Here is a 109,129-nt window from a genome sequence, read left to right as displayed (position 1 = left end):
GACTCAGGTGGTTCTCATACTTAGCTACATAAGCAAACCAAAACCTAAGCCCATAAATGCCTCAAGGGTAAAAAGTCAAAACCTAAGGACAACCAATCACAGACAGCCAACTAGGCTTTCCCAAACGATGTTTGAGCTTAGCCAATCAAACAATTTCCTTGCTCTGCTTCAAAGTCTTCTCGATAATAAAGTCTTGCCCCAGGCCCTGGCAGTGAAGTGCCCCAACCACTTCTGGTTTGGCACTGCCTGATTGGAATAGATGTTTGCTCAAATAAACTCTTAAATTTTTAAAATATGCCCCAGTTTATCTTTTTTTTAAAAAATAAATTTATATATTTATTTTTGGCTGCATTGGGTCTTCGTTTCTGAACGTGGGCTTTCTCTAGTTGTGGCGAGTGGGGGCTACTCTTCGTTGTGGTGTGCGGGCTCCTCATTGACGTGGCTTCTCTTGTTGTGGAGCACGGGCTCTAGGCGCACAGGCTTCAGTAGTTGTGGCACACGGGCTCAGTAGTTGTGGCTCGCGGGCTCTAGAGCACAGGCTCAGTACTTGCACGGGCTTAGTTGCTCCGTGGCATGTGGGGTCTTCCCAGACCAGGGCTCGAACCCATGTCCCCTGAATTGGCAGGCGGATTCTTAACCACTGCACCACCAGGGGAGCCCCCAGTTTATCTTTTTTTTTGCTTGTTTTTGTTTCACGGTACGCGGGCCTCTCACTGCTGTGGCCTCTCCCGTCGCGGAGCACAGGCTCCAGGTGCGCAGGCCCAGTGGCCATGGCTCACGGGCCCAGCCACTCCGCGGCATGTGGGATCCTCCTGGACCAGGGCACGAACCCGTGTCCCCTGCATCAGCAGGTGGACTCTCAACCACTGCGCCACCAGGGAAGCCCCCCACTTTATCTTTTACTTTTACTACCAAGAAATAATATTGACCATGAGAAGGAAGTTCTTAGTAGCAAAAGCCAACTTATGGTTGTCCTCTTAAAGGAGAAGAGTCATAGAGCACCTACTGGTTAACATGAGTATGCTGTTCTATTACTTCTTATCACATTAACAACACACCCCCACATCCCACCCTGACTCTTCCCAGTTAGGCTCCAGCTTGGAATGAAGAGCAAAGACTGAAGGGAGACCAGGAGAGAAATGGGTCCAGGTAAGACACAGAAGAGGGGAAACCAGCTGAGAGGGTGAGAAGAGTGAGATCCCCAGGTATCCATCCAGAGGATAACTGAGAGTTGATTATGAACTAATTCTATGTCGTTGTTGGGCTGCACCCTGCAGGCTTGCAAGCCCTGTACTTGACCAGCTTCAAGAAAGCCTGGAGTCAGCAGCAGAGATATCTATGGGTTGATGGATGGCAGAGCTTACATGTCTGAAGCAAGGTCCTGGAGCCAAGCCCCCACTGTGTGCGGTGGCTGGTGGGCAAGATGGCCGCAGTCTTGGCTCCTGGGGGGCGGGGCGGGGGGAAGAGATATCAGGTTGGCTCATTGGTTACCGGGGAAACTAGCAGAAGGGCACGCCCCTCACTGCCCTTTTGAGAAGCTATCAGATCTAAAGATTAGAACAGTTACTAGCTGGGGTCTGGGGCAAGTACATACATAGGAAGGTCGGTCATGGGAGTAGGTATAGATGAAGCAGGCACTGGTCAAGGGGATGAACAGAGAGCAAGAGAACAGACACCTTGAGTGGCCTGGGTGGCCTAACCATACAGTCATAAAAAACCAGTACAATTCCATTTGACTTAAAAATAACTTAAGTAAACAATGCTAAATTTAAAAACTAAGAAGTACCTGATAGTCAAGGGGCAGATTCTCTCATGTTTGACAAGCTCCCCTGGCAGCCATGAGTTAAGATGCAATGGGAAAAGAAGTTGGTAGTTTCAGTCCTATGGGTGGAGGTTTTTTAAAGACGGGAGCCCCTTGGCTACAGGAATCACAATGCAAGATAGCTGCAGGCCTTGGAAATCACCTATCTTCCCCAGTGCAGAATGATGGTTTTTCTTTCTTTTAGAATTATCCATGTCTAGGGTGACAGTAATTAATGAGCTAGTAAAAAGCCTCCCCAGTCAGGCTGTGCCCAGGATTTCCTAGCTTTGTTAGGAAAACTTGAGAGAACCAGTGTGGACCAATTAATTGGTCTTCAGGTAGTAACTAAATCAAAGGTGTCTTGGGTACCCTGGGAAACCAGAGTCTCCTTTTTCTTGAGAATCAATCAGCTTAAGATTGATGAAGGGCTGCTAAGGTCAGGCTTAGAAACACAAAACCATCTGCCAACTCTCTAGGGCTGGTACCTGCAGTAGAGCAATTTTAGAAGAACAGGTGTTCACTTTTAACTTACCTTTTCTTTTCTTTTTTGCTGAAATCATGACTTTAGCTACGAAGAGCCTCCAGTTGGTTGATGAAATTCACAAACGGTCTATTGTAACTTAAAATAACCTGGCCCAAAGGTATTGTGATAACCTCAACGGTTCTTGCACAAAGTCATAAACCACTCATCCCGGGACTTCCCTGGTGGTCCAGTGGTTAAGACTCCGTGCTCCCAATGCAGGATGCCTGGGCTTGATCCCTGGTCAAGGAACTAGATCCCACATGCTGCAACTAAGAGCCTGCATACCACAACTAAAAAGATCCCGCATGCCAAAACGAAGATCCCACGTGTGGCCACTAAGACCCGGTGCAGCCACATATATAAATATTTTAAAAAACCCAAAACACTCATCCCCGACAATGGCCGCTCTGGCCTCTCTGGAAGAATTTGGCAGCATCAGAAAACAGTAACTACAAGGCATTGCCCCAGAACATCTGCCATTGCCCCAGAATGGCTGCCATAGACTGAAAGTTTGTGTGTCCCCAAAATTCATATGTTGAAACTGAATCCCCAGTGTGATGGTACATGGAGGTGGGGCCTTTGGAAAGTGCTTAGGTCATGAGGGTGGAGCCCTCATGAATCAGATTAGTGCCCTTATAAAAAAAGACACAACAAGAAGATTGCCATCTATGAACCAGGAAGCAGGCTCTCACCAGACATCAAATCTGCCACTGCCTTGATCTTGGACTGCTACTTTCCAGAACCATGAGAAATAAATGTTTATTGTTTATAAGCCACCTAGTCTATGGTATTTTTGTTATAGCAGCCCAAACAAATGAAGGTAAAGGCTAAGCCAAGGAACACTGTTTAACTCTGAGTGTGGAATAGATCCAGTCTGGTCCATCTCCTTTGCAGAGTAGGCTTGAGAGCCCACAAAGTCCATAAAATCGACACTTAAATGTTTCTGGTTCCTTGAAAGTATCTTCAGTAGGCTAAGAACATTTTCATAAGTTTTTGATGATGATCTATAAACACATCCATATGTTTGTTGATGATGGCTCAATGACTATAGTTGTTGTTCCTCTATTAAAAAAAAAGATTCAGGGTTAACACCAAGTTTTCTTCTTTTAAATGGAGGTATTTCTTGTCCTTGCTAACCATTTATGTCTCCAATTTCCCGAGAATATGGGAAATTCCCCAAAACACTCTTGTGGTAGATCGTATTTTTCCAAAGATTGCTGCAGTCAAATATACCCCATCTCATATGCTCTTATTACAACGTGACATTAACAATCCTCCATTAAGAGGTGGGATTTGTGTCCCTGCCCCATGAGCCTGGACAGACCTTCATAAATGCCTCAACCAATAGAATGTGGCAGAAGTAAAATCATGTGACTTCCTGGTATAGTCATAAAAGGTGAGACAGCTTCCACTTTGTTTTCTTGGGGCCTTGGGAGCCAAGCCTACATGGAGGAAGTCCAGCTCTCCTAAACCCGCCATGCTGGAAACATCACGTGGAGAGATTATGTAGAGATAAAGGTGTTCAAGGAGGCCTAACTGGGGACTTCCCTGGTGGTGCAGTGGTTAAGATTCTGCACTCCCCATGCAGGGGGCCTGATCAGGGAACTAGATCCCACATGCCTGCTGCAACTAAGAGTTTGCATGCCACAAGTAAGGAGCATATGTGCCACAACTAAGGAGCCAGTAAGCCACAACTAAGGAGCCCGCCAGCCACAACTAAGACCTGGCACAACCAAATAAATAAATAAAATAAAATAAAAATTAAAAAAGAAAAAGGAGGCCTTACTGTTCCAACTCTCAGCTGTTTCAACTCTCAGCTGTTTCACTGTCCTCAACTCAGGCTCCAAATGTGTGTAAACAAGACTTTGATGATCCCAGCCCTACCTTTGAACCACCCTGGCTGACACCAGGTGGAGTAGAAACAAGCCTTCCGAATATGTCCCATGCAAATTCCTGGGGACCCACAGAATCTCCGAGCATACATGTAAATTTGGGGGTAATATTATACAGGACAGTAACCAAAGCAACCCTCTAGGAATATTCCTTGAAGTATAGCAAGGGCACTAGATTTGTAATCACATAGCCTTGTTTTGAATCCAGATCTAATCATCTCACTAGCAAAGTAAACTTAAGCAAGTCAATTTCTTTTCTGAGCATTACTTTCCTCATCTATAAAACAAGGATAATAATGACTGCCTTAATATACATCAAAACATTGGGGAGAATATTTCCACACCTATGACAGATAAAAGCTCATAATAAAGAAACTGGTAACAAAATGCAATTGAAAATAAGCAAAATACATGAATAGAGAGTTCAGAGAAGATAAAATATAAGTAGCATGTTACTGCAACAAAAGATGTTTAACTTTCCTAATCAGGTAAATGCAAAGTAAGGAATACTAAGCTATCACTTATCACATTAGCAAAATTCTGCTGGTGGGTTGTGGTGAAAAGGATACAGTGCTCTGGCAACATGAACAGCTGCGGTCTCTTTTGGAAGGGTATCTGACAATACCTACTAAAATGAAAAACACACATATTCCTCTTTTTTTTTTTGCATGTGAGATCTTATTTCCCCCACCAGGGATCGAACCCATGCCACCTGCATTGGAAGCGTGGAGTCTTAACCACTGGACTACCAGGGAAGTCCCCCAAAATACACACATTATTCAAACCAGAAATCTCTCTCTCTCAAGTCTATCCTAAAGAAATAAAAGTACCAGGACATAGAAAATAAAATAAAGTTTCTCTCTACAGTACAGCTTCTAATGGTAAAGCATCAGGAAATAAAATCAAAGGTCTTCAATAGGAGACTGAGGGGGGAATTCCCTGGTGGTCCAGTGGTTAAGACTCTGTGATTCCACTGCAGGGGGCACGGGTTTGATCCCTGGTTGGGGAAATAAGATATTGCATGCTGTGAGGTGTAGCCAAAAATAAAAATAAAAATAAACAGGAGACTGAGGGGATTGATTAAATGGTGGAACAGCTAATAATGTTAGAACAAGCTAGAATGAGCTATAGTATGGATCTCTATAGTATAGGTCTCTAGCCACCTCTACAGTACTGCTTCCCTTGTTCAGGATCCACATTCCCAAGAGATGGTTTCTGATTTGGCGGAGCCCGAGTAGCATGACTGCCCCCTGAGGTGCAGAGAGAGGTAGCACCTGGCCACCTTGGCTTCCTTGGAGGAAGTTGGCCAGTACCTCCTTGACTATTCACAATGATGCTGCATAACTCCAAACAAATAATCATAACAACAAAAAGTCAGGAAATGGCTTTAATCTATCTTGAGCTAAAAATTGAAAACAATTTTCCCATTCTTTTGCTATCCTTGAGTTTACCTGATGCCCTTCAGCTGGACAGTCTCATTTCTTTCTCTGCTCCAATAGTACAAGGCTGTGACTCCTCTTATTGTGATTCAATTCACAGGGTGTTCATGGTCTCCAAGAGTTCAGTCTCGCACTCACCTGATGCTCTCTGACATGAAGGACTGGTTTGTGGTTTTGACTGTCTCTGCTGTAAGTCCCATCCCATCAATCAATGGTCTCTGTTCAGCAAAAGCCATTTTGCATGTGTATAAAAGAGAAAATAGGCTTGAATGATCTTCCCCTGTACTAGAATCTCACTAGAGTGCTATACACTTTTTGATATAGGGATCAATCCCTGCTGGGAAAGATTACAATATTCACTTGCAGTGAATGATTAATATTGCCAAGCCAACTCCCTAATATTGCATAAAATAAAATGTTTTGGCTCCCCTAAAAATCAGGGTTTCTTATTCTTGCAGGTCTCAGCAGCCCAACTTGTTTTGCATATGGTTGCATGTTTAATTAGTGATCCTTCTGTAAGTGTCTGCAATTAGCACCATGATGATTAATAAAATAACTCCTTTAAAGCTCCATTTAGCTAGCAGAACTGCACAATCAGGTGTAATTAATTCATCATTAATAAATCATGGCTGATTAACTAATCTGTATATTACCAACATTTTACTGAACAGCTCCCACCTGAGCACAGCTAATTTGTCTATGCTGAACAGAACTGGAAACTAAGAGAGAAAAAAAAAAAACCCAGCTCCTCCAAAACTGCACTAAGCAGCAAGTATATTGGTATGGTCAAGGAGATTTTGAGATAATGCACATTTAAAGTTATTGAGCTACATAGGCAATTGTCATTTGGGAGGGAAGAAAACAGTGGCTGAATACTAGTGGTTCTCAAACCTAAGTGTACACCAGGATCACCTGGAGGGCTTGTTAAAAACCAGATTTCTGGTCTCCATCTCCAGAGCTTCTGATTCAGTGGGTCTGGGATGGGGCCTGAGAATTTGCTTTTCTAACAAGCTCCCAGGTGGTGCAGATGCTACTTGTCTAGGAACCACACCTGGAGAACCATAGTTCTCCCTTTCTCATACCCTGGGGATGACTCACAATCGCCATGATTCCTATGTCCTTTCTATAGGTTTTAATAGTTTAAAAAACAACAATAAAAATAGCTTACAGGGCTTCCCTGGTGGCGCAGTGGTTGAGAGTCCGCCTGCCAATGCAGGGGATGTGGGTTCGTGCCCCGGTCCGGGAAGATCCCACATGCCGCAGAGTGGCTGGTCCCGTGAGCCATGACCGCTGAGCCTGCGCGTCCAGAGCCTGTGCTCCGCAACGGGAAAGGCCACAACAGTGAGAGGCCCGCGTACCGCAAAAAACAACAACAACAACAACAAAAAAAAAACAGCTTACAGTATTATTTATCTATCCTTGTGTTTACATGCTATCTCTTCAACTGGATTGTAAGTTTAATAATTACTTTCTTTTATTTCTCTCAGCCCCCATAAAACCTAACTACTTTCAAGATGTAGAAGCTCTAGACAAAACCCAGACATGCCATGTGCATTCATCTCTGAAGCCTTGCTCATGCCCCAGTCTTTCGAAGCCCTGTCCTTCAACACTCCCCAGACTACGCCATAGCATTCAGTGTCTGCCATATGTAGACCCTAATCACAGACCAGTGCAAGTGCTCATTATCTTTTCATGAAAGGCTGAGCCTGGTTTTCCCAGTTAGAGTCCCTTGAGAGCTCTATAAGCTTCCCCTCTAATCTCCTTTGCAGTCTGGCCCCCAGCTCTCCACCCCACCAGCTTCTAGCCCGGTGTCTTATACACAGGAGACAGCAAATTGCTTTTTACCAACCATGTCAGATTGCTGAGCAGTAGATCTGACACATGGGCTGGGAATTCAGATCCCAGCTGGGCACCTAACTTGCAGAATACATGGGAGCCACAGCAAGGGGAATTCCCACCCCAAAAAGAACTTGGAAAGAGGCAAGATATTACTTTTCGTGTTTAAATTTACTACCACTCTATCACACATACATTTTTTAAAATTTCTGGGCTTTTTAGTTATTTAGTTACATGTCCTGATTTTTAGTTATTAAACATGAGTGTGTTCCAATGAAGAAAATAACTTTTTAGGTACATTAAAATTACTCCAATCTTACCCTCCACGCGTGAACTCTTTTCACTTTTCTATCTTTGTGATCCATCTTTGTCCATATAAATTCGTATTCTCCACAGACACAGCATAACATTGCTAACAGTTTATACTCTACTGTGATTTTCTTTCTTGGTATTGTATCATGAAATTTTTTTTTATATTTCCTCACAGTTATTGGGTCATTTCAATGGCTGCAAAATAGTCTATCTGGTACTCACACCGAAGTTTAAATGGTTTGATCTTACTCCTCATAAATTTGTTCCTCATTTTGTGATTGGTGCTCATAATCAAAGGTGACAAGATTATTCTTCGTTATTGTTTACTTACATTTCAAATATACTCACAGGTAGAGCCAAAACTCCATTCGTTAATTAGTCAGGAAGCATTATTAAAATTCCATTAATATGTCTTTGCTGTTCTATGTCTAAGGTGAGGATTAAGTAGACTACTATGCAAACTTTATTCAAAGCAGCCCTTTACATTTCTTTCTACGTGGAAAATACTTAGTAAATCAAGATTGCAGCGTCGCGCAAAAGCGCATCTAGGCCGTCAGCGTGCCCTCTAAAACAAGAGCAGCACCTCCCTTGATGTCAACTCGTCCATCAGGACGCAGGGAAATCTTCAATTCTCCTCCCCGGCTGGAACACTGAAAGGCTAAAGAAAACAAAACAAGTCACAAATTAAGATCATTTTCACCCTTTTTAATTAACAGGACATAGTGAGAGACCACGTATTACAAGCTCTAGAATCCTCCCCGGTCAGTTTAAAGAACACATTCCTTCAAACAAACAAAAACAAAATAAATGAACAAACCAAACACAAATACATAGACACAGAGAACAGAGGGTGGTTGCCAGAGGCAAAGGGTCAGGGAGGGGCAGGGAGATCAAAATGGGTAAAGGGGATCAACTGTACGGTGAAAGATGGAAAATAAATTTTTGGTGGTGAGCACGTTGTAGGGTATATAGAAGCAGGAATACAATGTACATGTGAAACTTATATAATGTTATAAATCAATGTTACCTTAATAAAAATCAATTAATCTTAAAATTTTTTTAAATAGAATGCATTCCTTCATCTGTGCATGGTATTGCCCAGCCCACCCCATTCTCCTGAGGACTGAGACCACAGACGCAATTTGACCCACAAAATACACAGCTCTACAGCTTCGCTTTCTGAGCCACTTCCTCTATTACTTCCTGTAATGCCCCAGACATACCCTGCCCATATAGCATCCTCCCTGGCTCTGTCTAGGAGAAGGCAAGCACATGTGAAAAGACAGAGGCTAGGACTAAAAGTCTAAGAAGATAAAGAGGGGTGCTCTTGGCCCTTCTGAAAAGGCCCCACCTTCCGAGGTCTGAATAGGACAAAGGGAGTTCTTTACTCATTGCGGTTAGCAAGCAACCACACTTGTCAGGCAACCATGAGGCACAGCCTCAGGCTTCCTAAGTTTAGGGGAGTAATTAGGCTCACCAAAGAAAGAGAACAGCCACCGTGCTATTCCCAAATCAGGGTCACAGAGGCTTAACCATCCCACTAAGTAAGAACCTCCATCCTTGAAAGTCAAACTCCTACTTTGATTGTGTAGCCTGTACCACATACAGACTACTAGCTACGTAGTACTAGCTGTGTAAATTCCACTGGCTGCCATTTATTATCTCTGCCTCAGGCAACATGTAAATCACTAGGAGACTTGGTTCCAAAGCAGTTTGTTTGATTTAATCTCATAACTAGCAATGGCAGTAAGGAACCTTGGTAATCATCCAGTCTCAACTTGTCACATTATAAATAACCTTTCTGGGCCAAAGTTACACAGCTAGTTAACTTTATTCAACAAACATTTATTGGGTACTTACTGTATTAGAAGTGTGCCCTTGTGTTGGGAGAGACAGAGGTGGAAGATGTTTGGGGTGGAGGATGTTTTGAGTAGAAGGTTCAGGGGGAAGGAATTTGAAACCTCTCGTTTTCACGTGGGTGATAGTTAACATTTTATTACATATTCAAGTGGATAGTACATATGAGAAGAGATACTAGCTTCAAGTTAATCAAATTTTTTAAAATTTGAAAAAGAACTGTCCTACCGTGCATGGCTTTCTTCCCCAGTTGCTGGGACCAGTAGCTGCTGAGAACAGTATGTGCAGACCCTTAAAAGAAGTGAAAAGTTATGGTACAATACCAAAGAAAACAGGGGCAACTCTGTGCTAAGTTCATAAACAATCAACTATTCACTTTGACTAAACCTTAGATGACTTAGTCATTATGTTGGCCGTGGCCACAGCCAAGTGTGGAATTAAGGATGGAAATAGAAAGGAAGACATAGAATTTACGGCTAACTCCTCCAAACGATGTATCCGCTGTCTTATACTTTCTGAAGGCTGAATTAAACTGTAGGTTTTTTTTTTTTTTTTTTTTTTTTTTTGTGGTACGCACAGGCTCCGGACGCGCAGGCTCAGCGGCCACGACTCACGGGCCCAGCCGCTCCGCGGCATGTGGGATCTTCCCGGACCGGAGCACAAACTCGTGTCCCCTGCATCGGCAGGCGGACTTTCAACCACTGCGCCACCAGGGAAACCCCTAAACTGTAGGTTTTAATTCTTGTCTTGTCTACCAGTTCATTGTCAGCCCCTGGTAGAATCAAGGTCTTCACATAAATCTGTCTACATCTTTCAAGGGAAAAATATCTCCTTCCTCTTAGGACAAACATGAAAGAAAAGGTGGAATTCTGACAAAAGGCTATATTTCCCACCAAGTCAGCATTCACAGGTTTTCGGTGCCAGAAGAACTTTCTTTTAGTGAGGTATTTTTTCATATGATTGTGCCCTAGGTTTAGATCAGAGAATAGATATTAAAATGAAGAAACAGGGCTTCCCTGGTGGCGCAGTGGTTGAGAGTCCGTCTGCCGATGCAGAGGACACGGGTTCGTGTCCTGGTCTGGGAAGATCCCACATGCCGCGGAGCGGCTGGGCCCGTGGGCCGTGGCCGCTGAGCCTGCGTGTCCAGAGCCTGTGCTCCGCAATGGGAGAGGCCACAACAGTGAGAGGTCCGTGTGCCACAAAAATAAATAAATAAATAAAATGAAGAAACAAAATGTAAAGTAATAACTGACAGAAAAGTCTTTGGGAGAAAAAAAAATGGTTTGGAAAAGGTCTCTCCTTCAGGAAAACTTACTAATGTTATGGGAGGTCCACATAGGGTGCCCAAGCATCCCAGTATGCCTGAGACTGTCCTGGTTTTAGAACTGAAGATCCTGTATGCTGAGAAGTCCTTCAGTCTCAAGCAAACTGAAATGGTTGGTCATCGCTGCCCTTCCCACTCTAGAAAAGCATTATTACAGGGGGAAAAACTTGCCCTCTGTAGTAATTAAAATCTTTGGGAAGCAGCTGTGCAAGTGTAAGTCCACTCAGAACTTCTTTTCTATTGGGGAGGGTTGAGTTGGACCAACAGTCGCTGGGCATTTTCCTGAGTCTTTAAAAGTGCTTGCTTGCTTGCTGAGCTTTGAATTTCACATATTTTGTTCCTCAGAGTAACTAAGTCAAGGCCCTGAAACCATCCCAGCCCCTGCCATCTGACCAGAACAGGAGGCTCACAGTCTCTGCTCAGCCTCCTTTTACCCTGGCCACTATCCCATCCACCAGCCTCCTCCATCCAGCATCCCCCCTTTTGCGGCTCAGCCCATTCTTCTCAAGGAGGATGAAAGTACGAGGCTTCACATTTTTGCCCATCTTTGATTTCATCCCTCTGCTTCTGTCTGGTAGAAGATCCTGAATACCCATGTTCCTGAACCCATCCCACCCACTTTGTGGGCAGGTCAGGGAAATGAGGAGGGGAGGAAAAAACAAAACCACTATGCCTGTCCCAATTTCCCACCAGCAGTCCAGGGCTTGATTCTTCAAAAACCAATTCTTATCTAGATCAATGATCATGCAGGCTGGTCACTGAAAAGGAAAAAAGGCTTTGGGAATGTAGTGGACATTGGCCACTGGATTTTGCAAATGGCAGCTCTAGAAGTGTTGGCTCAGGGAGCCAGTTTTGTTGTTATTATTAAAATACCTAATAGCTATTGGGCACTTACCATGTGCCAGGCACTGTGCTGAGCACTTAACATGCGTTGTGTTTACATAACCTATGAGGTATTATCCATATTTTATAGCCATGGAACAAAAGCTTTAAAAAGTTAAGTCAGGGACTTCCCTGGTGGTCCAGTGGTTCAGACTTTGCCTTCTGGCGTAGGGGGTGTGGGTTCAATCCCTGGTCGAGGAGCTAAGATCCCACAGGCCTCGTGGCCAGAAAAAAAAAAAAAAACTCCAAAACATAAAAATCGAAGCAATATTGTAACAAATTCAATAAAGACTTTTTAAAAAATGGTCCACATCAAAAAAAATCTAAAAAAAAATGTTAAGTCATTTGCCCAAGGTCAACGGCTAGGAAGCTAGGATGCAAACCCAGGCTGTCTGACACTAGTTTAATCCTGCTAGACTGTCTCCTTAACTCTGTGTTTTTCACATGACACTTCAGTGAAGGGATGGGGGAGGGGGAGGTAGGGAAACAAAGGCAGCTCAAAAACCAAACAACCTGAAAGGTCACGTGGAGGGCACATAAACAGCTACTTGTTATCCTCCTCCCTCCCCACAGTTTAGCCCTCTTCAGGACTCAAGTCAAAAAGTACCTGTTACGGGGTCTTCAGCCAAACCAAACCATGGAGCGAAATATCTGGAGTAAAAGTCAAACACTTGAGTCTGCCCATCAGGCTCTCCCTTGATGGTGAGAATGAGTCCTTTCACCTTCCCCGTGTTTTCCACTTGCGGCAGATTCTGTGTGTTCACTTTCAGGCTCTCCAGAAATGACCTTGTTCATAAACGGGGTGGATCAGGACAAAGCCATTCAATAGACTACCCACTACCCACACTCTGTAAAGCAGGCCGGGATGCAGCTTGCCAAATGGCTCACCAGGAGGGGAACAAAACTCTCTGGCTGTGTAAATCATGGTTTGACGGAACATGGCACAGCCAGACCAAGCCAGAGCTATAAATCTGGGTGCTCGGTCTTCCCCAGGGTGCTGACGAAGCCAAAAATCTTGTTTACCTGTTGTAAGTATCACTGAGCCGGACCAGGAGCTTTCGGGTATCTGGGGAATAGCGGATGTCCTGAACCAGTGTGTCACCTATGGCAGTCTATGGAGACAGACCAAAACCTCCTCAGGAATTTATGAATTTGACCCATGTTTGGAGAGCAACCTCCCATGAGCGTCTGCTCTGTGCCTGGCACACCCAACATCTCCAATCCCAGGAGTTTCAGGTCAGTTTCAGGACTCAAGGTATTGCTCAAGAAGGCCAGTTTCCTGGCAGCCAGAGACCTTGATGACGGTTGAGTTTACCCTCTGAGTTTAGCCAAAGATAGGCATTGTTCACACGTGTTACTACGTGCCTCAACACACAACTCCTTCAAGTGGGTATTTTCCCCACAGATAAGAAGATTCAGAGAGGCCCAAGGTCACACACACACACACACACCCCTTGACCCAGGTCTGAGGGGCCCTGGAGTCAAAGTTCTGAAGTACTACTGTCTACTATCTGTAGAGGTGGGGGCTTCATGCCTGCCTCTTGGAGTTGTTGTGAGGATTAAGTGAAATAATATGTGGAGTTCCTGTAGCAGTAACTAGAAGCTTCCACATGGGAAGGACTCAGGGCCAGCAGTCTGACTGGAAGTGGGGACGAGGGCACTTGTCTCAGTGCTGCTCTGCTTGGCAAGCTCGCTGTTCTCACGCAGACTGTATGCTACAGACCAAGAACGTAGCAACATTTTCTAGAGATACCTTGATTCACCCTTTACCGGGCTGCACATAGCCTCACTCATATCCAAGACACTGTATGTTTGTCTTGTCTTTGCTGGCTTGGGGTGTTGAGGGAGATTATGAGGGGACAAAAGCCCCTCTGAGTCATCCTGTGGCACCACCACCAGCTGCCTTCAGAACAGACAAGAGTTACACGGTAGTTGTCTGGTTGTCACTAGGTGGCTTCAGGTTCTCTAATCTTCTTTAGGGACTGAAGTGTTCTAGGTCCTATGGCCAAGACTCCCTCTGCCATGGGTGATGCCTGGAATGTCTGCCTCTGTGACTACTGCTGACCAACGTTCCCCCCACCCAGAAATGGGAACGCCTACAGCCCGATCCCATCTGCTCTCCGGGAACTTTCAGTCTCTCTGAAGGGTCATCCAGCCCTTCTCTGCATGGATCCTTATGTCAATTTGAAAGTTTAATTCTCAGCTGAGAATCTTATTGCCAGTTTCTAGGAACACGAAATGACAATACTCACAATAAATAACACTTCATCATCCTCATTTTACAAATGCCGATCCTGGGGCTTAGAGAGATCAGGTTAAGCTCTTTCTACCATGAACAAGGTCTAGCACTGTGAATATTTTCCATTTTCTTGCCAATATGTTTAAAGTAGTTCATTTATGAATTTGGCTTGTCTCCCAAAACCCAAGCCATAGGTAGAGCTGAGGGTAAAATCAGAATCCATGATACTTGCTTATACTCTGAAAACTTAAAGCAAAACACTAAAGAGATTATAAATGCTGAGTTGAAAATTCACTGAGAAATACCATAATATGCCATTTTACAGAATCATTTTTTCTCATGGCTGCCCTTGGCCTGGTCCTGACCTGGGCCCTTCCTGCTCTACAAACTAAGCACCTGGCCATCCAAGCCTGTTCTGGCCTTCTGGAATCTCTGGGAGACAACTGTAGTGCCTGCTGCACTGGGTGGCAGTGAGAATTAAATCAGATAATACATTAAAACACTTAGGGCTTCCCTGGTGGCGCAGTGGTTGAGAGTCCGCCTGCCGATGCAGGGGACGCGGGTTCGTGCCCCGGTCCGGGAGGATCCCACATGCCGCGGAGCGGCTGGTCCCGTGAGCCATGGCCGCTGAGCCTGCGCGTCCGGAGCCTGTGCTCCGCAGCGGGAGAGGCCACAACAGTGAGAGGCCCGTGTACCGCAAAAAAAATAAATAAATAAATGAAAAATCACTTAGTGCGTGGCACTGCACAGGGGAGACTCAAAAATGTTCATTGTCATCATCGTCATCATCAAGCCCCATCCCCACACAGACCCTTGAGGAGGCCAGTCTATGTATCTTGTCTTTTCTATTGAGGTTCCCATGCTTTCCTGCTCTCTTCCATCAAAGCACAGCCCTGTCATCTCAGGCGTATTCTCTACTAAAGACATCAGGACACCAACAGCTGCCAGGCAATTTCCACTCTTTCTTTTCACTCTCAGCCTGCCACACGACAGTCTCCCCTTCCCCACCTTTCCATGGAGGCTAATCGGATAATGAAGAGTCAGGGAAAACTGGTCAACCTTCTCACTAAATAGAGGCAATATTATTTTTCTTTTTTTTTTTTTCTGGCTGTCGGGTCTTTGTTGTGGCGCAAGGGCTTCTCTCTAGTTGTGGCACACGCACTTCCCTCTAGTTGTGGCGTGTGGGTCTTCTCTCTCTAGTTGTGGCTCTCGGGGTCTGTAGTTTGTGCACGACGGCTCTATCGTTGAGGTGCACGGGCTTAGTTGCCCCAAGGCATGTGGGATCTTTGTTCCCTAACCAGGAATCAAACACCCATCCCCTGCATTGTAAGGTGGATTCTTTACCACTGGACCACCAGGGAAGTCCCTAGATTCAATATTAAATTCAAATTTCAAATGCACAGTGCAGTATTCAACCAAGCTTAGAATGGAACACTTGTACTGGTAGAAGGCCTATCTGTTGAGATCAAATAGTACCAAATCTTTGTTCAAACGATAAAAGATGATCATATCACACGGCTCAGGTTTGATTCTTTTCACCAACCTTTATCAATTCCTCCACTTCACGGAAGTCCTAGATTGGGAAAAAAGACAAAACTACTGTAAAACAGGAAAGCTGTCAGTTTACGGCAATAATTAAAAAGAGCTGGGAATTCCCTGGCAGTCCAGTGGTTAGGACTCCATGCTCTCACTGCCGAGGGCCTGGTTCAATCCCTGGTCGGGGACCTAAGATCCCATAAGCCGTGCAGGGCGGCCAAAAGAAAAAAAAAAATTAAAAAGAGCTGACCTGGGGATGGGCTGGATAAAGAGGCAGGTCCAGGACGATACCATCCTCTTCTCTTCTGGCCTTTAGTTCCCCACTCAGAGTGACAAAGGTTAGGGTGCTATTCATGTTTTCTGACCAAAAAAAGAATTCTATTTTGTCAACTAGAAAACTTTTTGAAAGGAATCAAGAAGTAGGAAAATAAACATTGTTATATAGTTGCACGTCTGTTTTGATCACTGTTATGTAGTCTTAGATTCTCTGGCAGTGTTGTCCTTTCCAGTAAAGGGGTCCCAGGTTTGGGTTACTGGGGTCCTAAGTGGAGAAAACTCTCACTGGATTCTAACTTGAGAACCAAGAACATAACTGATTGGACTTGACATCATGCTGTGCCCTTGAAAAAATTATTTAATCTCCTTAAACCTCAATTTCCTCATTAATAAAATGGGGTAATAATTAAAACTATACTAATTTCATTTTACCAATAAATTGGGGGTAATAATTAAACATAGCTCATAGGGATGCTATAATGTTTTCTAATGCAGATTTTTAACTATCCCCCTATAATACTATAGAGTTATAAACTCTACTAGTTTAAGATAAGCCAAAGGGATGACAAATAGAACATACAGGTTATGTACAACAGTCTGAGATGAACAAATCAAGCTTACCATAAACAAACCAAACTATACATAAAATCTTGATTTAAAGATTAGATCACCAAACCTGATATAATATCCCTTCATGTTACTGATACAACTTGGGCCACTTACCTCAGTGTGGGTAACATTTTTAGTGAAAACAAAGATTTGTGACTTCTTTTCTCTTCCCTAATATTTCTGTAATACTTAACCATATCTCAAAGGTGAGAAAATTCAGCACTGCTGATTAACTTTCACAAAATTAAATTTACATTCTGAAACCCAAAGTTTAATTCTTCTCACTATAATTGGTGTAAGACATCATTATTTACAAAGCGTTTTCTCATCGAACCTGAGGCCCACCCTGTGGAGGCCTATCAGGCCTTTCTTTGGTGCTACCACTTTGCAGTTCAACTTCTCCCTGTGTTCAATTCTGCTTTCTTTACTCCCTTAACAATACTGATCTCAAGAACACTGCCCCCAATTCTTCTGGCATGCCAGTGTGTCTCAGAGTCTGCTTTCTGGGCAAACCTGACCTATTAACACCTTCCCTTATCATCCCCACCTAAGTTGCTCCCCCAGAGAACTTCTTTTTCCAATACCCTACTCCCCACAGTTACCCCTCTGTCGTATCATCCTGTTTATTTCCTTGTTTAACTTTCTGTTTGTTGTCTACACTTATTCATGGCTGCTTCCATCTTCACTTTTAGGACATTTCCAGGCATCACTCTGCCCCATTCCCACAAAGCCCTGATCTTTATCTATTATACTAAGTGTAGCTGAGATGGAAACAGGTAGGATTAAGGTGCTGCATCCTCTCTTCACAGGGTAAATGTATACAGCTGGGGCTCATTAATATTTAAAGTTCAGAGTAAAAAAGCTCCTATTGTGAAATGAATTTCAATGTGGGTGGGGACACATTCAGGGCAAAGTTATGTCTTTTGTTTCCCCAATGTCATATCATGTTAGACAACTATTCTGCCTTGCAAGCTCTGCTCCTGTGTCTGTCACAGAGACCAGAGAGCTCCTATTTAGAAGAAAATGGCATTCCAGGAAACAATGACCATGGCTTTCCAACATGCATGGTACATACTCTGAAAGATCAAAGTGTTATAGAAGCTTGCTGTTTTTGTTTCTGCATAATAAATCGCATGAAATAAACTTTGCAGTGTCTTTATACCAGTCACTTTAGTTCACAGGAAAGAATGTGTGAGAGTTTTAAAAAATATTTGCTATTTGCTAAATGGTAAGTTCATAAAAGAAAATCACATTACTTATTTTGTGAAACAGCACAGCTGCAGAAGCCAGGGTAGCGTGGCCACAGAGAGGAACCTCACTCACTGGTGTAAACCACCTTAATCCAAAGCAGAAACCTTCAGAGGAGAAAAAACCAAAGAGAGACGAGATCATTCCCATACAAGGGGGTCATAAACTTTTCATTTTCTTATTCTTTTCTAAATATTTCATTAGCATGATTCATCACTGAAACATGTGAAAGGAGGAGCAAAGTCTAGGCAAGCCTCCTAGGGCCCCCCAGTGCTAGATCTGGAGCTGAAACACTCAAATTCACCAACACCTGCTCCCCCAGATGAAATGAAAACCAGATTAGAAGCTACCCCTCTCCCTCCTATCTGCATGCAAATAGTAAATGGACATTTCCCTTAACTATCATTCCCCCACTGGAAAAGCAGCTTCTTGTGCCATTCAGGAATGGTTAAAAAAAAAAAAAAAAAAAAAAAAAAAAAAAGCGTATTTACTTTGTGTAAAGTTGTCAGTTGGGTGTAGTTTTTGGATAAAAGCAGTTTCAGAGAGATTCATTTCCTTTGCAATTTTTTGGTGCATGTCTTCATCCAATTTCTAAATTAGAAACAAAAGGTTATTGAGACTCCAGAAACAAAAATCTGACTTCCTTGGATAGCAACTGCCACTAGTAAATAACAGTTTATTAATATTAAAAGTTATATGCCTAAAAGGAAATAATCGCCAAGGAATTCAAGGCACTTTTATAAAGATGGTTTTTCAGAAATCCATGCATGCAACCATGTGAAAGAGCTGTGGATGTTAAAAGCTAGAACAGATTATAAAAACCTACCCGTCTGGGCTATCCTTTGTCAGATTATCTAGTCTATCTGAGAGCATGTGTTCTCTTCTAAAAATAATTTCTGCAAATGGAAACTCCACAATCTCTCTTTCCTGTTGGATGAAGAGATGTTAGTTGCCCACTCTGAGCAGGCTGGACCATTCTGCCCCCATTTACGCACAGTTCGCTCCCTTTCATGAGTCAGGCCTCAGGCCAGAGGTCACCTCCTCCAGAAAGCCTTCCAGACTACTCTGTCTCTTCCCCAGTGCTTAGACCACCTGAAATTACTTGCTATGTCCTTTTAATGTCTGTTCCCCCCCATCTCTGACTCTGGCTCTATGAGAGCACCAACTGTGCTACTTTGCTTTGTCCTGATTTAGAACAATGCTTTTATTCATCCTGGGATGGAAGGAGAATAAATATTTGCTAAGAGAATAATTATCCAGTTAACCTTCATTTTAAAAACCCTCAATATAGATATTTTTATCCACTTACAGATAAACATATTAAACACAGAAAATTTGTGTAATATCCTAAGAACACAATACGTCTAATAAATGGTAGAATGATTAAGAATGTGGGCTTTGCAAATGGTGAGAACCAGTGAATCTAGAGGAAAAGTATATAGATATTCATTCTTGAAATTTTTCTTAAGTTTTTTAATTTTTCAAGATAAAACAATTTTTTTAAAGTGGGCTTTGGAAACAGACATAATTGGATTTGTATCCTGGGTCAGCTCCTAGAAACAGTGCAAGAGTGGGCAAGTCATTTCACCTCCTGGAGCCTCTGCTTCTATGCCTTTAAAGTGGGAATAACAGTACTTAGGTCAAAGGGTTATTGTGAAGACACATACATACATATATATGCATACACACGCATACACACATTCCTCTTAACTCAAGGGGAAAAAATTTGCTGAAGCATGAATTTTCTTTTTGAGAATGAAAAGTAATTTTTTAATCAACAAAATGATCACTACTTAGATTTTGAATTCTAAAGAAATCTCAAGACATTAACTATACTCCAATAAAAATTTATTTAGGGGCCTCCCTGGTGGCGCAAGTGGTTGAGAGTCCGCCTGCTGATGCAGGGGATACGGGTTCGTGCCCCGGTCTGGGAGGATCCCATGTGCCGCGGAGCGGCTGGGCCCGTGAGCCATGGCCGCTGAGCCTGCGCGTCCGGAGCCTGCGCGTCCGGAGCCTGTGCTCCGCAACGGGAGAGGCCACAACAGTGAGAGGCCCGCATACCGCAAAAAAAAAAAAAAATTTATTTAAAAAAAAGAAATCTCAAGACAAATGCATTTTTGCTTTGGCAAAACTTACTATTCTTGAGCTCCTGAAACCCAGAAATAAGAATTATACTTTATTCTAATAAATTCATAATTCACTTATCTGAGTTATGCAAGTTAAACACCCTTGTCTTTTAGTTGATTCAAATTCTTTTGAAACACTTTCCATATACTCATATAACATTACAGATATGTTTACTTATTAAAGTTTCTGTATTGAAAAAAAGGCATAAAACAGCAGTTGTGAAAAATCAGTCATGATTTTTAAAATATCAGCTGATGTAAAAATCCTAACAGGAGACTTACTAAGGTTTTCTTAAAGGAGCTCTGTATTAAAAATCTGTAGAGGCTCTGTAGTCCTACAGAAAGAGAAATCACTTAAGAAATAGATACTTATTTTCGGAAAAAAAACACAATGGGTTTTTGTTTGTTTTTTACTTAACGTTCTTCTTTCAAAAGATTGAATCCAATAATGCGTATAAAGTGCTCATCACAGTGCCTGACGCATAGTAAGTACTTGATAAACATTACCTTTTTATTTTTTTTGCGGTACGCGGGCCTCTCACTGTTGTGGCCTCTCCCGTTGCGGAGCACAGGCTCCAGATGCGCAGGCTCAGCGGCCATGGCTCACAGGCCCAGCCGCTCCACGGCATGTGGGATCTTCCCAGACCGGGGCATGAACCCATGTCCCCTGCATCGGCAGGCAGACTCTCAACCACTGCGCCACCAGGGAAGCCCACATTACCTTTTTGAGTGGTTCAAAGCCAGTACTTTAACCTGCCACACTGCACTGCCTCCCCATAACAAGGAAATTATTATTATCCCTTTAACAGGCTGCAGGCAAGAAAACCAATGTCTATCAGATAGAATGGACTCCTGCAAGCAGAATCAATCACTGAGTGCCATGCTAGGCCACCAGCATCAGCACCATTTCCAAGGGAATGTGTTAGAAATGGAGAGTCTCAGGCCCTGCCCCAGACCTTCTGGATCAGAATCTCCATCTTAACCAGAAACCAGGTGATCCGTGAGCACATTAAAGTCTGGGGAGCCCTGGTGTATAAGGTATGGTCCTGTGGTGAAGGGCCTGAGCCTCTCAGTTGAGGAGTCAAGATACATACAGAAATCAGCAATGGATTTTGACATTAAGTACTCTAGGACTTTAAAGGTGAGGACTTGATATGGACGTAGAAAAAGGGAAGATTTTGGTGAGTTGAACAGGAAAATGTGGGCAAAAAGCTTTGTATTGGGGACGCTTCTTGGGCAAATCACTTGACCTCACTTCTTTCTCCTTCTGTTAAATCTTTGACACTCTAGGATTCTGTAAGCTAAGGTAAAGAGAATTAGGATGGTAGGAATGAAGTGGAACGAGCACATGTCACACCTCTGGGCACCTGTGGGCCTGGGGAGTGAGAAGTCTCACCTGAGTAGAGGAGGGGGTTGGGTGCTGCTGAGGCCAACAAGGCAACAATGTTCAGAAGTGAACTCAACAGGTCACTGGCCTGTTGAATGTTCTCCATGGAAACTGGCCCACCTGCCTGTGCATATAACACCTGAGAGAAACTCAGAGCCATTTAATTCCCCAGTGCTGAGTCTGCAGTCACAGGCCTCAAAGGTGATTGAAAGGTTGATGAAGAAGAGCCTGGATTTGCCTCCTTGACTGCAGGAACCTGCAGTGCCTGCCAGTCCTTCCTGTATCTGATCTGGCCAAACTCCCTATCCTTGTCCTTCCTTTCTTTGCCTATTGCTTCCCGTGACCTTTAGGATCAGAGTCTCTAAAAGTATTAAAGCATTTCACATTGTAGCCAAGCTCACCATCTATTGGTAATAGATTCCTTTGCAAATGGGCTTTTTTCCACATCAGCTAAAACACACACTTCACTGACCATCAACTCTTTAATCTTCTCTGCTTTGGTATATTTCACCAATTACAATTTGAATTTCTATAAGTGCAATTTCTGCCCCAGAACACTGAAATGCACCTGCTATTTGCCTGAGGGGCCAGAGACATTGTAGAAAGTATGATAGTAGCAGCCCTCAATGTGCACCACATGTGGCTAAATTTCTACACTGGAACCAAAGATCAAAATAATGGTGAATCATGAGAAGATCAATATTGCTTCAACTTGGAGAGCTTTAGGAAAAAAAGAATGAGACTACGTTCATTCAAAATACTGAATTTTGGTTCCAATAATGTTTCCATTTTACACTACAAGCTTATTTTTAAATGTAACATAATAGTTTCAAACCAAACCGATAACTGTTAGTTCTCTTGCTTTAATATCCATTTCCTCTTGCCAATTTCACATAAGTCAAGCTTCCAGCAGCAAAATTAGAGCCATGTTTGTTTTTCTGCCTTCCAATGTACTGCGTTGGGACACTGAGATTCCATCACTGTATGGCCCGCAAAAGATTAATGATCAGAAAATCAGAGTAAAGTTTTAAAATACTCCCACCTTGTGGCAGTTTAGAAGTATGACAGCCTAAACAGGACAGTCCTGCTCTGTTCATTTGTCCCTCTGCTTTCCTTCCAGCAACGGAAAAGCACTTGTATGTAGAAAGTTCTAAATCATCTAGGAATGGGAGATTCCTTTCGAGGCACTTGGATTTCCGATTGTAAAGTTATGTACACACAATGCAGCACTCAAACTGCAGGCCATCTTCAGTTGCTTCTAATGGATCTTACGGATGCTTAGTCTCTCCAGCTCCATCACAGAACCCAAAGCACATACTCACTTTGCATACCCTGCCCACCCCACCCTACCAATGAGAACAAAGGATGAATAACTGTTGGCTAACTAGAACTCTTAGAAGGAGATTTTGCCATAATATCACTGATTATAATATTTTCACTTTCACTCAACAGATATCTATTTAGTGCCTCCCATGTGCTAGGCCTTGTGTGTTGGAACAAGTCAGAGTAGATTAAGATCTCATGGAATGTACAGTACTGAGAGAGACAGGCATTGAATGAATTACAACAAGAGTGATGCATGTTATCAACTGGGAAGGGGTGCCATGGGAGCACATAAAAGGGGACGACATCTAGTCTAGTATTGAGTAGAGTGGGTTAAAAGCATGGGCCCTGCAGTCAGGCAGACCTGGGGTGGGATTCTGAAGTTAGCCATTTAAGCTTCTTCTGCCTCCATTTTCTCATCTGTAAAATAGGGATAATAATAATAATAAGTCCTATTCATAGAGTGGTTGTGAGGGTGAAATGAAATAATATATGAAAAGAAATTAGCACAGTATGTATCTGGCTGAACTTGCCTGAAGTCACTGCCCTCAAAGCTGAGAGTTATGTTCTAGAAGCCAGTGAGGATACTTGGGAAGCAGAAATTCCCACATTAACATTTCCTCTTCCTTTGCGTTGCTCTCTTCCCTCAAATACTCGGCAAAGGAAAACACTTCAATGTCCTAGAAGAATCTTCTCTGCACTTTACATCATTTTTCTGGGCATAAAAATGAGAAATGAGGCTGTAACCCTCTAGAAACCCCAGGAGCCTCTGACCCAGTGTGGTCACGCTGAGCCAGTGATCCTCTCTCTAAGGAAGGGCAGCAAGTTTGGAGATGGCCACTGCCCATGAGTTAAAGCATGGATTGAACCCAGCATTGCTATACACCTGTTTTTCTTTAAATATATAACCCACCAAGCTGTAAAAGGGGCTTTTGGTCATCCCTAAATTTAACCAGAAAAACCAGAACAGCAAGTACTTTAGGAACTAAAATTAAGCATTCCTCTTTAAAAGTGTGAAGCCAGGGACTTCCCCGGCGGACCAGTGGTTAAGAGGTCATCTTCCAAAGCAGGGGGTGCGGGTTCAATCCCTGGTTGGGGAGCTAAGATTCCCACATGCCTCAGGCAGGGCCCAAAAGACAAAACAAAACAGAAGCAATATTGTAACAGACTCAATAAAAACTTTAAAAAAAAAGTGTGAAGCCGATCCTCCTTGCTGTCACGGGAAATGATTAGTAGTGTTTAAAAGAATAGAAACACACATATATGAATATTACACTTAATCCTAGCACAGTGTCCAGCTTATGGTAGACAGCCAGTAAAGGCCAGTTGAATCGGGATAAATAAATATACTGGGCACACAACGAAGTTGTTTTTACGAATAATTTAAACAGGAAAACTCCAGAATAAGCCTCTCTTTAGAGAAGGTATCTTCTGAAACAATGGTTTTCAACTGGGGGCGATTTTTGATGGTCATGTCTGGGGGAGGAGGAGAGACTACTGTCATCTAGTGGGTCAAAGCCCAGGATCTGCCCAACATTTTACATGACGGCCTCACACAACAAAGAACTTTCCAGTCCAAAATGTCAATAACACTGCTACTGAGAAGCCCTGCCCTAAAAACACACAAACACATACATACACATACATATACACACACACAAAATGACAACAAAAACAAAAACCTTAAGGCTTTGTTAGGATATGAAGGAGAATAAATATGGCTCCCTACCTCTGTTATATGTTATTTTCACTAAACAGTAAAGTTGGTTTACAGAAAAATAAACAAAGTACCACCCCTTTTCACTACCACAGCCTTCTGACCTATTCCAATAGTTGGTCGGGAGTTCCTATAGTTTTTACACCGCTGTCATTGTAACGTATCTATTTCACTTTTTAAAATATTGTTTCTATACATTTTCCATGTCTCTACATCAGTTTTATTGTAAAATTGTCAGGCATTTGAGAAAACCATCGATTTTTTTTAACTAAAAATTTTTTTTCAAGTATCTGTTTCATGTTCCATTTAGCCCTTAATCTGTTCTTGCTTTCACCTAATGTACAGTGTTATAAGTTCCTCATGTGAAAATTTTTAAAATGGACTTGTCTAGAAAGGAAAACAAAACTTTAGAATATTCTAGAAGCTCTGGGAATGTTGTTACCCAGAATCTTTTCCTTTCCTTCCAGCAGTCTCTTATCAAGTATTCAAAAAGCTCAAAGTACAATTATCTAGTCTTTAGTCTGTCCACCAAGTTTTTCTCTAGCTAGTCTCATCTCAGTCAAATTTTAAATAATTTTAAACAAAACAAAATGAAAAAGAATATTCCTGGGCTTCCCTGGTGGCACAGTGGTTGAGAGTCCGCCTGCCGATGCAGGGGACACGGGTTCGTGCCCCGGTCCGGGAAGATCCCACATGCCGCGGAGCAGCTGGGCCCGTGAGCCATGGCCACTGAGCCTGCGCATCCAGAGCCTGTGCTCTGCAACGGGAGAGGCCACAAAAGTGAGAGGCCCGCGTACCGCAAAAAAAAAAAAAAAAAAAAAAAAAGAATATTCCTTTGCAGCCCTGCACTTAAAACCTGAAGCATTTTCTCCCCCATAAAAATCCAGTGTTGTTCCATCTCTGCATCCCCATGGGATCTGGCATGAGTCCCCATGGTACCCGGTACCTGGTCTTTCAGCCTCTGTGGTAACTATGGGATAATGATCAGGTTTAAAAGTATATTTCCCCTGCTAGACTCTGAGCACCTCAAGGACAGGAAAACTTACTGATCTCTATACCTCCCGTCCCTACCCTGGAGCCTGGCTCACGGTAGATGTCAACAAATATTTGTAGACTATGTAATGACAGGCTGAATACCTACTGAGTTGTGGTCAGCATTATAAGGTTTAGCACTTATCTGTCTATGATATTTTCCTGAGTTCACTTGTGTCCTCTCTAGGTGTTTCAGGTGTCCACTATCTCCAGCCATGTGTAAAAGAATCCAAGGGTGGAAACAACAGTTTATACTTCCATTTTAATTTTTATTGATTGCGCATTGGGGAAAGTGCTAAATTAGCCTCCAGGAGAGCAGGATTCTTGTGTCCACAGGATAGAAAACTAGCAAACTAGTCTTTAGATATCTATTCAGTTGTCCCTGACAGGCCATCAAATTAGCCTGGTCTCACAGGTCTAAGGCACAGAAGTGAATTGAGAGACTCTTCAGAAAGCGTCCCCAGACGGATCACAGACTTCATCTTCTTTTTCTTCCTTCCTTCAGTACTAAAGCATATTGCTTTTAACTATGCTAAGTTTTTTGTTTAAATTTTTATTTCCTAGCTTTTCCATATATATAAATAACCTGCAAAATATATTTTAATGGAGAGATAGAGAGGGGAGGGAGAGAGATCTTAAGTCTGGAGTTTAGTGACTGTACTGGAGGTAAAAAGGAGTAAATTGAGGAATAATACTGATTCTTGTCATCTGGTGAAACTGAGAACATAAATCACTCAAAACTTTTCCAAAACTCTTCAGGAATATTACATGGGGACATGGGGCAAATATATTAAGACTCTTTTTTAAATTTAAATTTATTTTTGCCTGCGTTGGGTCTTCGTTGCTGCACGTGGGCTTTCTCTAGTTGCGGCAAGCAGGGCCTGTTCTTCGTCGCGGTGCTCAGGCTTCTCATTGCCGTGGCTTCTCTTGTTGCAGAGCACAGGCTCCAGGTGCATGGGCTTCAGTAGTTGTGGCTCATGGGCTCCAGAGTGCAGGCTCAGTAGTTGTAGCACACAGGCTTAGTCGCTCCGCAGCATGTGGGATCTTCCCGGACCAGGGCTCGAACCCGTGTCCCCTGCATTGGCAGGCGGATTCTTAACCACTGAGCCACCAGGGAAGCACCTATATTAAGACTCTTGACAAGCAGATTTAGTCAATTTCACAAGTCCTTGACGTGAAGCTATGTTTGCCATATTGTTTCTAAACAAAGTTCACGTTTTAGAATCCGGCTGTTATTCTCTCACTAATACTCCTAAGCTCTTGTGTTACTTGACAAAGCCTATTAACTTTATTACTTTCTGCACTTTGTGGTTGGAAAATGCCAACTGCAAGGTTGCATGATGAATACATCATCTAGGTAAGATGAGGACTCTGTTTTCTTTTGTTTTATTTATTTACTTATTTATTTTTGGCTGCGTTGGGTCTTTGTTGCTATGGGCGGGCTTTCTCTAGTTGCAGTGAGTGGGGGCTACTCTCCTTTGCAGTGTGTGGGCTTCTTGTGGGGTCTTCTCTTGTTGCGGAGCACAGGCTCTAGGCGCGGGGGCTTTGGTAGTTGTGGTGCGTGGGCTCAGTAGTTGTGGTAGGTGGGCTCTACAGCGCAGTCTCAGTAGCTGTGGTGCAGGGGCTTAGTTGCTCCATGGCATGTGGGATCTTCCCGGAGCAGGGCTCGAACCCGTGTCCCCGCATTGGCAGGCGGATTCTTAACCACTGTGCTACCAGGGAAGCCCAATGTAAGATGAGGACTCTTGATCACCATTTTGCTGCTCCATTTCATGGAGAAAATAAGTATACCAAAGACTCAATTAACAATATTCACCTGTCTCAATAAAACCTCAGCCATTCTCCACCTTGATTTACACTAGAATCACCCGGGGAGCTTTAAAAAACAGTGCTGCTTGGGTCCCACCCCCAGAGGTTCTATTGTGATTGGTTGGGCATAGGAATTTTTAAAGCACCTCAGGTGATTTTAATCTGCAGCCAGCTTGATGTTTGCACTCAAAGGCCCCAACTTAATAAGACTTTTTTTTTTTTTTTTTGCGGTACACGGGCCTCTCACTCTTGTGGCCTCTCGCATTGCGGAGCACAGGCTCTGGACGCGCAGGCTCAGCGGCCATGGCTCATGGGCCTAGCCGGTCCGCGGCATGTGGGATCTTCCCGGACCGGGGCACGAACCCGTGTCCCCTGCATCGGCAGGCGGACTCTCAACCACTGCACCACCAGGGAAACCCAATAAGACTTTTTTTAATGTGTTATTCTTTTATTGGAGTATAACTGCTTTACAATGTTGTGTTAGTTTCTGCTGTACAGTGAAGTGAACCAGGTATAGGTATACATATATCCCCTCCCTCTTGGACCTCACAGACCCCACATCCCACCCATCTAGGTCATCACAGAGCACCGAGCTGAGCTCCCTGTGCTATACAGCAGGTTCCCACTAGTTATCTCTTTTACTCATGGTAGTGTATTTATGTCACACTTAATCTCCCAATTCATCCCACCCTCCCCTTCCCCCTACTCCCCACCGTGTTCGCTATCTCTGCCTTTCTATTCCTGCCCATTAAGATCATCAGTTGCTTACTGTGTTCCTGAAGAAATTTTCAGAAAATCTACTCTTGTACTAACTGCTCTGAGTAGAAGTGTACCTTGGCTTGTTTCCTAACACCCAGGTAACAACACAAAGCATCTAAGGTCAAAGAAAATTTAAGTATTCTGTTAAAACTTATCCAATCAAAGAGCCATTTTTAAAATGAGACTTTCAGTAAGCTGAGTTCTCCCTAGGTTAGAGCTTAATTCCTTCTATCTTTCTACTACATTACTTAATTCCTTGCAAAATGTCTCATCTTTGGTCCTGAAAAGAATTTCTAATTGTCTGAACTATAGGTAAGGTTAAAAATATCCAGCTAGAATCTTTTAAGCTAAATGTAGTATCAGCCATGTCCAGTCACATAAAACTCATCTAGTTTCATTCTCCTCCCCATTTGGTGCTAACTAAATGAAAACACAGAGGCTACAAGGAGCTCGAGTTTTTTTTTTTTTTTGGCTGGGGTCGGGGGGTGGGGGGAGTCTCAACCACGAAACTACCAGGGAAATCCCCCCCACACTTTTTTTTTAATTGGCTCTAGTTCTTCTTTACATGAATCTTCATTTCTCTAGACCTAAGCATCTAGGTGTAAGCAGTCTCATTATAAGATTTGGTCAAAACCAACTTGCAGACGTGAACATTGCTGATATCATTTGACAACACAAGCCAGAGAGGTACAAAAATAGGTGGGTCTGATTTTTTTTTTTTTTTTTTTTAGGAAATACTTGGTTCTACAGGAATCTAGGATTTGAAGCACTGCATTTCCAAACAAAATACTACTTACATTTTCTAGGAGGCAAACAGCAGCAGGATTCCCACGAAATGCTTTTGTTGTGAATGCATCTACTATGAAAATAGGGAACTTCATTTTCCTTGCAAGCTGTTTCTGCAAGCTCTCAAAATTGCTGGTAGCCTGCTTTCATGCTTGTTGCTGCAAAAAATCAAAAAGTTAATGTTTTACTTGATGTACAGAAGCAACTAGCATTTTTCAGGTACAAAGTCAAGCAATTATTCTAACACACCTACATTTAAAGTGATCCTCTGATTTTAAGCCTCTAAATTGAATTTGTTTTAAATTCCTGGATTAATAGAATATTTTTTTCATAGTGTACATATACTTTACAACATAGTCATATTCCTAGAGTAGCCAAAACTACATTAGGCTATGTTTTTAATGAAGTGCATGAAATTTTCAAGGGGCATATATGTTGCTTATAGTTTCCCAATGAATATTACTGCCTTTTTATAATAATGCATTTTTTCTAATTATAAAAAATATGCCCATTATCGCTTCCCTAGTGGCGCTGTGGTTGAGAATCCTCCTGCCAATGCAGGGGACACGGGTTCAAGCCCTGGTCCGGGAAGATCCCACATGCCGCGGAGCAACTAAGCCCGTGTGCCACAACTACTGAGCCTGCACTCTGGAGCCCATGAGCCACAACTACTGAAGCCCATGCACCTGGAGCCTGTGCTCTGCATGAAGAGAAACCCACGTACTGCAAAGAAGAGTAGCCCCCACTTGCCGCAGCTGGAGAAAGCTCACGCGCAGCAGCAAAGACCCAACGCAGCCAAAAATAAATAAATTATATTTTTTTACAATGCCCATTATAAAAAAACTTGGAAAATCAAAAAGTGACTCATAATCATGTAAATCAGCAATAACTTCTTTTTTTTTTGGACTTAACATAGTCAAAGGAGCCTCATGCTTTAATTTTGTGTTATTTTATAAACGTGCAGATAGAGACTTTTTAACTCATGATATAGATTTGTTACAATAAAGCTTTTCATTATAAGAATAACACTTTCTCTTTACTGAAAACCTGTAAAATATAGAAAAGCAGGGTGGGGAGGGGATCTCCTGTATTCTCATGCCCTACGGAGAGAAATTCTGTTAAACATTCTCAGTGCTTCCTTTGCTTTACTAGAAAGCATGGATTTTGTCATAGGTATGGAGGGATTCTTCCCTCCCAAAGTTATAGAACTTTAAAAAAATTCAGCAAATTAGAAGGTGCTTTGTTTAAATCTAAAAGAAACGAACCTATCCTAACATGTATTTCTTGTTCTCAAGATTAAGATAAATAACAGTGGGACGCCTTGCTGGCAGCCACACCTGGCACCAGCCCACTAGGCAGCTCCCAAGCCTACAGGTTTCTTTTTCTTTTCTTTGTGTTTAATTTATTATACAAGTGTTTTGCTTAACTATCTTGCCAAATGCCTACTTTTTTCTGCCTTTTTTTTTTTTTTTGAGGTATAGTTGATGTATTACTTTCAGGTGTACAACATACTGATCTGATATTTTTATATATTGGGAAATGATCTACCACAATCATTAACTACCTAGTTAATCCATCACCATACAAAGTTACAAAAAAAAGGGGGTTTTTTGTGTGTGATGAAATTTTGACGATCTACTCTCTTAGCAGCTTTCAAATATGCAATACATTATTGTTAACTATAGTCACCATGCTGTACATGACATTCCCAGGACTTATTTATTTTACAGCTGGAAATCTGTATCTTTTGACCCCCTTCAATAACTTCAGTAAGGTTGCACCTTTTGACCTCCAAGCAATAACATTATTAATATTTTAGATATACAGTTTTTAATCATAATTTTTACCCTTTTAAGAGTATAGCATGAGTATAAATGCTTCAAAAACATCATTTTAATCGATTTACAATAGGCTCATGCATATGCTATAAATTATTTAACTATTTCCCCTTTGGTGAGTATTTATTTCTAATTTTTCACTTATAAAGATAATGTAGTGATCAAATTTTTTGACTGTAAATCTTGGTCTGCATTTCTGATTCTTTAAATAGATTCCCAAAAACCAAATCTCTGGGTCAAAGTGTACAGACATCTTAACTTACACATACACTTAAATTTATCTTCAGGGTTTCCCTGGTGGTGCAGTGGTTAAGAATCCGCCTACTAATGCAGGGGACACGGGTTCAAGCCCTGGTCCAGGAAGATCCCACATGCCACGGAGCAACTTAGCCTGTGCGTCACAACTACTGAGCCTGCGCTCTAGAGCCCGTGAGCCACAACTACTGAGCCCGTGTGCCACAACTACTGAAGCCCACGCACCTAGAGCCCGTGCTCCGCAACAAGAGAAGCCACCACAATGGGAAGCCCACGCACCACAAAGAAGAGTAGCCCCCGTTCGCAGCAACCAGAGAAAGCCTGCACACAGCAATGAAGACCCAACACAGCCAAAAATTAAAAAATAAATAAATTATTAAAAAAATTTATTTTCAGAGAGTGTATCAACTTAGCATATGAGAATGTCCCACCATTGGTGATCTGATAGATTTTTAAATTCCTTGAATTTTCATTTGTGTTTCTTGGATTATTCTAACCAGACTGCAAAGAGCATAAAGTCAGAACCTCTTCGTGTTTTTCTTTGCTACTAAAATCTCAGTTTCTAGAACAGTGCCTGACACAATAAATGTTTATTGAATTAAGTAAATAATACACTGAGCATGCATCACAACTGAACTTTCATACATTGACTGGCAAATACTCAGGGCTTCTCAACATGGTATCATCTGCCAGCCAACATTTCAGTTTCAGTAGCATCACCATTACTGACAGTACATTGCAGTTGTTAATGTAATTATTTGGAAATTTTATTATAGAGTGCCTTTATTATTTTAGAAAAATTGAATAGAGACCAGAAACAAATTAAAGTTCTGAAAATGAAGCATAGTTTTCGTAAATAGAATTGACACTGTTACAGAAATCATAGGTATTGCCAAAAGGAGCAAGTTTTTAGCCCCATTGAACTACAGCCCCGTTTGTCTCAGCCATCAGCTACGTGTTCAATTGGATGAGAAAATTTATATTGAAAGGACTGTCTAACTTTTCTATAGAGATCACAAATTACATGTTTATGTTTTTAAAATGTTTCTTTAGATAGTCTTGTTTTCCTGCTCTAATTTGGTACAGAAAAATAAAATTCTACAACTAAGTACTTTATCAGGCTTCTAGAAATACTGCATGGCTTCTCAAGAGAAAACATTTCTTTAAAGGGAAAAATCCTCCAAGACTCTAACATCCAATATCATTTGCCTGTTTGACAACAACCCCTCTCCACCCCACCCCTCCCACACACACACTTGCACTTCTCTTTTTCTAAAATAACTCTGATTTTGTTTGGGGAGGCAATGCGCCCAGCCCCAACAATGTATCATAAATGGTCTAAGCCAATCTGTATGATTTCATTCTCCTGTGCCAGATGCTCCCTCTTCCAGATCCTCTTGCAGCTAGAGATGGCCATAGGACCCATTCAGAGCAAGATTGCTGGAGAGATTCTAGGGACAATCTTTGGCTTTCTGATAAAAGGGGCGGACGGGAAAGGAAAATGGACAGCCTCTTTTTCCCCCTCCTCTTTTTTCTGCCTTGAATATGTTGCTGATGCCTGGAAATGCAACGATCATGTTTTGACCATGAGGTGACAAATACGAAGAGGAAAAGCTAACAAACTAGGTAAGGAAGAAATAGTATAGGTTCTTTACAATGTAGTTAACCTGCTAAATCAATGTTAGACCCCCCTACTTCCAGACTTCTTAAGTAAACTGCAAACATCCTTAAGGTTCAAACTATTGTCAGTCCATGGAGTAGCCAAAATAATGGCCAAAGTAGCCAAAGGTGTCCAGATTCTAATTCCAAGAACTTGTTAATGTGCTATGCTGCATGGCAGCAGGGAATTAAGGTTGCATATGGGATTAAGGTTGCTAATCAACTGATTTTTTTTTTTAACATTTGAAGGCAGGACTTTTTTTTTAAATTTTATTTTTATCTTTGGCTGCATTGGGTCTTCCTTGCTATGCGTGGGTTTTCTCTAGTTGTGGTGAGTGGGAGCTACTCTTCGTTGCGGTGCATGGGCTTCTCATTGTGGTGGCTTCTCTTGTTGCGGAGCATGAGCTCTAGGTGCACAGGCTTCAGTGGTTGCAGCACGCGGGTTCGGTAGTTGTGGCGCTCGGGCTCTTGGGCATGCGAGCTTCAGTAGTTGTGGCACCTGGCCTCAGTAGTTGTGGCTTGTGGGCTCTAGAGCACAGGCTCAGTAGTTGTGGCGCACAGGCTTAGTTGCTCCGCAGCATGTGGGATCTTCCCAGACCAGGGATCAAACTCGGGTCCCCTGCATTGGCAGGTGGATTCTTAACCACTGCACCACCAGGGAAGTTCCAACTGACCTTAAAATAAGATTATTTTGGATTATCCCAGTGGACTAAAAGTCACAGGGGTCTTTAAAAGTGGAAGAGGGAGGCAAAAAAGTTCAAGGCAGTGATTTGAATATGCTGTGCTGCTGGGTTAAAGACAGAGGAAGGAGACACAAGCCAAGAAATATAGGTAGCCTCTAGAAATTGAATAAGGTGGGACTTACCTGGTGGTCCAGTGGTTAAGAATCCGTGCTCCCAATGTAGGGGGCATGGGTTTGATCCCTGGTCAGGGAAGTTCCCCAACCCCATGCCATGGAGCATGGCCAAAAAAATTGAACAAGGCAAGGAAACAAATTCTCCCCTAGAACCTCTAGAAGGAACAAATCTGGATTAGTCAGTTGAGGATGCCATAACAAACCACAGACTGAGTGGCTTAAACAACAGAATTTCTTTTCTCACAAGCTGGAGGCTGGGAAGTCCCAGATCAAGATTGATTTTATCCCAGTGAGACCTATTTTGGATTTGTGACTTTCAGAATTATAAAATAATAAATTTGTGTTATTGTTACTCACTAAATTTGTGATAATTTGTTATAGCAGCAATAGCAAATGAACACAATCCAGTATTCTGTTACTTGCAGCCCAGCAAAATCCTAACTGCTGCACAAATTTCCAAGAACAATAATAATAAATACTTACTGAGCACTTATTATGTGCTAGACATGGTTCTAAGAGCATTTAATCCTCAGAGCATCTCATGAGATAGATCCTTATTATAATCTCCATTTCCATTTTACAGGTGAATAAACAGAGGCTCAGAAATTTTAAGTAACTGCCCAAGGTCACACATTTAGACAATGCCTAAATTTGAATCCAAATAGTCTAACTCCAGAGTCCATGTTGTTAACCACCATGCCTTAGAATATATCCCAGGACCAGAATTTGAGGAACTCTTACTTAAGGAACTAAAATCTTAATTCCATGAAACTGTAAACTACCACTGCATAAGAGAAATTCTGTCTTAAATGTTAAAATACTTTAGACCATCTCTGAAATGAAAACTCAAGAGTTTAAAAATTCTCTTAGAATTTGCAGACACTCAAGAATACAAAGGACCCTGGTATAAGAAACACTAAACAATTGTACTATGTATGAAAACTAAGCAAGATTTCTGATTAAGTAAAAAGAGTTCTTGGTCAAGTGTGATAGTTTCTTAAGCATTTTTATTTGTTCTAGAACAGTGCTTTTCAGATTTTAGCATTCATCAGAATCATCTGTGGGGATGTATTAAAACACAAATTGCTGGACTCCATGCCCAGAATTTTTTATTTCGTAAGTCTAAGGTGGGGCCCAAGAATTTACATTTCTAACAAGTTCCCAAGTGATGCTGATGCTGTACCTGGAGAATCACTACAAAAAGAGCATGAAGTTTCTAGCACCATAGATGTATTAAAACTATCTTTCTAAAATGTATTTTATAGGGCTTCCCTGGTGGCGCAGTGGTTGAGAGTCCGCCTGCCGATGCAGGGGACACGGGTTCGTGCCCCGGTCCGGGAAGATCCCACATGCCGCCGAGCGGCTGGGCCCGTGAGCCATGGCCGCTGAGCCTGCACGTCCGGAGCCTGTGCTCCGCAACGGGGAGAGGCCACAACAGTGAGAGGCCCACGTACCGCAAAAAAAATAAAATAAAATAAAATAAAATAAAATGTATTTTATAAATTTAATTTTTGTTCTCAAAGGGTAGACAAAGTATTTTTATTCATTTAATTTGATTAATATTCCTGTTTGTGCTCTATGGTAACCAATTATGCTTAACATAGGGTTAACATTAACAATTTAATTTTCAAAAGTTACTGTGTATTTCCTAAACACCAGGCACATGCTAGATTTGGGGGATAAAATGATGAACAAGTCACTAACTCTCTGTCAAGGTATTCTCAGTCAGTGAGGAGACCAATGTAAAAATTATAAAATATAAAAGAAAAAGATAAAGATACAATGCTTATGAACACAAGGAGAGAGCAATAACTCTGCCCAGGAGACAGTCAGAGGGAGCTCCAGAGACGAGGTGACATTTGAATGGGTCCAAAAACATACACAAAAATATGTCCAGCAGTTCCATAAGGTGGGAACAGGCTTCTTGGGCAGAGTGCATGGATTAATCCCAGGGTAAGCAATTCAATATGGAAATAGATGTGGCAAGAGGATAGGAGAGGGTGGAGATAAGGCTATAAAGATCTGCTGGAGCCAATGTTCATGATTTGTTCTTTATCTTTGTGGGTTCAGAAATCCAAAGTTCAGTTCAACAGCTACTGTGTGGCAGGCAGACTCCAATGCTAGGCACTAGGGAGAGGAGAATCTCATGAATGAGCCATACACCTCTACCCTGAGGATCTAATCTAGAATTTATTTTTTATTTATTTATTTATTTTTTTTTTGCCGTACGCGGGCCTCTCACCGTTGTGGCCTCTCCCGTTGCGGAGCACAGGCTCCGGACGCGCAGGCTCAGCGGCCATGGCTCACGGGCCCAGCCGCTCCGCGGCACATGGGATCCTCCCAGACCGGGGCACGAACCCGCATCCCCTGCATCGGCAGGCGGACTCTCAACCACTGCGCCACCAGGGAGGCCCTAGAATTTATTTTTGAAGATGTCTTTTTTTTTTTCCTCTCTCTCTCTCCTTAAAATTAGTTTTGGTTTCATTCCTATAAGGAAGAGGCAGGTTTAACGTCCCCCTGAATTGCTCAGAGAAAATTTGAGGCAGGTAAAGTTTGAGCAACTTGCCTTTATTCACCCAGTAAATGGGCTTGCACAAATTTTGGCATCCAGTCAAATGGCTGGTCCTCAGGTGCAGCTATCAGACAGGGCTCTGAGCAACTATCCAGCACGGTGTTTTTCAAATGATCCAAATAATTTAAATTATCCTTCTCTAGTTTCATTGACATTCCGTTTGGACACCTAGAGTGACTTTACATGCCCCTCAATAATGCCAAGCAAATATGCTGTTTAAAAATAAATAAATTACCCCCAGAGGGTACAAGCTCATAAATCTAAATTCATATGATTTCGGGACTTCCCTGGTGGCGCAGTGGTTAAGAATCTGCCTGCCAGTGCTGGGGACACGTGATTGATCCCTGGCCGGGAAAGATCCCACATGCTGTGGAGCATCCCATGCACCAGAATTACTGAGCCTGTGCTCTAGAGCCCAGGCTCTAGAGCCCGTGAGCCACAACTACTGAAGCTCGCGTGCCTAGAGCCCGTGCTCCACAACAGAGAAGCCACCGCAATGAGAAGCCCGCGCACCACAACGAAGAGTAGCCCCCACTCGCCGCCACTAGAGAAAGCCCGCATGCAGCAACGAAGACCCAACGCAGCCAAAAATAAATACATAAAATAAATTTATAAATTCATATGACTTCCCAACTATTCATACTTCTTTTTTAACTCTTTAGTTTTTAATCATCAAATTAGTATATGAATATAATCCTTTTATAAACAATAAAATAGTACGGAAAAAACTAAAATCCCATTTCACAATTCCCTGTCCCACTACCTTCCCCGGAGTTCCACTGGGTTTGTTTCTGAGAACACAGTAGACACCTTCCTGAATTCTAATCTTGGTTCCATTTACCATGTAAATGTAGGGAAATCATAAACCTCCCTTGTTCATATAGCTTAGTCATTAAACCTGCCCATGGGTATGCCTGGGAACACTGAGGCTTATTTGTCTCTCTGTAACTGTCTTAGCTTGTTTACAGTCTCCTGTGGCTACAGACAACAGAAAGTTGATTTCTGCTATTCTGTAGCTGTTAGCATAAAAGAATCCACTTAGCTTTTGCTTATGACTACTGCCTCAAAACAAGGATACTCATTAATAAATGCCAGTTTAGTTCTTTGAAAATGTAAATACTAACTAATAGAGCACTGACTGGCATTCAAAGTGTACTTGAACACTGTCTACTTGCTGGTGAAAAGAAAATGAGTATAAAAAAGAATTACAAATTATAAGTAAAATAAGTTTTTAAATAAAAATTTGGAAGAAAATCTATTTTTAAATTAGTTTCATTTAGCTACTAAGACCATACACACACACACACACACACACACACACACACGGCATTCAACTACTTTGTGTTTACTTTTACCCATATTTCCTAGACTTAACAGAAGCTCAGAAACACTTCCTTTGTTCAAATATTTTTAGACTCGCTCTGATTTCTTCAACTACATTTATGTTTGAATACCCACTGTTTTGGATGGAAATTTTTCACTTTTCTGTTAAAGTTTACTGTTATCATCTTATCATCATGACTTACCACTTATCAACCAAATTATTGTCCCCCGCTTCCTCTCCCCACTAGTAACCACTAGTTTGTTCTCTATATTTGTGAGTCCGTTTCTTTTTTGTTATATTCACTAGTTTGTTGTATTTTTTAGATTCCACATATAAGCTATAACATACAGTATTTGTCTTTGTCTGACTTATTTCACTTAGCATAATACCCTCCAAGTCCACCCACATAGTTGCAAATGCAAAACTTCATTCTTTTTTATGACTGAGTAGTATTCCATTGTATAAATATACCATATCTTCTTTATCCATTCATCTGTTGATGGACACTTAGGTTGCTTCCATATTTTGCCAATTGTAAATAATACTGCTACGAACACTGAGGTGCATGTATCTTTTCAAATTAGTATTTTTGGTTTTTTTCAGATACATACCCAGAAGTTGAATTGCTGAGTCATATGGTAGTTCTATTTCTAGTTTTTTGAGAAACCTCCATACTGTTTCCCACAGTGGCTGCACCAATTTACATTCCCACCAACAGTGTATGAGGGTTCCCTTTTCTCCACATCCTTGCCAACACTTGTTATTTGTATTCTTTTTGATAATAGCCATATACATATGTTCTTTATAGATATTCATATTCATATATATAATATCTAGTTAATACAAAAGCAAGCAGTAATGGAGGAATAGAGAAACAATAAAGACATGACATATATAGAAAACAAATAGCAAAATGGCAGACTTAAACCCCACCTTAATTACATTAAATGTAAATGGACTAAATTCACATCAAAGGGATTTTTTTAAAGACATGATCTAACTATATGCTTTCTATAAGAGACAAACTTTAAATTCAAAGACACAAATAGGTTGAAAGTAAAAAAATGGGGAAAAGATATGCCATGCAAATTATAACCAAAAGAGAGCTGGAGTGACTATACTAGTAACAAACAAAATAGACTTTAAGACAATATTTGTTACTATAGACAAAGAATGACATTTTATAATGATAAAAGTATCAATCTATCTGGAATATATGACAGTTATAAACATATATGCACCTAACAACAGAACCCCAAAACACATGAAGCAAAAACGGACAGAATAGAAGAAATAGACAAATCAACAATAATAGTTGGAGACTTCAATGCCTAGTTTCAATAATGGATAGAACAACTAGACAGAAGATCAACAAGATTTAACAACACTGTAAACCAACTAGACCTATCAGACATCTCTAGTACACCCCATAATAGCAGTAAACAGCACATCCTTCTCAAGTGCACATGAAGCATTCTCCAGAATAGACCATATGTTAGGTAGCCCATAAAACAAGTCTCAATAAATTTAAAGGCCTGGAATCATACAAAGTGTGTCCTTCAACCACAATAGAATAAAATTACATTTTAATAACAAAAGAAAAAGGAAATTTGGGAAATGTGGAAACTAAACATCATTCCCCAATAATAAAAGGAAGTGAAGCTCCCTGGAGAAATGGCCCATTCTAGGGCCAGGGTAAAGAAAATACCAGATGAGCCTGCAGCACCTTCTAGTACCAGAAAGTAAGGCAGTCTCAAAAACTAAAAAGGATAGGGGCATGTCAAAGGGATATAGAAGCCAACCTCAAAGTGCTCCCAGTGGCCTAAGCAAGAACAATTTGAGCAACAAAGTTAGTAATGTAGTAGTAGATTATAACCCAAAATACAAAATGAATATCATGAGTCTGTACTGACATATATAAAAGATGAAAGAATGAAAGAAAGAAAAACCTTACAGAATAATATCAAATAATTTATCTAGCTACTCTCTCTTCCAGGAGATGGAGTTTATTTATTTATATAAATTTATTTATTTTTATTTTTGGCTGCATTGGGTCTTCGCTGCTGCGCGGGGGCTTTCTCTAGTTGCAGAGTGGGGGCTACTCTGTCGATGTGCGCGGACTTCTCTTTGCGGTGGCTTCCAGGAGATGGAGTTTAAATACCCCTTGAGTGTGGGTGCACTCAGTGACTTGTTTCCAAAAGAGTAGACCATAGGAAGAGGATGAAAAGCAACTTCACAGTGGAGAAATCTGGCAAACACTACCTCACCCAGGTGATTAAAGGTTAACACCATCAGTGATAAGTCATGTTGACAGCATATACTTTTGATATGGTGTGATGGGCATGGCACTTTACTTCTGTAGTCTTCTTCCCAAGAACACATTACTCTTGTCTCATCATGGCAAAGACATCAGAGGAATTCCAACTGAAGGATATTCTACAAAATACTTGACTAGAGGATGCTAAGGAGAATGTTGACTAATGTAATTTAGCATCCCAGATCAGATACTGGAACACAAAAAGGATGTTACAGAAAAACAAGTGAGCCCAAATAAAGTGCAGAGTTTAGTTAATAGCAATGGACCAGTGCTGGTTCATTACTTGTGACAAACACACCGTAGAATGTAAGATGTTAACAACAAAGGAAACTGAGTGAGAGGTATTCAGGAACTCTTCGTACTATCTTTGCAACTTTTTTGTAAACCTACAACTATTCTAAAATGTTTAAATCATTAAAAAAAAAAAAAAAAAAAAACGGAGACCTGCCAATAACCATGTAAGGGCGCTTGGAAGCAGATCTTCCATCAGTTGAGCCTTGAGTAACTGCAGGCCCAGCTGACACTTTTTTTAAAATTTTTATTTATTTATTTATTTATTATCTTTGGCCACGTTCGGTCTTTGGTGCTGCGCATGGGCTTTCTCTAGTTGCGGCGAGCGGGGGCTACTCTTCGTTGCAGTGCGTGGGCTTCTCATTGCGGTGGCTTCTCTTGTTGCAGAGCATGGGCTCTAGGTGCACAGGCTTCAGTAGTTGTGGCACACCAGCTCAGTAGTTGTGGCTCACGGGCTCTAGAGCACAGGCTCAGTAGTTGTGGCTCATGGGCTTTGTTGCTCCGCGGCATGTAGGATCTTCCCGTACCAGGGCTCAAACCCATGTCCCCTGCATTGGCAGGCGGATTCTGAACCACTGCGCCACCAGGGAAGCCCCCAGTTGACACTTCTGATTGCAGCTTTATATGAGACCCTGAGCCAGAGGCACCCATCTAAGCTGTCCTCAGGTTTCAGACCCACAGAAACAATGAAATAATAAAAGTCTGTTGTTTTAAGCTGCTAAGTTTTAGGGTAATTTGTTAACAGCAATACTAAGTAATACAGTATGATTTCTTTTTTTCCTCAGTTTTACTGAGATATAATTGGCATACATTACTGTGTAAGATTAAGGTATATAGCATAATAGTTTGACTTACATATATTCTGAGATGATTACTGCAGTAAGTTTAGTTAGCATCCATCACCGCTTATAAATACATTAAAAGAGAAAGCAAAAAAAGAAAAATGTTTCCTTGTAATGAGAACTTTTAGGATTTACTCTCTTAACAACTTTCATACATCATATAGTAGTGTTAATTATAGTCATCATGCTGTATATTATAGTCATCATGCTGTATATTACAACCCCAGTACTTAGCTTGTAAAGTATAATTTTTTTATATATAATATTCAGAAGCAGCCACTGCAAAACATAGGGACAAGATGCAGTCAATCTGTTTGACTTATATTTCTCATTATTCCTCATTGTAAGTTAATAAGTTCTCATTCCAGTTTTTACAAGAGATTCTAGACCAAATGTACCTAGCCTGAGCCTACCTCCCTAAACTATCAGAATGTAAAAGCAAAATATACGTTGGTGAATGCCAGCTATATAACCTAGCACATATTAATTTCCTACTAGACACATCCACTTGGATTGTATTTGGCACCTCAAAATCAGTATACTCAAGTCCTATATTCCCTATGTCAGTTACTATCCCCACCATCAAACCCTAAACCAAAAATAACTCATCCTTGACTTTTTACTCATCCATCCACAGCTTCTCTAATCAATCAGTAAATCCTGCTGATAATGGCTCCTAAATATCTCAAAGACATCCTCTTATATCTATCCCAGTACCATTGTTCCAGTTTAAGAGCTCATCATCTCTGCTGGGCCTTCTTTGCTAGACTGTGGTGAAAATTAGTTACTTAAAGTGCCTCCACCCCAATATAACCATAGTTATTTGTACACTAAGAGGCATAGGTACATATGTGAAGAAACATATTTTTATCTACCACTCAGAAGCTTAAAATCATGTGTGGGGGGAGAGGGGAATGGTCTGTTACTCTTAACGGTATAGTGTTTTCTAAGTTATCAATGTGTTTATAAAATATGAAAAGCAGTACAATAGTTTGATTTAAATTCCTTAAGTAGCTATCTTTTGTAGCTGCTTTCCCTGTTCTTCACAGTAATCCACTGGGACAGAAATAATGTTCAACACTTTTAATTTTCAAAAATTAGAGAAAGTGTGCTAGGTGCTTTTTTCCTTTTAAGTTGCAATTGGTTTACTTAGTGTATAATTATTCCAATTGGATGACACCTTTTGGCTTCCCTAATCCCAGAATGAACACTAGGGTGACTTGAAGATACAAAAAAAAGTATCAAGAATGTAAACTGTGGGCTTCCCTGGTGGCGCAGTGGTTGAGTCCGCCTGCCAATGCAGGGGACGCAGGTTCGTGCCCCGGTCCGGGAAGATCCCACATGCCGTGGAGCGGCTGGGCCCGTGAGCCATGGCCGCTGAGCCTGCGCGTCCGGAGCCTGTGCTCCGCAACGGGAGAGGCCACAACAGTGAGAGGCCCGCGTACCGCAAAAAAGAAAAAAGAAAAAAAAAAAAAGAATGTAAACTGTAATTAAGTCTTGTCTTGAGAAATAATTTTGAATTATGATGGAGAAGACTACTGCTTTCTAAAGAGAGTAGATATATATGGTATAAATCAAAGAACAAGCATTTCACAAAACCTTAGTAAGACATTTAGTGTTCAAAAGGCATTAACTACCTTAATTAGACACACTCCTAGAAACTTATTTGTGGGTTTGTTACGTTTTTAGCTTATTTTATTTTCCTGTAGACAAAAATATTGTAATCCAGTTTTTACGTTATTTCAGAATGCCAGTGGGGGGTATGTGAACAACTATCTTAGCCAATTTTTAGTTAATATGCCTTCCCTCCCCCAAAAGAGTACAGTTTCTTTCAATTTCTCTTTCTTTCTTTTTCAGGCTCTGCATGGAATTTTCCTGCTCCCTTCATCCTGGTGGTATAATCAGGATCACGTGTTAGCTGTCTTGTTTTCCTCTGGGCCGTGTGGGTACTTCTATTTCCTTCTCCTTTTTCATCTCTTCTCTCATTTTGGCCTCTAACAAGACCCTCTCTGCGGGGTCCCTCTGATCTCTGTACTAATAGGAAAGCACTGAAATGACGAAATGGAAGACAAAGAGAAAAAAAAAAAAAGCAACTGGGAGTCCTTAGTTCTAACCATCTCTATGGAAACAATTCCACAGAGACCAATTTGGAAACAATTCAGTACGGACCACTGGAGCAATGGTGAGCCAATCTCACCAAGCCTTACAGGATTCAACTTGCAAATCAGAATAGTTGATAGACATTTTTTTTTTGAGAAAAGCAATAAAATAGGAAGCCAAATAAAAATTAAGTTTACCCCTATATAACGTACTTTTTTTTAAACTCAAAACTTCCTACTTGCTATAATAATAAAAAAGCCAAAGGCATGCATGTGCTAATTTCAAGTCCTTCCCAAGCATTCACACTGGCAAACAGCAGAATGCCCAATACAACGAAATGTGGCCAAAAAAAAAAAAAGAAATCATTGCAGTTTGGTGGTGAAAAGTCTTAAGAATGATTTTAGGATTATGGCCTGTAACAATAAAAGTATGTGGAGAGAATGCCAAACTCATTCAGGCAGTAAACAGATTGTTTGAATTCACACAAGGGCTAAAAGGGATTACAGAATCCCATCTACCAAATCAGGTTGAAAGACAGAAAGGATAAAGTAGTGATGTAATTTGAATCCAGGGAAGAACACCATCTGAAGCGGGAGCTTGGAGTCTTACTAATACAGCAATTATTAGAGAAAAAAAAAAAAAAAAGAAAGAAAGCTCCCCCGACCGCCTCACAGTGTCAGACACCAAGATATCAAGTTTCAGTCCTGTTCAAAAGTCGCCAGCCAATAAACCGTTAACTGCAGGTCTCCAGAGATGCTAACTGCAGTGTTAGTTAGAAATAACTTCAATTTGGGGACTTCCCTGGCAGTCCAGTGGTTAAGACTTCGCCTTCCAATACAAGGGGTGCGGGTTCGATCCCTGATCAGGGAGCTGAGATCCCACACGACTTGGGGCCAAAAAACCAAAACATAAAACAGAAGCAATATTGTAACAAATTCAATACTTTAAAAACGGCCCCCATCAAAAAAAAATCTTAAAAAAAAGAAGTAACTTCAATTTGCCTAAAATGATGTTTGTTCCCTTAAAGGTTATTTACATCTCCAGGTAGGTACATAGTGCTTTAAGGCCCTAAGCCCCTGGAGTAAAAACCACTTGGGTTTAAATCCTAGCTTCTGCCACTAAGTGTGTGACCTTGGGCAACTTTTTACATTTCTCTAGAACTCAGGCACACCATCTGTAAAATGGGGATAATAATTATTATTTTTCAGGGTTATAAAGAGTCAGTGAATTGAGCACAGCACCTAGCTCAAGCAAGCTCTCAATAATTGTGAGCTATCGTTATTACATTATCTAGTTTCGTTTTTCTATCTCTTGTAAATGATGACATTGTCCCTTCCCCCTTTCTCTAAGGGTTATTTTGAGGGAGTGGTCTCAAGAAAGACAGTAGGGCATTATGACCCAGACAATTCTTACTGTCGCACACTTGTCTTACGCAGGTTTGAGGATGAATTAAAGCCACGAAATGGAAGTTTCCATTATATGACGGTAACTGGCCTCCTGTCTCCACCCTACACACTGCAAACCTCATGAAGGAAAAATTATTCAAGCTTCTCTACTGCTAATACTCCTTGCGCCCCCTCATCCCACTCTCGACGGGCTTCCTAGTGCCTGTAGTACAAAGTAAAAAGTCTTTGGATACTGAAGGTGTACAACTTAGGTTCGTCCACATTTGCAACCTTCGGGAACATCCGTGTACTCGAACACATTTCCTTCTCTCCCTCGCATTTGACGTACGTTCCTTCTTTTGCACTTTAACTTGCATTGATCTCGGTACCAGGACTGCCCTCCATTCTTCTTACAGAAATTAGGCTTGCTTGTTTTTTGGGGTTTGTTTTCGTTTTTCCCTAAAAGCTGTCACTAGGAACCTCGGTGGTATGCGAGCCAGCACAACCAAAAATTATTTATTAGGCGTCACTTGTTCGCGCGGTTTTCAAGAATGCAAACCACTATTCAGAAAACAACCCGAAATCGGGTGCCGCAAGCGGCTGATGGGTCACTGAGATTACAAAATGGGAGACATTAAAAGAGAATGCGAAAGCGAGAAGAGGAAACGAGGAGTGATCTGCAGGGAAACTTCAATCATGAACATCCTCCTCCTCGCCCCCAACGAGGCCCACGTTGGGGCGGCTGGCCCAGCAGTGCCAAAGCCGGGGGAAGGAGCCCCAGCCCGAGAACCCAAATCAGGGCCTGGTGGACACTTGTATCTTCCCGGCTGAGAAGCCTTATTTTTACCGCATAATACAAACATGGTGGACAAGAAAAGCCCTCCCCGCGCTTGGCGGCCGAACCACGTGGCTCCCTTTCCACGCAGGTGACGCTGAGGTAAGGGCGGGGCCTTTACCGAACTTGTTCTTGGTGCGGCAGAGCAGCAGACAACTTTTCCACACCCCGACGTCACGGTTCCTGCAACATAGGACCACTATTGCCTCTTCACATCCTCCCCGAGAGAGCAGAAAGGTGATCTCTGAGGATCTGACAGTTTTATGGGAAGCAAAAAAGTGGAGTTCGCAACCTCTTTAACTGGACTAGCTCCGGGCTCTTCTCCACCTCTCCCCCCAACAACCGGGCTTCTCACCAACGCGCAAGCGCACTTCCTGCCGTCCGCGCCAAGGCTGGGCCGACTCTCTTGTCTCGCGTGAGTGGGGCCGGCCGGTCTTCCTTGCTCTCGCTCCACCCCCTCCTCCTCGCTCGCTCTCTCCCATCCCCCCAAGCCAGTCGCTCTGCTGCGCAGCTCCCTTAGCGGTTGCTGCCGCCGGAGACGGTTGGAAGAACCGTGTGGGAGCGTTGCACTAGGCGGGCGACTTCTCCCTGCTCACAACCGGACCCCCCGAGCACCGGAGTCGGCGCTACTGTCGCCCGACAGGGTATCTGAAGTAAAAGGGGGTAGGTTGGGCTGGTGGTTTCGAGAGCGGAGTCGGGAGAAGGACGAAAGAGCGACTGGGAGGGGGTGGGGCTGCGGGGGGGGGAAGTGTGGAGGTCGCCGCTCGGAGGCGGCCAGGCTGCGCCTCCCAGGCGATCTCCCACTTCAAGGAGGGCGGCCTGCCGGGGGGAGGATTTACTCAGGTGGGATTCAGTGAACGAAACCGAGCCCCGAAGTGGGGGTCATCCAGCACTTCCCCTCCTTTCCCTGCTGGTTTGGCCTCCGCCATTTTGGGTACGGCGGCGCGGCCACCTCAGCTTCCCGCCCTTCTCCTCTCTTTCTGTTTTTTGTCCCTCAGCTTCCGAAAACTGATTTAGAAGTCCGGGGGGTGGTTAAAGGTCCGTGGAAGGGATGAGGGTGGGGAAGGAAGCGAGCACGGAAAGGCTGGGCACTTGGGTGGCGGGAGGATCTGGGCCGTCGGGCGCGCTCCCGATGGAAATGGCGCCAGATGGGCCTGGTCTCCCACCGCGGCCTCCCTTCCTCCGCAGTCTCGGCTGGGCTACCTGGGCCGGCGGGACTGCGAGTGACTTCTGACGCAGATTCCCAAGATGAGAGAGGCTGGAGCTGGGGGAGGAAAGCCAATGGCGACGAAGGCGCTCAACTCCCAAATCCAGGACAAAGGAGCCAGACGGCCTCCTTTGTAATTCCGCCGCCCGGTGGCGAAGGTTTTTAAGCCAGGCTTGGCTGCCGGGCGGGGAGGGGGGGAAGGGGCGTACTCTCCCTAGCTCTTTGGTCTCTAGGGCAGCTAGATAAACGAAAAGTCTCCGGGGCGGAATAAAGGACGCTTAGCTGGCCCTTATAGTCCAGATTTGGAACTTCGAAAAGAGTACGTACTCATTTTCCAAAGGGTTTTTTTTTCCACGCTTCTCTTAAACGTATCGAAATACTTTGTGGGTAATTGTTTTGTAAGCAGAAAAGCGGGTGACTTACCAGATAGGAATGTGAAACGAACTTATTTCAAATAGGTCGTCTGGATCCAGTGAACTGTGGAACTAGGCTTTTGGAACCTGTGGGTGGGGGTGGGATGGTTTAGCAATGGTTTTGTGTAGTTTGGTAAATATTGATTGGGTTAGAATTTAAGTAGGAGTTTTATTTTGGGGAAACGGTTGTTAAAACACAACCAGTGATGGCAAAACTGTGTGTATAGGAATTATTAAATCTCCAAGGGTTGTATTTTGTGCAGAGATTGTTTGGGCATTAAGGCTGTAGAAGTAAGATACTTCAAAATACAGTTAGAGTTTACTTTGGTAGCTAAGCATGTTTTCTATTTGGTGTAGGACTGTAGTAACGTTTTGACCAAGAAAATAAGCCTGTTCAACAGAAAGACAAACTGCAAGTTCAGTCATGTGATGCTGTGATGATTTTCGGTCCTTAGAACAGTCGGAGGACTGGTTCTGTAATTTTCACTGAAGACCGTACAAAAGGGACAGGCAGGCTGTCTATTTTTCCAGCTTTAAAAACAAAAAACTCTTCCTGTTGAAGATGTTTTATGATTCTTGTGTACTTTGAGAAGACAGCCCAGAGTTGCCTATACTAGTTTCCTAGTATGTGATGTAACAGTTTCTCTGATTGGATTACTCTAGAAACCTTTTTTTTCTGCCCTCTTTTTCATCTCCATCATCATCTGGAAATCCATCTAATTGCTTTTATATTTTTAATAACTGTTCTTCTGGTGTTCTTGGCTGAACTGCAGTGGCTGGTAACATTGTTCTAGAGAAGAACTTGATCATTTTAGAGACCTCACCACCTTTAGGTACTAGAGGTGTTTCTAATTTTGTTTTTATTTAAAATTAATGATGGGACTTCCCTGGAGGTCCAGTGGTTAAGACGCCGCGCTCCTAATGCAGGGGGCACGGGTTCCATCCCTAGTCGGGGAACTAAGATCCCACATGCCTCATGGTGCGGCCAAAAAAATAAAAAATTCAGTTAAGGAGCAAGCACAGTGAAAGGGAAGTGATGTAAAATTATCATGTTAAGCATTTCATCACCACATATTGACCAAATTTTGAAGTTCCTTCTCATTTTTTTTAGCAGCAGTGGACTACCATTTTAAAAGTTATTAATGCATCAAACCCTTACTGAATGTATTATACTCCGGAAAATAGTATATGCCTCTATGTTAAAAGGAATTTTATCTCTTGGCCTCTGTTAGATGCGTTTTCTTAACAGCTTTGGGATACAGTTCACATACCATAGACTTCACCCATTTAAAATCACACAACATGTGGTCTTTTGTGACTGGCTTTTTTCACTTGGCATAATGTTTAGGAAATTATATTTAAAATCTCATACAGAACTGACTAAAGTTATTTTAGTATTTCAACTGCTGGTATTTTAATTGGTGCTAACACTAGGAATTCTTTAAAAAGCATTGTGATCAGCTGTGACACTTGCAAAGAAGGGTTGAGGTGATTATCCTGAATAATTAGGAAATGCCATTTAGGTAGTTGCCGAGACAGCTTTATTAAGGTATTAGAACAGATTGTCTTTATGTGTTTAGAGTTCGTCTTGGTTTTGTTTTATAAATAGAATTCTAGGTTCAAATTTTGAGTTTTGGAGAGATTAGAGTATGGCTTTCTTTATTGTGTACTCTTCATACACATGGGATGGAGAGTCACCCTATAAAATAGTTTGTCTTCCGAATCTGCTTTACTTATCCTGATTTAAACTTGTGATAACAGCTTGGTATTTTTTTATAGGCTATGTTTGTTGTTTTTATATAGGTCTCATTGATATAAGCTGATCCAAAAATCAGAACTAGTTTGCTTGCCAAGTATTTCTTGGAAAGTGCTAATAAGATTTATAGTAAAGATACGTCAGGTTTCTTTTCTTTCTTTTTTTTTTTTTTTTTTTTTTTTGGTATTTGTTCCTGAAACAGTACCTTTACATTGAAAAAAAGGAATGTTCTAAATGAAATAAAGCCACCACATTTACGGTCTTTTCACAACAGATTAGATTGGCTTTGCAAAGTTCTTAAGTTTTTCATGAGGAAGTTAACATTTGAGGTTAGAGTCTCCCTATTTTTTCCCATTCTGTTCTTCAATTCCCCTTTGTAGAAAACAGTTTTTAGGTTGCTGCCTGTTTTTGTTAAGAAAATGATAAAGATCTCCAAAATGTCTCAACTTTTTTCTCAAAGCCCACTTTCAGGGTGACTCTAGAGCTATTTTTTTAATTGTCTAGCTAATCACATATCCTAGTAAACATTTCCAGAGACCCCTTTTTTTTCCTCTTTCTCTTTGCTTTAGACAGTTCCTAAGGACACTTGAAAACTTAAGCCTTTGTTGACTTTGAAAGACTTGTAACAGTCCTTATTTCCTTTCAAGATTCAGGATGGTTTTCTATCCTTTAAGGTTCAGTTATTTTGTTTGTGGGTTATTTCATTAGTTTTACAGGGCCCCTTAAAATCCAATAACAATGGCCACCATTGAATGATTACCATGTTGCAGACCAAGCACGGATTCCTTAACAGTCCAGTGAGGTATAAGTACCACTGCTGCACTTCACAGTTAAATGCAGAGGTTAAGTAGTTTGCTTAAATTAAGTAGCCAGTGAGTGGCAGACTAGGGATTCAAACCCAGGGTTTCCTTTCTCTTAAAAGTTCTTCCCAGTTATTTGTGTGTATAATAATTAGTTGTAATGTCAGATAAAAATTTGTATTCCTATTTTGAACATCTGTGTCTAAGTGGCACTTAGCGTTTAAAAAAAACAGCAAAACAAGTACCAAATGTGATTCATGTGATTCGTATGCCAGAGGTATTTGCTTAATCACATTTGGATAATTTCTACATTAGCTTATTTTAAATGTGTGGATTCTAGGGGAAAAAATTTTACTCTTTTGAGATGCTACCCCTAACAGTTGCACTGATAATTAGATTGTGTGAAATTAAATATTAGTGAATACTGTTTATATGAAATATAATCCTCAAGCTTAAAGGAATCAAGTGAACAAATTGTTTTGTTTACAGGGGAGGAGGTGGTGAGGGAAAGGTTTGAAATATTCAGGTGAGTAGGATTCCTACAGCTGCATAGTGAAATTTATAAGATGTGGTAAGTTTCTGCAGCTGAAGGACTTCTGCATTAACCTCTTTAAAATGTTCGGGAATTTTAAAAGAAAGGATGATTGTCTCTTGGGAAGGGAATTTGGTGGATGGGTTCTTTCGGGGGGGGGGAAGGAGGGTGTCTCGTACCGTTTTTAATACTTTTTGAATGTGATTGCATTACTTTTTTAAAACTTATGTTTAAAGTAGTGAGTAAACTGGTTTTTAATATTACTATCTTCAATAATTTCCAAACAGGTGGCTTCAAAAAACTGATTGAAAGCCATTCACTTTTGAGTGCCCTTTTATCTCAATTTTAAAACTCAGCCTAATTAACTCAGTAATTGTAAAACTTGCTTTTGGGGAGTGTTTAAATCAGGTTTAAACACAGATAGGAATTTTTCCCCCTTCGAAAACAATTTGCTGTGTTCAGAATTATAGTGCATCTATTAAGTTGAGACTTTTAATACCATTTTTCCAACATCAAAGGAGAATACTCATTGTACTTGTGACTTAGGCTCTTACTGTGAATGAATGATGGTACTATGTACAACTTTTGGGTAACTAAGTTTTAAAGAATTTGCATAGCTATTCAAGTGAATAATAAAACCTGGAAATTTTGAGATGTGAGGAAGAGGCTAGAGTTGACATTAAGATGACAGGGTGAAGAAATAGAGTTTGAAGACTGATGGTGGAATTATGTAAGTTTTCTTAAAATTGGTTAATATATAATATTTGATACTTAGAAATTCAGTACTTTGGGAGGGGGGTCAGGTTTCACTGCCTTTTCCCAGTCTTTTTGCCTACCCCCAAATAGAAAGGTGTTGTACCGTTGTATCGTGACGCTGTCACTGAACCATAGTTAACATTTCCTGTTGTGCACCACTGAGAGGTGTTTCTTCAGTACCTCTGGCAAGAGTATATTTTGATTGACTGCTTTATGTGCTTGTTTATTTTTTATAGCATTTAAATCAAACGGTATTGAGATGGATTGGGTTATGAAACATAATGGTCCAAATGACGCTAGTGATGGGACAGTACGACTTCGTGGACTGCCATTTGGTTGCAGCAAAGAGGAAATAGTTCAGTTCTTTCAAGGTACCTCTAGTATTAGTCAAAGTTTAGTAGTATTTTAATTTTATATTTCTATTACTCAGTTTTTAATTTGTAAAACCCATTTGTTTGGGGGACTTTTTGATTTGAGTATATCTGGGTTAATGTATTAAGTTACAAAATGTGCTCCAGTTAATATTCAATACAGAATGTGTAAAAATATATGAAACCTAACTAATAGGCAATAAACTTAATTGAGTAATTATATGTGATGAATCATGAAGTAGCATATGGAGCATAGTTAAGTTTGCTTTCTTTTTTTTTTTTTCCATGTAATATTAGGTGGGCTTTTAGAGTGTGTGTAATTTTAAAAGACATTGGTCGCAGAAAAATTTTTATGTAATCCAATAATATTTGAAAAAATCTTCCTTTTATATTATGGGGTGATGGGAAAACTAAGCTTTTTTGTTTTGTTTTGTTTAGACTTGTTTTAAATATTTGATTCAGATGGGAATGTTTCAGCCTTTAACACTGTTCCCCTTGATGGGGTTATTTGTCCTTGGGTTAAAGGGTTGGAAATCGTGCCAAATGGGATAACATTGACGATGGACTACCAGGGGAGAAGCACAGGGGAGGCCTTCGTGCAGTTTGCTTCAAAGGAGATAGCAGAAAATGCTCTGGGGAAACACAAGGAAAGAATAGGGCACAGGTGGGGATGGAGAGTTTGGGATGGTGTTAAATTTTTATTTTTGGGGGTTGTGGGTCACTATTGCTTAAATGGGGGGGTAACAGTAACATTTTTCTGGGGTAGTTTAAAAGAATTGATAATTATCTAAATTTAACTTGGAAACTACAGATTTGGGTGGGGAATTAATGCTATAATAGTTTGCTTAAATTAAAATTAGATTGTTTCCATTTTTTGTAGGATGTTGTTGATAAATGTTTTTGTATAATCACCTGTTTTCTCTAAACACCTATTACATACTAAAGGAAACAAGCTTAAAATTATATTTTGTGAATTGTTTTCAAACGATTTGTATGTAAAACTTAAATATTAATTATTTAAGTTTGTAGGTGTAAAAAATGTTAACTTTTGGTGTATTTAGGCAATTTAAATTGGGTTATATTTAGATGTAGAAAAACTTACTGCATTTTGCCCAATATTTTATTTACTCTAGTACGTTTATGCTGAAACCTGTACCTTAAACCGTTTTCGAATAGGTATATTGAGATCTTCAGAAGTAGCAGGAGTGAAATCAAAGGATTTTATGATCCACCAAGAAGATTGCTGGGCCAGCGACCGGGACCATATGATAGACCAATAGGAGGAAGAGGGGGTTATTATGGAGCTGGGCGTGGAAGTATGTATGACAGAATGCGACGAGGAGGTGATGGATATGATGGTGGTATGTGTATCTAATGAACAAAGGTTCTGTTGTCATTTTCTTAATGTTCCTGACACTTTGTCAAGAAATACAGAAATGGCAGTAATTCAGTACCTACTAGGTTTTAAAACCTGTTCATGAAAAGATGGATTCCCATGGCCAGCTATGGGACTTGATTGATGCACATATTGGCACCTGGTTTACTTACACAAAAATTTTTAAAAGATTGTTACGTTTTGACATTTTCTGTTTGGCATCAGAGTGAAAATTAATTTTGATGTCTAACTGTATCCTTTTCATATTTTTAATTTCCACCAAGTGTTAACTGATTTTTTCATATGCACTAAGTTGGAAGTTGCAAACTTTGTGGGAGGGCGGAGTTGCCAGACTGCTTGCCACAAAACATGCTTTTGTAAACTGGATTATACAATTTGTCTCTTCAAAGCTTATTCATGTATTTCTCCTTAAATTACACAGGTTATGGAGGTTTTGATGACTATGGTGGCTATAATAATTATGGCTATGGAAATGATGGCTTTGATGACAGAATGAGAGATGGAAGAGGTAACATAAATATTAAAGACATAGTCATTTTTAGGTGAATTTCAGTATTTGCTTTACATGCACTTAGTGGTAATATAGGTGACTTGTATATAAAAGTCAACTCAGGCATATTTCAGTGCATTCATGCATAGGGCTTTATACAGATGTATACTTACAGGAAAATTCTCCATTTGATATTTAGAACAACTATAAGTATTAAGATTTCTTGGGATTGTCAAAAAAGGGGGTGTAAATAGGAAAAGGTGTGTATAGGGAAGAAATAATCTTTGGAAATTTTATTCTCTAGGTATGGGAGGACATGGCTATGGTGGAGCTGCTGATGCAAGCTCAGGTTTTCATGGTGGTCATTTTGTACATATGAGGGGATTACCTTTCCGTGCAACTGAAAATGACATCGCTAATGTGAGTAATTTTAGTAATTCATTAGTGACTTTATGCATAATCATAGTCTCTAAATTTTGAAAACTCTTTAATGTACTCATCTTTGTCTTTTTAGTTTTAATGTTAAAAATCCCTTTAATATGAAAATACTTATGTCCTTACCTTCACTAGTTGATGAATATTTATGTGTCCGTTGTGTGCCAGCCTACATAGGATTCAAGCAAGTTAAAAGCTACATTTATAAAGTCCAGTTAATAATTTCGTGAAAGACTGACGAGCAGAGTGGTGATGACTGGAAGATTATTTCCTTGTTGTGTCAAGTTTTGAAAGTGTTGTAAATATGTGACAAGTCAGTAAGTTTTAGTGGTGTGGTTTAGCTTTCTAGGCTTATGTGGTGATCAGAAATTGAACTGAAAATAATGGTGGTAGACGCTATTACTGATTTGAAACTGGTTTGTTTCAAATTGGTTAGAGAATCAGCAAATTTCAGCCCATGGGGCCAAGTCAGTCACTGAGTAGTTGTGATAGAGACCCAGTGGCCTACAAAGCTGAGGGTACTTATTTATCAGCTAGCACTTAAAGAAAAATTTTGCTGTTGATCTTACTGGGAACCAATTGGACTAAGTTCCAGGTGCCTTTTGGGGTCACTTAAATCTGGTTAACTTGTGATTAGAACTAAATGATGTATGTTGGGAGCTCTGCATATACAGTGGGTAGGTTTATCAAACTCCATTGTTCTGAGTCATTTAACACCCAATTTCTCTGCATATGTCAGTGTCAGGTGACTTTTTTCAAACAGTTTTGAAATACCTTTCTTGGGAGTGGGCCAAGGGAGCTTATTCTTCTCCTCAGTATAGTAAGGAAAATATGGCTTTTTCATTTGTTTAAGGTAAACTGTTCTCTAGCTTAGAAATGTTTTTTAAATTTAATATCCCCTGGCTTATTTTAAAAGAGATCTCTTCTTTGCATTTGTTTTAATATACTTAAAACCAAAGTGTGTGGTAATTGGCTTTCAGTAATCTAAATAGAAAAGTAAAATAAGTGTTTTCTTTAGTTCTTCTCACCACTAAATCCAATCCGAGTGCATATTGATATTGGAGCTGATGGCAGAGCAACAGGAGAAGCAGATGTAGAGTTTGTGACACATGAAGATGCAGTAGCTGCCATGTCTAAAGATAAGAATAACATGCGTAAGTGGTATAACTTTCTCATTTGTAATTCCTCAAATGTAAGAGGTTCTGGAATCTGTAGGTAACTCTTAGCAGTCTGGGGCCTGAAACCATGTGGCCTCTAATAAGTTAAGACTTCAGTGGCTTTCTAGGGGGCTTTCTATTGAAGTTTACTCAGACTCTTAATACTTGACAGATTATTAGAGTTTAAGTTACTAAAGAGGAAAAAAAAGTATGTTTCTTGTACTTGCCTGAGTTTCTATGCCGTTTGCAAATTGTTTCTTAACGTATTCATTGATAACTTGGGTAAGTTATTCCTGCATGTCATCAAATCTGGCCACATATCAGTCACTTGATACTTAATAAGTTGTTCCAGACCCTACCCTCAAGCTACCCTCAATATTCTAATTCAGTACTATGAATGGGCCTGGAATATATTTTTAAGACGTATACCAGCACATTCTAAAATAATGAGTCAGCCCTTTTATAGATGAGGAAACTGAGGCGTCAAACACTTGTTACTTGTTCAAGCTTGAACAGTTTGAACAAAACTTAGATTTTAGTCCTATCTGGCCTTCACTTTGTCACTCCACTAGGAATTTGCAAGCATACTTTTTCAAGTTAATATTAGCCAGTCAACCTTTTCACACTTACGATAAATTTGATCCATCATTCCTTCCTCCCATATTACTTTTTTTCCCCTAAAGAACATCGATACATTGAACTCTTCTTGAATTCAACTCCTGGAGGCGGCTCTGGAATGGGAGGTTCTGGAATGGGAGCCTATGGCAGAGATGGAATGGGTATGTAAAGTTTTTAAAATAAGCTGACTTAGACACTTAGCAATCAGTCTCAAACTTTTTTTCTTTTCTTTAAAGATAATCAGGGAGGCTATGGATCTGTTGGAAGAATGGGAATGGGGAACAATTACAGTGGAGGATATGGTACTCCTGATGGCCTGGGTGGTTATGGTAAGTGTCTGGTTACTCTGGTTCAGTTTGTGTTAGTCCCCTTATGTGGTGCAGAGTTAAAGTTCATTTATTGTTCTTTTTGTTTTTAAATATTTATTTACTTATTTGGTTGCACTGGGCCTTACTAGTTGCAGCAGGCGGGCTCCTTAGTTGTGGTTCACCAGCTCCTTAATTGCAGCATGCGAACTCTTAGTTGCAGCATGCATGTGGGATCTAGTTCCCTGACCCGGGATTGAACCTGGGCCCCCGCTGTTGGGAGCACGGAGTCTTACTGTGCCACCAGGGAAGTCCCTTTTTTTGTTGTTTTGTTTTTTAATTGGAGTATAGTTGATTTACAATGTTGTATATGTTTTTTATATCTTCTAAACGGTTCTTAATGTCTTTTTTTCCCTAAGGCCGTGGTGGTGGAGGCAGTGGCGGTTACTATGGGCAAGGTGGCATGAGTGGAGGTGGATGGCGTGGGATGTACTGAAGCGTAACCACTGATATAAAAGTCCTGACAACAGCATCTGGTCTACTAGACTTTCTTACAGATTTAATTTCTTTTGTATTTTAAGAACTTTATAATGACTGAAGGAATGTGTTTTCAAACTATTATTTGGTAAAGCAACAGATTGTGATGGGAAAATCTGTTTTCTGTAGGTTTTATTTGTTGCATACTTTGACTTAAAAAAATAAATTTTTATATTCAAACCACTGATGTTGATACTTTTTATATACTAGCTACTCCTGAGGATGTGCTGCTTTCATAAGATTTGGGTTGATGTATTTTACTATTAGCTCTACAAGAAGTAGTTTAGTGTAATCTTAGAGGACAGTGGTTCACCTCTGCATAAACTACAAGTCTTAACAAGCAGACATCTAGAATAGAGCTTGGAAAATAATTAGTGTAACTCTTTAATAATTTCTCCTTGACAATACTGTAAATATAAAACCTTAAAGGTGAGTTTAGGTGGCTTCAGGAGTATAAATTCAGTTAATTCTATATTATTCTTTTTCAAAAGTCATTTATCAGGCATAGCTCTGAAATGTTAATGATCTAAGAGGAGGTATCTGGCTATATGAATATTCATAATTATGTTACCTGCAGATGGGAGTGTTGAAAGTTTAAATTCTAGCCCTAGATTTTAGAATAAATCCCCTCAGCACTTGACTGACATACCAAAAAAATGTTTCCCAAAAGTGATAGTTGTAAGTTCTCAAAATGTCTTGACTAAGTTAAGGTTCTCAGTGACATGAGAATTCAGTGCAAGTACAAAGATATTTACCATGGAGTATAATTCTCACAGATGTATTTTTCAGTTTCCAGCCCAATAGTTAAAGCATATGGTTTTTTAATAACTGTATAGATGACTACTTTAAAAAAATGTAAGACACAAGTCCATGTCTTGAGAGTCTTGCGATTGGATTTTGCATCTGATATGTTTGGAGTTTTAGAGCCATTATGTTAAAAAATTATTAATGTAGCAAGGAAAAGGTGCTTTTTTACTTTTAATCCCTTTGATCAATATGGCTTTTTTCCAAATTGGCTAATGGATCAAAATGAAACCTGTCAATGTGAATTCAGTTATTGAACTTGTTACTTGTTTTTGCTAGAAATGTTATTAATAAATATTGTGGGAGATAAGAGTAATGGCGTCTGTCCTAGAATGCTTTGTGTCAGTTACTGATTATAAATCAAATTGGTAGAAGGTACTATGTCTAATTGAAGATTAGACAGAGTGACTAAGGAATGATTTCTGCTTGTTAGAGAAGGCAGCTTGATAACATAAGTGGAGCCTATCAACTGGAGCAGTGATTCATCTTACTGCCTGTACTCCCTTAATTACCTATTTAAGTACTAGGCTCATACCACTTTTTAAAAAAAGATGACGTGCTTTTATTTCCCCAGGATTACCTATTAAAACGTACACCTTCTAAAGTGGGCTAATTTTTCAAATCTTTTATTTGTTATATAAAATTCACATTTTAAAACTGAATAGAATTACAATCACAATTCCTTGGCACCATGATAGCATCACTGTGGTAGTACTCCTAGATGAGGGAATGGTATGTGAAGTTCACAAAGTACAAATTGACAGTTCTGTAACATAAAATCCAAAATTAGTAGAATGGTTTCTAGATAAAAGTCAAAACAAAATGGAGCAACTTGTATTACGGTCATAAAAGCCTGCCTACAAAAAGCCCAAATCAATGGCGATGACATGAGTTTTGAGTGGCAAAGAATTTAAAGGGGGACTAAAAATCATGGTTTATTTGTTGAATGAAACCAGCCTTGGAATTTAAGAAAATCACATTTTAAATTTAAGCAGTTATAAAAAACAGTATTTGAAACTTTTCATTTTTGCTTATTCTCATTTTCAGCAATCATAAAAATGTTAATCCAATCCCATCAGTACAAAATAGTTCCAAGAATATAATTCATGTCTCAAATATTCCTATCAGAGCATTGACCACCTATAAATTGGTATGTCAGTTCTAACAACACCGAAAACTGGATTAGGGAGAAGATAAATCTGAAAGTAAAACAATGGTTTCATACTTTGGCAATTAAAAAAATTAAATAATTTTAAACTTCAATGGAAGAATGTACTCAGGAAACAATCCTGTAGAATAAGCAACCATATCCTAGCGGGGAGGGAGGTAGCCATGATTCATTAATGCTCTTAGGAGTAATGTAGATACCTATGACATGTTTAAAAGGTTCTCAGACTTAAAGTGTGTGATTTAAATTAGGCTTAAAAGTAGAACCCCAAGTGGTGAGGCTGTTCAAATGGTTAATTATACAAGGGTAACTGGATTAAATTCTTGCTATGGCAGGGATTAGTGTTTATTGACTTTCATGCTTGAAATAGTTCAAGTATGAATTTAATGGCAGGGCTGAAACTACATCTTTACTCCAGGCCCTGGCTTGGAGGTGCTCAGTAAATGGTAAATATGTTATTCTGTATATATGCTGTAGTAGTAGACTGCTACAGTGTAGTGCTTCCTAAAAGTTACTGGAATGGAAACGTAATACAGAATTTTTTTACTCAAGACTGTCATATTAAAAGCAAAGTTTGATTGCATTTTAGATTTCTTCTTAAATGCTTAGGGGAGAATCAAATCAGTAGCCTGTAATCCCTGCTATCCTACATTTTTTTCTGGGGAAGGGTTTATGTTTTGACTTGCAAAGGGGGTGTGAGTCCTCCCTAAGAAATGCATATGGAATTTTAACTTACTTTCAAAATAAGTTTTCAGGCAAAATAATACCTCTAATGCACTGTTATCTGAAAGTTATCAGCAAATGTCACATTGACTTTTTAGAGAAGGAAGGCCTTTTCTAATGCAAAATGGGCAGAGGAAGGCAGAGCAAATAAATACTGAAATCTTACCAAGGTAATGAAAAATGTGTTGAAATATAAATACTTCTAAAATGTGCATTTCCAATCTTTCAGAACTGTGAAGCTTTAAAGTGCATTAAGAAAATTACAGGCACCATCAAATATCAGTTTGACAATCTGGAGAATAAAACAATCTGAAGCCCTATTTTTAAGGTCTTTACAAAATAAGGCAAATGTGTTAGCTATGCTATCTGACCTCTCAATGGCATTAAGAAAAGAGTTACATGATTACTACATCAGGAATTAGAATAAAGTTATTGTAAAGCATGCCCTATCAAATTCTTTCTGAATTACAGTGGGGAGGAAATGTCAAATTATACAATTTATAATTCCCGTGAGTTGAATATGTGGAAAGTAAAACTGGTACCAATGCTGTCTGAAAGCTGCTTAAGAAGGACTGTCTGAATACGCTGTATACACGTTCATACATAACATTCATCGTAGGTACTTTTCATACATAAGAATTTAGTTCTGGAGTATTATGGCAAGTTAGATGAGCATCTTTGAATCAGTAACGCGTGACAGGAATCACAGACCCGTACTGGCTTTGGTGAAGAAGGCAAAGGCAGTTCGTTGTCAGAGCAAGCATTACAGAAAATTTCCCCACAGTTTCTACAATGGTGCTATTAAATGGAAAAATCAGAGAAAAAAATTTTGAGTAAAATTAGCCATATTTGCAACGTAACTTTTGGACTCACTTCCTATCTCCCTTACCTTTCTCTTAGAGAGTGAGAATTCCTTTTCACAAAGTTTACAATGTGTTGCTTCTTTGTCTTTCAACCAAACCAGTCCCTAGTAGGAGGAAAAATACAAATATTAATGCTCAAGTTGGTAACAAACTTACATGTGAAAATATTTTCAACCAAGAGCATTTTATAGGAATAGATACGTAGATTAGCCAAAAATGAGTCCTGTCCTTTGAGAGATATACTGAAATAGTTGTATATTTAACAAGTGTGGAATTTGCTTCAAAATAATCTGGGTGAGGAAGAAGGGATGTGGGTTGAATATAAATAAAGCAAGGTTGGCCATATATTGATAAATAGTGAAAGTGGGTCATGGTTCATTTTATTCTTCTCTTTACAACAGAATATTTGAACATTTCCATGACAAGTGTTTTTAACAAAAATCTATTATGGATAGTAATTCTCTTTAAGGAAAGAACCCTAGTAAACCTACATCGTTGGAAATGCCTCATAGATTAACTGTGTGGTTTCCTTTACTCAGAACTACCTGTTAGATCTGTGGGAAAGAACTACAAGACAGAGCTGCCAAGTAAACTATGAAAAACGTAACAGTCAAAACTTTTTATCTTAGGTATTGGCATATCCCAATGATCTGTACTGTTCTAGGGTGTGATGGCTAAGGAGTGAATATGATTTGAACCTAATACACTTTTAGAGGGTGTCAAATTCAGAACCAGGCAGATTGATCTCCTGACACTAAACATGGTCCTAAAGTAAATCGCTTGAGGAAATTGGATCCCAAAGATTACAGGCGGGGAATTTTGAAGTGTGTCCATATTTCACTGGAGATCAAAGAAGCCTAACTAAAAGAATTGTGGGCTGACTCACATGATAACTTCTTTTTGAAGGGGCTATTTTATCTTGAAGATTATGAGTTTGGAGGAACTAAGGTGATTGACTGGGGAAAGAATCAGAACATGTGAAATTCCTTAAAAATTTATTGACTTAAATAACTTAGTCTGTGTTACACATAATTTAAAAAAAAAAACCCTTTACACACACACAAAAAAGGAAAGAACCCTAAAGAATATCCAGTCCAAAAACACTTAAGGATAAATTTTCATTATGTGAAATGCATGAATCTGGCATTATGTATATATACCTTATATACAGCAAATCCACAAAATTTGAAGAGATTTTGGAAATCAGATGATTGAGTTCGTTATTTTAGGTAAGACTTCACCTTAAATTCAGTTCTACACTGCTATTAATTTCCTTCACCTTCTGTAACTCACAAATTTAATAGTTACTATGTAAACTTTAGTGGCAAATATAAGTAGTGTTGAACAGGTGGAAGTTAACTTGATACCTAAAATTTCTAACTTGAAATTTGTTGATTTAAATTGTTGTTGATTTAAATTGAAAACAATTATTGAAGAATATGGAGGGAAAATTTTGACCCATTCTTAACTACCCAAGCTCTTGGCTAGAAAAAGCATTTTTTTCCCCTATGAAAGCAACTTTGTTAGGTGGTGCCCATTTTATTTCAAGAAGACCTAAGTGAAAGAAGAGTCCTCTGCTTCTGATTAATCTCATCACATCCCCCTTTCAGAAACAGCCCAGGCTAAGCTACATTGCCACTGCTTCCAAAGAACCAAGTATATCTGATTACCACTTGGGAGATGGAACAAGTGCCACCTACAACAGTGTACCTCTAAGGCATAAGACCTTTACCAGCTAATGAGAGAAAAATCTTCCAAGCAGAAGAGCCCACAGACATATTTCTCAAAAGCCTGAGTTGTCTTGAAAGCCTTTTCTACCTGACAGAATTCTTTGAAGAAAGTGAGACGAGGACTAAGTATTCACAGATCAAGGTCACAAGGTTAATATCAGCTGTTTTTATTTCAGTCTTAACCAGCAGCTATTATCTGATATAGCAGAGGTAAGACTAATGGTGTTGGGTTACTGCACTTCAGGCAGTCTAAGGCTCCTTAGAACACAGGATTGTAAGAAGTGAAGGTTTAAAAAAAAAAAAAGGGAAAACCTAGACAGCTCATATCAGACACACCAGCAGAGTCATATGACTTGAATCGTGGAATTTTTTTTTAAAGCAAGATGGGGCCGTAAAGATAATTCAATCCAACTTGAAGAACACCATAAAAAGGAAAGTGATTTGCCAAATGTCCCAAAGCCACCTAGTGGAAGCAACTTTGCTTCCTGCCCAGCTATATTTGTAAGGGATGGAGAGCCTGATGTGAAGCAGATTTCCAAGCAGTATCATTTGGTTCAGAAGTAACCTTCTGACATCAGGGTTGAGCTTCCAACCTTATTTCCAGACTTATTTTAATTTTAATTTGACTGAACTTACCCTGCCCCTCTCCCAAAGAGAAAAGCTGTACACTGTAGGGTAAGCCTAGTGTATTAGCTGGAAGGGACCTCAGAGATCAGCACCTTCAAGCTTTCATTTTACAGATAAGAAAACTTGAGACCCAGACAGCTGAAGGAGCTTCCTCAATGAAACAAAGCTGTTTACAAGCAGAGCCCAAACTAGAAGGGAGGAAACTACTGCTCGGCAAACAAATGGCTATTTTTCTCTGCCCAGTTCCAGAATGTCAGCCACCCAGCTTAAATCCTCCAAACAGGAATATTAGAGGATCCTTCTCTAGAGAAAGTCAACTGCCCCAGAGAGAAGTCGTGTAGGTACTAACATTGAGAAAGGATACACATCAGTTTGGTAGTTAACAGATTTCTCTATGCTTGAGGCCTACCAGTCTATTACAACCCACCCCCATCCACCTAACCAACACACACAGGGCTTTCAAGACTTTTTTTGTGTCTTTTATTGAAATTGGGAGATTACCCAACATTTATTTGAGGAAAGATTGGGGCATGAGGTACTCCAACCAAAGAACAAACCCAAGAATGGAATTCAGAAGAAACAGAATGGCAGTAGCAAAAGAAAACTTTAAAGAAACTATAATGAATATCCTCAGAGATGAAATAACAGGATGTTATTTTATTTATTTTTTTTTGCGGTACGCGGGCCTCTCACTGTTGTGGCCTCTCCCATTGCGGAGCACAGGCTCCGGATGCGCAGGCTCAGCAGCCATGGCTCACGGGCCCAGCCGCTCCGTGGCATGTGGGATCCTCCTGGACCGGGGCACGAACCTGCGTCCCCTGCATCAGCAGGCGGACTCTCAACCACTGCGCCACCAGGGAAGCCCAGGATGCTAGTTTAAAAAGGAAAAATGAGTGAATAAAAGCCTGCTGAGGGACTTCCCTGGTGGCACAGTGGTTAAGAGTCCACCTACCAATGCAGGGGACACGGGTTCGATCCCTGGTCCGGGAAGGTCCCACGTGCCGCGGAGCAACTAAGCCCATGCGCCACAACTACTGAGCCTGCACTCTAGAGCCCGCGAGCCACAACTACTGAAGCCCGTGTGCGCCTAGAGCCCACGCTCTGCAACAAGACAAGCCACTGCAGTAAGCCTGCGCACCACAACTAAGAGTAGCCCCCACTCACCATAACTAGAGAAAGCCCGCACACAGCAACAAAGACCCAACAGAGCCAAAAATAAATAAATTAATTTTAAAAAGAGCCTGCTGAATATTAAAAATATGGTAGCAGAAATAAAAAAGTCTCACAGAAGGCTGAACCTGAATCCAACCAAGCCTTTAGATTTAATTTCCAGTTTACAGGCTTAAATAAGGGGATAGAGTAACAAATTTAAGACTACTATGAACAAGCAATCAGATAAAATCTGAAATGTGAGAAACTGTAGGACAGCTGTTCCAGACCCATCAACTGGACAATAGCAAGGACCAAAAAAAAAAAAGACAAAGTCACATATAAATCCATTTTCATACATAAAAAAACCGGGAGGGGCTTCCCTGGTGGCGCAGTGGGAGAGTCCGCCTGCCGATGCAGGGGACACGGGTTCGTGCCCCGGTCCGGGAAGATCCCACATGCCGCGGAGCGGCTGGGCCCGTGAGCCGTGGCTGCTGAGCCTGCGCGTCCGGAGCCTGAGCTCCGCAACGGGAGAGGCCACAGCAGGGAGAGGCCCGCGTACAGCAAAAAAAAAAAAAACAAAAAAAAAAAACAGGGAAATCTGGATAATATTTTGTTAAAGCTAGACATGAATGATAAGACTATAAGAAAAACAACATAATGATTAACAAAAAATAGAGGACTGTTACTATAGGGAGGGGAATACAATCAGGGAGCACACATGTTCTATTATAAGCTAAAACAGAGTATGCCAGTGTTTTTAAGTTATACTATGTGTGTCCTCTTTTGCATATATGATATATATTTAACAGTGAAAAAATTTTACAGAGTTTTAAAAAATGACAGTTGGGCAGACATCCCTACATATCTCCTAAAAAAAGTGTGAAAGCAGAATAAAGGCATACAGATTCATAAAATCTTTATCTTCATTCACCATTTCCTAGGAGGCTACTAAAGGAAGCATTGCCCAGTGGGGATTCCCTGGCAGTCCAGTGGTTAGGACTCCACACTGTCACTGCAGAGGGCCAGGGTTCAATCCCTGGTCGGGGAACTAAAATCCCACAAGCCGTGTGACATGGCCAAAAAAAAAACCAAAAACAGTTGAAAGAACGAATGGAAGCAAAGGGAAATACCAAGACAAGAGTGACCAGACCAGGGACTTCCTTGGTGGTGCAGTGGTTAAGAATCTGTCTGCCGGGCCTCCCTGGTGGCGCAGTGGTTAAGAGTCCGCCTGCCGATGCAGGGGATACGGGTTCGTGCCCCGGTCTGGGAGGATCCCATATGCCGCGGAGCGGCTGGGCCCGTGAGCCATGGCCGCTGGGCCTGCGCGTCCGGAGCCTGTGCTCCGCAACGGGAGAGGCCACAACAGTGAGAGGCCCACATACCGCAAAAAGAAAAAAAAAAAAAAAAAAAAAAAAAAAGAATCTGTCTGCCAATTCAGGGGACACAGGTTCAATCCCTGGTCTGGGAAGATCCCACATGCCGCGGAACAACTAAACCCGTGCGCCACAACTACTGAAGCCTGCACGCCTAGAGCCCGTGCTCCACAACAAGAGAAGCCACCGCAAAAAGAAGCCCGTGCACCGCAACAAAGAGTAGCCCCCACTAGCCTCAACTAGAGAAAGCCCACGCGCAGCAACGAAGACCCAATGCAGCCAAAAATAAATAAAATAAATTAATTTATTAAAAAAAAAAAAAGAAAGAAAAAGAGTGACCAGACCAGACAGGAGCAGGAAAGCAGAGACTCCAGGAGGGATGACTCCGATGGAAAAAGAAAACTAACCAGTTACCCGATTCATTTTACCATGTGAAAACCTTTTATCAAGAAGCACTTTACAGAATTGTTTGAAAGTATAAGAAAACTCTGATGCTCAAATACAACAAAACTTAAAGGGGTGGGTAGGGGGAGAGTAAATATTAACTCCAGAGAAAATAAAAAGTAGTTCAAGAAAGAAAATATAATTGCAATATACTACCTGGTCCAGCAAGGAACAATATTTAAATAGTCATAATAAAGAATACACAGTAAATAAATGTCACAAAAACTTTTACTTAATTATACTGGGAGGGCAGTGAAGAGAAGACAGACCAGGGTGAGACTGAACACAATTCCTCATCCACCATGCTAATGAGGCAATAGATAGGTCTAAATAGTACTTAAGAAAAAGAGGAATAAATACCATAAGAAGCAACTAAAGGAATTAAAAGTAGCCTCCTTCTGGTGGCAGGAGCTGGGGTGGATAAGGCACAAGAGGGTGAAAACAAGAGACTGCTTCCTTTTTTTTTTTTAAGTCTTCCTAGTACAATTTGACTTTTTAAATTACTTTCATGTAACACTTTGATAAACCAAATGGGTAGCTTGTGTAGTAGGAAGCCATCTGTCACTGAAGTACTCACACAGGGACTGTATTTTCTCCTGTGTTGTAAAGAGATTCTTGCATCCAGATACATTCAGAACCATATACTAACAAATTGTACCAAATCACTTTCACATACATTAACTTACTCAATATTCAAAGCAACCCTATGCAAAATCATAAGCCAATTTCAGAAGAGAAAACTGAGACTCCAAGGGGATATTTGACTTGATGAAGGTCAAAAACTAGTAAGTAATAGACTAGCACAGGAATCTAAGTATTATCAAATTCAAAGGCAATTTCACTCTATCATGCCACACTTTGTAGGAAAGTGGACAAAATTATTTCCAAGGTCATTTCCAACATGAGGAATTTTAATAATGTGTTCTAGAGGTATAGGGAAGAGATGGACCCCATCATACAAGCTCCCCATTCACTGCTTCTGCTTCTATATATCCCAGGATTCAATAATAGTACACAGGGCCTTACCTTTACTGGAGACTCACATATATCCATACCTTCCTACTTGAGGAAAATACTTACACTCACCTGCAATGCTTTGTTGGCTTCTTTTATATCTTCTATTTTAAGTTTTGATCTAAAAAGATTATAAATAGGTCCAAATTTCAGTACACATTTTAAAATATAGACCATCTAGTAATTCATTAGAAAGGTATTGAATTTTCATAGAATATAAAATTGTATATACTATATTATTCTAATGACCTTCTTTGGCTAGTGGGATTATATTTAATATTTTCCGATATTTCCAAAATGTCCTAAAGCAAAAATAGTTTTGAGATTTAAAATTTGCTTTTTTAAAGTAACAATATTGGGCTTCCCTGGTGGCGCAGTGGTTAAAAATCAGCCTGCCAATGCAGGGGACGTGGGTTCGAGCCCTGGTTTGGGAAGATCCCACATGCCGCGGAGCAACTAAGCCACAACTACTGAAGCCCACGCGTCTAGAGCCCGTGCTCTGCAACAAGAGAAGCCACCATAATGAGAAGCCCAGGCACTGCAACAAAGAGTAGCCCCCGCTTGACGCAACTAGAGAAAGCCTGTGTGAAGTAATGAAGACCCAACGCAGCCAAAAATAAATAAATAAATTTATAAATTAAAAAAAAAAAAGAAAGCATATTGGTGTTTTCATGCGGTTATGACTACTAATGACAGCTATCATTTACTGTAGGCTTATGATGTACCAGACACTATGCTATAAACTTTGCATGCATAATGTCATTTAGTCTTCAAAAACACTTACAAAGATGAAAAAAGTGAGGCCTGCTGAAGTTTAGGTGGTAACTGGGGAAGCCACAATTCATACCCTGGTTCTCTAAGACCCCAAAGCTGACAGGTTAACCATTATGAACACTATTTCTCTAGCAGATGCAAAAGAGTGGTAAGTGAGAGCGGAAATATTAAGGAAGATATAATTGTGATAGTTTTTCACCTTTTGAAAATACATATTAACATACAGACTATAAATAACAATATTTAATTATCTGTGATCCCACTACCCAGAGATGATAATCTCTAAATATCAATGAGTATGTGTATTTCAAATGGAAAAATTATTTACACAGTTTCCCACATGACTTAACAACATATCCTGATAGGCTTAGAACTACTGACTTGTTATTAACTATCTGCCACATCATTATATTAAATGGTTACATGGTATACCATGAAAAAGAATATGAAGTATGTAGTTTATATAATTATCCAGTGCTGAACTTTCAACTTGTTTCAAGTTTTTTGCCACAAAACTGTTCATTAAAGTTGAAACGACCAAAACATTTGTATTATTTTTCTTAGGATAACAACTTAGAAATAAAATTACTGGATCAAAAGGTACATAAAATACTAAAGTCTCTGCTACTGAAGCAGAACATTAGGAAACTTGCTTTGTCCTACAAATGCTCTTTGTTCCAAGACATAAAAACAAAGTGTTACTACCAAACGTAAGGTAGATAGCTAGTGGGAAGCAGCTGCATAGCACAGGGAGATCAGCTCGGTGCTTTGTGACCGCCTGGAGGGGTGGGATAGGGAGGGTGGGAGGGAGACGAAAAAGGGAGGGGATATGGGAACATATGTATATGTATAACTGATTAAATTTGTTATAAAGCAGAAAAAAAATCAAACAAACAAACTCATAGAAAAACAGATCAGATTTGTGGTTACTGGAGGTGGGGGTTAGGGGAAGGGGGATTGGATGAAGGTGGTCAAAATGTACAAATTTCCAGTTATAAGATAAATAAGTATTAGAGATGTAAAATACAACAGGATAAATATAATTAACGCTGCTGTATGTTACATATGAAAGTTAAGAGAGTAAATCCTAAGAGTTCTCATCACAAGGAAGAAAATTTTTTTTTTCTATTTCTTTTATTTTGTATTTATATGAGGTGATGGATGGTCACTAAATTTACTGTGGTAATCATTTCATGGTGTATGTAACTCAAATCATTATAATGTACACCTTAAACTTATACAGTGCTGTATGTCAATTATACCTTAATAAAACTGGAAGGAAAAAAATCCAAAAAAAAAAAAAAAACACAAAGTGTTAGTCTTTTATCTGGTGCATAATGACTCTTATAGTGGGAATAATCAATGTAAAATTACACAGTATAAAAATATTAATAGAGTAATCAGGGCCTCCCTGGTGGCGCAAGTGGTTGAGAGTCCGCCTGCCGATGCAGGGGATACGGGTTCGTGCCCCGGTCTGGGAGGATCCCATATGCCGCGGAGCGGCTGGGCCCGTGAGCCATGGCCGCTGAGCCTGCGCGTCCGGAGCCTGCGCGTCCGGAGCCTGTGCTCCGCAACGGGGGAGGCCACAACAGTGAGAGGCCCGCATACCGCAAAAAAAAAAAAAGAAAGAAAAAAAAAATATTAATAGAGTAATCAAATTTTCTTGGCTGAATTCACATGTACAAAATGTATCCAAGGAAAATTGATGCTGGTGGGAATTTTGGCCAAAACAGTAACTGCTATATAGAAAAACTGAGTATGGAATAAAAGAGCTTACTTAATGGCATTCACTACAGAAATACTTTCTATATGAAAATTTACTGGTATTGATATATTTCTGGTTAAAATGCCTCTATTCATAAATATGGACTCTAAAAAGCTTGCCCCCTTCTGATAAGAATTGCCAAAGTACCTAAAGAAAAAGAGTATCAGTTACAGTTCCAATAAACACAATGTACAAGAACACCTTTTCCTTGTCCTAGACAAGGAACAGATGTCTATATTATTCATTTTAATTAAATTCTATTTAGAAATATGTATTTGTTTGTGAAAATATTTCCACAGCATAAAAACAGCATATAGAAGGGTCAAAATAAAACATGAGAATGTAATAAATGTGATACAATTATGACACTATAGGAAAACATCCATAAATTATACAAAGCCTCTGATAATCCTGAAACCCCTCCTTTGAGGAAAAAAATCTGTAAGTTTCTTTATATGGAAAGAATAGCATTTACAGAATACTACATTTGGAAGAGTCCTGGTAATTTCTTTTTTAAACTAAAAGTTTTTCTCCTTGGAATTTAAGCCTCAATGAGGATAAGGGAAAAGCTGGTTTTCCTCCTTCAGGTATTCTAAACTGTCAGTCATTATGACACAGATTAGTCTAGATTTTCTTACTTGAATATTTCATCCTAATATTTCATATATTCCATGTTTTCTTCAAATATGAATAGTTCAAGTTTATTTCATTTCTTTAATCCTCAAATTAGACAGTCTATCTACTACAATTATAACTTATTCAGAATAATAATTAACATTTAAGGCCTTTTAAGGGACTTCCCTGGTGGCGTAGTGGTTAAGAATCCGCCTGCCAATTCTTGGGACACGGGTTCAAGCCCTGGTCCAGGAAGATCCCACATGCCACGGAGCAACTAAGCCCGTGAGCCACAACTAATGAGCCTGCGCTCTAGAGCCTGCGAGCCGCAACTACTGAAGCCCACGTGCCACAACTACTGAAGCCGGCACACCTAGAGTCCGTGCTCCGCAACAACAGAAGCCACTGCAATGAGAAGCCCATGCACGGCAATGAAGAGTAGACCCCGCTCGACGCAACTAGAGAAAGCCCGTGCAGAGCAACAAAGACCCAACGGAACCAAAAAAAAAAAGTGCTCTTATAAAAAACTAAAATAAAAAAATAAAGCCTTTTAAAATCTACCAAAATTTCTCTTTATAAGAATCCTTCAATAAGAAACCAATTAAGAGTAAATATTTCATTATTAAAAGTATTTTTCTAGGGGCTTCCCTGGTGGCGCAGTGGTTGAGAGTCCGCCTGCCGATGCAGGGGACGTGGGTTCGTGCCCCGGTCTGGGAGGATCCCACATGCCGCGGAGCGGCTGGGTCCGTGAGCCATGGCCGCTGAACCTGCGTGTCCGGAGCCTGTGCTCCGCAACGGGAAGAGGCCACAGCAGTGAGAGGCCCACGTACAGCAAAAAAAAAAAAAACAATGAAGAAAAAAAAGTATTTTCTAATTAAAAGTAATCATTTACATTTAAAATTGCTGGTTCAGAAAGTAAGCATGGGAAAGTAACTTTCAGATCCATCCTGCTCATCTTACAGACACGAAAACTGATATTCTGCTTGTGATGAGGAAAGGCACTGGGCTAGGTGCCTTCCCATACTTATTCTGTTAATCAGAAAAAGAGCCCTATACGGATTTTATAACTCTCCATTTTACAAATGGAGAAATGGGCCTAAAGCCGTTAAATAAACAGCCCTAAGTCACATAGCTGATAAACCGTAGGAGGGATACTTTTTCCTGTGAGTGATGTTAATGAATACTAATTTTTGAATTTAGTCATAGATTTTTAAAAAATATTTGTTTTATTTATTCATTTTATTTATTTGGTTGTGCCAGGTCTTGGTTGCAGCATGTGTGCTCTTTAGTCACGGCCAGCTGGCTCCTTAGTTGTGGCATGTGAAATCTCAGTTGTGGCATGCAGGTGGGATCTAGTTCCCTGACCAGGGATCAAACCTGAGCTCCCTGCATTGGGAGTGCCGAGTCTTAACCACTGCACCACCAGTGAAGTTCCTAGTCATTGCTTAAAATGCAGATCTTGAATGGTAAGCTTGAAAACTATTTTCTGAAATATTAATTTTCCCTTTTAACAAAATTAAATGTTTCATATTATTCTGTATGACCTTCCCCCTCCCAACCCCATTTTATTAAAAAAAAATTTTTTTTTTACTGCACCGTGTGGCACGCAGGATCTTATTTCCCTGACCAGGGATGGAATCCGTGCCCACAGCAGTGGAAACGTGGCGTCCTAACCACTGGACCACCAGGAAGTTCCCCCAACCCCATTTAAAATAACACCCAAGTGGTCTACATAAAGCCAATTCTGTTAAATAAGGAGCAAAGGTTAAAGTACTGGTCCCAACTCTGTCCCTCATCATCAACAAATTTTTCTTTCCTCTTTTTGTCTGAAGGTGACTCACAGCAATGGCTAAATTAGTCATGCTGCTAATTTACCTCCAAAGGTTTATTTAGCACCTCAGAAATATCTTTTCTCTTGACATAAAGAAAAAAGACAATGAAATGCGCACACAACAGATTTTTAAAGAGATCATCAGGGACTTCCCTGGGAGTGGTCCAGTGGTTAAGACTCTGCACTTCCACTTCAGGGGGGTGCGGGTTCGATCCCTGGTCAGGGAACTAAGATCCCACATGCGGCCGTGTGGCAAAAAAATTAAAGAGATAACATCATTCTGTGTATTAGGGAAGAATTTGTTTTTACTTAATTTCAACCTGAAAACAGTCATAGGAGTAGGAGGATAAAGAGGAAGGCCAAAAGTGTTTCAGCAGATAAACAGGTACAAATACTCTTAGGGGCCAATGGTCCCTTCTCCAGCCCTGATTAAATTCTTAGCACAACAGAAGAGAACCAGAGTTGAGGAAGGATAAAATATGTTCTGACTCAAAAGTGGCCCTATCCATGTCTTAGAGACTATGGTTTCAGAAACAGTAAAGGAAAGCTAATAAATCTGAAACATAAAAATTCAAACATCAGCAAGGAAAAAACATACATATCAAAATTGAAACTAGGGCTTCCGTGATGGCACAATGGTTAAGAAGCTGCCTGCCAATGAAGGGGACACGGGTTCAAGCCCTGGTCCGAGAAGATCCCACATGCCGTGGAGCAACTAAGCCCATGTGCCACAACTACTGAGCCTGTGCTCTAGAGCCCACAAACCACAACTACTGAAGCCCGCGCACCTAGAGCCTGTGCTCTGCAACAAGAGAAGCCACCGCAATGAGAAGCCCGCACACCACAATGACAAGTAGCCCCCGCTCGCTGCAATTAGAGAAAGCCCACATGCAGCAACGAAGACCCAATGCAGCCAAAAAATATGTTAATTAATTAAAAAACATATATATATATATATAAAATGAAACTAAAAGACAACAGACAAACTGGGAAAAAAAGATGTACACTTGTAGAACAAATAATTTACAAAGACCCCATAAGAAAAAGATGAGCAATCAACCAAAACCAAAAAATGTGCAAAGGATACGAACAGGCACTTTACAGAAAATAAAATACAAATACAAATGGAACACAAATTTAGATGCTTAACCCTGCTCATAGTTAAAGAAATACAAATCAAAACACTTAAGATTTTCACCGGTCAGACTGGCAGAAACAGGCACTCTCTCCTACTACTGGAGGGGGTCTAACAGCAGAGACGGTAGGTAATCTGGCACTAACAAAATCTTTTTAAATTTATTTATTTATTTATTTTTAATTTATTTATTTATTTATGGCTGCGTTGGTTCTTTGTTGCTGTGTGCAGCTTTCTCTAGTTGCGGTGCGGTGGCTTCTCTTGTTGTGGAGCACAGGCTCTAGGTGCGTGGGCTTCAGTAGCTGTGGCTCATGGGCTCTAGAGTGCAGGCTCAGTAGTTGTGGCACACTGGCTTAGTTGCTCCGTGGCATGTGGGATCTTCCAGGACCAGGGCTTGATCCCGTGTCTCCTGCATTGGCAGGCGGATTCTTAATCACTGTGCCATCAGGGAAGCCCCTTTTTAAATTTATTTTTATGTTTTTATTATGTAAGTCTCAGGTATATAGCATTATATTTCAAAACCTGTACACATTCCAGAGTGATCACCACCAAAAGTCTAGTTACCATCCATTGCTATAATCAAAAAATTTAAATTCTTTTGGGCAGCAATCACCTCTAGGAACTTACTCTTCAGATATACACATTAAAGTATATCAAGGGACTTCCCTTGTGGTCCAGTGGTTAAGAATCTGCCTTCCAATGCAGGGGACACGGGTTCGATCTCTGGTCGGGGAACTAAGATCCCACATGCCATGGGGCAACTAAGCCCTCACGACACAACTACTGAGCATGTGGGCCACAACTAGAGAGCCTACATGCTACAACTACAGAGCCCACATGCTCTGGAGCCTGCACGCCACAACTAGAGAGCCTGTGCACTGCAACTACTGAGACCACGTGCCACAACTAGAGAGAAGCCCACATGCTGCAATGAGGAGCTCGTGCACCACAGCAGAGTATCCCGCATGCCACAAGGAAGATCCCGCCTGCTGCAACTAAGACCCAACACATCCAAAAATAAAATAAATAAATAAATATTTTTAAAAAGAAAGTATATCAAGATATATCAACACACATGTACAAGGACACAGAAGCATGTTATAAAAGAAAAAAATGATAAACAATGTCAATTAAAGCACATTCATCCTACGGAATATCTTTATGTAATGATATGGAAAAACCTCTAACTCATTTTTTTTAACTCATATTCTTAAGTAAAAAACAAACAAACAAACAAAAAAATCCTACCACACACACACACACACAAACCAGCAAACTTCAAAAGAACATGCATACAGTGCCGTTACACAGGGATTAGGTATGCGGTCAGTATACAAGGGAAAAATTTAGTAGTCAAAAAAAACCTTGAAAATCACTGCTCAAAATAACATTGAGCAGTAATTTTCATGCAAACTATAATTTGAGAATCAATGAACCAGAATAAAGGAAAAAGGAAAACAATGAAATTCTGAATTCAGCTATCTGGACATCTAAATGATCATGCCTTTAATACAACTATAAAGTCTCTAGTATTGAGTGGGAGATGGGTGAAAAGTCATACACATTCCTTGTTTTACTATTCTAACCTGTTTTAATATTAAACCTTTATGATCTTAAATAAATGTAAATATATATTTTGTTGTGGGGATTGTTCACTGTTGAGTCCCTAGCACTTAGAATAGTGCCTGGAACATAGTATTTGTTGGATGAATAAATGGAAAATGAACACCTGGTCTGGCTCAAAATGATCAATGAATGGCTGCCAGATTAGAATAAAAATCTTGCTTATTGAAATCACAATGCAAATTGTTCTTTGTAGAAACAAAAACATCTTTATCTTTTTGAGAGCTGGTATTTCCTTTTGTGGTTTTAGGGAACTACTCTTTTTTGGCTGAGCCTCACAGCATGCGGGATCTTAGTTCCCTGACCAGGGATCGTACCTGCATCCCCTGCATTGGAAGCACAGACTCTTAACCACTGGATTACCAGGGAAGTCCCAGGGAACTACTCTTTACTACGCCCTTGGTAATTGTTCTCAAAACTTCCTAATGGAATCCCAACTTTAACAATTAATTCTCCATTCCAGTATGATTTCTATTCAGTTTAATGATTACAAAAGATATATATGACATATATATATAGCTAATCATATCCATATATATAATGAAATCCTCATATATAGATTTGTTCTGAGGTTAGCTAACTTTGGGGATTGATACTTGGGAGGAGGGAGGCAACTGTTTATTTTATACCTTTTGGTGCTCTTTGTCTTTTTTTGGCCATGCTGCTCATGGCATGTGGGATCTTAATTCCCTGACCAGGGATCGAACCCACGTGCCCTGCAGTGGAAGTGCAGAGTCTTAACCACTGGACCGCCAGGGAAGTCCCCTTTTGGTGCTCTCTGAATTTTCTAACCATATAAAACATCAAAGGGATTTATATAGGTGATAGGCTTATGGGTCATTGTGGCTTTCTTTTACTTTTCTGTATTAAAAAAAAATGACACTATTTTTTTTAACATCACAGTGGTACATTTGATACTAAATTAAACCCTCCAGAGTTTCCCCTAGATAGTTGACAATATGTTCAATCAGGGCACAAAGATGAAGCTAATCCAAAACACAGACCATGTGGACTAAGGAGGAAAATGTGAGAACGACAGAACGCCATTTCTCCTTCTTGTCTTCACAGAAACCCAGTAACACTTCATTGTGACAGAAACAACCACAATGCATGAAGTCAAGCCTCAACTCCAGACAACATCAAACACCATTCACTTTTCACAATGCTGGCTTCTTCTCAGAACAGTCTCAAAAAGCTCTCTCCAGATATTTTGAAAATTTGACTTTTGTTCTGAGAAAAATATATTAAATGAACTTCTGAATTCTCTGACTGGAAGAAATTAAACAAGAGTCTTAGATTTCATCTACTGGAAAATGTTTAGAGCTAACACTTACTAAAATGAACATAACTTTAAAAAAAATCTCTCCAATCCACACCCTTATTTGTTAATCTTTAAAGTTGTTGTTTGGCTTTGTTTTTAATAGTTCATATCTTTCTATTTTATATTTAAACTCTTCTGTCTACTTGGTTTGGCACACTCATAACTTAATAAGGGTCAATGACTACTTAGTTGGAGGAAAAAAAGAGAAATTACTCGCTAAGTTTGTTGCCAAGTTCTTGAAGAGCTTGCTCCTGTTCGTGATATATTTTTTTCAACTGGTGATTTTCATCCTGGAGGTGAAGGAACTCCTTCAAAACAATAAAAGACAGAAAATGCAATTTAAAAGAAACAAACTCCACACTGCATACATACAATTAAAGGATAGGAATGTATCCTTCAGCTTTTCATAAAAAATAGCTGCTCTAAAAAAAAAAAAAAAAGCTGCTCTATCAACTATCAGCTATTTTCCATTCATTTAATCTCCTTACTGATATTTTTAAAGATGACCAGTATACTCTGTTTCCTTGGTATAAATGTAAATTACTATTTGATTCTCTTTTTAAATAACTTAACTGTCATCAAGATAGAATTTCTAAAGTTTTACCACCATTATTTACTTTTTTAAGACTAATGATTTGTTGGGTCTCATTTCTAAGATGAGATAAGGTGTCTTTCTCCTTTTGAAGATCTTCTTGCAAAGTTTGCCTCCATTCCTTCTCAATCTTCAGATCGGTTTCCAGTTGCACCCTTAAATGACAAATAATACAGAGAAGTTCAGTGTTATTTCTCACATGACATTTGTACGTATTCTTCATTAACAGCATCTCTTTGGTTGATTACTTTCACCTTTGTAATGCAATTCTTCAGGTAGTTTCTTTCACAAATATTTTTTAGAAAACAAGTTCAGTAGCACAGGGTTTTCAGATCTCAAAGTCTCAGTTAATTTGTCAGTCACAAAAACCTCTTGCTAAATGACAATTTGTCATTTATTAACTCTGTATACATAAATGCTGTATAAGCATGGAAAATGCCTGGAAGGGCACACCATGCTATTAAGACTGGTTATATCTTAGAAATGGAACCATGTTCTGGGCCATGAGAAAATTTTTACCACAAACTAATGAAAAGTATTGTTCTGATATAAGGATTACAGCAACCACAAAATCAATTCAACATCAGAAACAGAAAAATCAGCCCTGGTGCCAAGTGCTACTTTGCAGATTACTGTTGGAAGCTGACCCATTACAGTGCAGAGCTAAGACCAGGGAGACACTAGAGGAAAATCCACACTGCCTGAAAATGCCAGTTCACATTTGAAAGCTCTATTTCATCATTCAAACAACAGGTGCTAGCTGGAAAAACAAAAGTAGTATTCTTACATTTTAGGAACCCCCCCCAAAATAATTCCAATAATTATGGCTCATAAGTAGTTGTAACAGGTGAGGTATATACTAATAATACAATAGTTCCTAATACTATACATTTTAAATTATAATGTTATGTCATAATATTGAGAATATCACCGTATTACATTATATTTTTTGTGTTAATATGATTACTTTTGTTTCCTCATAAAGTTAGCATTTCCATCTACAGCCAAATTATTTTCAGTGAAGCAATTTTAGATTTTATAATTAAGGTTGAAGAGACAAGATACCTCAAAATGGAATTTACAAATTGTTGATAAATACCATTTCACCACAAATTTAAAAGGGATACAGAGGAACAGGTATATGTTACTAACACTGAAGTAAGCAAAGTACAGAGTGAGTGCATTGTTGAGTGGCCGCATCATCCAGAATCAGAAAAAACTGAGTGAAAAAGCAAAGGAAAAATTCTGTTTTTAAGTTATTTTAAATATATTGTCAAAACACATGTTGACCACCAAGGGCAGAAACCATAAAGGGAAAAAAAAGGGAAAATAGAACTATATAAAAATGTAAAACGTCTAAATGAAAAAAACCACTATGAACAAAGTTTAAAAATAAACTATAGGGCTTCCCTGGTGGCGCAGTGGTTAAGAATCCGCCTGCCAATGCAGGGGACACGGGTTCAAGCCCTGGTCCGGGAAGATCCCACATGCTGCGGAGCAACTAAGCCCATACACCACAACTACTGAGCCTGTACTCTAGAGCCCACGAGCCACAACTACTGAAGCCTGCATGCCTATAGCCCGTGCTCCGCAACAAGAGAAGCCACCGCAATGAGAAGCCCCCGCACCGCAAAGAGGAGTAGCCCCCACTAGCCACAACTAGAGAAAGCCTGTGAGCAGCAACTAAGACCCAACGCAGCCAAAAATAAATTAATTAATTAATTTTTTAAAAACACACACAGGCTTCCCTGGTGGCACAGTGGTTAAGCCTCTGCCTGCCAATGCAGGGGACACGGGTTCGAGCCCTGCACCTGGAAGATCCCACATGCCACGGAGCAGCTTGAGCCCGTGTGCTGCAACTAATGAAGCCCACGCGCCTAGAGCCTGTGCTCCAGAACAAGAGAAGCCGCTGCAATGAGAAGCCCGAGCACCACAGGAAGAGCAGCCCCCACTGCCGCAACTAAAGAAAAACCCCGCACCCAGCAACGAAGACCCACCGCAGCCAAAAATAATAAATTAATTAATTAATTAAAAAAAAAAACACACAAAAAACTATAAACTTAGAAAACATTTTCACTGTATGTGAAAAACCCACAGTAAACACATAAAGAGCTCTTATATAAATAAATATTAAAAAACTGAACACCACAGAGGAAAAACTAGAGGCTATGAACTGGCAATTCACAAAATAAAGAAATACAAAAGGCTATTACTAGTAATCAAAGATATGCAAACTCAAACAATAAAGCACAATTTTTCAGGCTAAATGATTCCTTTAGGTTAACTGAGATACGGTAGTGTAGACCTATAGTAACTGATATGATACAATGTCCATAATGTAGTAAATACAATAAACAAGCTACTAAAGAGCATGTAGCATGATCCTCTTTCTATTGATAAAAAGCAAAAAATATCTATGCATACCCAAAAAGAATGTTCATCAAAATGTGAGAAAAAGGTATATCCAGGGAATCCCCTGGCGGTCCAGTGGTTAGGACACCACACTTCCACTGCAGGGGGCTTGGGTTTGATCCCTGGTTGGGGAACTAAGATTCCTCATGCCACGAGAGCAGCCAAAAAAAAAAGGTATCTCCCATATTTATTTTCTTCACTTTTTTCCATATTTTCTTACATTTGGTCAACAGCATGTAATGTTTTCATAATCAGAAACCAAAGAAAGTTATTTCCCTTTTAGGTGAAAAATTGGAATTTGTTTTTCTTGGACAAGGTCCCAACTGCCTATTTCTACAGAAACAGTTCCAATTTTTCTGATGGACCCCCTTGATCTCCAAATTAACATGTTTATGCTCTACCAAAATGGCACCCAATGAGAAATGAAATTACTTTCACAGTTTCAGCAGGGACAAACATCTTCTCTCCACAGCTGTACCCAAGACCTATTGAGTAGGTTAGCCCTACAGGGAAGGACCAGGTCCCTGGAGCATTATTTGGGTCATCCTTTAGGCAGGGATCAAATAGAGGCATCATTGTAGAATTAATATCAGACTTGTCTTACCTACCCTTTTGTCAAGCTCTAGAAAAATTATTCAGTAACACAGAGTACTGAAGTTTCAAGATTGTATTCTATTGACTGGCAAAGTATCCCAGTCTTGCTTTTCACATTTTTCCATATTTCAGGGTATAGGGACTTAAACAACAAAACCCTTGGCACCATTAATAAACTTGATGACTTAAATGTTCTTTGTGATTTCTGTTGCCAAGGGAGTCCTGAAAGTGCTTTTGTGGAAGTCTTAAAATTAAGAGAAAATGTTCGTTTGCCAAGTGGTGGGATTTTTTTGGTGGGGGGGGCGTGGTGCGTGTGAGTTTTAGTTTCACAATTTACAAATGATGTAAGTTTCCAACCAAGGTAATACTCCCTGGCCTAAAGCCTTATTCTATATACCAATTTCTCAAAATGTTATTTTTGTGGTAGATTTAAAAGGAACTTAATTCGGTTCTGAACAAGGTGGAGTAAACACATTTCTACCTATCCCTCCAACTAAGTACAGTTAAAATCCCTAGACATTATATATAAACAAACATAAGAATATTCTGAAAGGGGGAGAGAAGAAAGCAGACCAGCTAGGAACGCCAGGATTCAAGGAATAACATGGTGATGAGTTCCCTGAGGCTTCTTTTTGCCTTCTTTATAGCTCTGACTGGATGTAGAAGAAGCCCACAACCCACAAACAGCAATGGGCACAGACAAAAAAAGCCCCAAGAAAAGCCTACTCTCTCCTGCCAAAGAGCTAGGAAGAAGTAGCCTAGCGTGATAGAAACCTTTTGTACGATAAATGTCCTATTCCAAAAAAAAAACACCAGAGGAAAAAACCATGCCCACCCCAACCACTGTCAGCAAAAGCCAAATGGGGAGCCTAGTTTCTACCCTCACCTGGCAATAATGAGGCATCCCTCCCAATTCCCACTGTTGTAGATTCAGAGAAAGAGCCAAGTGCGGACTTTTTTACCACCATCCAGCAGTAATGAGGTATCTCTCCCCATCCACCTCTACGGTATTAGTGGAAGTCACATGGAGAGCGTGGACCTTTATCCTTATGCATCAGTAACAAGGCATTTCCCACCCTCCCCACAGTGTCAGCAAAGGCCAAGTGGGGAGCTTAGATTTCAACCCTGGCCTGGGGTTAGTGAGGTACCTCTCCCACTCCCCTCCAGGATGGTGTCAGCAGAGACCAAGAGGGAAGCATGGACTCCACTCCCACTTGATGGTAACAAGGCACCACTCTCCCTCTCCACAGTGTCAATGGAGACTGAGTGGAAAACACAGATTTCAATCCCTGCCCACTAGTTAGGCACCCTTCTCCATTCCATCCAGGATGGTCCTGGGCTTCTATCCCCACTTGGTATGAAGAGTCAGTGTCCACGTTCCCCTGCTGGTGTGGTTTCAGTAGAGGACTGCTAAAATGTAAGATTTAAGTAAGATGCAGTCTCATAACATAGTTCCCAAAATGTCCAGAATGCAGTTGAAGAATACCTGTCATACCAAGACCCAGGAAAAATCAACAGATTCCAGGAAAAATCAACAGATGGCAACATGTCAGATAATTCAAGATGTTGGATTTAACTAATAAGAATTTTAAAGCAGCCATCATAAAAATATTCCCATGACCAATTAAGAATATGCTTGAGGAACCCTCCTACACTGTTGGTGGGTATGTAAATTGGTAAAACCACTATGGAGAACAGTATGGAGGCTCCTTTAAAAACTAAAAATAGAGCTACCATACAATCCTGCAATCCCACTCCTGGGCATATACCTGCAGAAAACAGTAATTCGAAAAGATACATGCACCCCAATGTTCACTGCAGCACTATTTACAATAGCCAAGACATGGAAGCAACCTAAATGTCCATCGACAGATGACTAAATAAAGATGCGTTATATTTATACAATGGAATATCAGTCAGCCATAAAATGCCATTTGCAGCAACACAGACGGACTTAGAGATTATCATACTAAGTGAAGTAAGTCAGACAGAGAAAGACAGACATCATATGATATCACTTACTTGTAGAATCTAAAAAAAATGAGATAAATGAACTTATTTACAAAACAGAAATAGAGTCACAGACATAGAAAACAAACTTATGGTTACCAAAGGGGAAAGGGGGGAGTTTGGGATTAACATATACACACTACTATATATAAAATAGATAACCAACAGGTCCTACTGTCTAGCACAGGGAAGTATACTCAGTATTTTGTAATTACCTATAATAACCTATAAGGGAAAATAATCTGAAAAATATATATAGATGTATGTATAACTGAATCACTCTGCTGTACCCCTGAAACTAACACAACATTGTAAATCACCTATAGTTCAACTAAAACAACAAAACAAAAAACTCCCAAAATGTCATTTCCTCTACCTGGAAATTCCCTCTCCTGCCCAGATAGTGACTCAGACTCTTGGGTATCATTTAAAATAGTTTATATTTTACCTCCTCTGAAAAAAAAAGAATATGCTTGAAACAAATTCATAAATAGGAAGTTTTGAAAGGAAGAAAGGCAATTTTAGAAGGGAAGAACAGTCAAACGGAAATCTTAGAACTGAAAAATAAAATAATCTCACTGTATGGTCTCAACAGGAGAATGAAGATGATGAGGAAAGAATGAATGAATTTCAAAACAGAACAACAGAGATTACCCGATCTGAACACAGAAAGAAAACTGACCGAAAAAAAAAAAAATAGTGTCAGGGTCCTATGGGACTACTAAAAAAAAGATCTAACATTCATGATATGAGAGTCCCAGAAGAAGAGGAGAAAGCAGGTGGAACTGAAAAAAAATATCTGAAGAAATAATGGCTGAAATTTTTCCAGATTTGGCAAAGATAAGCCTAATGACCCAAGAAGCTGACCAAAGGCAAAAAAGGATAAATCCAAAGAAAGAATCTTGAGGGTAACTAGAGGAACAATGATTCAAATGACAGTCTACCTTTCATCAGAAACTACGAAGACCAAAAGAAAGTGGCACAACACTTTTCAAATGCTGAAAAAAAAGAACTGTCAACTCAGAATTTTAAGGATATTCTGAAAATATCCTTCAGAAATAAGGTGAAATCAAGACATTCTCAGATGAAAGAGAACTAAGGGAATTTGTTGCCAACAGACCTACCTTAGAAGAATGGCTAAATGAAGTTCTTCAGACACAAAGAAGGAAACTTGGAGCATCTAATTTTTTGGCCAACCCAATATATAACTCTTTATTTTCTATTGGCCAACCCAATATATAACGAATTTTTTGGCCAACCCAATATATAACTCTTTATTTTCTATTGGCCAACCCAATATATAATGAATTTTTGGGCCAACCCAATATATAACTCTTTATTTTCTATTGTTGTTTTGCTGTTTTCTTTAATAACAAAGTGGTACATATTTATTGGGGAAAAAAATACTGATGTTTATAAAGTAAAAAGTAAAATACCCCTGTCAATTTACCATCACTCGCTTGAGATAATCATTTTCCAGAATCTGTATTCTTTAAACTCTTTTCTATGTATATGTAAATATACACATATACAGTTTTAATTTTATAAAAAATGAGATAATACTTAGCATACTGTCTGCAACTTACTTTTTTCAATTCAGTGACATATACTGACATCTTTCCTAGCTGGTAATATATAGATCTATCATATGAAGTATTAATAAAAATGTTTTCAGAAAGTATCACTTTCTTTGATAACATAAGTTCCTTTGAGTTACAAAGGCCTATTATACTCAGTATCTAGAAACATAATGGCCATCAGTTTAATGCTGAACAACAGCAAAAAGAATAAAACTCTCCTTGAGCAAGAAGATAGCAAGACAGTTGAAAGTACTCTATAAACAATAAAGGGAGCAAAAACATAAGTTTTATCACAATTATGCTTTCTAGTTTTCTTTTTTTTCTTTTTTCTCTTTTTTTTTTTTTTTTGGAAGGAGAACTCCACAACCTAGCCAGCATCATTAAATAAATAAAAATATAGGTTGTCTACCATTATGTGCAAAAAAATTGGGGGGGGGAAGAGGGGGAAATTATGTTAATACAAGTATTTATTTCCAAGTATACTCACAGCTGTTTCTCCTTTTGGGAGATTTGTTTCTGCAGACCATCGAATTTACTCTGGCATTCTTGTAGATATTTCTTGTCCTCATCTTCAGTGTCCATTTGCGCCTTCTCTGCTTGCTGCAATCTGGTGTAATTCAAATCAACTTTGGGTAAAACTGAGGCTAGAACTAGGGTGTAAAAGGGTGAAGAAGACAAATAAAAGAAAAATGGGGAAATAGAAACATTTCTAAATGAAAACAAAGTTTGGGGGAAAACTCACAAACTCAAACGTGAAAGAGCCACACAATGTCTAGAAATTGTTTTGTGATTTTTTTCAATATAACATAATATACCCAGAATACTATCTTCAAATGTGCTTTATTTCTTGTTGATAATTAACAATGCAAAGCAATATAGCCTTTACCACTTACGTAAAGCATAATGAGTTAACTTTCAAAGTATAATACGTGTGTTACTGCCTTTTTACAAAACCATGAAAAGTATAGTACTTATGTCCACACTAGGTGAAGGAGCCACATTGTTATATATTATGCTAGGATGTGTATGCTAGGAATCAAGTGTGCTACAAGGCCAAGAGCAAAGACCTGCAATTACTTCAAATAACAGCCAAGTCCTCCCTATAGAATCTTTATACATTTACTAAATTATGCCAATGTTCTGTGTGTGTGTATATATGTTTTAAGATTCAAAAGAATTTATTACTAGTTGGCAACATTCTCTAGAGATCATGTTTGTTCCTCATCACTGAATTTTTAAAATTAGCTTAAAATGTGAATTCTTTTTTTCTGTTTTTATTTGTAAGTCATTGCTTCTCCCTGTGCTTAGCTCCACTCCCTGCCTCCTATGGCCATCTAGGATTTCTTAGATTTAACGTCACTACTTTTATAAGAAAACATCTCCCAAGTATTCAAGGGACATTAAGTCCTTGTAGGGAATCAAAAGAGAAATTTCTATTCAACTAACCAAAAAAATTACCTCTTCTTTTCTTCCTTAAAACCATGCCAATGGCGCGACCCTCACACATTTCAAAAGTATAAAGGCCACTTCCAAAAAAAGAGAGTAATGTAACATTCAAGTTATCTCTAAATCTAAATTTAAATTTAAAATATTAAGATGGAGAGATGGGAGACCCAAGCTTTTCTCTAAGGGTACAGAAATGAAAATAAAAGTCAGAGTGAGGTAGGCCTTGAAGTTGTGCTATCACAGAAGAGGGCTAAGGGGAACTGGAAAATCAAGGAGCTAAAGCATAAGATGATGGCCAATCTGGGTTATAAACTATTTTAAAACATAGTAAAAAACCAGTAAAGGAGCTAGTAGGCAAAGAGTGGGCCAATGGGGAAAAAGGTCTGTGCCAACACATTGTGAAACCAAAGATTAACTTATTATTAAACAATTTTTATATTTTCCATCAAAAAGTAGCTAAAAAGATAAAACTGCATTCGAAAATTCTGACCTTCAAAGGGTCAATACTCAAATAAGCCCTTGTGCACAAGGTATGAGGAATTTTTGGAAATCCAAGTGCACCCACTCTGCTTTATGGCAGTGTATTACCACAGCAGCTGATCAAGAAGTGTACAGGGTTCCTAATACCCTTTCAGAACACATAATAGCATAAATTCTTTTTCAATTTAATATATTATAAAATTGTTGGTTCTCTTTTAGTCTGTTTGAATACAAGTGGTTTTCAGAAAGATATATCTTTGACCAGCTTGTACTGGTCCTGAGTGTCACTGCTGGCACATTTCACCAATGACATTGCAATTGTTCTAGTTTGAGTTAACAAATCATTGTCACTTCATAATGGAATGGACAGAAATCAAAAACAGAAAAAGGTAATAAAGATGTCCAAAATGTAAAAATGGGGATAAAGAAAACAAAAAAGAAAAAAGAAGAAAGAGGATGTCAATAAAAGAATATTCATGTCAATAAAGCATTAATAGTTATGTTTTTCATAAGTAGATTCAAAGAAAGCAATGATAAGACATATGTTGACACCAACATGACAGGTCAATGGAAATACATTACACTTTCCAACAATAAAAGTGAAAAATGCCAATATAAAACAATTCAATTTAAACAAAATTATTTCCTGGGTTAGGTTGAGGGTCCTAGCTCAAAGAAACACCACTAAACTGCCAACTCAGAAAGCTTGATTTCACATAAAGGGATGGTGAATGACAAGGGATATGACAATCAATATGCATGGAAATCAATCAGGGATAATTCCACCATGGATTTTGTTCATTTTTCACTTTTTCGAGGTTTTTTTTTTGTGTATTTGTTTTATGTAATACATTGGACCAAATGAAACTGCCGATATTAGGCCTTTCTAAATAATCTACAAAATGGCAAGTTCAAATGAATCAGGCTAATATAAAGCAACTTGATTCCATGCAACAACCAAAACAAAAAAGGCAAAATTCTGCTGGGCTTTAAAAAAAATTCCTAATCTAAATTTTCCTAATGGTCTTTGTGGCAGGTGTCAGAGTTGAATAAAGAAAAGGGGGGTAAAGAAAGGAAAAAAGAAACTAAGACTGGAAATGCTGTACCTTTGTTCCAGCTGCCTCATGGCTGCAGTAATTTTATTGGTTTTTTCTTCTAGTCGGGCAATTATTTCATTTTTTTCTTTCAAATCAGCTTCAGAGCCCTATTTAGAAAAACATAAAAGCTACAGTGGTTTTGATTTTTTTTTTTTTTTTTTTTTTTTTTTTTGGTATGTGGGCCTCTCACTGCTGCGGCCTCTCCCGTTGCGGAGCACAGGCTCTGGATGCGCAGGCTCAGCGGCCATGGCTCACGGGCCCAGCCGCTCCGCGGCATGTGGGGTCCTCCCAGACTGGGGCACAGCAGGCGGACTCTCAACCACTGCACCACCAGGGAAGCCCGGTTTTGATTTTTAAACCTGAATATCTATAAGCTTTGTATACCATTTTGCTATGGGATTGTTCTTTGAAATGAGCAGAGTTTATTTGTTGATTAAAATACTCCTAGATGCACCCCTATGTTCATAGCAGCACTATTCACAATAGCCAAGACATGGAAACAACCTAACTGTCCATCAACAGATGAATGGATAAGGAATATGTGGTACATATATACAATGGAATACTACTCAGCCATAAAAAAGAAAGAATGCCATTTGCAGCAACATGGATGCAACCAGAGATTATCATACTAAGTGAAGTAAGTCAGAAGGAGAAAGACAAATACCATATTATATCGCTTATATGTGGAATCTAAAATATGGCACAAATGAAAACTATCTATGAAACAGAAACAGACTCACAGAGAACAGACCTGTTGTTGCCGAGGGGGAGGGGGAGTGGGGGAGGGAGAGACTGGGAGTTTGGGGTTAGTAGATGCAACGTATTACATATAGAATGGATGAACAACAAGGTCCTACTGTATAGCACAGGGAACTATGTTCAATATCCTGGGATAAACCATAATGAAAAAAATATTAAAAAGAATGTATATGTGTGTATAACTGAGTCACTTTGCTATACAGCAGAAATTAACACAACATTGTAAATCAACTATACTTCAATAAAAAATAAATTAAAAATAAAATACTCCTAGATATAATAAAGCAGTACTACTACAACTAGTCTTCATTTAAAATGTAATAAAGGGAGAATTCCCTGGTGGTCCAGTGGTTAAGACTCTGAGCTTTCACTGCCGAGGGTGCTGGTTCAATCCCTGATCGGGAAACTAAGCTCCCACAAGCTGTGCAGCAAGGTCAAAAAAAAAAAAAAAAAAGTAATAAAGGAAAAAAAAACCCTCAGCCTTCAATATTTTCAGAAGATGACAGAATAAACTCATGTAAAATACGCTATTTTTTCAAATTAAATTGTAAAGGGCTTTTGGCAACAAATCTACTTAACAGCAATGTCACTTTATTAGAAAATTTGTAACAATTATAGTAAAGCATTTCAATCAAAATTAAATCTCTTAGGACTATACTGTGTAAATAAGTTTACAAAAATGTCTTGCACATTTTGACTGAATTTTCCCAAAAGATTTAAGCTTCATCTGTTAATCTTTCAGCATTAAGAAACAAACTCAGGTAATTTTTTTGTTTGTTCTTTGACATTGCTACATTTCTTCAGCTTCCATTTAGGAAGTCACTGGTTTTTACTACCGACATGGCACAATTAAAATGGGCTCATATCTCTTAAAAACCGAATTTTCATACAAACATTCATTTCAATTTATTTTTTATTTATATATATATTTTTGGCTGCATTAGGTCTTAGTTGCAGCACATGGGATCTTTCGTTGCAGCGCGTGGGCTTCTCTCTAGTTGTGGGGTACTGGTTTTCTCTTCTCTAGCTGTGATGCGCAGGCTCCAGGGTGCACGGGCTCTGTAGTTTGCGGCACACAGTCTCTCTAGTTGAGGCACGTTAAGTCCAGTATTTGTGGCGCGAGGGCTTAGCTGCCCCACTGCATGTGGGAACCTAGTTCCCCGACCAGGGACGGAACCGCATCCCCTGCATTGGAAGGTGGATTCTTTACCACTAGACCACCAGGGAAGTCCCTCATTTTCAATTTATATAACAAGAAGTTCCAAGAATTTGAGAACATTCCTTACCTGCAACTTTTGATACATCTCTATGTTAATTGCTTTAACTTCCTCTAGTTGTTGTCGAAGGCCTATCAGAGTATCTTGTTTCTCATGTATATCTTTCTCCAACAACTTCATGGCAAGTTCAATCTCATGTTTCATACTAACTTGTACCGCCAGCTCATTCTCCACATCCTGCAATTCAATAACAGCCTCAATTCACACACTGCTTCAGGATGTCAAAGTCAGATACACAACAGTTAATGACAACAAAAAGGAGTTACTATTTATTATGCAGACTACTCCTTTTGAGTTATAAGCCCCATTATAGAGAATTAACTAGGCCCTATAAGAACATTCTAAATATTTTCAAATGCACATTTTGTAAAATGAAAGCATTTTCCACATTATATTAATTATCACTATTTTAATGGCTAGAGAATTATGTATTCTTATGCCTCATAAACTCAGTATTAATTTTCCTTAAACAAAGAAATGAAGTAGTCCATATCAGTAAAGGCCAAAGATAAATCAAAAATCCCATTTCACAAAGTTTTAATTTCTTCTCTTCAAGAATTTTACATCAGAAGGATCCTAACATTAAAGACAAAGAGCAAAAGGGATGGAAAGGCTGGCAATACTCTCTTCTTGACCTGGTTTGGTTACACAGGTATTTATGTTATAATCCATCAAGCTACATATTTGTATTTTTCTGTCAGTATTTCATAATTTAGAAAGGTTAAAAAATAAGTTAATTTTAAATATGACTTTACTATTTGAATATTGATATCTGAATACATCATTCTATTCTATTTTTCATAATGCTGGTCACAACCTACTCATTTCACAAACACAGACTGTAACATAGTTTAAAACCACTGTTTAAAAAACACTGACACAACAGGAGTTTAAAAGAATTTGAAGGGACTAAGGGGATCAGATTGCTATCCCACACCAAGGAAGATAAGGCTGATAGAGATTTTAAGTGGTGCTTAAGGGTAAATTATCATTTTTACTAATGTAACTGTAATGTAACCTACTTGTCTTAACTGAGATTCATCTCGAAGCTGCCTTCTGGCTTCATTGTACATTTCATCTAGCCCCTGCCTAGAATGCTTATATGTTTGAAGCTCAGTTTCCACATCTACTTTGGTAACCTAGGAAGAAAACATAAAACTTTTAATTTCTATAATCACTACTATTAATTAATACAGCACAGATATATCCAGTCTATGCAAAGGTCCCCAAAAGGGCTATTTCTGATGCAAGACAATCTGTCTGCAATCAATCTATACTTACTTCTAGGTGCTGCTGTGTTTTCATTAAAATCAATTTATTTTCACTTCGTAATTGATGATTTTCTTCTTGGAGTTTAATGATATTATTCTTTGCTATTGCTAACTAAAAATAAAACAGGGGCAAGAAAAAAAGATTTTACACATCTTTATTTATACTTGCTTTACAGGTTATGTTCATGACTATAACAACAGAAAATAAAATTTGAAAACTTGTAAAATATCTCTCACATCTACAGAAATTTTCATAAGAAAAATGTGCTCCTATTATCCCGATACCAATTAAAGAAATTATACTCTTATTTCTATTTCCTTTTATTAGCCAGTCAAATCGTATGTTAGTAGAAACATATTGCTTATCTGATTTATAATATGTCCTGAACACAAAGTGCATGAGTAAGCATATGAAGAATTATATGGTAAACAGTTAAGACTGTAAAGACTTGTGTAAAGACAAAAACATCTGTAAGGAAAGTTCTGTTATTATTGAAAATGTAACACAGACATTCATGATAATCAAATAGGACACCCTTGTGAAATCTGGGCATGCTGAGTGACTGATGATCACAAATATGAGACAGCTCTCACTCTCAGAGTTAAATATGAATGACTAAGTGATTTGGCTCTGAAGCCTAGAATGAAAAGAGGGATCCTAGGAAAGGAAAGCAGGAACTACTCCCCAATGTTGGCTTGCAAATAAATTTCTGAACACTTGGTCAGAAAGGCAACTCGAACTTCACAGTGTGCCTATTATGGTCAAGAAGAGGCACAAACTAGTGAGGAGCTCTCTCTAAGGGTCCCAATCTATCAAACTATCAAATGGTCCTAAACTATATGAAAATGCAGTCATGCAAACAGTCATGTGCTTCCTGGTTTGGGAAAATTAGGCCAGTTCTCAAAGAAATATGAATTTTAATTAACATGTAAAGTAGGGTTCATAGCACTAATAACAGATTTCTTCCTCTAGCCTAAATAATTCTGAAAATGGAAAGCAATAATTTTTTAAAAAATTTATTTTATTTTTATTATTTATTTTTGGCTGCATTGGGTCTTCATTGCTGCGCGGGCTTTCTCTAGTTGCAGCGAGTGCCGGCTACTCTTTGTTGCGGTGCGCAGGCTTCTCACTGCAGTGGCTTCTCTTGATGCGGAGGATGGGCTCTAGGCTCGTGGGCTCTAGAGTGCAGGCTCAGTAGTTGTGGCGCACGGGCTTAGTTGCTTCGCGGCATGTGGGATCTTCCTGGACCAGGGCTTGACCCCGTGTCCCCTGCATGGCAGGCAGATTCTTAACCACTGAGCCACCAAGGAAGTGCGGAAAGCAATAATTCTATGGTTAGATAGATTAAAAAAAAAAAAAACTTATCTCAAAAGCAACTTTACAAATAGTATTAAAAAGAGATCTGAGGGAGTTCCCTGGTGGCCTAGAGGTTAGGATTCGGCACTGTCACAGCTGTGGCCCGGGTTCAACGCCTGGCTGGGGAACTGAGATCCCACAAGCTGTGCGGCATGGCCAAAATATTTTTTTTTGAAGTTTTTTAAAAAAGTTAAAGAAGAGAGCTGAGGTAAATTTCTGGTTCTGCAACCACCAGACAACTACTTCGACAATGCAGGAAACCAGAGCACATGGGATGAGTTTTACACATGGGAGGGTGGAAAAAGGGCGTACATGATCATGGAGTGATGCTTGTAAGGAAAAGTAATCTGAATAGGAGAACACGAGGGACAGGATCATTTTAATGGTAATTTCTAACTATAGGTGATACAGGTCATCCAGATTAAAAAATGAGACTCATGGTTTATTTATAGAAGAGTTGTATGCATTTCATCTTTGGGGCTCATTTCTAGAAGCTGAGTATCTCAAACAATTCACAGATTCACCTAAGAATTTGCCAGAGAATACATGGTTTCTTTAGAACTTATGATCATCAATTACAACTATACTATAAGTATTCCATCATAATGATGAAAATGTGTTTGTGTGTGTGTGTGCGTGCACGTTTAATGCATTCATACTTAAAATGGAAAAGGATCACCAATACTAGGTCCATGAAAGGCAATTATCCATGGCTAGGTGACAATACCTCTTCAATCAGCTTAGTATTTGACTTTTCTAAAGAGTCAACTCTTGAATGGAGACTGCTGACTGTGCTGCTGAAATTAATAAAGAAAAAACTCATTCAGAATCACACAAACTCACAGAGGCAAGAAAAAGTATGTTATCCTGGACTCATCATGTTGACTGACATGCACCAACTGCCCTGTCTGAATTTTTTTTTTTTTTTTTTTTTCTTTTTGCGGTATGCGGGCCTCTCACTGTTGCGGCCTCTCCCGTTGCAGAGCACAGGCTCCGGACGTGCAGGCTCAGCAGTCATGGCTCACGAGCCCAGCTGCTCCGCGGCATGTGGGATCTTCCCAGACCGGGGCATGAACCCGCGTCCCCTGCATCGGCAGGCGGACTCTCAACCACTGCGCCACCAGGGAAGCCCCCTGTCTAAATTTTTGATTGTGGGAAATTTCATTAAGTTGGAGAACTTGAGCTGACTAACAGCAATAAAATCTGTAGCAAAAGAATAAAATTTTCTATTAAAATTCCATTTGATGCTGCTCATTATATTTTGCTGTCTTCTTAGGGTCCTTCTTATATTTAACTTATAACATTTAGGAATTAAAATTCCACACAAAGATTACTAAATATTGTTAAAAACTAAATTCAAAATTATTTTAAATTTAGGATGAATTTTAAATGTCCACTTTATAATTAAGTGGCTTAATGAAGCTTGTAAATAGTGGTCTTCAACACAAGCTCCCTCTGGTCACCCTCTCCACTTTCATAATAACTTAAAGACCTCCCAAGTCACCCATGGTTTGGGAAATGTGAATATGAGACACCCAGCATCAGGTATCCAATCAGCCTGCAGCTAAGCAATCACCCGTCTTTCAAGGATAGAGTCAAAAGTCAGGTTACAGTATATGAACAAATTTGTTCTGTGAATTTTTACTTAAATCGATCAAGATTGGACATTATTGTACATTTTACTGAGTCGTTTTTCAAGGCCTGCTTGATTCTACCATCTCAAACTTTCTCTAATAAAATGAAATATGCTGTATACGTTACAGTAAAATCTATAATAGATTCAACAAATTTTATACTAGCCTCAGAAGTAAGTAATGGCATATTAGTTTAACTGATGAAACAAGAAAAATGTTTTTCTACTCACATTAAATCATTTTTAAAATACAATCATTCTTAGGTAAACAACTTGAATTTTTCACAAACAGCACAAGGGTATCCTGATGGTGATATGTAATAAGTACAGGACTAGGAGATGGAAGACCAAGTTTATAGTCCCTGCTTTTCTACTTTCTAACTGTTTCAACTTCAAAGCTGTAAAACCTTTCTGAGCTTCAGTTTCCTTATCTATAAAATCAGACAATGATATTTGCCCTACTTTTATGTGGGAATCAATAAAATAATAATCAAAAAGCACTTAAAAACAATAAACGCTCAACAGTTGTTTTCTTTAAGTGAAGGATAATAAGTGAGTTCTATTTTTTCTGTTTTCTATACTTTTGAAATATTCTAAATGTACAAGAACTACTTTCTAAAGAGACAAACAATAAAAAAGTTAATACATAAAATATACAAAAGTAAGGTACCAGTATTGCTGTAACTGAATAATACACATAATTGAAAAGGGAATGAGAAAGCTCCTCTGAACTGAATGAAATAAACTCTAAAGATAAACAGTTGAGTAAGAATAGTAAAGTACAGACTAGTGTAAAAAGTATGCTACCCTATGTATCTCTGGAGGCATATACAAGAACCTAGTGTATTAACTACTCCCAAAGAGGGAAACCAGATGGTTGGAGATCAGGGAAGAGGGAAATTTTTCATTTTATGTTCCTTTTGAAGTTCGAACCATGTGAATATATTCACTATTCCCAAATAGTGAATAAAAATTTAAAAGTAAATAAATAAGCAGTACAAGGTTGCATTCATATATACAATCTCAGAAATACAAATTACAAAATACATATATATATGCATATATTTCCTATGATACCAATTTTTTTTTTTTTTTTTTTTTTTTTTGGCAGTACGCGGGCCTCTCTCTATTGTAGCCCCTCTCCTGTTGTGGAGCACAGACTCCGGACGCGCAGGCCCAGCAGCCATGGCTCACGAGCCCAGCTGCTCTGCGGCATGTGGGATCTTCCCGGACCGGGGCATGAACCCGTGTCCCCTGCATCGGCAGGCGGACTCTCAACCACTGTGCCACCAGGGAAGCCCGATACCAATTATTAAAACTCCATGATAAAAAAAAGAAAAGACACTGATATAAGATCTTTCTTCTCTCTCCAACTTCAGAGAGAAAGCAAGAGTTACAACTTATTAGTTTCTTTTTCTAAAATGGGAAAATGTTTAACTGTATTTTCTGATTGTAATGCATGTTTATTGAGTGAAACTCAGAAAATACAGAAAAGTATAAAGAAATTTAAAATTTTTTAAAATTATTTTTTATTATTCATAATATCACCCAGAGATAGCCATTTTTGAATTATTCATCTTAGTTAATGAGAACAGTCTGTTTCTAACAATGTAGTAAATATTATTCACTATACCTGTGCTATCTGGTATGGCAGCCATAAGCCACATGTGGCTTCTCTGAATTGAAATGTGCTGTAAGTGTAAAATGCACATTGAATTTTGAAAACAGTACAACAAAATATATAAAATATCTCATATTTCATGTTTCTTTTTTATTTTTTTTAATGTGGTTACTAGATATTTTAAATTACCTTTGTGACTCACATTATATTTCTACTAGACAGAACTATACTACACTATTTTACACACAAGATCTCAGAAATTCTTCCCAGATAGAGTATTCACTAACAGCTTCAATGACCAGGTGACATTGTAAGGAGAAAACTTCCACCATGGAAGATGACAGTCACACTGACACGTGAAGTCCTTTGAAGTAGGAAAAATGAATTTTTTTCCTACTTCATTTCCACCAAAATGATATAAACTTTCACCCTATCTAGCCTTTTTTTCTCAAGGGTAGAAGGATAAGTCTGAAATTCTATTTTTTTTTAAATTTATTTATTTTATTTCTTTTTATTTTTGGCTGCATTGGGTCTTCATTGCTGCTCCTGGGCTTTCTCTAGTTACGGTGAGCGGGGGCTACTCTTCGTTGCAGTGCGCGGGCTTCTCATTGCGGTGGCTTCTTATTGCAGAGCATGGGCTCTAGGCACAAAGGCTTCAGTAGTTGTGGCATGCGGGCTCAGTACTTGTGGCACATGGGCTTAGCTGCTCCACAGCATGTGGGATCTTCCCGGGCCAGGGCTCAAACCCATGTCCCCTGCATTGGCAGGCAGATTCTTAACCACTGCGCCACCAGGGAAGCCCTGAAATTCTATTTTTAAATGTCTCTGAAGATTCTATTTAAAAATATGACTCTCATTTTCTGCTGAAAATCAATTATTTCCAATAATTCTCTGTATTCTCAATTTCCATTCACTCTCTATCTGCTCAACCCCTTTTCAAAGATGCTTAGAAAAAAGGAATAGGCTTAAGATGACCTGAAGGGGGGGGAAAAAACCCTAAGACAACATCCAAAATGTTCTAAGTATCCATGTGTCCATAATACTTACTTCAGTTGTCTATTTAATTCTTCAACATAATTCTTCTGGTCTAATATGGCAGCAATTTGAACATTCCTAGAGGAGGGGAAAAAGTAGCTTTGTGCTAACTGGAAAGGTATTTACTGGGTGACCAAAAAAAAAAAAAACCACACAAAAGATCTAAATTATCTAAAATTGTTGTTAAACCATAATGGTAACACAACGTTATCTTGCCTTTAAAATAAAATTCAAGAATCTTTATAATCATATAGCAGCAAGCTGTGTACTAAATAACTATAACTTTTGTTAAATAAATTACTTGCTAATATTAAACAATACCATTAGTATGTTTTTAATTTTTTTTTTTTTTTTTTTTGCGGTACACGGGCCTCTCACTGTTGTGGCCTCTCCCGTTGCGGAGCACAGGCTCCGGACGCACAGGCTCAGCGGCCATGGCTCACGGGCCTAGTTGCTCCGCGGCATGTGGGATCCTCCTGGACCAGGGCACGAACCCGTGTCCCCTGCATCGGCAGGAGGACTCTCAACCACTGTACCACCAGGGAAGCCCTGTTTTTAAATATTTTTGCATTTATTTTTTTAAGAAATATATTTGACATATAACATTTTGTAAATTTAAGGTGTACAACATGTTAATATAATACATTTAATATTGTGAAATGATTGATGTTATGTCTTAAAATAAACCAGCATTTGTAAGCTTATGAATAATAAGCTTTCATTTCTTTTTATCACAGAAACAGAGCTGACTATTAAAATGGGTCTCCGGGGAATTCCCTGGCAGTCCAGTGGTTAGGACTCCACGCTCTCAGTGCCAAGGGCCTAGGTTCAATCCCTGGTCAGGGAACTAAAATCCCATAAGCCGTGCAGCACAACCAAAAAATAAATAAATAAAAAATAAAATGGGTCTCTAAACTACTGGTATGACCAAAAGTCATACTTCAGATTAAAACCTCCTTCTAAGTGATTTTTGCTTTGTAAACCTTGTAAATGGAAGTGAAAACAAAACAAAGCAGGAACTACACAGAAAAAAAGGAAATAAAAACCACATTGCAAATAGATGGACCTCATACTGATTTGTAAAGAGCTACATATAAAATACAACATGTGAAATAACTTAGGAAAATCATACCTTTCTTTATTTCCAATATCTTCTTCATTCTTTAAATACATGGAAAAATCAATCACTCCAACCTAAAGTAAATAAAGTTATTCTTATTTAGAGGGTGAAAATTCTAGAAGTACCTTTAACATACAACTGACTTTCATCCCTAATTTTCCTCTGGTGTTTAACAGCACTGTTTACAACTTAGAGTAATACCTGGATCAAAGAGGAACAGTACAAACTGAAAACACTCTGCATTTGGCACTAGTCATTCTCACTTACTTGTGAGTCTAAATCCTCTCCCTTTACACACAGATTAGCGTCTATCACATTCAGGCCAACCAGCAGCCCAACAATTACTGCTCCTTCTTCTTCCATCATTAGTGCATGATACTCATAGAATTCACTGTGAAAATTAAAATAATAAAAATCTTAAATTACAAATTTATTTCGAAAACTAAATTTTAAAATCTCAATACCTTATTACAAGAATGGAACCAATATAAATTAGGTAACTTGAAATTAGCCTTTCTATATGCAAATAACTTAAAATTTTTGAGATTTAAATGTCTATAAAGAAAACGTAGAAGAAACAGACTGAAGGAGATAAAAGAGGAAAAGGAATTTTGAGAGAGAGAAAAGAGAAGCAAACAGAGATTAAAAAAAAAGGGGGGGGCAGCATTGAGGCCTGGAATGTTTGTGACTCTCAAAAGATACAGTGACTGCTGCTGATCTGATTACGATACTTTTTAGTACAGTTGAATTTTCATCCCAGGATTTATTAAGACGCTTAGGATAAAGACTAATGTGGGGAAACGAACATAAGAAACATTTCAAGTCCATTTTCAAGTCAATGCATTTGGTATATCTATTGCAAGTGCTCTTAATAGATAAGCAGTAAAGATATTTATGGATATCTAGATCCCAAAAAATGTTCAAACAAGAGACTTGTGAAAGAAATAGGACAGCCTAAAAACTAAGACTTGACAACTAATACTCAGAAAACGATTTATCACTGTCTCATGCCTTCCTCAAGAAATCCCATGTATATTACTTAATCACCTTAATTAACCTTCAGAATATCGTTGAGAAATTGAAGGTGTTTAAAGCATGGTTATTCTCATTTAACAAATGGGAAAACCAAGATGTACAACTGGAGTCACAAGTAAAATAAAAAACGACCAGGGACTTCCCTGGTGGTCCAGTAGTAAGAAATCCACGTTCCAGTGCAGGGGATGAGGGTTTGATCCCTGGTTGGGGAACTAAGATCCCACGTGCCGAGGGGCAACTAAGCCCACAAGCCACAACTACTAAGCCCGTGTGCCTCAACTAGAGAGCCACGTGCTGCACACTACACAGCCCACACACTCTGGAGCCTGCACACCACAACTACAGAGCCCACGTGCTCTGGAGCTCACGTGCCATAACTACAGAGAGAAAACCCACACGCCACAACTAGAGAGAAGCCCACACGCTGCAACGAAGAGCCTTAGCACCACAATAAAAAAGATCCCTCAGGGCTTCCCTGGTAGCGCAATTGTTGACAGTCCGCCTGCCGACGCAGGGGACACGGGTTCGTGCCCCGGTCTGGGAGGATCCCACATGCCACGGAGCGGCTGGGCCTGTGAACCATGGCCGCTGAGCCTGAGCGTCCGGAGCCTGTGCTCCGCAACAGGGGAGGCCACAACAGTGAGAGGCCCGCGTACCACAAAAAAAAAAAAAAAAAAAAAGATCCCTCATTCCACAATGAAGACCCGATGGAGCCAAAAATAAAAATCAATCAATAAATTTAAAAGAAGAAAACATTAAAAAAAAAAAAAAAGACCAGATTCTCCAAAATATCACAGAGGCACTCTAAGAGAACAAGGGCGAAGAGAGGGGCTGCCATGGGCCCACTCCTTTTGAGAACTGATATCCTTGCTTTGAAAGTCTGTCTTAAACATTTGGTCTTCAATTTAAACTGACAGTTTAAAAAGCGCCCACAATACAGTCAAAGCAGTAGTTTGGACATTCAAGATCTAAAAAGAAACCTCCTGAATTAAAGTCCCAAATTCCAATACAAATTTTTATTCATAGAATTAACTGTAATTTAGGAAAAAATTAAAACTTAGAAATATGACATATAAATTTCCACCTTGTCAGCCAATAAAAATCTTACAGTATTCATTTTTTAGGTTAGTTCTTGATCCACATTATGTCCCTACCATGCTTCTCTATCTCATTTTGCTCCTCCTTTTATTTTATGCCATCATATCCTTTCATACTATATTTTCAATCCTTTTTGGGAAACAGGATATAAATGAAATAAAAAATGAAAATAAACATGATTTAATGGTAATACCTCAAGAGATCCCTTTGAATAATTAAGCAACGCAGGTAGTCAGCCATTTTTTTTTGCATGAGGGCTAATCGAAGCCACGCTCTTGCACGACCCAGGGGGGTCCTGAAAAGCAAAACCCAACAGTCAGAAAAGAGCCCCAGCCCAAAGATTATAGACTACATCTTCTATTTTTGTTGAAGTACACATTAAAAAAGAAAAAAGGCAATTTATCATGGTTTCATCTTAGTTTCTAGAGCTTCAAGTCAGCTCTTTGAGCATGCAAACCAATCCCTGGGAGCTTTTTAAGTCTCTAAGATAAATCTGCACCTACAGGACATCTAGGTACCATTTATGCCTTGGAAAAAATGACTCTCTAAATAGTGAGGATATTTCCACAAGAAATATTTTATCAGAATAGGCTTAGCCCTCTAAATATGATTATGCAAAATGCATAAATAAATGCAATATAATGCTCTCAAAAAATAACTGATATTATATCTGAATTTTAAAAATCATGACAAAGCTAAGAAGGTATCTAGATGTTAATTAATTAGAAAGAATCACTGCTTGCTATTTTTCAAATGTTTCTTTTATCCAGTTGTCGTTTAAAACATTAAATCTTCTCTTTAATGTGGAGGCCTGATGGGAACAGAACTTTTAAAACAACAAATTTGTCTGAAATGCTGTGGACCAGGCCATTTTTGCTGGCTATAAGCAGTGTCTCTGGGACAGAGGGAGCACACAGCTCTTCTTAAAACTGAAGGAACCCTGCAACCTTACCAAATACGTTGATTAGTTCTAGTAGTTTTCTTGTGGCATCTTTAGGATTTTCTATGTATAGTATCAAGTCATCAGCAAACAGTGACAGTTTTACTTCTTCTTTTCCATTTGTATTCCTTTTATATCTTTTCCTTCTCTGATTGCTGTGGCTAGGACTTCTAATACTACGTTGAATAATAGTGGTGAGAGTGGACATCCTTGTCTTGTTACTGATCATAGAGGAAATGCTTTCAGTTTTTCACCACTGAGAATGATGTTTACTGTGGGTTTGTCATATACGGTTTTTATTATGTTGAGGTAGGTTCCCTCTATGCCCACTTTCTGGAGTTTTTATCATAAATGGGTGTTGAATTCTGTCAAAAGCTTTTTCTGCATCTATTGAGATGATCTTATGGTTAACAATGAAAGATGAGAAAGAGAAATTAAGGAAACAATAAAAGAATAAAATACCTAGGAATAAACCTACCTAAGGAGGCAAAAGACCTGTACTCAGAAAACTATAAAACACTGATGAAAGAAAACAAAGATAACATAAACAGATGGAGAGATATACCATTCTGCTAGATTGGAAGAATCAATACTGTGAAAATGACTATACTACCCAAAGCAATCTACAGACTCAGTGCAATCCCTATCAAATTACCAATGGCATTTTTCACAGAATTAGAACAAAAAATTTTACAACTTGTATGGAAACACAAAAGACCCCGAATAGCCAAAGCAATCTTGGAAAAGAAAAATGGAGCTGGAGGAATCAAGCTCCCTGACTTCAGACTATACTACAAAGCTACAGTAATCAAGACAGTATGGTACTGGCACAAAAACAGAAATATAGATCAATGGAATAGGATAGAAAGCCCAGAGATAAACCCACGCACATATGGTCACCTTATCTTTGACAAAGGAGGGAAGAATGTACAATGGAGAAAAGACAGCCTCTTCAATAAGTGGTGCTGGTAAAAACAGATAGATACATGTAAAAGAATGAAATTAGAACACACCATAACACCATACACAAAAATAAACTCAAAATGGATTAAAGAACTAAATGTAAGGCCAGACACTATCAAACTCTTAGAGGAAAACATAGGCGGAACACTCTATGACATACATCACAGCAAGATCCTTTTTGACCCACCTCCTAGAGTAAGGGAAATAAAAACAAAAATAAATAAATGGGACCTAATGAAACTTAAAAGCTTTTAGACAGCAAAGGAAACCATAAACAAGACGAAAAGACAACTCTCAGAATGGGAGAAAATATTTGCAAACAAAATAACTGGCAAAGGATTAATCTCCAAAATATACAAGCAGCTCACGCAGCTCAATATCACAAAAAACAAACAACCTAATCCAAAAATGGGCAGAAGACCTAAACAGACATTTCTCCAAAGAAGATATACAGATGGCCAGCAAATACATGAAAAGATGCTCAACATCACTAATCAGAAGAGAAATGCAAATCAAAACCACAATGAAGTATTACCTCACACCAGTCAGAATGGCCATCATCAAAAAATCTACAAACAATAAATGCTGGAGAGGGTGTGGAGAAAAGGGAACCCTCTTGCACTGTTGGTGGGAATGTAAATTGTTACAGCCACTATGGAGAACAGTATGGAGGTTCCTTAAAAAACTAAAAACAGAACTACCATACAACCCAGCAATCCCACTACTGGGCATATACCCTGAGAAAACCATAATTCAAAAAGAGTCATGAACTACAATGTTCACTGCAGCACTATTTACAACAGCCAGGACATGGAAGCAACCTAAGTGTCCATCAACAGATGAATGGATAAAGAAGATGTGGCACATATATACAATGGAATATTACTCAGCCATAAAAAGGAACAAAATTGAGTATTTGTAGTGAGGTGGATGGACCTAGAATTTGTCATACAGAGTGAAGTAAGTCAGAAAGAGAAAAACAAACACCGTATGCTAACGCATGTATATGGAATTTTAAAAAGCAGTATGGATGAACCTAGTGGCAGGGCAGGAATAAAGATGCAGATGTAGAGAACAGACTTGAGGGCACGGAGGGGAAGGGGAAGTTGGGACAAAGTGAGAGAGTACCACTGACATATATACACTACCAAATGTAAAATGGATGGCTAGTGGGAGGCTGCTGCATAGCACAGGGAGATCAGCTGGATGCTTTGTGACCACCAAGAGTGGTGGGATAGGGAGGGTAGGAGGGAAGCTCAAGAGGGAGGGGACATGTGGATATATGTATACATATAGCTGATTCACTTTGTTGTACAGCAGAAACTAACACAACATTGTAAAGCATTTATACTCTAATAAAGATGTAAAAAAAACCTGAAGGTGTTTGTGCTCAAGATGAAAACTAATTCTACCTAGGCAAGAGATGTGCTGATGTGTACAAAGCAAAAAACAACACAGTAACTCCTTATGGCAAACTGAACAAAACCAGCCATCTGGGGAAAGGTGACCTGTGCTCATGGTAACAGTGGCATGGTTTGCACCAAATTCTGAAGCAACCTTCCTGCTAAGGTCATTGGACACAGAATCGGTGTGATGCTATACCCCTCAAGGATTTAAACTTATTGAAAAGTAAATAAATAAAAGTGTGGATTTGTTCTCTTGCTAAAAAAAATTTAATCTCATATCTCTCTTATCCAAATTCTTATCATTTTGTAAAAATAAAACCAAGTTTTACAGAACATGTATGACTTTTTTAAAGAGAAATACATCATTCACACTTTTATGTTTTCTTATGCAGAGAACATTTTGGCAGGTAATGTGGGAGGAAACTTAATCTTCACTTCAAACAGCTAACAAATTTCTTATGGCTTAGCATTTTATTTATTTTATTTTATTTTATTTATTTTTATCACCCACCCACCTCGGGCTTAGCATTTTAATGAATACTATTTTTCAGAAATCATTTTTTTACTCTTGCAGAGTTTGGCTTTTTAAAAACAATATGAACATGTATTTTCATATTAAAATGAAACCAAATCTTATATTTCTCTTTTTGAGAGTTAAATTCCCCTTTTCCTCTCTTTATTAAAAATTGCTACACCTTATATACCATTATAAGAAATATGAAGTGTGAACATCACTTGCTATTTAATTCTAAAAACTGGGTTTAAATCCTGGCTCTGCCACTTATTAACTGTTACTTCTTTGATCTTTACTTTTCACATCTATACAATTATCATGATAATAATCTCTACCCTAAGGTTGATTTAAGCGCTTAATGAGATAATTCATGTAAAACAATTATCCTGTTACCCTGATACAGTACTCAATGAAGAGCTATTTACTTTTATCACTCAATTAAGTACAACTTGCAAACATTTGGATGTTGTGATAACAGAAGACACTACCATATTCCCTATAACATACAAAACCCTAAATTGTAAAGCTAAGAGAAAGCAAACTGATAATCTGACAAAAATGGTAAGCATAAAAAAAAAGTTATCTCATTCTCAAGAATTAAGATAAACTAAAGTAAGCTCTTCTATTTTAATCACACCCTGAAGAACATAAGACCTTAGCCTTAACAGCAAAAAACCTGCAAAAAATTTTCAACACTCATGAGTCACTAGCTAGAACATTCAGCTTTTAGGACATTTCATATACAGTTTTTCCTCAGTATTTGTGGGGGATTGGTTCCAGGACCCCCTCAGATACCAAAATCCATAGATACTCAAGTCCCTTAAATAAAATGGCATAGTATTTTGCATATAACCTATGCGCATCCTCCCATATACTTTAAATCATCTCTAGATTACTTATAATACCTAATACAAAATAAATACTATGTAAATAGTTGCCAGGGTGTGGCAAATTCAAGTTTTGCTTTTTGAAACCTTCTGAAAAAATTTTTTTGAATATTTTTGATCCAAAGTTGGTTGTATCTGCAGATGCAAAACCCACAGATATCGAGGGCTGGCTGCACCTTCATCTAGTCAAACAGGCAGATGACAATATAGATCCCAATTTTAAGAATAAAAAAAAGTAATTTGCACAAGTCCTGTGGTACATAAATGGCTTATCAGAGAACTCAAATCTCCTGATACTTTGCCCTGGATTTAGCTTAAATCAGTCTTCAAACAGTACAATTGCCTACTACTGCAAACTAGCTTAATACTTAGGAAACAGTAATGCATAATTGATACATCCTATCTTAAAAGAACTTGCCTATTTCCTGCAATACAATGCAGAATTTAAGTAAGTGATATAAGACTGATTATAATGATAGCAGTATAAAAGAAACAGTACTTAATTCTTATTGAAGGGGCTAAGAAAAATTTCATAACGGAAATGAAATTTGAGCTGAGCCATAAAGAATAAACAGAAGTTTATTAGAAGAGAATGCAAGAAGGCTACATAAGGCTGCGAGAAGATAATAAACTAGACTGTGAGGTACTTTTAAGGAATAGTAAATATACTTCTACGGTGAGGGAGGAACAAGTAATAAGATTACTTACTTAAGACCAGGTAAATCCCGGACACTAGCTCCTATTTCCTCTGCTTCTGGGTACAGCTTCTCCACCAGTTCCAAAGGGCCCCATATAGTTTTGTTATAACTCAAAAATGATTTTCTTACTTTAAAAAGAAAATATAACGCATGTAACTTCAACTTACAAAACTGTAGTAACCTCATGTTAAATACTTAGTTTCAACATTTCTAACTTAACATACAATTATTCACAGACCTTTCCTCTCTTATCACTACACAGCCCTGTTGATCAGGAGCCTGTTCATCAGGATTCTGATATTCTCCCTATCAGAAATATGCACCTTGGTCATTTTTCCATATCAGAAATATGCAAGTAGGTAATTAAAGTAGAAGAACAACTAGGCTCATTCTTTTTTCTTTCTTTCTTTCTTTTTTTTTTTTGCGGTACGCGGGCCTCTCACTCTTGTGGCCTCTCCCATTGCGGAGCACAGGCTCCGGACGCACAGGCTCAGCGGCCATGGCTCACAGGCCCAGCCGCTCCGCGGCATGTGGGATCTTCCCAGACCGGGGCACGAACCCGCATCCCCTGCATCGGCAGGCGTACTCTCAACCACTGCGCCACCAGGGAAGTCCCAAAACTTTCTTTTTTTAATAGATATTTATTTATTTTATTTTGTGCAGGCTTCTCGATAGCTGTGGCACACAGGCTCAGTAGTTGCAGCGCATGGGCTCTGTAGTTGGTGGCGTGAGGGCTCCAGAACACACGGGCTCTCTAGTTGTGGTGCGCAGGCTCAGCAGTTGCAGTGCATGGGCTTAGTTGCCCTGCGGCATGTGGGATCCTAGTTCCCCGACCAGGGATTGAACCGGCATCCCCTGCTTTGCAAGACCAATTCTTAACCACTGGACCACCAAGGAAGTCCCATGGGCTCATTCTTTACCAGTACAAAAATAAGACTGGTGGCCCTAGCAGGCTGATCTTTACCAGTTTATTCAATAAACCAAGGACAAATAGTTATTTTACTTTTAAACACAAAAAATTGTGACTTTACTTTTCCTTTTATTTGAATGTGAGATTCGGGTAATATAAAACCATGAAATCACTGTTTCCTTCTAATACTGACCAGATCCAGTGTGCCTATCATATGCACCACCCAAAAGCCAGCAAGATAGGCAATTTTTCCCTGGGGGAGAAAAATCAATCAGCACAAAGTAGCTTTATAATGGTTGATCAAGATAGGCATTTGACTGTTAGGGTATGCCTCATGATATTTTGGGAAGTAAAGGAAAATATATTCAGAAAAGAGTTTAAAATGTTAACTATCGTGGCCATCATTTGGCAAATTCCATTTCAACAGGCTGGGGGAAAATAAGGACCTATGTCACTGCTATTATTTTTTTTTTAATAAAAAGGAAGTTTTTCAAAAAGCAAATTAAAACTCAAGGCCTGAGATAAGACTGCTGACTTCCTGATGTATTAAAAGACGTATTCAGAGACTGAGAATATCAAGAGTAGGCAAAAATGTGGGGAAACAAACACATTCACTGTTGTTTGATTAATCAGTGAAGCCTTTACAGACATCAGTTGCCTATATCCTTTGACCCAATAATTCTACTCCTAAGAATCCTAAAGAAATCTTAGCACATGTGTACAAACATATATATCCAAAGATGTCCTTACAGCATAATTTTAATGATTAAAAACTGGAAACACCTAAGTGTACATTAAGAGGAAAGTAGTTAAATAAGTCATGGTATACATATACTATGAAATATTTTACAGCCATTAAAAATGTGATAAAGACCTCTATGTAAATGGCAAAATCTCCAAACCATACCATTAAGTTTTTCTTTTTTTTTAAATAGGGAAAAAAAGAAAGTCACAGAATAATACAGCATGATTTTATTTAGAGTAAAAGAAAAAATCACCTATAATTCAATTAAAAAAAGAAAGAAAGAAAAACAGAAAAGAGCTGGAAGAATGACAAAGATTCCTTTAGAGAGATGAATGGAAGAGAATGAAGGGAAATTATGTTTTTGCTCCATGTGCTTCTATGTTGTTTGATTCATGTATAAAAAGAACATATTTCACTATTATATATAATTTTTAAAATTATTTTAACTCTAATTAAAGAAAAAGTGGAATCTGAAAAAATAAAAACAAAAAACCAAACTCATAGATACACAGAACAGATTGGTTGTTGCCAGGGTTGGAGGCTGGGAATCGATGAAATGGGTAAAGATGGTCAAAAGGTACAAACTTCTAGTTATAAAAGAAGTCCTGGGGACGTAATGTACATAATGACTACAGTTACTGTATTGTAGATTGTATTGTATATCTGAAAGCTGCTAAGAGTAAATCTTAAAAGTTTTCATCACAAGAAAAAAAATCTTGTAACTATGTGTGGTAATGGATGTTAACTAGGTTTATTGTGGTGATCATTTCACAATATATAAAAATACTGAATCGTGTTGTACCCATTAAACTAATACGTTATATATAAATTATATCTCAATAAATATAAACAAATTTTAATTTAAAAATGAATACATTAATAACATCACATATACGGTTTCTCAAATTTCGATGCCAAGGCTCCTTCTCAGTTTAAAGTACATTTTATTAAAACCATGTTTAGGTAAATCTCCTCTTTTGCTTTTCACATTTACCCCTACTCTCATGTGCCACAGTCAGAAACTCCCCCTAAGTGTGCATCAGCAGATGAATGGATAAAGAAGATGTGGTATATATACACAATGGAATATTAGCCATAAAAAAGAATAGAATAATACCATTTGCAGCAACACGGATGGACCTAGAAATCATCATACTAAGTGAAGTATCAGTCAGAGAAAGACAAGTATCATATGATATCACTTATAGGTGGAATCTAAAAAAATGATACAAATGAACTTACTTAACAAAAGGGAAATAGACTCAGAGATATAGAAAACAAATTTATGGTTACCAAAGGGGAAAGGAGGGGGGGATAAATTAGGAGTTTGGGATTAAAATATACACAGTACTATACATAAAATAGATAACCAATAAGGACCTACTGTATAGCACAGGGAACTATACTCAATATCTTGTAATAACCTATAATGGAAAAGAATCTAAAGAAGAATATAGATATATAAAATATACATATATATATATATATATATATATAAAACTGAATCACTTTGTTGTACACCTGAAACTAACACAATATTGTAAATCAACTATATTTCAATAAAATTTTTTTTAAAAAAAGAACTTTCCAACTTACCCAGGCTTCTGGTATACCAACATAAAAGCAAGCTTCTCTTCCTTTTTAATAGTCACCTTAGTACACAACTCTTACATAGCCCTCTACACAGCTCTGATCATATGAACCAGAGATCAAAGTAGTTACTATAAGTAAAAGAACAGTAATATAATACAAACACATAAAAATAATTCAATATGAAATGTATAGATGAATACAATATCCACTGTTATCATCATTTTCAGGGAACACTCACATTTCTACAATAACCCAATCCAGAAGACAATTTTTCTAGATATGTTTTCATGCACTAAGGAGGATCATATTTCAACAATCAACTATTTTAATGTATTTGTTCAAGAGAGCTCAAACTAGTAATTATAGTTCATACCAGAATCACCAAGCTTAAAATTTTCTATATAACTCTATAGTTGTCCTAGAAAATGGAAATCAGCTCAGAGTATGTTGAAAACATTTTTAAATCAAATACACTTTTTACAGGGACTTCCCTGGTTGTCTAGTGGTTAAGAATCCACCTTCCAACGCAGGGGACGTGGGCTCAATCCCTGGTCAGGGAGCTAAGATCCCACATGCCACAGGGCAACTAAGCCAGCGTGCCACGACTACTGAGCCTGAGTGTTCTGGAGCCCGCACGCCGCAACTAGAGAAGCCTATGCGCTGCAACAAAGAGCCGGCATGCTGCAACTAAGACCCGATGCAGCCAAATAAATAGTTCTTTTAAAACAAGAGTATACAAATACACTTCTTAAAAAACACTAACAACTAAGGATTTTCTGAAGACCATCCATTAGAAAACATAAAGTAGTAGGGTATTTTCTCTTAAAACCAACCCACCCAGTATTTTTAAAGTAACAGTAATTATGGCCTCAAAAAAAATCACATTTTCAAGGATATTTAAGATGGGAGGGGGGAGGTTCTATAGTTGGTTTTTTTTTAAAAAAATCTCGCAATACCTTTAAGACCATGTTTCAGACAATGTTCCATAACAACGAAAAACTGCTGCAAGGGGGGATAATCAGAATCCAAAGTGCGGCCAAAGCTTAGAGCAGATTCAATGAGTCCTTTAATACTGAGTTTAGCCATGTTTAACAAGTTTGCTCTCTCTACAGCTGTAGGGTCTTTTGTAGCTGAAAGCACAAGAAAGGAGTCCAACATCACTTGCAAGAACTGACATTGTAAACTATACAAACCCTTTCCTTCCCCTGTAAAACCAACAGTGGTTTGTTTTTCCTTGGTGGACAAGTAAGTCTTCCTAACATACACCTCTAGTTAACTTCTTTTTATGTCTCTCATGCATACCATAGAACAATGCTCACTCCAGCCAAAGTTTATGAATTATTCTCAAGATCCTGCAAATTGGCTATTCTAGGGTATTTATTTTACTTTTGTGGTACCTCTTCAGGGAGAATGAGTTTTTTTAAATCTTTCTCTGGAGATAAGAGTAACAGACAACATGTTTAAGGGTCTCATGCAAAGGCAGACAGCAGGAACCATCAAAGATGAATTCAAAAGCAAAAAAATGTTCAGAATAAACTGGCAATAAAATAAAAGGTAGTTAAAATTCTAGGATTCCAATTTCACCCATAACAAACATGACAGGTAAATAAAATAGGGGGACACAAGAGAAGCCATTCAACTCTCACTCATTTTAACCCTCTATCTTGTCTCTTTTCATTGCAATTGTAGTTCTGTATTGCAGGACTCCTTTATTTTCCCAGAGGAAATAAAAGCAGGGTGCAGTTTCACCTTAAAGTTCCCTGACCTTCCACACAGCTGATCCAGTTGGATATCAAGGTAATCGATGCATTTTTTAAAATTGATTTTACCTGATACTTTTAATTCACAAAAATTTTTCTTTCCCACAAATTTTATTCTCAGTTTTCTTATAAATTCAGATGCTTCCCCATACTCTCATCACTGTTGTGACTGGCAGAAATATTTTCAGCAAACACAGATGCCAAAATGAGGTGTAAAAAAATAAAGCACTTAGTATACTGTCTCATAATCCCTGACAAATTTACCAGTCCAAGTAAACCAAATGTCCATTTTTCCTTCACTGGACAAAAAGTCCAGGGTTCCCAATGATCTAGTATTTTACTTCTAACCACAGATAGCCAGGCGTTAAGCGTGACACTGAATCCTAAGCAACTTAAAATGCAAACAGTCACAACTGCTACGACCAAGCTAGCTGGTGGAGAATCTCCACACAAGACATCATTGCTTCAAATCTGCATCGTGGTATGACTCCCTCTTTTTTCGGGGACGAAAATAGTCCGTGTTTCATAATCTGCAGCAATTCTCATTTTTCTTAACAGTGCCCATCACAATCCGTAATGTACGATGCGACAACCAGACAAAGGGCGCCTTTATAACTGCTCGAAGGTAGGTCCTGGTGGGCGCCGGCAGCTCCCGAGGAGCGTTTGCACCCCAGCCGCGCCCCGCCCGGGCTGCGGCCCCCACACGCGCCCAAGGGCCGGTTCCCGCATCTTGCCTGTAGAACCCCTTCCCTGCCTCCCTGCCTCCCAGCCAGCAAGGCTGCCCAAGGGCTCGGGGCGCGCCCAACACCCTCACGGAGGGCTCACCCGGGGTCCTGCTTGGCATCGCTGCCCCTCTCCCGCCCTCGGCGTCTGGAACCCAAGCCCAAACCTGAGACGCTTCCCTCCGCCACCCCCAAACCTGAAAAGTCATCGCCCGTCCCCGACTATTTCCCCCGACCCGGGAGCTGCACCCCGGCCGGCCCTGTCCTCGCTCCCTGTAAGCCGACGGACCACCAAACCTCTGCCATTAGGCCCCTGAACGGGGAAGGGGGCGGGGGGGAACGAGGGGCGGCCGCGCGTTGCCATGGCGACCGCGGGCGCCCCTGCGTCCCCGGCTGCCCCCGCCCAGGCCCAAACCCGGGTTCGGACCCCAGTTCCGACCCCGAGGCCTCCATGCCCACACCACCAGTCCTCCTGGCCCGGCTGAGCCCTCGGCCCAGCACGGAGGGCCGGGCGTCCGCTCTCGGTCTGCTCCCCTTACCCATGGCGGAGGCGGCGGCAGCGGCGGCGGCGGCGGCGGCGCGGTCTCGGGCGGGGACTCCCTGGGCCCCGCCAGCAGCTCCCTTCAGGCGAGCGGCGGCCGCCACTGCGTCCGCGACCAGGCCCGCTGCGACCCACAGCGCTCCCGGCGGCGGGAGGACGGCCGGGCGGTCCCGCGGCGCCCGAGTGGGGCGGGGGGCCGCGGAGCCTGAAGCCGGCAGCGGAGAAATCCGCCCTCTCTGAGCCACTTCGGGTCCAGCCGGAGCGGAAGGAGAAGGAAAAGGAGCGTGAGGAGGACCTCGCGTTGAGGA

The 109,129-nt window shown here is 39.5% G+C and overlaps 3 protein-coding genes, 1 non-coding gene and 1 pseudogene across 15 annotated transcripts; 2 read left to right on the top strand and 3 right to left on the bottom strand.

The window, feature by feature from the left end:
- Positions 1–8,212: 8,212 nt before the first annotated feature.
- On the bottom strand, positions 8,213–28,842 carry PBLD (phenazine biosynthesis like protein domain containing). Its single transcript, XM_060092334.1, has 9 exons — positions 28,725–28,842; positions 18,266–18,365; positions 17,783–17,881; positions 15,892–16,001; positions 15,649–15,678; positions 12,890–12,978; positions 12,474–12,652; positions 9,889–9,951; positions 8,213–8,461 (listed from the first exon to the last, which is right to left on the bottom strand). The coding sequence occupies exons 1-9, from the start codon at positions 28,806–28,808 to the stop codon at positions 8,349–8,351; spliced, it is 867 nt and encodes a 288-aa protein (XP_059948317.1). The 5' UTR covers positions 28,809–28,842; the 3' UTR covers positions 8,213–8,348.
- Positions 28,843–45,143: 16,301 nt separating this feature from the next.
- On the top strand, positions 45,144–56,853 carry HNRNPH3 (heterogeneous nuclear ribonucleoprotein H3). 6 transcript variants are annotated; one of them, XM_060113055.1, is made up of 10 exons: positions 45,144–45,402; positions 50,688–50,822; positions 51,348–51,486; positions 51,999–52,183; positions 52,640–52,726; positions 53,013–53,128; positions 54,162–54,297; positions 54,984–55,079; positions 55,155–55,247; positions 55,643–56,850. In XM_060113055.1, exons 2-10 carry the CDS (start codon positions 50,711–50,713, stop codon positions 55,717–55,719), a joined length of 1,041 nt encoding a protein of 346 aa, XP_059969038.1. In that variant the 5' UTR covers positions 45,144–45,402; positions 50,688–50,710; the 3' UTR covers positions 55,720–56,850. The 6 variants fall into 6 exon arrangements, with proteins under 6 accessions (XP_059969038.1, XP_059969064.1, XP_059969082.1 ...); XM_060113081.1 differs by lacking the exon at positions 45,144–45,402 and adding an exon at positions 45,450–45,650 and having other exon boundaries at positions 55,643–56,849; XM_060113099.1 differs by lacking the exon at positions 45,144–45,402 and adding an exon at positions 45,508–45,631 and having other exon boundaries at positions 55,643–56,849.
- Positions 56,854–57,174: 321 nt separating this feature from the next.
- Positions 57,175–108,906, bottom strand: RUFY2 (RUN and FYVE domain containing 2). Of its 7 annotated transcripts, none has more exons than XM_060112990.1 (18): positions 108,820–108,906; positions 106,755–106,928; positions 102,561–102,678; positions 97,336–97,437; positions 95,277–95,400; positions 95,022–95,083; positions 93,902–93,967; positions 90,328–90,397; positions 88,254–88,355; positions 87,995–88,111; positions 86,982–87,149; positions 84,943–85,040; positions 82,398–82,517; positions 75,340–75,469; positions 74,936–75,030; positions 65,731–65,779; positions 59,345–59,422; positions 57,175–59,253 (listed from the first exon to the last, which is right to left on the bottom strand). In XM_060112990.1, exons 1-18 carry the CDS (start codon positions 108,821–108,823, stop codon positions 59,110–59,112), a joined length of 1,821 nt encoding a protein of 606 aa, XP_059968973.1. In that variant the 5' UTR covers positions 108,824–108,906; the 3' UTR covers positions 57,175–59,109. The 7 variants fall into 7 exon arrangements, with proteins under 7 accessions (XP_059968973.1, XP_059969000.1, XP_059968982.1 ...); XM_060113017.1 differs by having other exon boundaries at positions 57,175–57,330; XM_060112999.1 differs by lacking the exon at positions 108,820–108,906 and adding an exon at positions 108,478–108,537.
- On the bottom strand, positions 70,633–70,761 carry LOC132501716 (small nucleolar RNA SNORA19). The gene has a single exon (XR_009534294.1). It is a non-coding gene; the product is annotated as a small nucleolar RNA SNORA19 (small nucleolar RNA).
- Positions 97,829–100,662, top strand: LOC132476686 (large ribosomal subunit protein eL33-like; annotated as a pseudogene).
- Positions 108,907–109,129: the final 223 nt, after the last annotated feature.

Source organism: Mesoplodon densirostris, chromosome 1, assembly GCF_025265405.1.
Source record: "Mesoplodon densirostris isolate mMesDen1 chromosome 1, mMesDen1 primary haplotype, whole genome shotgun sequence".
Lineage (NCBI taxonomy): Eukaryota > Metazoa > Chordata > Mammalia > Artiodactyla > Ziphiidae > Mesoplodon > Mesoplodon densirostris.
This window is presented reverse-complemented; position numbering and strand designations above follow the sequence as displayed.

What these genes read in the sequence shown, in the direction of transcription:
- RUFY2 (XM_060112990.1), bottom strand. An exon ending in GATATTGGAAATAAAGAAAG is followed by an intron (nt 93,968 to 95,021) that starts GTATGATTTTCC and finishes CCCCTCCTCTAG; the next exon opens with GAATGTTCAAATTGCTGCCA. An exon ending in TCCCAAAAGGAGAAACAGCT is followed by an intron (nt 75,470 to 82,397) that starts GTGAGTATACTT and finishes TTGTCATTTAAG; the next exon opens with GGTGCAACTGGAAACCGATC.
- PBLD (XM_060092334.1), bottom strand. Translation starts at nt 28,808, where the DNA reads ATGAAGTTCCCTATTTTCATAGTAGATGCATTCACAACAAAAGCATTT. An exon ending in TGTGCTGTTTCACAAAATAA is followed by an intron (nt 16,002 to 17,782) that starts GTAATGTGATTT and finishes TTTTTTGGTCAG; the next exon opens with AAAACATGAATAGCACCCTA. An exon ending in CTCAGTGATACTTACAACAG is followed by an intron (nt 12,653 to 12,889) that starts GTAAACAAGATT and finishes TTTATGAACAAG; the next exon opens with GTCATTTCTGGAGAGCCTGA.
- HNRNPH3 (XM_060113055.1), top strand. Translation starts at nt 50,711, where the DNA reads ATGGATTGGGTTATGAAACATAATGGTCCAAATGACGCTAGTGATGGG. An exon ending in AATAGTTCAGTTCTTTCAAG is followed by an intron (nt 50,823 to 51,347) that starts GTACCTCTAGTA and finishes CTTGGGTTAAAG; the next exon opens with GGTTGGAAATCGTGCCAAAT. An exon ending in AAGGAAAGAATAGGGCACAG is followed by an intron (nt 51,487 to 51,998) that starts GTGGGGATGGAG and finishes GTTTTCGAATAG; the next exon opens with GTATATTGAGATCTTCAGAA.